This window comes from Tasmannia lanceolata, unplaced genomic scaffold (assembly GCF_043159265.1).
Source record: "Tasmannia lanceolata isolate RefF3 unplaced genomic scaffold, GAP_Taslan_0.1 ptg000013l, whole genome shotgun sequence".
Taxonomy (NCBI): Eukaryota; Viridiplantae; Streptophyta; class Magnoliopsida; order Canellales; family Winteraceae; genus Tasmannia; species Tasmannia lanceolata.
Genome location: NW_027518690.1, coordinates 22,336,693 through 22,480,871, shown reverse-complemented (window position 1 = coordinate 22,480,871; position 144,179 = coordinate 22,336,693). Strand labels below are relative to the sequence as shown.

At 40.5% G+C, this 144,179-nt stretch overlaps 3 protein-coding genes across 6 annotated transcripts; 1 reads left to right on the top strand and 2 right to left on the bottom strand.

Annotated features, from left to right (window-relative positions):
• Positions 1–30,684: 30,684 nt before the first annotated feature.
• Positions 30,685–93,529, bottom strand: LOC143889952 (serine/threonine protein phosphatase 2A 59 kDa regulatory subunit B' eta isoform-like). Of its 4 annotated transcripts, none has more exons than XM_077394366.1 (4): positions 93,304–93,529; positions 91,416–93,187; positions 90,704–90,782; positions 71,783–72,092 (listed from the first exon to the last, which is right to left on the bottom strand). In XM_077394366.1, the coding sequence occupies exons 2-4, from the start codon at positions 92,625–92,627 to the stop codon at positions 71,893–71,895; spliced, it is 1,491 nt and encodes a 496-aa protein (XP_077250481.1). In that variant the 5' UTR covers positions 92,628–93,187; positions 93,304–93,529; the 3' UTR covers positions 71,783–71,892. The 4 variants fall into 4 exon arrangements, with proteins under 4 accessions (XP_077250483.1, XP_077250481.1, XP_077250482.1 ...); XM_077394367.1 differs by having other exon boundaries at positions 91,416–93,167; XM_077394368.1 differs by lacking the exon at positions 71,783–72,092 and adding an exon at positions 30,685–30,719 and having other exon boundaries at positions 91,416–93,526.
• A 16,078-nt stretch (positions 93,530–109,607) lies between these two features.
• Positions 109,608–126,260, bottom strand: LOC143889951 (uncharacterized). Its single transcript, XM_077394364.1, has 4 exons — positions 125,661–126,260; positions 118,595–118,604; positions 111,257–113,379; positions 109,608–110,147 (listed from the first exon to the last, which is right to left on the bottom strand). Exons 1-4 carry the CDS (start codon positions 126,187–126,189, stop codon positions 109,780–109,782), a joined length of 3,030 nt encoding a protein of 1,009 aa, XP_077250479.1. The 5' UTR covers positions 126,190–126,260; the 3' UTR covers positions 109,608–109,779.
• Positions 126,261–132,682: 6,422 nt separating this feature from the next.
• On the top strand, positions 132,683–134,002 carry LOC143891079 (uncharacterized). The gene is made up of 2 exons (XM_077395729.1): positions 132,683–133,032; positions 133,144–134,002. The coding sequence occupies exons 1-2, from the start codon at positions 132,683–132,685 to the stop codon at positions 134,000–134,002; spliced, it is 1,209 nt and encodes a 402-aa protein (XP_077251844.1).
• Positions 134,003–144,179: the final 10,177 nt, after the last annotated feature.

Here is a 144,179-nt window from a genome sequence, read left to right as displayed (position 1 = left end):
GACTGAGGATGGCCGGAGCTAGAGTTTTGCCGGAAAATGGCAATCGGAGATGAGGAAGGTGCGCGGCTGGCGGGAGAAAATGGAGAAGAAGGATTTGGGATTTGGGGATTTTCTCTCTGCTAGGGTTAGAAAAAATTTTCTTTTTTTTTTTAGATCTGGAAAATGAGCTCTCCCCTTTGCCATTGACCGACGAATTCCTTTTATAAGAGCGCGATAAATTCGACCTCTTTTCTTATTTGGACAACCACCTTTCGAATAATCCACTCCCCTTTAATGTTTACACTGTGCACACTCTCCCGGCTCCTTCGCTAGGCAAACGCACTCAAATTTCAACACAATTTTATGGGGACCTAGCTGGGACCCTAACCTACCTTTGGACGAAATTTGGGGTCCTAAAGCATTGGTTTGATAGGGTTTTGCTGAAACAAGGGAGTGATTAGGGCACGGTCAAAATGGGGTGTCTACACTCCTTTACCAAGACAGTTGCATCATTTGGACACAAGGACGACGATTGACTTTTTCTAAAGAAAAAACTTAGATAAAAGGTACTACTCAAAGGATTGAGCAGCTCTGAAGGAGTAAACATAGAATGACAAAGATTGACTAACTACACTGACAGACACAGTGATGCTTCCGACTTAGTTAACGTTTTATTTGGTAAGTCTATCTTTTCAAAGAATGGTTTTTCAATTGGTAAACACTGGACTTTTTCCTTAAAACAGTAATGCCTCAAAGATTTAATTACGACTCCTAAGATTGCTTAGCTTCAATGCCCGCAGTTTTGAGGATGTCACTTGAATTTGCTTGAACTTCAGTTGATCTTCAGTCTTGATACCGGCTGTAGCCTTCTTATAATGGTTCTCTTACCGTGACCAAGTCACCTCTTCAGGGTTTTTAACTTGGCGGACCGTGCTAGCCATAACTTTTGCCTGAACTACCTTTCTAGGTTTTTGATCCAGCAGGCTATCCCCTTGGCTTTTGCCTAAGCCGCCCTTTCGGATTTTCAACTTAGCAGGAGAATGATCTTAAATTTTGCCTAGACCGCCCTTTCAGGTTTTCAGTCTAGCAGATCTTCAAACTCCGTTCTTTTTTTTTCCGGGATTAATTCTGAACACCGGAAGGACTTTATAGGTAGGATAAAGCTTTTCAAAGAATGGCTTAAGGTTCAACAAAGATTTCGACCGAACCTGTGAACAGGTTGCCTACGTATCTCAGGGTAGGAATCAGGTCGTGCGTAGTTCAGAGCGAATGCCCCTAGTTTGAAGATAACTTGTTTAAAGGTTAATTGATTTTTTATTTTGGAATAATTGACTTATCTTCTTTTGGAATTTGTCCCTCTTTTTTTCTTGAAAGGATTGAATTTCTTTTTCTTTTTTTTTTGAATCGACCGAACTCGGTTCAACCGAGTTGCCTACGTACCCCAGTATAGGGATCAGGTCTCGCGTAGTTCGGGCGAATGCCCCTAGTTTGATGGGTTTTCAAGAAAATTTCATTCAGGCTCAAAGGGTTTGGGCTTTGGGCTTTTGTCCGAAGTTTTCAAACACATTTTGGGGTGTGTGGATGGTTCCTAAAGATGTGAAATTTGTTTAAGAAAACAATTTTAAAACCCTTTTGAAAGTGCAACTACATTTTAACAAGAAGACTCAAATACAATCTATAAAAGGTATAACCTTGAGTCTTCTTGAATTGTCTTGGCTCCTTAGCACTTTCTTGGACATCTTCAACTTGTGAGTGAACTCTTCAACTTGCTTTGGGTCTTGTGACTTCCTCTATTCTTTAAACATCTTCAATGGTACATCAGAAGGTCACCAATGCTAGTTCATCTCCAACCTCCTTTTGACACTTTGCTAGGCATGCTTGTGGGATCTTTAACTTGAGCTCTTGACTTGAACATCTTCAAAGGATGATGTCTCCAATGTATGTACAAGCTCGTTTGGTTTATTGTGCATGTTGATCCGCAAGCCATGTGTTGAATTGTATTATGCTAGATGTGCTATCTTTGGTTTGACATTTGACATTCCTGTCTAAGGCACAATACTACAAACCAACACATTAGTCCATAAAGACTAATCAATTTGGGTTTGCTAGCATCAAAACAACAAGGTAAAGGTGATTAATTGAACCCATGAGAATCCTTGGGCTAACAAAACTCTATAAATAGAGCCCTCATTCTAGCATCTAAGGACATGGAAAAGAGACTACTCTAGAGCCTCAAGAGCAATAGAAAGTGTTTGAGAGAGAGCTTGCCTTATCGGATTGTTGAGCGGTGCATTACAACAATCTTTTCTCCTGCTGTCCCTAGAGGTGGTTCGGTCGTGTGATCCTTGCACTGGAGTAGGCCGAATAAGACTTTAAGGTGGGCGTTCAAGAACGTACGACAGTATTTCAATCAATATCGTTTGTTATCCATCCTCCATTTAAGTCAGTATAATTTTATAATTTTGCACCATTTTCTTAGTTAAAATCCATTGTTTTCTACCGCTTGCTCAAACAATCTTAAAGTGTTATTCGTTGGAAAACAATGGATACTGCTACTATGGGATTTAACAACTTGAAATTGAAAAACGTTCGATGGTTCTAATCTCAATGCTTGGCGCCGAAAAGTTATTTTTGGCATGCAATTGCTTAAAATTTATTATACAGTGACCGATGCCAAACCTACATTTGGTGAGGATGATGCTGTCGAAGATGCCCAATGGGAGCGGGACAATGACTTCTACAAGTGCTATTTGCTAAATAACCTTTCTAATCACTTAGCAGATGTCTACACCCAAAAGGAGTCTGCTAAGGAGATTTGGGATGGTTTGGTTCAGAAATACCGAGATGAGGAGAAGCTCTCCAAGACCCATCTCATCGACAAATTTCTTAATATGAAATTTGAAGATGAAAAGGAGGTTTTATCTCAAGTTAAGGAGTTGGAGAAACTCGTTCAGAAATTGTAGGACGAGAAGGTGGAGCTCGACAATGTCTTTGTGTAGACACCCCATTTTGACCGGACCCAAGTTCGCTATGCTTGGGAGAAACCCCATCCGATCATTTCCGCCATGTTTCGCATTTTTCCGTGAGAGGTTGAGAGAGATTATTCATAAGAATCCAAGCGAGGGAGAATTTGGACCCGTTTGGTGGGCCCGCATTGAACATTTGTTTAAAATTCGAATCAACCGAGGGCCCACATTGTGGGGCCCACATTGTGGGGCCCACGTTGTGGGGCCCGCATTGTGGGGCCCACATTGTGGGGCCTCAGTAGGGCCTCTTGTGAGGCCTCTTATGAAGAACAATAATGATGGATTCTCCACTAAAGAAACATGATGGGCCCTCCACTAAGAACAATAATGATGGATTCTCCACTAAGAAACATGATGGGCCCTCCACTAAGAAGAATGATGATGGATTCTCCACTAAGAAACATGATGGGCCCTCCACTAAGAAGAATGATGATGGATTCTCCACTAAGAGGGACAACATGATGAGCTCTCCACCAACACATCTCTCTCTCTCTCTTTCTCTCCCTATATATATCTTCCTTCCCATCCATAAAAAAGAGGAGAAAAGGAGAGATTTATCTTCCATTATCTTTTTCTCTTCCATTATCTCTTCCAATCACTCCCTCCAATCCCTTTCCCTATATTCTTCTTCCATTATCTCTCCCAATCACCTCCCAATCCTTCCCTCTAAGAGAAAGTGAAGACGGCGGAACGGATCGGCGGCAACATTTTTTTTGGGGGTTTTCTTTGCTAATTGAAAGGGTAAGACAAAGCGTATATCCGAGGATTACTTACCCTAGAGACAAGGAGAGCTAGCAAGGTTGGTATTCCAAAACCCTCTTTCATATATCTTAAACTAGAAGCATGCTAGGATTGAATTTGTGATTTATTTTTATTTTTTCTTATTGTTATTCAAAATATGTTTTTTTCAATCTCTGAGTGTTTTGAACATTAAGAAGTGTAGAAATCTGGAATTTCGAAGAATTTTGACTTCGTTTTGACCGTAATTTGACCTTTTGAACTTTACCCTCAAAGGGGTAAAATTCTAAAGATTGAATTTAAGAAGATGTCAACATAGATCCAAAATCAATGAAAATTTAAACATAACATAATTGTAAGATTTTGAATTAGTACGAATTTCTTTATGAATTCTTGATTTGATTTAAAGGGTTTAAAAATTCATTTAACTCTAGGGGTATTTTTGGAAAAAACCAATTTTCAAAAACTCTATAATGTTTTCAAAAGTGAAATTTGGATGAGATGCAAATTAAATCTAATCTAATCTCCCGTGAATTTTTCAAGATTTTTGGTTGCTGTTGGATATTTGTTTATGATTTTTTACGTAAAATCATGCATGCTGTATTAAATCTGATAAAAATAGTAAATTGCAATGAAAACTTCTGCAAATATTTGTTTGATAATTACTACTGGAATTACATGTTTTCATAAAGTTTAAACTGATTTGGATTTGATTTACTATGTGTTTCTTTGTTAATTCATAATCTGGATGGATATTTGTAAAATCGTAAATTAATAGTAAATCATTTTTAAAATTTATGAAACTTTTACAGTAATCCTTTCTTATTGTAGTACACATACTATAGAAATTTCATATTGTTTTGAATTGATTTGCTATACGTTACTGTGTTAATTCACAATCTGGACAGAAACTTTCAACATTGAAAAACTAATAGCAAACCACATTTAAAATATATGAAATTTTTATTATAATCTTATATAATTAAGGAGAAGTTACTGTAAAAATTTCATCTTGTTCTGAAAAGATTTGTTATATGTTGATGTGTAAATCTACAATCTGAATTGAAACCTTTTAAAATCCTTGAGTAAATTGAATTAAAATCAAATTGTTTTAAAAATTTCCAGATCATAATATTCCATCACATATTCAATAATTAAATTATCAAAATAGAAACCTTAGGAATCACTGATTTCCTTTGTAAAATCCTGATGCTGTGATTAGTTTGTATGTTTTATTTTCTCATCACATTTACTCAAACTTAATCTAACAAAACCTGAAGGCATCATAGATTGCGCGAACTTATTGCACACACTTACATCACTTGCATCTAAACCCCTGCATCTCACATGCACACACGTCCTATTTTAGGAACCCGGAGTGTTATCTAGCATGGTTGACTGGGATTTCATCACCTGGTGCCTCTGTGCTAGAGAAGCATTCCACCCTTAGCCTAGTACCTTTATGGTACGTAAACGGATCTCTTGTTCACGTACTGATACGCCGGACACTGGTACAGTATATCGAACATGGATTCGCGCTAAGGGAACTCTTGGCCTTACCCCTAGATTAACCCACACATGCATGTAGTATACGAACACATGTGCATCACGTGTGTGAGCCTAGTTTAGGATATCCTACCCATTTGTGTCTAGATTAGGCCGTAGTCCATCTTCCAATGGCTACGATCGGTCCTAGGTACACAAACAAAGTCATGAGTCGAGATCCTTTCTCCACTCCGCTAGATTAGGGTTAGGGTTGATGCCTTCAGGTAACACTGATAAAATGTGTGAAGATTAAAAAACTTTTCCTTTGGGGTTAGGATGTAAATCCCATTCATTTCCAAAGATCTCATAGGATTAGTCATTCATGATCCATCCGTTGAAAGCAATCTTATGCTATCTCATCTCATCTTGATCACAGATTTTCAATCTTCTATTATATGATTCGATCGCGTTTCCATATCTTTTAGAGAGTCTTTTGACTCATCTGTCTTTAGCTGTTGTCAGTGGAGTCTTTGACTCGTGTTTTCTTTTCCTTTAGAGAGTCTTTGACTCATATATCCTTTAGTTGGTGTTAGTGGAGTCTTTGACTCGTATTTTCATCTCTTTTAGAGAGTCTTTGACTCATTTATCCTTTAGTTGGTGTTAGTGGAGTCTTTGACTCGTATTTCTTTTCCTTTAGAGAGTCTTTGACTCATATATCCTTTAGTTGGTGTTAGTGGAGTCTTTGACTCGTATTTTCATCTCTTTTAGAGAGTCTTTGACTCATTTATCCTTTAGTTGGTGTTAGTGGAGTCTTTGACTCGTATTTCTTTTCCTTTAGAGAGTCTTTGACTCATATATCCTTTAGTTGGTGTTAGTGGAGTCTTTGACTCGTGTTTTTCATCTCTTTTAGAGAATCTTTGACTCATTAATCCTTTAGTTGGTGTGAGTGGAGTCTTTGACTCGTGTTTCTTTTCCTTTAGAGAGTCTTTGACTCATTTATCTTTTAGTTGGTGTCATTGGAGTCTTTGACTCGTGTTTCCGTTTTTAGAGAGTCTTTGACTCATCTGTTTCATTTGCAGTATTATTAGAGAGTCTTTGACTTCGTTATCTTATTTCAGTGTTATCAGTTGCTCTTATTAGAGAGTCTTTGACTCGTTTATCCTTTAGTCGCTTTTATTAGAGAGTCTTTGACTCATTTATTCTTCAGTTACTGTCATTAGAGAGTCTTTGACTCATTTGCTCTTATAATAGTATTATTAGAGCATAGTTTCTCCTGTACACCCTAGGGTTTGTCCCTAGGATGTTGTTTTGTATATTCCCTCCGGTCTTTGGCCAAGAGGGTGAAAACATAAAAAATAATTGATTTGCTGTAAGTGTTTGATAGTTAGAGAGTTCGTTTCGAACTACGTTGGCTTGATCCTCTTCCACGAGGTACGTAGTGCAGCTTGGGATCCACATCCCAAGTCCAGCCAAACCTTTAAAAATAAAAATTTTAAATCTTTCAAAGTTACAAAAATATTCAAACCATTTTCAAAAAGATCTTCCTCTAGAGTTAGGAGTATGTCCTAGCTGTTTAGGTTGTGTTCTAGAGTTAGGAGTTTGTCTTGATTTGTATTGATATGGTATGTCCTGTCGTGTGAGTGTCCCTAGAGTTAGGAGGCCTCGAGTCGATCGGTTAGACATTTAGTCGAACTGATGGCTAGACTAGGCATATAGTCATCCCGTGGTTTTCATTAGGTTGCACGGCCTAGTTACACATAGGATTGTAGGAACCACCTGCATTAGCTTAAGGCTAATCAATCTGCATTTAGTTAGGGCATATAGGGTGTCCTAAAATCCACAATTCACTGGAATTTTAATAATCATACAAGAAGCTTTAATAACTGGTTCGGTCTTTTAGATCGAGTCTAGGATAGAGGGCTAGATGTCTTAGGCATCATAATTTAGAATAGGGCATCGAACTACGTGGGCTCCGATTCTTCCCGAGGCCGGGATACGTAGCGCAGCTAGGATGGATGGCCATTCTGGTCCGAGTCCAGTCCTGCATTAGAGTTAGGACTTGTCTTGTCCCGTCATACATAGCATAGATTTGTGTCTCATGTTTTGATATGTTTTCTTACTTTCTTGTACTGATACTATACCTTTGGTTGTAGCTTGCATGTGCGTGTCCACCAGAAACTTAGACACCCATTAGGCATGTCACTCATAACCTAACTTTGCTTAGGTGACACATTTTTCATTTCATTTTACGTGTTTATTTCTCCATTCTCAGGAAATGCATGCTTAGGTAGACGATTCCTGAGGATTGTTCCCATTTCACATGATTTTTACTCAAACTTCTTTGGAATTAATGAAAATGGCATAAGAGACCAAGTGCTTGCACTCGGGCGAATTGGGGGTGCTCTCAGACCTTCCCCATTCGTAACCAGGCACGAACCCATATATATTTCTGGTTATCCATTGCACAGAGGATTTGATTTTAGGGTTCCATGGCCTATCCATGGATGGCGACTCTAAGTTATTATAGGTATGTCTCGGTTTCGAACCCCGGTTCCGGATCAAGACATATCCCTTTTTTTTATATCGCCACTCGTGCTATGCTATGAGGGTGGCATCCGTTTTGAGAGTTCCTTGGCAGAGCTCTCCTTCACACGTGGATGATCCAGAGGACGGTGCAGGGGCCTGTCTCCTCACCTCATCGTTCTCCGGATCGGGTCCCACAGTCTGGCGACTCTGCTGGGGACCCGATCAGGATGTATCTCATTCGTTTTGTATCGCCACTCGTGCTATGCTGTGAGGGTGGCATCCGTTTCGAGAGTTCCTTGGCAGAGCTCTCCTTCACATTGTGGAGATCTTAGAGGATTGCTGTGGGGACCTCGCGTCCCTCGCCGCACTCGTCCTCTCCGGATCGGGGTCCACAGTCTGGCGACTCTGCTGGGGAGTTCTTGAAGCATTGCCTAACTCTTTAAAAATGCCATTTTTATTAACTTTGGAGAAATTTGAGCTAAAATCATTTTAAATGGGAACTCTATCGTTAGAATCCAGGGGCACCAGGTAGGTGCGTAATTAAAACAAAGGATTCACACACTGCACATCATGCATTGTCATATTTTTTATTTTTTTTATTATTTTTCATTGTTTTTCATTATTGGCTCCATGGGATAGATTCAATGCGTGCCTGACTGGGATGTTATTACATCCTGATGGTACTGTTGAATCTATTTCCAAGCTATGCGCCAGCGCTGCAGCATATTAAGTATGTTTCATACGCATAGTACCCATTAGATTGAGTCCGGAGCCTTACTTTGTTTTATATATATTATATATATACTTACTGACCTAGTGAAGCCCAACTAGGGAGTACCCGTGTGTATATTGCATTCATATAGGGTCGAACATCTGTTGCTTACACATGTGGAGCCTAGAGGAGCTTTGCCCCATTTGTAGACTAGGGTAGCTCATTTTTACATTGCTACAACACTGTCCTAGTACACTCACCAGTCTGTCTTGAGTCGAGACTTCCTTGACTCTGTTAGATTAGAATTAGGGCTGGTGCCCCTGGTTAGGATTTGTGTGTATGTGTATTTACTTATATATACTGATTATGTATATTATGGTTCTCCTCTTAGTCAGAGATTCCTTATTCCTTTCAGTCGGTTATATCCATTCCGAATTTAGATCTAGATCTAGTCAGTGGATTTTGACCGTCATTACCTTGGCCGGGTTTAGCCCTTGATCTGTTGATTATAGGGTTTGACCCATTGTTGTATATTCTCACCTTTGGTTAGTCCATCTGTTGATCGCCCTTCTCTAGTAACCGTTATTCATACCTTTCGATTGAGCTAGGGTGATCCCTTGTATAGTCGTTATACTGCCGGATTTTATCCAGAACATTTTGAGCATGACGGCTACTCTTTAGAGTCTGTTTACTTAGTCTGGACCTTGACCTCCTCGTATAGCCGTTATGCTGCTGGATTTTATCCAAAAGCATGTTAAGCATGATTGCTATCCTTTGGAGTCAGTCTGCCTTGTCTTGATTTTCATGTATACATCATTCAGTAGGATTAAATCCTTACCCGTTTTGTCTTGAGATCTGGCCGATAGCTCGTTTGCTGTCCTTATGACCATGATCTACCATTTCTGATCATATTGATCGTACAGTTGTTGATATCCATCATTCAGATTTTAGATCTGGTCTTTGGCCCTACTTTTGTCATTCTTATGGCCATGGTCTATTATCTGAACCATTGATTTTTCATTGATCCATGTTTACCTATCATATATCTTTTACCCTTGGATCATATCGAAATCATTAATGGGAAAGTTTGATCTTACCTGTATTCTTTGAGTGCATGATCATTGCTGAGATCGAAATTTATTTTGATTAGGGATGTTTATCGTTCCTGACTCTTTCATTCCCAAAAAGAAGAGCAGTTATACTCAAATGAGACTTCAAGGTGTGGATTGAGAATTCATTGAAACCCTGTTGATGTAGGTCATAATATCACTGTCTATTTTGCTTTAACCTTCATAGACAGTATCTCTTTGATTTTCAGAATAAAATACCCTGTGGTGTGTTTCAAGATTACTCATATCTCTATTTGTTCAGAATCTTTATCCCATGACTATTGATCTAGTGTGTGCTTCCAAGTCAAGAGTCTATGTTTAGCGAAAGACCATTTTTTCTAAAGACTGACTATTTCTAATCATACTTGATCCAGGCAGTCTATTGTTTTACCCACATTGTCAACATAAGCCTTTTGTTGCCCCATTTAACCTAGACCTTGTGGAGTTGCCTTTTCTGGGATTTCTACTCCCGGATTGAACTTTATAGTTATCATTATCATGAGGAAAGGTGTATCACCTATAAGCTTTCAGTACCAGTTCACTACCTTGGAAGAAGTGTCCTGTGTTTTTAGATTTGTCTTTCATTGAGCGTACATCAACTTTCTTCTTTCTAAGTTGAAAAAGTTCAGTTATGTAGATGTTAAAAAAGAAGAAAAAAAGAAGTCATGTCTGTCAATCTTTCTTATATGGAGTCAGTATTCTGTTTTCTATCAGAACTGATGAAGAGCCCATTGAGGTGTGTCAAAAATCATCAATGTACTTACAGTCTTCAATTCAATAAAATTGTTGATTTCGTATCTTTGATATTCTATGATTCACTCTTAGATCTAATGTTTAAACAACTAAAGACCCCCTTCTCGGATGAGAATGCAGACGAAATTCACTTCAAGATCTGAAAGATGGTCAAACGAGAGGAAGAGCGTCGAGCATAGCCACTTAAAGAAGAAATCAAAGCCATTGATAGTGGTATCGAAATCCGAAACTCGGGATGGATGGATTGGAAAAACTTTATCTCCTAAGGAGCGCAAAGAATTGATAAACCTGTTTAGAGGGGTTTGAGGTAGTTTTGCTTGATCCTATAAGGATAAACCAGGGGAATGCCCTGTCGTTGATCAAAGCAAGACTTCATCTGCTTTAGACATCCAGTTGAGGAATAAAATTTTAAAGAGATAAGCGTCAGGCATCCTGTGGAGCTGATGAGATATTGAGAGAAGATTTTCAGACAGAGTTGTGGAATCTTGAGCATAAATTCAAGATCTTTGAGACGGGAGTGGAGCACAGTGGTTGAAGTTTTGCCAGAAAACCACCAGACTCCTCAAAAAAAAAAAAAAAAAAAATTTTTCAAAGGCTTTGAACCTTAAACAAAAGGGCTTGTACATCAAATACATCAGGAGGCCATCCTTGATCGTTTGAGCTTTTATAGCCAAAATCCTAATGTTTTAAAATCCATTTGTAAACCCTTTGGGCCAAAAGCAAAATTAAAACAACTTCTTTTCAAACACATTATAAACCCGGGGCATTTATGCACCCGAACTACGTCGGACCTGATCCCCACCTCTTCAGGGGTACGTAGGCAACTTGATTAATTCAAGTTCGGTCAAACCTTGGGATAAAATCCCCTTTGAAAATTTTGAAGCTAAATGCTAAACCATTCTTTGAAAAATCCCAAAGCGAACTACGCGGATCTGATCCTCCATCTTTGGGGTATGTAGGTAGTCTGGCTAGACCAGATTCGGTTCAAATCTTTAGAACCTTAGGTATTCAACCCTTTCGAACCCAAGCCCACCTAGAAAGTCCTTCTGGTGAAACAAGCAAAGGTTCGAGGCGAATGAAAAGAAAAACAGAAAGAAAAGAATGAGAGTCTGAAGACCCACTAGGTTGAAAACCCGAAAGGGCGGCCTAGAGATATACATTTGCTAAGTTAACAGCCAAAAGAGTTAGCTTATGCAAAAAGTCAGGGTAGTGGTCTGCTGGATTGAAAACTTGAAGAGGTAATCCAGTCAAGGGCAAAGACTTCCCATGAACAGTTGAGTTGAATAGAAGCAGAAGGAGTTCCTCAGTTACGTAGAATTCCCAAGTTTGAGTACAAGCAAAAGTTGAGATAAGTGGTCTTTCAGACTGAAAGCTTGGAAAGCAAAAGTTATGACTTCTTTTGAAGAGAGAAATCAGGGAGACGGAGAAGCCACCTCTGCACAGGGCAGAATCCTGGAATCCGAGTAGTGTCAGCGAGACTTATTTTGACACCTTTTTAAACTAGGGGCATTAAGACCGAGCAATCCGAAAGGGGTAATAACCATGACGGAGATCCCGATGGAGGAAATTAGGCCATCTTGACATAGTTTTTTAGACTACTCTGAGAGTGGCTGACCTTACCATTAAAAAATGATACATTTGATTTAAGAGTGAATCAAAATTTAGTCAAATCATTTGAATATTGTAAGTCTTCTTTGAAAGAGTCTTCAGGAGTCTGTTCCTTGTTTATCATTGTTTTCTTTTAGAATCAAAAGTGTTTGGCACTGGAGAGAATGGGTGTATACCTTCCAAAGTGAAAAGAAAATTCAAAGTAGATCCTGGTTTAAGAATCAAAGAAGGGCAAGAGATTTTTTATTCTGACCTGCCTGAAACATCAAAGCCTCAAACACTGAGCAAAATGAAGAATTCTTACGTTCAGCCTTTGTAGAGTTGGTTTTACCACTATACCAAAGAAAGAACCCATGCAAACTCAAATTTTTTCTACTTACCTTGGTTCTGCCTTCTTAAGACTTTGTCATGGAAGCACATCATACTAGGGGCATCTTTTATGACTTGCGTCATAAAAGATATTACACAATGATAACTGGGATATCTATTCTTAGCAAATAGAAACCAGAGAAGCTTGAACATACTCTTTGAGTTGAATTCCTTGATCCAATTGTTTCTTTTGGAGTCAGTTTCAGAAACTTTAATTCCCAGCGGAGTATAAAATCTACTCCTGCATCCTTCAAACCTCATCAGAATGCTTCTCACCTGTTAAAGAGAGTCAGCACCTGAAAATCTCATCAATCTATTTGAGTTTTGCTTTCAGCAAAGATCATGCGCTCCTAGTTATTCTTGGTAAGAGATGACTGGCCCATTAGTGAAATTGATCAAAGATGGTAAATTCTTCATTCCTTTTGAAAGATTTTAACAGAGTTTGAAATTACCGAACTTGCGTTACGCGGTTTGGTCTTTTTGAAAGATTTTAACAGAGTTTGAAATTACCGAACCTGTGTTACACAGTTTGGTCGTTTTGAAAGTTTTTAACAGAGATAGAAATTACCGAACCTGTGTTACACGGTTTGGTCCTTTTGAAAGATTTTAATAGAGATGGAAATTATCGAACCTGTGTTACACGGTTTGGTCTTTTTGAAATGTTTTAATAAGGAAAATATTTCCGATCCTGTGTTACACGGATTGGTCTTTTCTTCCTTCTCCCGGGTATTTAGTACCCCGATGATTAATAGTGTAATGTCAAGTAGTGACTTACCTAATCATCGTTCCGCAATGTGCAGCTTCTTAACGAGTTAGGAGTCATGTGTATCTGCGAAGAAGTTTGTAGGGGACTGTTTAGCAGGACCTACGAATTTGGGTTTATGTGGAACTGTTTAGCAGAACCGCGTGATCCAGAGTGATTCGCTACCTTGAAAGAGAGGAGTCAGAGTTACTCGGATAGTTAAACAGATTTATTTTCAGTAATGATCTGTATAACTATCGCTAGGCTTGAGACTTAGTCTCGCCTCTGGTACTTAGTACCCAGATGATTAGTAGTGTAATGTCAAGTGGTGACTTACCTAATCATCGTCCCGCAATGTGCAGCTTCCTAACGTGTTAGGAGTCATGTGTATCTGCGAAGAGGTTTGTAGGGGACTGTTTAGCAGGACCTACGAATTTGGATTTACGTGGAACTGTTTAGCAGAACCGCATGATCCGGAGTGATTCGCTACCTTGAAAGAGAGGAGTCAGAGTTACTCGGATAGTTACACAGATTTATTTTCAGCAATGATCTGTATAACTATCGCTGGGCTTGAGACTTAGTCTCGCCTCGGGTATTAGAAGTTTGAGTTTAGCTTGAATATTCGATTACCCTAATAATTGGTCGAGTCTTTGACTGATCGGCATGATTTAAAAAAAAAAAAAAAAAAAAAAAAAACTCTTTGAGTGTTTGGTTTTGAACTTGTTTTGGACGAGTTTCAATACATTGGTCTTTGGCCTATTTTTGTAGGTTTCTAAAAAGAAAAAAAAACTCTTTGAGTGTTTGGTTTTGAACTTGTTTTGGACGAGTTTCAATACATTGGTCTTTGGCCTATTTTTGCAGGTTTCTAAAAAGGAAAAACTCTTTGAGTGTTTGGTTTTGAACTTGTTTTGGACGAGTTTCAATACATTGGTCTTTGGCCTATTTTTGCAGGTTTCTAAAAAGGAAAAACTCTTTGAGTGTTTGGTTTTGAACTTGTTTTGGACGAGTTTCAATACATTGGTCTTTGGCCTATTTTTGCAGGTTTCTAAAAAGGAAAAACTCTTTAAGTGTTTGAGTTTGTGCTTGTCTTAGACAAATTGCAACGTGGTTTCTAAGAAAAAAAAAAATGAAAGCTCTTTGAGTAATTGAAGTGATTGGTTTGTTTGTTTGGTTTGTGCTCTTTGAGCAATTGTTATGTGTACTTTGACTTAGCCTGATATAAAAAAAAAAAAAACTCTTTGAGTGTTTGGTTTTGAACTTGTTTTGGACAAGTTTCAATACATTGGTCTTTGGCCTATTTTGCAGGTTTCTAAAAAATTTAAAAAAAAAAAAAATGAAAAATGAAAACTCTTTGAGCGACTGAAGTAATTGGTTTGTCTGTTTGGTTTCTGCTCTTTGAGCAGAGGTTATGTCTACTTTGGTTTAGCCTAATAAAAACAATGTATGTGTGTTTGTGTTTTTATAATTGTTCGTTCGTTTTTGTTATCTAGTTTAGATAGTTGAGTCATGAGTATTAGGGAGAGACTATCTCTTTGAGATGTCTTAGTTGCCGAGTTAAGAGTCGGTGAGAGGCTATCTCCCTATTGTTGGTAGAGTTTTATCTTTGTGAATATCGTTTTAAAACTGAAAACCCAAAAATTTGCTTTGCTTTCGGGTCAGTCAAAATGTGTCGTCTGTTCAGCTTTTCCATTCGCGTGTTACACACGCTCTGCCAAAGAGGGGCATCTGTAGACACCCCATTTTGACCGGACCCAAGTTCGCTATGCTTGGGAGAAACCCCATCCGATCATTTCCGCCATGTTTCGCATTTTTCCGTGAGAGGTTGAGAGAGATTATTCATAAGAATCCAAGCGAGGGAGAATTTGGACCCGTTTGGTGGGCCCGCATTGAACATTTGTTTAAAATTCGAATCAACCGAGGGCCCACATTGTGGGGCCCACGTTGTGGGGCCCGCGTTGTGGGGCCCACATTGTGGGGCCTCAGTAGGGCCTCTTGTGAGGCCTCTTATGAAGAACAATAATGATGGATTCTCCACTAAAGAAACATGATGGGCCCTCCACTAAGAACAATAATGATGGATTCTCCACTAAGAAACATGATGGGCCCTCCACTAAGAAGAATGATGATGGATTCTCCACTAAGAAACATGATGGGCCCTCCACTAAGAAGAATGATGATGGATTCTCCACTAAGAAACATGATGGGCCCTCCACTAAGAAGAATGATGATGGATTCTCCACTAAGAGGGACAACATGATGAGCTCTCCACCAACACATCTCTCTCTCTCTCTTTCTCTCCCTATATATATCTTCCTTCCCATCCATAAAAAAGAGGAGAAAAGGAGAGATTTATCTTCCATTATCTTTTTCTCTTCCATTATCTCTTCCAATCACTCCCTCCAATCCCTTTCCCTATATTCTTCTTCCATTATCTCTCCCAATCACCTCCCAATCCTTCCCTCTAAGAGAAAGTGAAGACGGCGGAACGGATCGGCGGCAACATTTTTTTTGGGGGTTTTCTTTGCTAATTGAAAGGGTAAGACAAAGCGTATATCCGAGGATTACTTACCCTAGAGACAAGGAGAGCTAGCAAGGTTGGTATTCCAAAACCCTCTTTCATATATCTTAAACTAGAAGCATGCTAGGATTGAATTTGTGATTTATTTTTATTTTTTCTTATTGTTATTCAAAATATGTTTTTTTCAATCTCTGAGTGTTTTGAACATTAAGAAGTGTAGAAATCTGGAATTTCGAAGAATTTTGACTTCGTTTTGACCGTAATTTGACCTTTTGAACTTTACCCTCAAAGGGGTAAAATTCTAAAGATTGAATTTAAGAAGATGTCAACATAGATCCAAAATCAATGAAAATTTAAACATAACATAATTGTAAGATTTTGAATTAGTACGAATTTCTTTATGAATTCTTGATTTGATTTAAAGGGTTTAAAAATTCATTTAACTCTAGGGGTATTTTTGGAAAAAACCAATTTTCAAAAACTCTATAATGTTTTCAAAAGTGAAATTTGGATGAGATGCAAATTAAATCTAATCTAATCTCCCGTGAATTTTTCAAGATTTTTGGTTGCTGTTGGATATTTGTTTATGATTTTTTACGTAAAATCATGCATGCTGTATTAAATCTGATAAAAATAGTAAATTGCAATGAAAACTTCTGCAAATATTTGTTTGATAATTACTACTGGAATTACATGTTTTCATAAAGTTTAAACTGATTTGGATTTGATTTACTATGTGTTTCTTTGTTAATTCATAATCTGGATGGATATTTGTAAAATCGTAAATTAATAGTAAATCATTTTTAAAATTTATGAAACTTTTACAGTAATCCTTTCTTATTGTAGTACACATACTATAGAAATTTCATATTGTTTTGAATTGATTTGCTATACGTTACTGTGTTAATTCACAATCTGGACAGAAACTTTCAACATTGAAAAACTAATAGCAAACCACATTTAAAATATATGAAATTTTTATTATAATCTTATATAATTAAGGAGAAGTTACTGTAAAAATTTCATCTTGTTCTGAAAAGATTTGTTATATGTTGATGTGTAAATCTACAATCTGAATTGAAACCTTTTAAAATCCTTGAGTAAATTGAATTAAAATCAAATTGTTTTAAAAATTTCCAGATCATAATATTCCATCACATATTCAATAATTAAATTATCAAAATAGAAACCTTAGGAATCACTGATTTCCTTTGTAAAATCCTGATGCTGTGATTAGTTTGTATGTTTTATTTTCTCATCACATTTACTCAAACTTAATCTAACAAAACCTGAAGGCATCATAGATTGCGCGAACTTATTGCACACACTTACATCACTTGCATCTAAACCCCTGCATCTCACATGCACACACGTCCTATTTTAGGAACCCGGAGTGTTATCTAGCATGGTTGACTGGGATTTCATCACCTGGTGCCTCTGTGCTAGAGAAGCATTCCACCCTTAGCCTAGTACCTTTATGGTACGTAAACGGATCTCTTGTTCACGTACTGATACGCCGGACACTGGTACAGTATATCGAACATGGATTCGCGCTAAGGGAACTCTTGGCCTTACCCCTAGATTAACCCACACATGCATGTAGTATACGAACACATGTGCATCACGTGTGTGAGCCTAGTTTAGGATATCCTACCCATTTGTGTCTAGATTAGGCCGTAGTCCATCTTCCAATGGCTACGATCGGTCCTAGGTACACAAACAAAGTCATGAGTCGAGATCCTTTCTCCACTCCGCTAGATTAGGGTTAGGGTTGATGCCTTCAGGTAACACTGATAAAATGTGTGAAGATTAAAAAACTTTTCCTTTGGGGTTAGGATGTAAATCCCATTCATTTCCAAAGATCTCATAGGATTAGTCATTCATGATCCATCCGTTGAAAGCAATCTTATGCTATCTCATCTCATCTTGATCACAGATTTTCAATCTTCTATTATATGATTCGATCGCGTTTCCATATCTTTTAGAGAGTCTTTTGACTCATCTGTCTTTAGCTGTTGTCAGTGGAGTCTTTGACTCGTGTTTTCTTTTCCTTTAGAGAGTCTTTGACTCATATATCCTTTAGTTGGTGTTAGTGGAGTCTTTGACTCGTATTTTCATCTCTTTTAGAGAGTCTTTGACTCATTTATCCTTTAGTTGGTGTTAGTGGAGTCTTTGACTCGTATTTCTTTTCCTTTAGAGAGTCTTTGACTCATATATCCTTTAGTTGGTGTTAGTGGAGTCTTTGACTCGTATTTTCATCTCTTTTAGAGAGTCTTTGACTCATTTATCCTTTAGTTGGTGTTAGTGGAGTCTTTGACTCGTATTTCTTTTCCTTTAGAGAGTCTTTGACTCATATATCCTTTAGTTGGTGTTAGTGGAGTCTTTGACTCGTGTTTTTCATCTCTTTTAGAGAATCTTTGACTCATTAATCCTTTAGTTGGTGTGAGTGGAGTCTTTGACTCGTGTTTCTTTTCCTTTAGAGAGTCTTTGACTCATTTATCTTTTAGTTGGTGTCATTGGAGTCTTTGACTCGTGTTTCCGTTTTTAGAGAGTCTTTGACTCATCTGTTTCATTTGCAGTATTATTAGAGAGTCTTTGACTTCGTTATCTTATTTCAGTGTTATCAGTTGCTCTTATTAGAGAGTCTTTGACTCGTTTATCCTTTAGTCGCTTTTATTAGAGAGTCTTTGACTCATTTATTCTTCAGTTACTGTCATTAGAGAGTCTTTGACTCATTTGCTCTTATAATAGTATTATTAGAGCATAGTTTCTCCTGTACACCCTAGGGTTTGTCCCTAGGATGTTGTTTTGTATATTCCCTCCGGTCTTTGGCCAAGAGGGTGAAAACATAAAAAATAATTGATTTGCTGTAAGTGTTTGATAGTTAGAGAGTTCGTTTCGAACTACGTTGGCTTGATCCTCTTCCACGAGGTACGTAGTGCAGCTTGGGATCCACATCCCAAGTCCAGCCAAACCTTTAAAAATAAAAATTTTAAATCTTTCAAAGTTACAAAAATATTCAAACCATTTTCAAAAAGATCTTCCTCTAGAGTTAGGAGTATGTCCTAGCTGTTTAGGTTGTGTTCTAGAGTTAGGAGTTTGTCTTGATTTGTATTGATATGGTATGTCCTGTCGTGTGAGTGTCCCTAGAGTTAGGAGGCCTCGAGTCGATCGGTTAGACATTTAGTCGAACTGATGGCTAGACTAGGCATATAGTCATCCCGTGGTTTTCATTAGGTTGCACGGCCTAGTTACACATAGGATTGTAGGAACCACCTGCATTAGCTTAAGGCTAATCAATCTGCATTTAGTTAGGGCATATAGGGTGTCCTAAAATCCACAATTCACTGGAATTTTAATAATCATACAAGAAGCTTTAATAACTGGTTCGGTCTTTTAGATCGAGTCTAGGATAGAGGGCTAGATGTCTTAGGCATCATAATTTAGAATAGGGCATCGAACTACGTGGGCTCCGATTCTTCCCGAGGCCGGGATACGTAGCGCAGCTAGGATGGATGGCCATTCTGGTCCGAGTCCAGTCCTGCATTAGAGTTAGGACTTGTCTTGTCCCGTCATACATAGCATAGATTTGTGTCTCATGTTTTGATATGTTTTCTTACTTTCTTGTACTGATACTATACCTTTGGTTGTAGCTTGCATGTGCGTGTCCACCAGAAACTTAGACACCCATTAGGCATGTCACTCATAACCTAACTTTGCTTAGGTGACACATTTTTCATTTCATTTTATGTGTTTATTTCTCCATTCTCAGGAAATGCATGCTTAGGTAGACGATTCCTGAGGATTGTTCCCATTTCACATGATTTTTACTCAAACTTCTTTGGAATTAATGAAAATGGCATAAGAGACCAAGTGCTTGCACTCGGGCGAATTGGGGGTGCTCTCAGACCTTCCCCATTCGTAACCAGGCACGAACCCATATATATTTCTGGTTATCCATTGCACAGAGGATTTGATTTTAGGGTTCCATGGCCTATCCATGGATGGCGACTCTAAGTTATTATAGGTATGTCTCGGTTTCGAACCCCGGTTCCGGATCAAGACATATCCCTTTTTTTTATATCGCCACTCGTGCTATGCTATGAGGGTGGCATCCGTTTTGAGAGTTCCTTGGCAGAGCTCTCCTTCACACGTGGATGATCCAGAGGACGGTGCAGGGGCCTGTCTCCTCACCTCATCGTTCTCCGGATCGGGTCCCACACTTTGTCATTGGAGCAATTGTAAATAAGTTGCCTCCATCTTGGATGTCTTTCTCTACCGAAATACACAGCAGAAAGAAGCAAGTGCCACTTTCTGATTTGAAGCGTTTCATCAGGATTGAGGATGAAGTAAGAATTTGTTCCAAAAATGAATTGCTTGCTAATCAAAAAGCAACTGCAAACTTCGTAGTTCAGAATACTGGTGAAAGCCAGAAGAAGGAGCAAACCAAGTTCTAGAAGAAAAAGGCGATAGACCAGAAGTTTAACCTAAATGTTCAGAAGAAGACTTTCAAGAATAAAGGAAACTGCTACAACTGTGGAAAACATGCCCACTATGCTAGTGAATGCAAGGCACCGAAGAAAGAGTATGTGGCTGTCGTGGAGAACGTTGTGGCAATGGTCTCTAAGACTATTGATCCCTCTAATGTTACGGACTAGTGGTTAGACACGGGTGCTACATGTCATGTCTGTGCCAACAAGTCCCTATTCTCTACCTACAATGCACGATCAAAATCAATGGCTATGGCAGATCGGTCTTCTGCTGTTGTTCTCGGGGTCAGAACCATGGCAGTGGAGCTCACATCTGGCAAAACTCTTACACTGAAAGATGTGAAGCATGTTCCTTCAATTGCCAAAAAATCTGGTATCTGGGAGTCTGCTTTGTGATGCTGGAATGCGCCTAGATTTTCAAGATGGTAATGAGGTGTTATCCTTTAAGAATTTGTACTTTAGCAATGCGTACAGGACTAATGGTATGTTTAAGATGAGCGTTGTAACTCATGCCCCTGAATTACTAAATGAAGTTTCTGCTTACACCTCTGAGTTGTGGCACAAAAGGCTTGGTCATGTTAATTATAGAAAGTTAGAAGACATGTGGGAGCTAGGTCTTCTTCCTAACTGTGGGGTGAGAAACCAGACAAATGTGAGGTCTGTACGTAGGCCAAGATCACGAGGAAGCCATCCCCCCAGTGTTACAAGGAGTACAGAGGTGTTGGACATAATCCACTATCACACATGTGACTTCAAGAGTTTTGTTACAAGAGGTGGCATGAAGTACTTTATCACTTTCATTGACGATCAAACAAGGTTTTGTCATGTCTATCTACTGAAGTCCAAAGATGAGGATTTCGATAAGTTCGTCGAGTTTCGAACTCGAGTCGAGAAGCAATTGGGAAGTTCAGTCAAGAGACTTCGAAGAAACAGAGGAGGTGAATACCGCTCTAAAGATGGTGAGGCGTACTTCAAAGAACATGAGATTGTCGCTGAAACGACTGCCCCTTATTCTCCTCAGTCAAATGGGATAGTAGAAAGGAAGAACCGAACATTGATCGAGATGGTGAATTCTATGCTTCTGACATCAGGACTTCCAACCTGTTATTAGGGTGAGACACTTCTTACGGCGAACTTCATCTTGAACAGTGTTCCTTATGCCAAGACGAATATCTCTCCTCATGAACTCTGGTTTGGGTATCCACCATCTTTGAGAATGCTCAAAGTGTGGGGGTGTCTGGCTTATTGTAAGCCCAAGGGTTCCCCATGGGTTCATTTAATCACCTTGTCTTGATGATTAACAAACGCAAATTGATTAGTCATTTATGGACTGATCATTTGCCTTGAGTGTTGTGCTTTAGACAGGTCCTACACAAGACAAATCATACTAGCACACACCTTGTTGGCCTATGATTGAAGATGAACCAACCAATGGACAAAGGAGCTAGAGTATACTTGGACAAACCACACCTTGGAGGATCTACCAAGGAGAAGCTCAACAATTATCTCAAAGCATTGACCATACAGAGAAGATCATGAAGGTCAAAGCTGGAAGATCAAGAACCAATGTAAAGAACCAAGGAGCTTGTACCACAACTTGAAGATGTCAAGCATGGAAGCTCAACCATAGAAGATCCCAGCTCAAGATAAGAGTTCAAGAGAGTAATAGAAATGGTAGAATGTATTCCTATCTCTCTTGCATTTTCTCTTGTCAAGGCACATTGTTTTAAACCCCTAAAACTAGTGAAAAATAATGTTTTCCAAAGAGACTACAACACACCCTAAGAGCCTAAGTGGATTAGTGAATGACCATGTGGTGTTCCATCATTGTGGGACCCTCATGACATTCCAATATACATTTCACAATTAGAAAGTTGCCAAAGATCTTATGATCTTTCCCTTGTTGAAATTAAAAAAAAAATTACCAAAGATTTTTAGAAAATAAAATCTTTTAAGAGCCAAGGCTCTGATACCAAGTGAAATTCCAAGGGGGATCCCTAGTACGGCAACATATGAGGAGGGAAAAATTTAGGTTGCCAATAAGTTTTAAGCTTTTGAAAACTTTAACCAAAATTTGGAATATTAAGAGATCAAGAATGACAATCAAGCACACAAGTTAAATCCTAAGTGCAAATAAATTAAGAGCATGAGTAAGAGAGAATGCACCCGAGATTTAAAGTGGTTCGGTCCTCCAATGCGAGGCCTACTCCACTCCACCAACCAAACCCGTTTATGGCTTCACTATTCGATCTTCTTAACTTCGGCGAAGATCAATGCCGATTACAATTCCGAATGCCTTTAACCTTGGTGGCAATCTTCACCACGGAGAGTGGGCTCCGCTTCTCCGAACACTCGCCCAAATACAATCTTGATAAAGAAAGAAAGAACTAAAAACAATCCCTCACAAGAGTTTACAAATTGTAGAAGATGTACAAATTTGAGCCTAATGATCCAAATCCTAATCTTAGAGGATGAGAGGCAAAAACAAGCTTTGATCACTCTTAGGATGTTCAAATAGAGTTTTAGAGTGTTAGGATTGATTGTTGGGAAGTTTGGAATGCCCATATATATAGAAAAACCAAATATGACCGTTTGAGGGGCATAGTGGTAAATCTGGCGAAGTTACCAACGGCTCTATTTCTTCCCGTTATAGTGGTCTCGGAGTTCCGAGAAAAAATCTCGGAGTTCGGGGAATACAAACAGAAATTGGAAAAAAGCTACTAGACCATTTCTCGGAGCTCCGAGGAATCTCTCGGAGCTCCGAAAAGCCTATGTCAAGCAGATTTTCAATTCATGTTTTTGGGCTTCCAACTTTACACCAAGTTAGGATTGTTATGAGGGTTCCAAAGTGTTGGAGCACTACAAGGACAATCACTTAAGCATTTAGGGAGAGTGTTTATTTACTTTATTTATGCCTCTTAAAATCTAATACTAAGATTGGATCTTATACATTCTAATATGACTTCGATCTTCAATAGATTCTTCAAGTCTTCATGCGTTTTGGATCTCCGATATCTTTGGCATTCATAAGTGGTCTAATGAGAGCTTCTTGGCCTCAATCCAAGCAATCTTGTCTTTAAGCAATTATGATCTACAACTTAGACAATTAAACACATTAGTGATCTTAAATCACTTTTGTATTGGAATCATCAAAATAAGATGGGAATTGCCAAGGTGGGAACCATTGGGCTTACATAACGAGTCTAAATTTCTGCTAAATTATGGGTCCTAGATCCCTCATCTAGGTGACAACTCTGTCACTCTCTTTTGCATGGAATTCGGATTGCCTTAGTGAAATTCCACTTAGCAACCCAAGAGGGGGTGAATTGGGTTTCTTTTCAAATTTTAAGGATTTTGAAAACATAGATTGCACTAGTTTTAGATTGAATAGGAAATCAAAAATAGTATTTAAAGCAATAATAAAAAGCTTACCACAAGAGAAGAGGTGAAGAGACAAGAAAGCTTTGACACAAGGATTTTTATAGTGGTTCGGTCTTAGCTCAAGACCTACTCCACTCTTCTCAAGTTACTCTCCTTGAGGATTCCACTATCTTCGCCAAGGAACTTAAATACGGCGTTCCTTCCGCCTTGTACTAATCGAGCTTCACGCTCCAAGGGTCTTCTACGGCGCTCTTTGTGCCAAATACAAAGAAGATGAAATGAAAAAGCTTGCTTGCCTCTAGATAGGCTAATTTAAAGTAAAGCTCACTCACTCTCACAAGAACAAGATGAACAAATGAAGGTCCTAAAGTCTCTCAAGAATAATCTAAGGTAAATGGCACAAGAGAGAGATGGAGAGTGAAGATCTTCAAGAGAAGGAGACTGAATGCCTTTTAGTGCTCTTGAAATCTTTGTAAACTCCTTAGATGAAGTTCCAAGAGTCCCTAGGTTCATATATATAGAGGGGAGAAAAATACACAATTTTTTCGCTCCCCAACGGTCTTCTCGGACTCCGGGCTCGGAGCTCCGAATCTATTTTTTTGAACCTGGAACAGTTCTCGGAGCTCCGAGAATTTTCTCCGAGTTCCGAGAAGCCTATGACATCAGATATTTTCTTATATTTTTGCTGTTTTTCTTTGGGCTTTTGGAACTTTAATTTATCAAGTGAAATGGAATGTCATGAGGGTCCAAAAATGTTGGGACACCACTATGATCATTCACAAACCCATTAAGTGCTAATTAGTTTGATTTTAAATCTCTTTTGTGCCATAGACTTAGACTATACATTAAGGACCATTTACATTCTAAATTTACTTGGTTTTCAATCTTGTTGGCACCTTGTAGAGGCTTTGACATGTCTTCACTCAACTCCATTAATGCTTGAGCCAAGCTTGAACTTTTGAGTTGAATGCCATTCTTGTGCTTGAGTTCAACCTTGTCTTTGAATACCTTTGAGATGGTGATGCCTTCTTCATGCCTTTGATATCCCTTTGAGCTTGAATGAATTGCCATTTGTCATGCACTCTTGAGGATGCTATGCTGTGAACATTATAACTTTGCCAAAGGAAATCATTAGTGTATAAAACCTTTATTTTATAACAAATTGAGTTTGTTAATCATCAAAACATTTCAATAAGAGTACTTGTTGAATCCTTGGGCTAACAATCTCCCCCTTTTTCATGATGACAAACATAATTTGTTTTAGGGTAGGATCTCCCCTTTTAGGGATGAATAAAAGAATTTGGGCTCCCCCTAAGAGTTTGATTTAATTGAACATTTAAGGCATTACTTTTAATGAATGAAGTTTGATTGCAAAATTATAAGCATAGAGCTTTGCTCCCCCTTAATATATGCATTGGGAGCTCAAATATTCTCCCCCTTTTGTCATCACCAAAAAGGTGGAACAAAAGGAAAGGGTGTAGGTGAGAGCCAATGAGACAAGTGAAGTGCAATTCAATAGAGAAGGCAGGCATAAGACAAGGTATGCAAGCAAAGAAATAAAATAGAGAAGCACACCGCACAGTCAACCAAAGAGATATATAGATATATAGATGATGTGAAATGGCATACATAAATGAGCATACAACCAGTCAAAGGACATACCATCCACGACACATCACAACAATGACAGAATTTAGATAAACTGAATACAGCACCATAAAGATCCAACTGACTGGAGAAGGATCTAGCTAATAAGATCCATACAACCAACAGATAATAGAAATAGATAGATAAGCCTAAATCAGAGCAAAATGGGATCCACCATCAGAGAACGAGAGCCATCTACTGCTGCGGAGGAGGCGGTGGCTGATGAGAAGAACTGCCCGGCGCCTGGCCCCACTGGTCACCGGAGAGGTAGCGATAATAGGCGGCCCACTGGTCATCAACATGGGTAGTCAAGGTCTGGAAGCGAGTCGAAATCTCAGAGTTGACATAGGTAGACATCCGCTCAAACTGTGAGGCCATGGATCGCTCAATAGCCTCCTGCATGTGAGCCAAATCCTGGCGAGTGCAGAACTGAGAGGTATCCTGTGATGGCTGGGGTGCTGGTGCAGCTTGGGCCTCGGCTTCGTAGCTGCCTCCATCGTCAGAATCAATGTCAATCGCTGCTTGATTGAGAGCCATGCGGTTAAAGGTCTGAACATCAAACGGGGCAGTTGGAGTCATGGTCATCCCTCCATCCAAGATGATGCCAAAGTGGCGGAAGACACCAGTGAGAATCATGCCATATGGCAAGGAAGAGCGGTAACGGCCAGGGGTCTGAAACATGTAGCGAAACATTATATAAGGCATACAGAGCTGGCGGCCCTCTAGGATGCTGTAGATAATATAGGCATCTAAGGGTCGTAGGGCTTCACGCATCCCAGCACGAGGGATGAAGATGTGGTACATGAAGTTGTGAAGCATGCGCGCAACCGGAATGAGGTCGGCGGATTGTACGGGCATATTAGAGCGGTAGCGCCGCGTAATCCGACCATAGACAGTGTCATGATCAATATCATCAAGTGAATGGGTCCCATCTTCCAGCCAGAAATAGTGGGAGAGGCCCTTAGAGCTAATCCCAAGAAGTGTGGCAAAAGTGTGATAGTTGAGTTTGATGACTGTTTTCTTGATTTTGGATTCGATTTTGAAGAAGGAAGGGGAAATGGTGAGATTGGCATAGAAGAGACGCACCAATCGAGGGTAAACTGGTTCGTTGAGGTGAAGGATGGGTGTCCAATGAAGGGCATCAAATTTGGCCTGTAAATCAAAATTTTGAAGGACAGGGGGGTCAATGCACCTGCCAGTGAGGATGCCCCGAGTACCGACGTCGGCCCAGAGTTTCTTGGCCTTATCCCCAGTGAAAAAGGAGTTGGACACAACCTCGCCACCACAGCCTTCGCCTTTGCCTTCTTCCTTGAGAAATTCTTCCGGAACGTATTCGGGGTTTGAAGCTTGGGAGGAGCCTCCAATGTTGAGATTTTTGGTTTTAGGAGGCATGGTGAGAGAAAGATGTGGGTGGAGAGAAAAATAAAGAAGAGAAAGAGCCCTAAAATGAAGGAAAATAGGAGAAATAGAGAGAAATAGAGAGAATTAGAGAGAATTGGAGAGAAATAGAGAGAAAATAAAATAAAAACGAAAAATCGGGGAAATCCTAGGGTTTGAATGGAAAAAAAAGGTTTTTGGAAGAAGAGAGGGATTTTGAAGAAAAAAACTAGGGTTTTTAGGAAGAAGAGAGGGATTTGGAAAGGAGAAGAGGTTTTTGGAGGAAGATCAAGGGAGAAAATGAAGAAAAATAACGAAAATGGAGGTAGGGTTTGAAGGGAAATGGAAGGAAGAGGGAAAGAAGAGAAGAAAAAAATGAGAAAAACGGAACCGGGTCCAGGGTTTTAACGCGCCTAGCCCGATTCTCGGAGCTCCGAGAAATATTCTCGGAGTTCCGAGAACACGCATTTTTTTTATTTTCTACTGTCCCGATTCTCGGAGTTCCGAGAAATTTTCTCGGAGCTCCGAGGACAACCTGGACGAGATCTCGGAGTTCCGAGAAATTGTCTCGGAGTTCCGAGAACCATTCCAGGTTCCCTCTGTCCATTTTCTCGGAGTTCCGAGAATTTTATTTATTTTTGAATGGAAGGAGAATATAGTTACATATGATATTTCAAATTGCAAGTGAAACCATGATCCAATGCATGAATCACACATACGACTTACCGAAGGTTTAGATGATGGCACATGGCCAAAGTTTTAGATATCTTAATTAAGGGTGATGGTACCGACTCCCCCTTGAAATGAAGTGGGCTATGGGTACCAATTGAGTGAGTTGAGTTAGGGTTGGATCATCTAAAACCATATAGTCACTATCAAAACAAGAGATATATATATAGATATATATAAGGAGAATTCTGTCTTCTATTCATGCATCATGTGCAAATTCTTTCACTTGATCCAAACTCCAAATGTTGAGTCCACTCCTAAGGTCACAAAATCGATCCTCATTAAGGGGTTTTGTGAAGATATCCGCCAATTGTTCATTGGTGTGGATGTACTTAATTTCAATATCCCCTTTTTGAGAATGATCTCTTAAGAAATGATGCCTTACCTCTATGTGCTTAGTTCTAGAATGTTGAATTGGATTTTTTGTCAAGTTGATGGCACTTGTATTATCACAACGGATTGGAACATTACTAAATGCAAGATTGTAGTCCATGAGAGTGTTCTTCATCCATAGGATTTGTGCACAACAAGCGCCGGCCGCAATGTATTCTGCTTCAGTAGTAGACAAGGCTACCGAGTTTTGGTTTTTGCTAAACCAAGACACTAGAGACCTTCCAAGAAATTGACAAGTGCCACTTGTCATTTTTCTATCAATTCTACAACCGGCAAAGTCGGCGTCTGAAAATCCTACTAGGTTGAATTCATTCGATCGTTCATACCATAAACCTAAAGAAGGAGTTCCTTTGAGATATTTAAATATCCTCTTAACGGCACTCAAATGAGACTTTTTAGGAGCCGATTGAAACCTAGCACAAATACATACGCTAAACATTATATCCGGCCGACTATCGGTCAAATATAATAGACTACCTATCATTCCTCTAAACTTTTTCTCATCAACCGGTTTGCCAATTTCATCATTTTCTAATTTGGTGGAAGTACTCATAGGAGTTGGCTTGATTTGTGAGCTATCCATGCCAAATTTCTTAAGGAGTTCCTTAGTATACTTCTCTTGGTTGATGAAAATTTTATTTTTTACATTGTTTGATTTGAAGTCCTAGGAAATAGGTAAGCTCTCCCATCATAGGTAAGCTCTCCCATCATACTCATCTTAAACTCTTTTTGCATGAATTGTGCAAATTCTTCACACATCTTTTCATTGGTAGCACCAAATATTGTATCATCTATATAGACTTGAACAATAAGCATATCTTTTTCTTTTCTTTTAATGAACAAGGTTTTGTCAACCGTGCCCATTTGAAAGCCACTCTCTAATTGGAAGGAGCTAAGCCTCTCATACCAAGCTCTGGGAGCTTGCTTTAGACCATATAAGGCTTTGTTCAACCTATATACGTGATTAGGGTATTTGAAATCCTCAAAACCGGGAGGTTGTTCAACATATATGACCAATCTTGTTGCACTTATAGCATCTCATCTCCTCTTTGCTTGAAGGCCTATTTCTTCCTTGGCTAGAGTTGCCTCCTTTCTTGAACTTGAGAAATTTCTTGAATCTCTTGGTGAAGAGAGCAAGATCATCTTATGTGTCATCTTCACTCTCTTCCTCTTCACTCTCAACTCTTGCTTTGAAAGCTATTCCTTTCCTTTTTGTATCTTCCTTTTGTTTGTTTAAGGTTTCTCTTCCTTTTAAAACCATTTCAAAAGTTATTAATGAACATATTAAGTCTTCTAAGCCCATTTTTGAAACGTCTTTTGCTTCTTCAATGGCGGTGACCTTGGGATCCCAGTCTTTAGGTAATGACCTAAGTATTTTGGTAACTAAGTCCTTGCTAGACAATTGTTTACCTAATGATCTCAACACATTTGTTATGTTTGTGAACCTAGTATGCATTTCGGCAATGGTTTCATTCGGGTCCATCATGAATAGTTCATACTCTCTAAAGAGAAGATTCATCTTGGACTCTTTCACTTGATTTGTCCCTTCATGAGCTATCTCTAACATATCCCAAATCTCCTTAGCGGTTTCAAGAGTAGAAACTCGATTGAACTCCTCGGGAGATAAGGCACAAATCAAGGCATTCATTGCTGTTACATTGATAGTGGATTCTTTTCTTTCATTTTCATCCCATAGTTCCATATCAATACTAGGTTCATTATATCCATTTTGGATACTTGTCCAAACATCAAAATCTAAGGATTTTAAAAACACTCTCATTCTAGCTTTCCAATATGGATAGTTTAAGCCATTGAAGAAGGGAGGTCTAGTAGTGGATTGCCCCTCATTGCTATGAGAAAAGGTTGCCATTTGGATCTTTCCCTCGTAGGTTTTCAAAGAGAAATCCTATGTAAGAGCCTATGCTCTGATACCAAGTAAAATTCCACTTAGCAACCCAAGAAGGGGTGAATTGGGTTTCTTTTCAAATTTTAAGGATTTTGAAAACTTAGATTGCACTAGTTTTAGATTGAATAGGAAATCAAAAATAGTATTTAAAGCAATAGTAAAAAGCTTACCACAAGAGAAGAGGTGAAGAGACAAGGAAGCTTTGACACAAGAATTTTTATAGTGGTTCGATCTTAGCTCAAAACCTACTCCACTCTTCTCAAGTGACTCTCCTTGACGATTCCTCTATCTTCTTCAAGGAACTTAAATACGGCGTTCCTTCCGCCTTCTACAAATCGAGCTTCACGCTCCAAGGGTCTTTTACGGCGCCCTTTGTGCCAAATACAAAGAAGATGAAATGAAAAAGCTTGCTTGCCTCTAGATAGGCTAATTTAAAGTAAAGCTCACTCACTCTCACAAGAACAAGATGAACAAATGAAGGTCCTAAAGTCTCTCAAGAATAATCTAAGGTAAATGGCACAAGAGAGAGATGGAGAGTGAAGATCTTCAAGAGAAGGAGACTGAATGCCTTTTAGTGCTCTTGAAATCTTTGTAAACTCCTTAGATGAAGTTCCAAGAGTCCCTAGGTTCATATATATAGAGGGGAGAAAAATACACAATTTTTTCGCTCCCCAACGGTCTTCTCGGACTCCGGGCTCGGAGCTCCGAGTCTATTTTTTTAACCTGGAACAGTTCTCGGAGCTCCGAGAATTTTCTCGGAGTTCCGAGAAGCCTACGACAGCAGATATTTTCTTATATTTTTGTTGTTTTTCTTTGGGCTTTTGAAACTTTAATTTATCAAGTGAAATGGAATGTCATGAGGGTCCAACAATGTTTGGACACCACTATGATCATTCACAAACCCATTAAGTTCTAATTAGTTTGATTTTAAATCCCCTTTGTGCCATAGACTTAGACTATACATTAAGGACCATTTACATTCTAAATTTACTTGGTCTTCAATCTTGTTGGCACCTTGTAGAGGCTTTGACATGTCTTCACTCAACTCCATTAATGCTTGAGCCAAGCTTGAACTTTTGAGTTGAATGCCATTCTTGTGCTTGAGTTCAACCTTGTCTTTGAATACCTTTGAGATGGTGATGCCTTCTTCATGCCTTTGATATCCCTTTGAGCTTGAATGAATTGCCATTTGTCATGCACTCTTGAGGATGCTATGCTGTGAACATTATAACTTTGCCAAAGGAAATCATTAGTGTATAAAACCTTTATTTTATTACAAATTGAGTTTCTTAATCATCAAAACATTTCAATAAGAGTACATGTTGAACCCTTGGGCTAACACCTTAGTGATTCCAAGTTCACAGAAAAGATGAATTAAATCACACCTTGCTAGGCTCGGCGGCTTACCCCTGCCCTTATGGGTACTGGGTTGCACGTTTGATTGCACCCTATGGCTTGGTTGCTGCCTGCTTGGTTGGGTAATTAAAATCAATAATAAAAAGCACACGCCATTCGCGTGGGTACGAAAGACCAAGAGAGAGCGTGGTGGCTCGCGCCTCACCTCACTCGCGGGATCGGGTCCCACAGTTTGGCGACTCTGCTGGGGACCACCTAACTTCATTAAAACTTCAAAGGATAACTCATTTGAATTTAATTTAACTGGCTCATAAAACACTCTATCTTATATCTTATACTTGGTAGATTAGTTTGTTTGCTTTACTTTCTCATTACATAATACTCAAACTTAATCTAACAAAACCTGAAGGCATCATAGATTGCGCAAACATATTGCACACACTTACATCACTTGCATCTAAACTCTTGCATCTCACATGCACACGTCCTATTTTAGGAACCCGGAATGTTATCTAGCATGGTTGACTAGGATTTCATCACCTAGTGCCTCTGTGCTAGAGAAGCATTCCACTCTTAGCCTAGTACCTTTATGATGCGTAAACGGATCTCTTGTTCACGTACTGATACGCCGGACACTGGTACAGTATATCGAACACGGATTCGCGCTAAGAAAACTCTTGGCCTTACCCTTAGATTAACCCACACAAGCATATAGTATACGAACACACGTGCATCACATGTGTAAGCCTAACTTAGGATATCCTACCCATTTGTGTCTAGATTAGGCCGTAGTCCATCTTCCAATGGCTACGATCGGTCCTTAAGTACACAAACAAAGTCATGAGTCGAGATCCTCTCTCCACTCCGCTAGATTAGGATTATGATTGATGCCTTCAGGTAACCCTTGTTAAAATGTAAAAAGATTAAAAAAAAAATTTCTTTGGGATTATGATATAAATCCTATATTTCCCAAGATCTCATAGGATTGGTCTATTCTTGATCTATCCGTTGAAAGCAATCCTATGCAATCTCATCTAATCTTTTGATCATATGCCTTTCATTCTTCTATCATGTGATTCAATCATGTCTTCATACTTTCTTTAAACTGGCAGGAACTTGTCCCAATCTCATGTTTATGTAATCTTGATCCTTCTTGTATCCCTCCTCTTGGCTTACAGACACCATATCTACTCGTAAAATTCTTGATTGGATCCGTGGTACATTAAAGGAATCACACATCTATGCCATAAGTGAGCAAGAGAAAAATCTCTTCAGCTACGTGGCAACCATTAAGCTTGATTGGGGATTACTCTATGCCGCATCAGAGTGTTGGGATCCCGATCATCATGTCTTCCGTTTTGGCGACCAAGAAATGTGTCCCACTTTTGAAGAATGGTGTGCCTTGTTGGAATATCCTGTGGGTGGCCCTCTGGTGAAGCCATCCTGTGTGCCGGATTATTATCCTTTGTTCCTTCGCTTAATGAATAATCCAGATGAATCCATGGACTCTTTCATAAAAGGCCAAGAAGTGTCCATGCAGCAACTGATCGACATTTACCCTCCTGTTGGACACTGTGGCCAGGTCGATGTTCAAAAAGCCCGATGTCGCGCTCTGAGATTTTGCTCCTTCGCTAGGTTCCTCACTGTCCAACCTTCTCACTTGGCGTCAGCCGTTCTTTTGGATCTTGTTGATCAAATGGATCGTGGCGCCAATCCAATTCCTACTATACTTGCAGAAACCTTCAATGGGTTAGATGATATGGCTCGCCTTCGTGCTAGCTTAGATCCAGGTCGTTATGTTCGCTCTTTCAATGGGTCCTTCTCAGGATGTCCTACATTACTCCAAGTGTGGTTGTGTCACAAGCTAAAAATTGCAGCTCCTGTCCATTTTGATCATACATTGTATACCTTTAGCGAGTGCCGTCATGATGTTTTTTTTTATCATAAAAGCGATTGGGCTGATTGGTTAAGTTCTCGCCAACAAGATCAGATTTGTTGGAAAATTCCTGGAATCCAAGAAGCTGTCTTCAACACTGGAGAAGCTAACTACCTTCGCCTTCTTGGTCTAAAAAAGACTTCCTTTTATGTTCCTGTCAGGATTCTGAGTCAGTATGGAAGGGAGCAATCTATTGTGCCTCCCCTTCGTCATTTTTATTCGCCTGAGGACCTCAAGCCCAAGAACGTTAGAGCCGTTTCATCTGCTTGGGATGTCAAAATCATCAAACCTTTAAAGGAGTCAGTTGAGGAAGATTATCGTCCGAAGAAAAAGTCTAGAAAGAATGTTTAGTCTTTTTAGTCCTGTCAGTTTATCTGTGATTTAATAAGAGTGAACCATGTACTCAAGCTTTAATGATTGATCAATAAAATTCATCTTTCTCTCTCATTATCCTGGTCTATGTATGTATCATTGTCTGCTTCCTTCTGTGATTTTAAAATATGTCTTTCAAATATTTCAGGGCAGTAACACCATAGCTAAGCCTACTACTCCTTGGGTTAGGATTTCTTCACGGTTGGAGAGGAAATTTGTCTCTCCACCACCTTCTCTGAGGACCCCGTCATCTGCTTCTTTCTCACCCTCATCCTCGCCAATGGCAGAAAACCAAGATAATCCTCCACCCGTTGCTGTTACCGATACTCTCACCTTAATTCTCCAACAACTTCAAAAACTCAAAGAGAAAAACCGAGTTATCAAGGCTCAGCTTTTTGAGAGGTTGGGGCCATCGTCTTCCAAAGATAAAGGGCCTATGCACCATACAGCTACTTCAGCAGCACCTGCCCAGCCAGTGTTCATCCCTATCCCTGATAAAACCGAAGAAGAGTTATAAAAAGAACAGTACAGCGAGGATCACAGTAAGCCTTCTCAGTCCACGGTTGATAAGATAGTTATGGAGAAATTAGAAAGTCTTACCAGAAAAGTTCAAGACATCCAGCTTCAGGACCATGGTCGTTTCAACCCAAGTGATCTTACATTGTTTCCAGAAATCCGTCTCCCTGCCAATTTTCAAATGCCGAATTTTGATAAATATGATGGTGTGGGTTGTCCAATCACCCATTTACAGATGTTTACCATCATGTGTCAGCCTCAAGGCTTATCTCCTGAGCAGATGGCTCAACTGTTCTCTGTTTCACTTACTAAAGTTGCTAGGAGATGGTTCATGATCCTAGACAAAACCCGTTATAAAACATGGAAGGACATTGGTGAACAATTCATTAAACAGTTCAAATATGATGATGGGACAAAAATCACTAGAAAAGATTTGGAGAGAACCAAGCAAGATTCAAAGGAATCTTTTCTAACCTTCATAAAAAGATGGAGGAAACTGGCAGCGCAAATGATGGAGCGCCCTTCTGAGGAAGAGCAGGTCCAAATAATTATGAAGAATATTTCCCCCCAACTCCAGTATCACATGTCTCTACAATATTATCCGGATTTCAAACATTTCATCGTGGCAGGCACCCAAATAGAGGAGCCTATAGCTCAAGGTGTATTCAACCGTAGTAACCCAAACACCAGGGATTTCAAAAAGTCTCCCCCAGCCCAAGTTAGTAATATTTCTCGTTCCAATGCTCAGTCATCTAGGTCCCACGAACCTCTAGTGATGGACTATGCCCAACCCGCGGATGCACCTCGACAACGAACCCAGGTAGAATTTACCCATCTTCCTATTCCATCTTCAGAGGTACTTAAGCAGTGTCTTGCCTTAGGTCGCATAACCCTACCTGCCATCCGGCCTCCCCCCAATCCTCTACCTGCAAATTGGCGAGCTGACCAACACTGTGAGTATCACAGGGGTCCTGGTCATCTTACTGACAACTGCATTGCCTTGAAATTTAGAATTCAGAAACTCATTGATGAGAAAGGCATTACATTGCAGCCAAGACCCAATGTTACCCAAAACCTGCTATCTGGTCATGCCAATCCTCCTGCTGCCATTAATGCCATAACCATAGGAGATTCTGAGTTTGACCCTCTCACCCTCCTCTGTGCCTTAGAACCCGTTTCTAAACGTCAAATCATCTTCTGTGATGAGTCATACCTAAGAGAGTCTGTATCTCCCTTGGTGATCACCTATGAGCCACAAGTACCTCAAGTTATTACTTATGATGAGCCGGAGCTAGATGAGGTCAGACATGTTATTAGGGGCGGAAGAATTTTCAAGCCTGCTGAATTGAGAGTTGAAAATCCAGGGGCATTAGCTCGAGGAGAAGAAGCGCAGTATGTGAAAGACCCAGATGATGAGGTTGTGCAGCAGTTGAAGAAAACTCAGGCTGTTATATCTGTTTGACGATTGTTGATAGCGTCAAAGAAACACAGAGAAGCCGTGTTAAAAGAATTGAATACTACACAAGTATCCTCAGAAATATCTCCGGAGCAACTGGCTAAAGTTGTTGCTCTAACCCAGGCCGCCAGAGTCATTAGTTTCTCGGATCAGGAGCTGCCTCCTCAAGGTCGGAATCATGCTAGAGCTCTTCATGTCACTATTGTCTGTGAAGGCAAGAAAGTACCATTTGTGTTAGTAGATAACGGATCTGCGTTGAATGTGTGTCCGTTGAGAACTGCCATTACCTTGGGTTTCGGCCCGACTGATTTTGCCGAATCAACCATTGGAATCCTCGCATATGACAACACCCGCAGAAATGTAGTAAGGGTCCTTACCACCAAGAGTGTTGTAGGTGGTCAAGAATTTAAAGTTGAGTTTCAAGTTATTGACATCAAGGCCTCGTTTAATATGCTTCTGGGACGTCCCTGGTTGTATAAGAAAGGCGATGTTACTTCAACCCTTCATCAAAAATTGAAGTTCATTAAAGATGGAAAGTTGATCACTGTCAGAGGTGACGAGGAGCCAGAAATAGGACAAATAACAGGAGAAACTCTGATCCTCCCAGTTGCAAAAACAGAAGACTACAACTTGAATGGTTTCGCGTTCGACGTTGCTGCTATTTCCTATGAAGAGGCCTCTCAAGAGGAGTTGTGTTTACCTTTTGCCATCAGTCATGTGGTTGCCAAGATAATGAGAAAAATGAATTACTTTCCTGGCATGAATTTGGGTCGTGATCCAAGCAAGGTGTCTCACTGGCGCCCAATCAAAGCAAACCATGGAACTTTCGGTCTCGGATATATACCCACTGAGGAAGAGGAAGAAGCCATGGAAGAATTGTTGAAATTGAACGAAGAAATCCGCCGCACCGGAGGGGTACTCCCAATGGCTCCATACTCCTTATCGATGAACGGTCACTTTGTCAAAGAAGGCGAGACTTCACCATACTATGGGTTTTCCGGACCATGGTATGACTCGGTGACAGGAATCATGATACCTGGTTTTGAAATATTTAGTGGCCTTGCTCTCCCAGAAACTGTTGAGGACTGGTTAGTCTACCTTGAGCCAGATATGTTGGGGTCCTTATTTGAAGAAGATGAGCCTGATGTTGCTTGGCAGGAGTTGCCAGTTTTAGACCATTATGAAGAATAAGAAGAGACAGACCGTGGAGATGTACTAGTAGCGGTTATACAAAGTGATGCTACCTTTACTGAACCTCAGAGTCAGATTGCACCTGCAACAGAAAATCTTTCAAACTGGAGTTCTAATGTTTTTCCTATTTATCTTATTGCTAAGTCGAGTCCAGTCAAGTCGATTAAGTCCGTGTCAGTGCCTAGTCCAGGCGAGTCATTTTCTGATTTTATTTATAATGTGAATCCTGAGCCTGTTCAGGATGAGTCCAATGATGATGATGTAATTTCTTTCAAGTCAATGAAGTCCGATTCTCAGATGTCTCTGTGTTTGCTTCTGACTTTAATAATGATAACACTCCCTCCTCAGACGAGAAAGAAGGGATCGACGAAACTCCCCTTGAGTTGCAGCATATGCTCAAACAAGAGGAGGAGTGCCAAGCCCAGCCTCTTAAAGATGAAATCAAAATTATAAACATCGGAACATAAGATTTAATACAGGAAATACAAATTGAAAATACTCTATCTCCTGAAGAGCGCGATGAATTAATAAACCTACTTAGGGAATATAAAGAAGTTTTTGCCTGGTCCTACAAAGATATGCCCGGGTTGAGCGAAGACATTGTTCAGCACAAGCTACCTTTGTTACCAGGAATTAAACCTAAAAAGCAGAAGCTAAGAAGAATGAAGCCCGAGTGGGTCTTGAAAATAGAGGAAGATGTTACTAAGCAGTTGAATGCTGGGTTTCTGCAAGTAGTGGAATATCCAAAATGGCTCGCAAATATAGTACCTGTACCAAAGAAAGATGGAAAGGTGAGAATGTGTGTAGATTTCAGGGATTTGAACAAGGCAAGTCCAAAAGATGATTTTCCTCTACCACATATCGATATCCTGGTGGACAATACGGCCGGACATGACTAAGACCTCGGTCATTACACAATGGGAGACCTATTGCTATCGGGTAATGCCATTTGGTCTTAAGAATGCCAGTGCGACATACCAAAGAGCAGCTACAGCCTTACTCCATGACATGATACACAGGGAAGTTGAAGTCTATGTCGATGATATGATTGTGAAAGCCAAAGAAAGGAACGATCATATCCCGAACCTTAAGAAGCTCTTTGAAAGAATACTCAAATATCAGTTGCGTCTGAATCGAGTAAGTGTGTATTCGGGGTTACTTCTGGTAAGTTGCTAGGATTCATGGTGAGCCAAAGGGGCATAGAGGTAGATCCTCAGAAGATTAAGGCTATCCAGGAGATGCCGTCGCCTAAAATCGAGAAGAAAATTTGAGGATTCCTAGGAAGGATACAGTTCCTAAGACGATTCGTTGCTCATCTTACATCAACTTGCAAACCTATCTTTAAGCTCTTAAAGAAAAATACTTCCAAAGAATGGACAGAGGAATGTCAACAGGCCTTTGAGAAGATAAAGCAAAGTTTGTCTGAACCACCGATAGTAGCACCAGTAATACCGGGACATCCATTGCTGCTTTACTTGTCAGTAACAGAAACCACCATGGGTTGTATGTTAGCACAGCAAGATCCAGAAACCAAGCATGAAAGGGTTGTATATTATCTTAGTAAGAAGATGTTGGAGTATGAACAGAAGTACACTGTCCTAGAAAAAACCTGCTTAGCCTTGGTTTGGGCTACTCAACGACTCAGACATTATCTTTTATCACATAAGGTTTTGCTTTTGTCAATGATGGATCCTCTGAAGTATCTCTTTGAAAAACCAGCCCTGACAGGCAGGACCGCCAGATGGTTATTGTTGTTATCTGAGTTTGACATCAGCCATGTAACCCAAAAATCAGTAAAGGGTCGAGCCATTGCTGAACAATTAGCAAAAGCACCCCGAGAAGAAAGTCAGTCTTTCAAGCCAATGTTCCCAGATGAAGAGATCGTGATGGTAGAAGATGAATATCCGAAAACTGGTTGGACCCTCTATTTTGATGGTGCAGCAAACCAAACAGGGCAAGGAGTAGGGGCATTGCTTGTGTCATCCTAAAATGAGCATGTTCCCCTTGCCGTTAAGTTACAATTTAATTGCACCAACAATATGGCAGAGTATGAAGCATGCATTGTTGGGCTTGAGGCCGCATTGGCCTTAGGCATAGAGAATCTTGACGTATATGAAGATTCGAAGTTAATCATTTGCCAAACTCAGGGAGAGTGGAGAACCAGAGAAGAAAAGCTACAGCCATAACATGAATACTCGGCCGTTCTTGTTCAACAATTCCGGTGCATCACTTTCAGTTATTTACCAAGATTGAAGAATAGATTCGCCAATGCCTTACCGACGTTAGCTTCTATGATTGACATACCTCACAATATGAAGATGAGACCCATCACGATTCAGGAGCAATGGGCTCCTGCATATGTTGATGCTATAGAAATAGTTGCATGATGTCCTAATGGTAAGCCATGGTACACAGACATAAAGAATTACATCTCGGGCCATGAGCATCCCGACGAGGCCTCGAATAAAGAAAGGATGACTTTGCAGAGATTGGCAGCAAATTTTGTCATTTGTGGAGGAGAGTTATATCGACGGTCTTTCGACGGAATTCAACTCTTATGTGTCACTGAAGATCCAGCAGAAGAAATTCTCACAGATATTCATGAAGGGGTGTGTGGACCTCATATGAATGGAAAGATGTTGGCAAGGAAGATCCTACATCTAGGGTACTATTAGCCAATGTTGGAAGCAGATTGTCACACGTTTGTGAAGAAATGCTATAAATGTCAAATACATGCAAATCTTATCCATGTACCACCCACCGAATTGCATTCTCTTACTTCTCCTTGGTCATTTTCGGTGTGGGGAATTGACATTATTGGCAAGATTTCTCCCAAATCGTCTAATGGTCACGAGTACATACTCGTTGCGATTGACTACTTCACCAAGTGGGTTGAGGCTACTTCTTACGCAAAGCTTACATCCGCATCAGTTGCTAAATTCATACGCACCAATATCATATGCAGATATGGAATTCCCCATGAACTTATCTCAGATAATGGATCTCATTTCAAGAAGGAAGTAATCACTCTTTGCCAAGAGTTCAAGATTAAACATCATAAATCTTCACCTTATCGACCACACACAAATGGAGCGGTAGAAGCTGCAAACAAAAATGTCAAGACTATCATTAGCAAAATGTCAGAAACTTATAAGGATTGGTCGAATAAGCTACCGTACGCCTTGTGGGCTTACAGAACATCGATTAGAACTTCAACTGGGGCAACCCCTTATTCTCTTGTTTATGGGATGGAAGCAGTGCTACCTGTTGAGATCTGTGTACCCTCGCTCCGAGTATTGACTGAGGCTAAGTTGCTAGAAAATGAATGGGCAGATACCAGATATAAAGAGTTGAACATGCTAGACAAGAAGAGGTTAAAGGCACTTTACCATGTACAGGGTTACCAGCGCAGAATAGCCCGGGATTTTAATAAAAAGGTTAAGGTCAGAGATTTAGAAAAAGGCAATCTTGTTCTGAAAGAGAACCAAGCACCAGTATTTGACCCAAGGGGCAAGTTCAAACCTAATTGGTCAGGACCATACATGGTAGACCAAATCTTACCCGGAAAAGCCGTCAAGCTCCGTAATTTAAATGGAGAAATATTACCAGAACCAACAAACCTTGATCAACTCAAGAGGTTCTATGCTTGAACACCAGAAGGCCGTCTTTTGGCCGAATAAATCCCAAATTCATAACCCAAGATAAAAAATATATATGACCTTTTGCGAACCCTTTTGAGCCTAAGTAATATTTTTCTTCAAAAACCCAATATACTAGGGGCATCTACCCTAAACTACGCAAGACCTGATCCCTACACTGGGGAACGTAGGCAGCTCGGTCAAAACGAGTTTGGTCATGATAAAAGACAAAAAAAATAAAAAAGAGAGAAAGAACAAAAAGAAGAATAATTTACCTTCAAACTAGGGGCACTCGCCCTGAACTACACACGGCCTGATTCCTACCCTGGGATACGTAGGCAACCTGTTCACAGGTTATGTCAAAATTCTTGCAAAACCTTAAGCCATTCTTTGAAAAGCCCTACCTCACCTATAAAGTCCTTTTGGTGTTCAAGTAAAAAAAAATGATGATGAAAAACGAAAAAAGAGAAAAGAAGAAGAAATGGAGCTTGAAGATCCGCTAGATTGAAAACCTGAAAAGGCTATCTAGGCAAAATTTAGGATCATTCCCCTGCTAAGTTGAAAACCTGAAAGAGCGGCTTTGGCAAAAGTTAAGGGGGTGGCCTGCTGAGTAGAAAACCTGAAAAGGCTATTCAGGCAAAAGTTAAGGCCAAGCGGTCCGCCAAGTCGAAAATTCAAAAAGGGAACTTGGTCGTGGTAAGATTGGGTTCACGCCAGAAGAATTACATTGATCTCTAAAATCACAATAGGTCAGGCAAAAATAGCAATGATTCTTGAAACTAGGGGCATTGATTTCTAGTAATCAGAAGGTTGACAGAAAAATACATACTGTTTTAAATAATAAGTGAAGATGTTTATCAATGGATAAACATTCTTTAAAAGAGGCTAAGCCTAACCCAAAAGAAAATACTGATAAGTCAGAAGCATCTACATACTGTTTTAAATAATAAGTGAAGATGTTTATCAATAGATAAACATTCTTTAAAAGATGTTAAGCCTAACCCAAAAGAAAATACTGATAAGTCAGAAGCATCACGGGATTACTTGAGTAATCTTTCTTATTTTGTCATTTCATTACAAATGTCTGTGGTTTTATTTTATTTTATTTTTTAAGAAATAAATAAATAAATTTACAAATTCTATTTTAAGAATTGTTGTAGGGTGCAATCACTCTAAAAATGGGTTCATCAACAGGTTCTGAGAAACTTGAAAAAAGCAGTACTGTCATGAATGGCGAAAGATCTTTGAAGATTGACCTCTGATGAAAGAATAGAAGGAAGTCAGAATGCCTCAAGCTGGGGCTGGTTGCTAATGAAGTGGCAACTCAAATTCAGGCCTTGAAAGTCCTTTATCATATGATCCTTTACTTCTAAAGTTGTTAAATGGAGATTTCAATTTCCTTTTTCTGATAACCTCAGTCAAAACTCAAATTATGGTGTCTCTTTAAACATCATACAAATATGATGTCTCATCTCCTTGGAATTCGTAAAAATACGGTATTTCATTTTATCTGATATCTGTTCAAAAATGGTCACTTGTTTCTCTTTGAACATCATACAATTAGGATGTCTCATTTCCTTAGAATCCATAAAAATACGGTATTTCATTCTCTCTGAGTCCATTCAAAGATGGTCTCTTATTTTCTTTGAACATCATATTAATATGATGTCTCATTTCCTTGGAATCCGTATAAATACGGTATTTCATTCTCTCTGAGTTCATACAATTATGGTCTTTTATCCCTTTTGAACCTGTATACATACGGTATCTCATTCTTTCCAAGCCCATTTAAAAATTATTTCTCATTCTCTTCGAGTCCATACAACTATGGTCTCTTATTCTCTTTGAGCATCATACAAATGTGATGTCTCATTTTCTTGGAATCCATATAAATACGGTATTTCATTCTCTCTGAGTCCATTAAACTATGGTCTCTTATTCTCTTTGAGCATCATACAAATGTAATGTCTCATTTCCTTGGAATCCGTATAAATACGGTATTTCATTCTCTCTGAGTCCAATAAAAAATGGTCCCTTATTCTCCTTAAGCGTCATACAAATATGACGTCTCATTTCCTTGGAATTCGTATAAATACAATATTTCGTTCTCTCTGAGTCCATTAAAAAATGGTCTCTTAATTATCTTTGAACATCATACATTATGATGTCTCGTTTTCTTGGAATCTGTAAAAATACGGTATTTCATTTTATCTGAGTCCATTAAAAAATGATCTCTTAATTCTCTTTGAACATCATACAAATATGATATCTCATTTTCTTGGAATCCGTAAAAATACAGTATTTCATTCTATCTGAGTCCATTTAAAAATGGTCTCTTGTTTCTCTTTGAGATCCATATGGTGTGTCATTTCCTTAGAATCTGTATAAATATGGCATTTCATTTTATCTGAGTCCATTAAAAAATGATCTATCTCTTATTTCCCTTCGGCCTGTACAATTACAGTACCTCATTTCTGTTGAGCCTGTTTGAAAGCAGTATCCATTTGAAAATGATCTATCTCTTTCATTCTGAGTTGCGAAATTTTTGCAAATCAGATTAGATTCATTTCTCCATTATTCTGAACCACCAAGTCACGGTGTTTAGAATAAATGATCTTGAATATGTTCTAGGACTTCATCTAGGGTCTTGCATTAGGTTAGGTTGCATTGTTTAGTGAATCCATTGTTGATTAAAGCTACGCAAAACGGTTCTGTCACTTTTTGCTTTGATATTCGATGACTACGTCGCCTCTACTAAAGAGGGGCATCTGTAGACACCCCCATTTTGCTACGCTTTAAAAAGCAAACGATTCGGTAGTATCATCAAGTTTTGAATCCGTATTTAGCATTAGATTAGGCATCCATGCATTTTAGGGTAGATTTCATTTCATTATGTGAGTTTTGAAGTTGATTCGTGATCCTGAAGGTCTCTAGGGGGTTCCTTTGGCCTCTGGAAGATGAAAGTTCAAGTTTCCAAGCAAATAAAAAAAACCTGCTATTTTTAGAATTTTCAGGGTTTCCCTCATTTTTGCCTATTTTGCACTACAAGGGTATTTTGGTCATTCCCGATGTGTCGTTTGACTCCCGAGTTATATTTGAGAAATCTTGAGTGATTTTACAAATTTTGAAAAAAGCTACTAGTTTTAGAAACTCATGGGGCTTCCACATATTCATCATCTTATGGATATTTCATTCATTTCTCATATGTCCAAAATCATCTCGATGGTACGGCTGATGGATTAGGAGTAATTTCATAAGATTTGGAAAACCTGCTAAATTTATCTCTCAAGATTTTCTCTTAGTCTTGCACTTTGGGGGGTATTTAGACATTTCCAAACATATCATATTTGGTCCCTAAGTTGTGTCTAAGAAATCTTAAGTCCATTCATAAATTTTCAAAAATCTGCTATTTTTAGAATTTCTCAGGATTTTCCCTAGTCTTGCCAAATTCTAACACATCGGGGTAATTTGGTCTTTTCCTGTGTAATTCTTTTGATCCCCGAATTATGTCTGAGAGATTATGAATGATTTCCTGAATTTTGGAAAACCTGCTAAATTTAGAATTTCTCAAGAGTTTCGCTTAATTTGAAAATTCTAAGTGTTGAGGGCATTTTGGGTATTTTCAGGGGATACCAAATGATCCTGTTTAATATTGCTCACCGAAAGGACCCAATTTTAAAAGTTTCCATTTTTGAAATTTGACCACAAAGACATTCCATTTTTAATTTTTTCCTTTAGGGGTGAATCAATCTGAGGGTATTTTGGTCGCATTTGGATGTCTAACAGTCAAATAAGGGCATTTTGGTCTGAAAAGTTATTTTCCAAAAAAGATGGTCCGATCATGTGTGAGGGATGCACCATAAATGTCAAATGGGTTGGGTCCATATATAGAATGTTGACCCGCAAAGATAGAGCTCATGTGGGTTCATCCATATGGGTCAACCACCATGGTGGGCGGCCCACATGGTTGACCCACATGAGTTGAGCACCCAACCTTGATGATGTCACAATGGTGACATCATATTTGTTAAAAGAAAATAAAAAGAATAAAAAATGAAAAGAAGGAAAGAAGGAAAAGATGAATGATTGCTTAAAAAAGTTTTCTTCCAAAGAAGCAATGTGGAATGAGAATAGCATGTCTTGATTGAAAAGAAATTAAGACTGGAATCAAATCCAATTTGAAAACAAGAAAGAAAAAAAGCAAGAGGGGAAAATTGGAAACAAGCCAAAAAGGGAGCTCTCACATTGGAAATTACTATTTCTCTCTTAACCCTAGCTTTTTTTGTATAAAAATCAAAGCAAACAATCCTAGAAAAGATTGAAAAAATTCAAATTCGTCATTTTTCTCTCTCCTCCCAAGAAAAAAGAAAACAAAAAACCTCTTCTCTCTTGAAGTGTGTTAATATCTCTGAAGGGTTATTCACAAAAGGTATTCTTAAAATTCCTTTTCTTCTTCAACAAATCACACATCAAGGATCTTTGGGGTCTTCTTTGGGTCTTCTTAATCATATAAAAGGGTGCGACAAATCGTATACCTCGGATCTACGCACCCTAGAGACAAGGAGCGCGATCAATGGTATGATCTTTGTCTTTGTAATATCAAAAGTAGAAAAACATGCTAAGGTTTTACTTTTGATAGATCAAATCAATGAATTTTTCCTTAAAATTTCAGTATGTTATAATATAGATTATAAGTTTTCAAAATTCAAAATTTCACCAAAAAATTACATTTCCTCCATTTAATAATGATTTTCTTTCGTTTTTTATTCAATATGGATTTAAATCGGATTATCAAAGCAAGTGTTAGAAACGGTGGGTTTCTTTAAAAACTGATATTTTTTGGGATTTATATAAAATAAAATACTACTGGAAACTTAATTTCCAATTGCGGTTTGGCCGTTTTAATTTTCATTCTATTTTTCAAACAATAACCCCTAAAGGGGTTATTTCTTGATGAACTAATCCAAAAGTATATCAAACCATATCAAAAATTTGTGAAATCTTGTTTCCAAACCAATATTTTGATTTCCAGAACACCCAAAAACTTCGGATGTTTTTTAATTTTTTTAATCCGGTTTTAAATTATTTTAAATTTCGGTCATTTTTAATAAATATCAAAATGTTTTACAAATTGATGAAACTCTCCAGAATTAATGTTCAATAATAAATTGAATTTCTCATGAAATTTTTTTTTCAAAAAAAGGTTTTTTTATTTGTTTTCTAATTGCTTCTTCGTTTTAAGTGCCGTAATTCGTTTTCGTATTAAATTAGTAAATTTTTGAAAATTTTATTTACAAACCAGTAACTTTGGTTACTGGAATGTTAGATAAAAATTTTCAATTGGTTTTGCAAAGCGTTAATATGGTTTTGTAATTTATTTTAATAAATGGGTTTCAATTCCTAGGAAACAAATTCCCCCTTTCTATTTAAAAATCGATTTTATGGAGGAGATTTAATTTTTAAGTTTTGAAATTTGGATAGAAAATTTTATAATATATTATATATCTACTGGAAATTTGTATTTGATTTTAGGATACTATTAGGTTTGCTTTTTAAGTAATTCTTTGGTTTCATCCGATTTTTTTGTGAATTTCAATTGACATCAAATCATAATAAAAGTTTATGAAATTCATACCGTAGTCTAATCTCATAATTATCTTTATTCTGTGAAAGTTTGGATTAATTTGAAATTGATATGCTATAAGTTACTGTGTTAATCTATGAACTGATTTGAATTTTGAGAAATTGAAAATTTATATCAAATCTTAATGAAAATTCATATAAGTTTTCCAATAAGCTATAATAATCTAGATCTCTATTCTGCGAAAGTTTGGATTAATTTGAAAATGATATACTATAAGTTGCTGTGTTAATCTATAATCTGATTTAAATTTTGGAAAATCAGAAATTGATATCAAATCTTAATGCTAATTCATGAAATTTTTTCAGTAAGCCACAATCATCCATATCATGTTACTGGAAAAGTTTCAACTGATTTGGGTTTTGATTGCTTAGGGTTTCTGTGTAATCCTGCAATCTAGTCTTAATGTTAATAAATCATAATTTAATAGCAAATCAACACAAAAGTCAGTAAAAACCGCTAAAAAATCTTAACTTTACATCATGAATTTAATCCCTAACTTGTTTGAAACAGAAACCTTAGGGTTCGTAGATCTCAATTGTAAATTCGCTATACCGCGATAGTCTAACTGCCGAGATCGCAACCGTAATCGTATACTAATTCCAATTAGTCCTGCATAATTGGAGTGCGTAAATTATAGTATGATATTGGCTCCGAGGTCCACTGTCAACGGAAATCCTGAGAAATATGCCAGGCAATAAGATACTATAATTTACGTGCTAAATTATACAAGTGTTGAGAGCACGATTCCCTTCCTTGGTTGCGATTCGAGGCCAAAACTTGCGAACCATAGAGCCTTTGGTATTCCTTAGATGTTTATGAATCAAAAATTCTCAAAAATTAAAAATCATTAAGTTCAACAAATCGAATTAACTCGATCCGCATCTTAAGAGCCGTTGGATTACGGTCTCCTATCGTAGGAACCTTTAGGGCCCCTTAGGAACACTTACGTCACGTTGTGTCCTAAGTTTTAGGGAGTCCTAGAGTTAAGAGTCCAGCCTCATCACGGGTGTTTGCTAAGGATAGCAACCGTGCCATAGATCTAGTTACACTAGTCACCCAATTTTCCCCTTGGACAAACCTAATTACCTAGGATATAGGTTAACCTGCATTAGTCTAAGGGACGTCTTGCACTTAGATAGGACCATATAACATCTTAGATGAAGTCCTAAGATAGTAAAATCTTCAACTTCAATTTAATAAATACTCTTAAATTGTTAAAACAGTCAATCCAGTCTAGGTCGGTGTCCTAGATGAGTTAGGCATAAGTAGCTTAGTTCAGGTGCACCGAACTACGATCGACTCTGATTCCAGTAAGGCTGGGATACGTAGGCAACTTGGATACTTGAGTGGCATACCAAGCCCGAGTCGGCTCTACACATAAGTGGTGTGGTTTTGTACATTAATCCTTAATTTAAAAGTAATTAAATCACTTAAGACTTTCCATGAAATTAGAATTTTAGGAGAACTTTCACTTAGATTGAATTCAAACAAATTAAGAAAATCAAGATACACATTTAGAAATTACACTAAAATTAGATTTTAGGATGCATGTCATGTAGTTCGCACATTAATATAGAGTTAAATGAGCAATTTAAAAGAAATTCAAAAGAGTTAACTTTTGAAATTGAAGACCGATTATCGGGCAGGAATGGTGCATGTGGTGGTAACTCTCCGTACCTTCCATTCTCGTAACCAGGTAACGAGTCTAAATTTCTGGTAAATTATGGGTCCTAGATCCCTCATCTAGGTGGCGACTCCGTCACTCTCTTTTGCGTGGAATTCGGATTGCCTTAGTGATCCCAAGTTCACGAAAAAGATGAATTAAATCACACCTTGCTAAGCTCGGCGGCTTACCCCTGCCCTTATGGGTACTGGGTTGCCCGTTTGATTGCACCCTATGGCTTGGTTGTTGCCTGCTTGGTTGGGTAATTAAAATCAATAATAAAAAGCACACGTCATTCGCGTGGGTACGAGAGACCAAGAAAGAGCGTGGTGGCTCGCGCCTCACCTCTCTAGCGGGATCGGGTCCCACAGGTCGATACGATGACCCTGTCGACAGGTATGTGAATAAGGAACTAGTTCCGACACCGTGGGCGGTCAGTGCAAGCAATAACACGCTTTTTGGACTAAGCCGATGACCTCGAGGTGATATCGTACCTAGCTTGAATGTTTCCATAGATCCTTAAATATTTGTAACTTTCTCTTGATTGTGATCCTCTTTGCTGTGACACTTATGACCTATGTATTCGTGGACTTTGCTTCTCATTTATTGAACTTATACTAGCCACATCATTTGTCTCTTGTGCCTTCTTTCTTCATCTATTGACCTTTCTTTTGTAGCATGCATGACCTCACTTTAGTAGTGTGTTATTGTGTATTGGGCTTTAGCTGGTTGTGGTTTAACATTTTCAGGTTTTGAACCTTGTGAAGGGAACGAGGGAGCTGGGGCGTGATTCTTGGACTCTATCGTATTTCATCATTTACTTTGTTTGTTGATCGTGAGTATCAAACTGACTTTGTTTGGTACTATTATGTTTTGTTATGGGAAGACTTGGGTAATGTAGTGTTGGGTGACTTATTAATTGGGTTATGTAGAATGTTTAGCTATTATATTTAGATCTGTTTTGGATGGTGGTGATATTACTTTGCTAGCCTTGTACACTTGTAAGGTTTTTCTTGCAGGTATATGGTGTTGTTGTGTCCCCAAGTATGTGTGTGTGTGTGACCTGGGGGCGTGACACCAACGATTCAACATGCGGGTCCACGATGATTGGATCGTTCGTGGTCGTTCGAGGAGTAGATCAAGCAGAGGCTGTTATTACGGACGGCTACAAAGGTATTTTATTTATTCTATATTTTAATTTAAACCACCATCAGATCATCTAGACCCTAGGATCCTGGGTTAAAAGGCAAAATCGATGAGAAATTTTTTGTTCTATATGATTTCTAGTTCCACTGCAAATAATGATTTCGCCTGCGGTGAAAACCCTTCTAACAATCCACTACAAGGCTAGTATTTTTCTTGGGGCCCATTTGGATGCTTGTTGTTTCGAAATAGATGGAAAGGAAAATGACATCATTTTTTAAGTTCCTGTTGATAGCCACTGAAATCATCATTTTCTTGGTGTTGACGTGGCCAATAAGGGAAAGAACTGTTAAAAGAATCTAAAAGTCAGAAAAAAGTGTTCAATTGCCATTTTATTAGTAAACAGAAAGTAAAGCTGTCCGATGTTATTATCAAAGTACATAGTTTCAAATGTGGTCATTATTGCCATTAGTAGGAGTTATTTTAATTTTAATATTTTAATCTCTATGATTTATTATTACGCAATCCAAACTGTTGTTTGGTCTCATGCCAAACAGACTTCTTGTTAGGATTTATGGCATTTTGTGTGGCCTTGCAAGACCATTTTGTTACCTCTAATCTAATTTCCTCCTATTCTACTCTAATGTACCTCATGTTACTGATGGAATCTTGGAAAATCCCCTTAGCCGGTATGGACCTATATTTCCACGATGAGCGAGGTGTCAAGAATGTGTACTAACCAAATTAGTGTCAAGACAAGGCCACAAAACATATCGGGGAGTGGCGATCAGACTAGAGGATCTAACAATGGAATTAAGCCCTGAACGTGGTACTTGGAATGTTTCCCTAGGGTCTTTTTGAAGGGATCAACTCCTGAAGACTGGTGGCCATACATTTTTTAGGGAACATGTGGTTTGTGTGTTGGTGTGTCTCACACTAGAAAGTACTCACACAGCATGTGGAAATATACACATGTGCAAGGGATCAAAAATAATTTAATGGAATTAGGCTGATGTACGTTTTTCTGGAATACGTTCGAATTACGTGCATTGTATTACGATAGTGTGTGTGCAGCATACTTAACTAGAGAAGCCTTTTGTGGTAAACTCTTTTGTATGGGACATAGGGCACTACACGGGACAGAGTGACAAACGCCCATGCTAGGACTCATTGCAATGTGCCGATCGAAGTTGAGGAATTAGCTGTGGAATTCCCGACTAAGTTATATTTAATTATATTCAATTTGGGTGTTCAGAGGTCTCAATAGATACACGATAATTGAATATAATTACCCCGATTGTACTGGATGATCGATTGAGCCAAATTTGAATTTTTATTAGAATATTTTTGAAGAAAAATTAATGATGTAATTTTTGCAAAATAATAATTGAATATAGTTACCCCGATTGTACTAGATGATCGATTCAGCCAAATTTGAATTTTTATCGGAATATTTTAAAAGAAAATTTTGTTAGAAAGGTTGAAAAACCCCGAGCAAAATTGCTACACATAGCGGAAGAATAAACCGTGTAGAACAAAAATTTTGCTCTAACCCAGGATTCCTAGGGACTAATTGATTTTATTATGATTTAATAAACTCAAATATAAATACGCTTAGTTGCTGTAGAAAAGAACTCATCCGCTTGATCTATTCCTCGAAAATTCATCGACGATCAAATCGACGCGAAACTGCAAGTTGAATTGATGGATTCCTTTTGTTGCGTAAAGGATCTTGTGTACAACTCTTTGTTCACTTTATAATCTGATCTAAATCAGATTGTAATATGAGAATGTGTATTTAGATCAATGGATCTTGGTTGTATGTTTGTCTTTAATCTAGAAAAGACAAAACTAGTTGATAGAATTGGAGGAGAAGACTTTGCGGTGTCTCTACCAATTTTCAACACATGGAATTATGGAAGAGCTGTAGAAAACTCCAACAATATGTCTTGTATTTATAAAGTTTTTAATTTCCATATGCACAATCCAAAGTTTCTAGAGGAATCCGAAAAACTATGGAAAGTAGCCACAATTGGAAGCTCCAATTGGGAAGCAAGCAACCCCACAAATTGGAAACCCATATGGGACGTCCAAGGGTGGCTTGCTTGCTGCCCAAGCAACCCTTGGTTGCCCCATGTGGTTCCCAAGTTTCCAATTTTGTTTGTTCATTCATTCTTTCTTTCTCTCTATCCAATTTCATCACATGTGTTGCTTTAATTTGAAAATCAAATCTAGCAATAATATTTCAAATATTATTTGAATTACAAATTGATAATGGCACACCACATGGGGCGTGTGGACATGGGTCCCACCCAATTTCGTCCCATGTGGGTCCACTTATCCAATTCAGATTCCCATTGCATTTTATATTTAATTCTCAATTAAATTAATGCAATCCAATCCTATCCAATAGGATTAAAGCTCCAATATAATTTATGATATTTCCAAAATACCCTTATAGTTAATACTTAACCATTTTAGTATTTCCAATGTATCCCATAATGCATATACACTATATACATTTTGTATATCCTTTCAATGCATCAAATGCCACGAAACTAGTTCGTGTAAGCAACCAAAAAATGCGGGACCTTTATCTAATAGATTATAATAGATCAATCGAGTAGTGAGTGGGATCATAGCATGGATTAACGGTAGATCCTACAGAACTCACAAGTAGGCCCCACTGCGATTATTGCTCCGTAGCTAATGCTACAATCACCTGAGTCAGTAGCCTCCATCGAGACATAACCCTGAAGATAATCGTCAAATCATCATACCCCTAATCACATCAAATGTGTAAGTCCTTTCTCCAAGTCCACATCTACCGAGTTGAGTCCTACGGGGGGTAGACATCAACTACCCCTTGAGCTTACTCATGGTATACCTTTCAATCAAGCAGTGTCGGCCCGCAAATGCATTTGTTAAAACCATTTCAAAACTTATTTAGTGAAATTCTTTTGATAAACACTTTCTCAAATCCACACTTTCTCAAACACTTTCTCATATTAATTAGGTGGAGAATTCCATGTCGGGTATCACTATTGTCCTCAAAGGTTTGTCCAACACTCCAGTACTTCCCTCTTGTGACTCCAAGAGAATTACGGTTAGATAGACAAAAAATGAGAGACTCGTCAACAGACCAATATGACCCCTCAGGTCAAAGGACATGTAAAGGGTCCTTTCTAGAAGAATAACTCAACTGTCTCATGTCCACAAGCTATTCCAATATGATAATGTTCACTACGCAATCTCATTGTCGTACCCATTCTATCATGCTTAGGGTCCACTACCCAAGTGATTGAGATAAGCCACTCCACATCTCGTGCATGTAGGCAAGATAGATGCTAGTTTTGTACATGGTTTAAATTTCGACCGAAATCCAAAATTTCAGTGGGGACCAAAACTGAAATTTCCCGAAATCCCATTTTTCACTAAATACCAAATTTCGACCGAAATTCACATTTAAAAAAAATTGTTACAAAATTTCAGAATTTTGGTCCGAAATTTCAAAATTAATTAAATACTCTTTTTAATTTCTTACCAAATTTCGACCGAAATTTTGGTTTTCCCAGGGATCGAAACTGGTATTTTAAACCATGCTTTGTATAGGAGGAGGTGTCCAACCTCAACCCCAACTAGGAACTACTAAGGTCTGCAAAGAACCGGAATCCCATATCTCCTTGCTCCCTAGGATCTATGAATCCTTGAGCATGGGTTTCCTACTTTGCTACTTAAGGAAAAATATGTGTCAATAACGTATCACATATATTTAACTTTTAGTACCCATTAATTGTCATGAAAAGAAACTTTTATTATCTAACATGCAAAATATACTGGGCTTTAGGGCACAAACTCTAACAGTATCCCTCTTGCCCTCAAAGCCAGTTATGAATATATCTCAGACCCATCCCTTGAACATGCATGTCAAACACCTTTTGACTAAGAGGCTTGGTAAAAATGGTCCGCCACATTATCCGTTGAGGCAACCTTTGCAATAGCCACATCCCCTCTATCAATGATCTCCCATATCACATGATACTTACGAAGTACATGTTTAGACTTCTGATGAGACCTCGGTTCCTTTGCTTGAGCAATTGCTTCGTTGTTATCACAATACAGCGTAATCGGTTCCATTGGCATCCGGAAGATGAATAATCAAGTTTCCAATTAAGTAGGAAAAACTGCTATTTTTGGGTTTCTAAGGGTTTTCCTCAATTTTGCCTATTTTTGCACCTCGGGGGTAATTTGGTCATTTTCAATGTGTTTCATTTGATCTCTAGATTGTGTCTAAGGAGTCACGAGACATTTCGTGAATTTTGGAAAACCTGCTAAATTTGGAATTTCTCAGGGGTTTCGCTTAATTTGAAAATTTTGTGTCGAGGGCATTTTGGGCATTTTCAGGGGATTCCAAGTGATCCTTTTTTATATCACCCACCGAAAGAAGCAAACTTAAAAACTTTCTATTTTTTAGGTTTGACCATGAAAACTTTCTATTTTTAACTTTCCCAACCAATTTCAGGTCATTTTAGTCGCATTTGGGTGCATAATGATCAAACAAGGGCATTTTGGTCCGAACATTTGTTTCTTCTAAAGGGGATGGTTCGACCATATGTCGAGGGTGCACCATAAATGTCATATGGGTTGGGTTCATCAATAAAAGCTTTGAATTTAAAGAATTTTATTTAATTTTCATTGAAAAAAAACCCAAAATACATGTCATAAGGCCTATTGGGCTAAAGCCCACAAGGTGGGGGTCCATGTGGATCCACCATGTGGGCCGTCCATATAAGTGGGCGAACCACATGTGGAGGCCAAATGGAAAAATGTCCAACATGGGATGAGGTGGTTGGTGACATCATATTTGTTTTGAAAAAATAATAAAGAAATGAAGAGTTATAATTAGAAAGGGCTAGTATGGTCAGGTTAGTAAAATGACCATCACTTTTTATCTTCTCGTCTAAAAAATTTACGATAATACTTGTTTCGAACTTCGTGAAAAGATCTACAACTTTCTAGTTTACAACTTTTCCTGAATCAGCCTCTAAAAAGGTAAAAAATGAGCTCAAACGTTGGACAGCTCTCTTTAGACGAAAATCATTCATAAAAGCTAGTTTCTAATGTGAGAAGGCTTCTAGATTGATCTTGAAGGATCTCCATTGTGTAATTTAGCACTGCTTAGCTTGCAAGAAACAATGTTTAGAAATAAGTTCAATATGGAAATCAAAAAATGAGAAAGTCAAAGCACAAATTGGAAACAAGGCAAAAGGAGAGCTCACATTAGAAACTTCCAAATTCACTCAAACCTAGCCTTGTGCCTATAAAAGCAAACCTACCCAAGGCTTTTCTTCTCTGGGAAAAACATCCCACCTTGTCTTCTCCCTCTAGAAAATTCCTTCCCAATTGTGGTGTTCTTGATCATCTTCTATTACTGGTTTTTCTTTAAAGCACACTTTGATTTCTTCGTCTCTTCTTCAACAAAGGTCAAAACCGGATTATATTGGGCGCTCTTTGGGGTTTTATTTTACATATACAAGGTGTGAGAAAGTGTATATTTTGGATTTACACACCTTAGAGACAAGAAAAGCGATCAACGGTTAGTATCTTATTTTATGTAATCTAGAACGAGTAACAAGTTAGAGGTGTCTTTTCTTTATTTTTGTAGAGAATTACATGAGTGGTTGTCTTGCATAATCTAATATGATTTATGATGGGTCAATTTACTTTATTACTGATTTTGGTGGAAGAAGAACCATGTTACATGTGAAAAATTGGATGTTTAACCAATTAGGGTTTTAAGTAGTCTTTGAATCAATTTACGAAGCAATTGTTTCAAATCTAAGGATTTTTCGCAAAGTTATATTTTCTGAGTTTCAATTGGATTTAACAAACACTATAAATCTGAAAGTTCTAATAGAATTCATTTATATTTATGGCTTTAAAATTCGATCAACCAATTAGGGTTTCAAGTAGTTTTTAAGTCGATTTACAAAGCAAGTGTTTCAAAACCAAGGATTTTTCGTAAAGTTATATTTTCTGAGTTTCAATTGAGATAAAAGAACACTATAAATCTAAAAGTTCCACTAGAATTCATTTATTTTGATGACTCTAAAATTCGTCCAAAAAATACCTAGAAAAAGGAAATTTCACAAATAAAAATTCATTCCTGTATCAAAACAATTCAAAATTGTACGAAATTTTATTCTTAGCAGTATTTTACTATGTAAATATCATACAAAAGTTTTCAAAATATGTTGAGTTTATTTATTATAATTACTGGAATTGTTTAATGAAAATTACTTATTTTCACATGTATGAAGGAGATACCATCAAATGAACTCGTCGGGAGCTGAAATATTGTAGTAAGATGAATTGGCCCAACAAAATCGTATTATGATGTTTTCGGATTTGTTGTGCATGTCTTGGTATTATTTATAATTTATCTTTGAATCGAACCGAACATAAATAAATATATTTAAAATAGTAAATTTTAGAGATAATGTGTGAAATTTTTATTGTGGTTTGATATTACTGTGATTATAATATAGTGATAATTTGGAATGATTTGGACCATGGTTGTTATATGTTGCTTTGTAACAGTATCAATTTGGTTTCATTTTATTAAAATCATTAAAACTTCACTTTAATTCTAAAAATCGTGAAAAATTCCAGAATATCATAACTTTCTAGAATGCATGTAATCCTTAAGTCATTTGAATAGAAACCTTAAAAATCATTAAGTTCCTTCATAACTGGCTAATCTAGGTCATTTTAGATGAGAGGGTTGTATTCATAATCGTTTCTTCATTGTGATCAACCCTTGACTTTTTAGCATCTAAATCTAAATACATTGTTGGCTCTGAGGTCTTTCTCCACGGAAATTCTGAGAAAATGCCAGGAAACAGTATATCATGATTTATTTGCCAAACTGTGTAAGGGTAGAAAGCACGATTCCCTACTATGAATTCAACCCATGTAGGGAAATAACTAACCCTTAGAGCCTTAGATTTTTTCTAAATTTTAGGTGTTAGGAACCCTTAAAAGAATTGAAAATCATTAACCTAATAATTTGGGTTGGGTAAACCCATGTTCAAGTCAATCTTGGAACCGTTGGATCACGGTCCCACCTCGTAGGAACCTTTAGAGCCGCTTTAGAAACATTTACGTCACGTTGTGTTTTAGGTTTTTGGGTATCCTAGAGTTAAGAGTCCAGCCTCATCACGGCCGTTTGCTATTATTAGCAATTGACCTTTAGATTAGTTTCACTAGTTAACCCTCTTTTCCCTGCAGGACAAGCCTAGTTAACCTAGGATGTAGGACCCACCTGCATTAGTTTAGGGAGGGTCTTGTACTTAGATAGGGCCATATAACATCTTAGATGGAGTCCTAGGATAAAAAAATCTACTCTACTTGAACTAAATAATCTCTCTTAAACTGTCAAAGCAGTTAGTCCATTCTAGATCGGTGTCCTAGATGTCTTAGGCTTGTAGCTTACTTTAGGCCACCGAACTACGTCGACTCTGATCCCAGTGAGGCTTGGGTACGTAGGCAGTTTGGATGCTTGATGACATACAAATCACGAGTCGGCCCCACACAATCAGTGGGGCTTTTTAGGGTAGTTTTTATTTTCTTTCATCATTTAAAATCTTAAATTAAAATTGATTAAATCACTTAGAACTTGATTAAATCACTTAGAACTTTTCTCCAAATTAGAATTTTATGAGAACTTTCACATAGATTAAATCCAAACGAATTAAGAGAATCAAGATACACATTAGGAAATACATTAAAATTAGATCTTAGGATGCATGTCATATAGTTCGTACATTAATATAGAGTTAAATGAGCCATTTAAAAGAAATTCAAGAGAGTTAACTTTTGAAATTGAAGACCGGATTATCGGGCAAGAATGGTGCATGTGGTGGTAACTCCATATACCTTCCATTCTCGTAATTAGGTTACGAATCTAGATTTCTGGTCAATTATGGGTCCTAGATCTCTTATCTAGGTGGCGACTTTGTCATTCTCTTTTGCGTGAAATTCGGATTGCTTTAGTGATCCCAAGTTCTTAGAAAAGATGAATTAAATCAATAATAATAATAAAAAATGGCACACACCATTCGCGTGGGTACGAGAGACCAAGAGAAGGGGAGGCGGGTCACGCACCGCGCCCCTCTCGGGAGATCAGGACCCACAGACTGGCGACTCTGCTGGGGACTACCTAACTTTATTAAAATTTCAAAGGATAACTCATTTGAATTTAGTTTAATTGGCTTATAAAAGCTCTATCTTATATCTTTCTGTTGCTCTTTGCTAGATTAGTTTATATGTTCTGCTATATTTCCTTATCACATTATACTGCAAACTTAATCTAACAAAACCTGAAGGCATCATAGATTGCGCATACTTATTTCACACACTTACATCACTTGCATCCAAAACCATGCATCTCACATACACACACGTCCTATTTAGGAACCCGGAGTGTTATCTAGCATGGTTGACTGGGATTTCATCACCTGGTGCCTCTGTGTTAGATAAGCATTTCATTCTTAGCCTAGTACCTTTATGGTGAGTAAACGAATCCGTTAGTTCACGTACTGCTACACTGGACATTGGTACAGTATATTGAGCAAGGATTCGTGCTAAGAGAGCCCTTGGCCTTATCCATGCAGGAACATCATTTTTCATCCATTCGATTTGACTTGGTGCTTTCTCCATCACGATTATTGTGAGAAGACATCCAAAATAATTGTCCTCATGTAGTACGAACACCCATGCATCACGTGTGTGAGCCTAGATTAGGATATCCTATCTATTTGTGTCTAGATTAGGCCATAGTCCTTATTCCAACGGCTACAATCGGTTTTAGGTACACAAACAAGTCATGAGTCAAGATCCTCTCTCCACTCCGCTAGACCAGGATTAGGACCTGATGCCTTCAGATAACACTAGAGAAAATGTAAGAAGATTTAAAAACTTTCCCTTTGAGATTAGGATATAAATCTCATCTTTTCCTAAGATTTCATAGGTTATCTTCTTAGATTATCCCTCATGTATGATCTCATCTCGACCGTATCCTCCTTCGTCTATGATCCATCGTTCAAGAACGGTGATTTTATTTTCATATTCCTAGTCCCATTAAATCTGATCCCGTAGCTTTCGTTGGTTTCATCTTCTAATTTTTTCTTGCTTAACCTTCATCATCTTGAGGTTTGGAAAGTCCATTTCATAGGTCCATTAACCTCCAGATTATCATTATCTAGCCTCATCCTCGTTAGCTTTTGTTCGGATCATTGTCACGGTTGTCATTACCTCTCAATTGTCTGTCCATTCGTCTCTCATACCTAAGGCTGCATTCAAAAAACTCATTAGACCCATTGTAGTCAAATCCATTCTTTGATACCCGAGTTTGAGCTCATTGCATTCCTAGTCTAGGACCATGTTCCTTTGCACTAGGGGCATTATTCAAATCTTCTCTCTTAATACCCAAGTATTCATTTTCGAAGTCCTTAGACTGGGGGCATTCTCCTTTACTCATTATGTCGCCATTGTCATACCTTGCTCATTTCAGGATTCATTTTGTCATCACATTGCTTGAAAACGACACAGTCATCTCTAATCATTGGAAATAAATACATGCTGAATCTCAATCTTATACCTTGTGCTTATTGTTTCCATGTTAGGAGCATTCACCATTGATCCCGCTCAAGCAACTTGGGTTCGAGTAGACTCTCGTCTGGTCAGAAAGCCACCTCCCCCATCTCCTTCGGAAGCTTCTCCATCAACTCCATCTACACCCATGGCAGAACACATTGAGAACCCTCAGACCATTAACCTTGAAGTTATGATGGCCGTACTCCTTGAACAAATGAAATGAATCAAAGAAGATAATCAGTTTTTTAAAGCCCAATTCGCCGAGAAGTTTGGTCCATCATTTCCTTCACCTTCAAAGGGCAAAGAACCCATGAACCCTGTCATGTCAGAGCTTCATCATTCCCATTCCTCAAGGCCCATTTGATGTTACTGATGAAGAACAATATGGTGAAGAGAACTACAACCCGGTCTCATTGCCAATTGATAAGTCGGTTATGGAGAAGTTAGAATAGCTAACTAAGAAGGTTGATAATATGCAGATTTAAGAGCAAGGGCCCTTTAACTTAAATGATCTCACACTCTTCCCAGAAATCCGGCTTCTGAAGAATTTTTAGATGCTAGACTTTGACAAGTATGATGGCACGGGGTGCCCTACTTCCCATCTCCAGATGTTCACTATCATGTGCCAACCTCAAAACGTATCTCCTGAACAAATGGCCTAGCTTTTCTTGATTTCTTTAACTAAGATAACCAGAAGGTGGTTTTTGGGATTGGACAAGACCCGCTATAGGACATGGAAAGACATTGCTGAACAGTTTGTGAAGCAATTGAAGTATAATGATGGGGCAGAGATCACTAAGAAAGACTTGGAAATGACCAAACAAGATTCAAGGGAGTCTTTCTTGACATTTGTGAAAAGATGGAGGGGGTTGGCAGCACAGATGATTGACCATCCCACTGAGAAAGAGCAAGTTCAAATGATACTCAGAAACCTATCCCCTCAGCTCTATTATCACATGTCTCTCCAGTACTATCCTGACTTCGATCACCTCATTAATGCTGGCACACAAATTGAAGAAGCAATGTCACAAGGGGTGTATAACCGAAGCAATCTTAATACCCGAGATTTTAAGAAGCCTGCACCCACACAAGTCAAAGAGGTTGGCAATGTCTCTCGTGCCAATCCTCAACCGTCAAGACTTCAGAACCCTATAATCATGGATTATGATCAACCCATGGTCGCACCCCAACAGGAACCAAGGAAGGATTTTGATCATCTACCTTTTCTACCTTCTAAAATCCTACAAGAATGTTTAGCCTCAAGTCGTATCATCTTACCTCCCATTAGACCACCTCCCAATCCTTTACCCCGAAGTTGGAGAGCACATGAGCACTGCGATTACCACCAAGGCCCAGGCCACATCACTGATCGATGCATAGCCTTGAAGTATGTGATCCAGAAGCGGATTGATGAGAAAAAATTAGCATTTCAACACAGGCCGAACATCGTCAATAATCCTATGCCGACTCATGCAGTACCGCCACCGGCCAATGCTTGAGACAACCCAGGGTTCAAAGAAGCACAGGTCCAGTTGCAGTAAAGAAGGGGATTGAAAGTACCAGTCAGTACTAGTCATGAGCCGCCTTTGCCAAGCTTCCAAAGCCAGACCTTTGCAGCGTTTAAAGTTAAAGTTTCAATCATTTCCAATTTTTTGTTGAGTCGGTCAATATGTTAGTTTAGAAATTGAGTCTAGTCTTACAAGGTTATAGAGTCAACGCCTAGTCCAAGTGAGTCTTTTTCTGCATTTATTTTCAAGTCCAAAAATTATGAATCTTGAGCATGTTCGGGATAGGTCATCATTTGTAATGTCTTTTTATTAAATGAAATTTGCTTCCCAATAATATTTCAGTGATTGCTTCTGATCTTAATAAATAAAAATGAGACTCCCTCCTCAAATGAGGAAAAAGATACCGATGAAACTCCCCTTGATTGGCAGCATATGTTCAAACAAGAGGAGGAGCGTCGGGCTTAACCTTTCAAAGAGAAAATTGAAATGATAAACATTGGCACAAAAATTTTAATCCAATAAATGCCAATTGGAAATGCATTACCCTCTAAAAGAGCGCGAAATAAACTCATTTCGAGGATAAGAGGATTATCTAGAAGCGTTATAACCGATACCAGGGGCAAGACATAGATAGAAAGCTAAAGAGAATGAAGGACGTGAGAGACATATACTGTACAAGGGGCATGGATTGAAAATAACTTTCATATCTCCAGTCAATGACCTTGGTTCCCAAATTCATAATATGAAACCAACATATTCAAGATAAGAGTTCAAGAGCAAGTATTGAAAAGCGATCGTCAAATATCAAAAGTTATCGATTCATAAATAGGGGATGTTAAAGAACAAGTTTCGCTCCTTCAAAGTCAAAAGTGCATATCAAAATCATGAAAGAAGAAGAACCATTATCTCTTACCTGAAAATGCCGTCAAACGCTGCGAAAAAAATAATAAAGAAAATTTATCAATCGAGATCAATTCCAAACCTGAACATTAGAAGCCCTCCTTTAGCCGAACAAATCCCAAGTTCATGACCCAGTGTGAAAAAGAATACCCTTTTTGCAAACCCCTTTGGGCCTGCAACTACGTGAGACCTGATCTCTACACTAGGGTACGTAGGCAGCTCTGTCAAACCGAATTCGGTCGTTTCAAAAGAAAAAATTCAATAGTTCCAAAAAGAAGAAAAGAGTGTCAATCAATCAAAAGAAAGAAGTCATTAAAAAAAGAGAAAAGTAAAGAAAATAGAGCCAATCAAGAAAAAAAATTAGTTTACCTTCAAACTAGGGGCATCTGCCAGATGCCCTGAACTACGCGCGACCTGATTCCTACACTGGGATACGTAGGCAACCTGTTTTTCGGTTCGGTCGAAATTTTTGCAAAGCCATAAGCCTTTTCTTTGAAAAAGCCCATCTTACCTACAAAGTCCTTCCGGTGTTCAGAATCAAGGATTTAGGTCCCAATGCAAAAAGGAAAGAAAGAAAAAAGAAAAGAACAGAGTTTGAAGATCTGCTAGACTGAAAACCTGAAAGGGCGGTTTAGGCAAAATTTAAGATCATTCCCCTGCTAAGTTGAAAATCCGAAAGGGCGGCTTAGGCAAAAGCTAAGGTGATAGCCTGCTGAGTTAAAAACCCAAACGGGCGATTCAGGCAAAAGTTAAGGTCAAACGGTCCTCCAAGTTGAAAACCAGAAAAGGGCGACTTGGTCATGGTAGGAAAAAAAATCCAAAAAAGCTATATCCAGCATCAAAATCGAGGATTCAAGAAGTTCAAGGAGGCACACTTTGCATCATCGAAACTCGCATGAGACCAAGCAATCCAAGGAGTAGTAATCAAATCCTTGGAGTATTACTGTTTTAAAATGAGAAGTCCAGTGTTTATCAATTGCAAAATTACTCTTTGAAAGGCTAGACCTACTAAACCAAATGTTAACTAAGTCAGAAGCATCATTTTGAGTTGGTCTAGTCAGTCCATCCATTTCTATTCTTTCAGAAATCCTCGATTATTCGAATAGTGTCTTTTACCAGATTTCCCCTTTGAATAGAGTCGTTCATTGTCTTTGAGTCCAAAGGTCGCAACTGTCTTGGTGAAAGAGGTAAGGCGTCAGCTTATCTACAACTGCACTTGAGCCATACAAATCTTGATGGAAGAACTTCATGAGTCGTCATATGAAAGATTCGGTTTAAGCAAGCCACTTCAGAAAGAATTTAGAAGCAGAACGTTAGAAGGCACAGTTTCCATAAAAAGACCATGTCCCCACAAAGGCACCATAAGCTTAGGAGAGTCTCATACGTGACGATGGTTGGACCAATTCCTCCGCAAGATGAAACATTAAAATTTAGAATTTCTTTCCAGCGTATTGCATACCATTACCGTCGAGAAACGTTTGTCAAAATACCTGCCAGAAAAAAAATCCCACCTTCCAATTTCAGTATCCAAGAGAGCCATTGTTCTAGATTACCAGTTCAGGTATTTAGATCAGGGTTTCAATTATGAATACCAAGAATCACCAGCAATGAATACCAATGGTCTTTAGGCAGTAACCTCTTCTTAAAAGTTCCTGAAAGGATTCTTAGCAATTCTCATAAGTCATGTTTCATCATTTCTTCTCTAGGGATAAATGTCAATAGCCTTTGCATTTAGTTCCTAATATGCGTTGTCTCGTCATTCGTTTGAATTTTGGTCTTCCACAATATCTATTTGTCCTCAAATCTAATTTCACACATCTAAAGTTCATCAATTTTCAAATTTATCAAACTCAAGTTCATGCTCAAATCTTCAAGTTCAAGTTCATTTTAAATCATCAACTCAAGTCCATTTCAAATTTCCAAATTCACGTTCATTTCAAGTCGTCAAATCAAGTTCAGATTAAATTCATTTTCCTTTCTTTTCAGAGAAAAAGTAAAAGTGCCTCTAGATTGAAAATTTCTTTCTTTTTAGAGAAAAAGCGAAAGTGCCTCTTGATTGAAAATTCTTTTTTCTTTCTTTTCAGAGAAAAAGCGAAAGTGCCTCTGGATCGCCTCTGGATCGAAAATTCATTTTCCATTCTTTTCAGAGAAAAAGCGAAAGTGCCTCTCGATCGAAAATTCATTTTCCTTTCTTTTAAGAGAAAAAGCGAAAGTGCCTCTAGATTGAAAATTCTTTTTCTTTTCTTTTCAGAGAAAAACCAAAAGTGCCTCTAGATTGAAATTTTCTTTCTTTTCAGAGAAAAAACAAAAGTATCTCTGGATTGAAAAAAAAATTTCCTTTCTTTTCAAAGAAAAAGCGAAAGTGCCACTAGATTGAAAATTTCTTTCTTTTCAGAGAAAAAGCGAAAGTGCCTCTAAATTGAAAAAAAAAATTTCTTTCTTTTTAGAGAAAAAGCAAAAGTGCCTCTGGATTGAAAATTCTTTTTCCTCTCTTTTCAGAGAAAACGCGAAAGTGCCTCTCGATTGAAAATTTCTTTCTTTTCAAATAAAAGCGAAAGTGCTTCTAGATCGAAATTCATCTTCCATTTTCTTTCAGAGAAAAAGCGAAAGTGCCTCTCGATAGAAATTCATCTTCCTTTTCTTTTCAGAGAAAAAGCGAAGGTGCCTCTGAATCGAAATATTCTTCTCCCTTTTTGTTTAGAGAAAAAGCGCAAGAGCCTCTAAACTAAAAAGATTCTTTCTTCTGCCCTATAGAAAAAGCTTGGTGCCTTTATGACGGAGAATTTCATCAAGATAATCCAATTTCTTAATATTCTAGGACTTCGTCTAGGGTCTTGCATTAGGAAACATTTAGCATATGTTTGTATTGCATTAAAGAATCTTTTGTTGATTAAAGCTATGCAAAATGGCTCTGTCACTTTTGCGTTGGTATTCGATGACTACGTCATCTCTACCAAAGAGGAGCATCTGTAGACACCCCCATTTTGCTATACTTTAAAAAGCAAAAATTTCGGTAGTTTCATTGAGTCTTGAGTCGGTTTTCCATATTATATTAGGTATTCTTATATTTTAAGGTGAATTTCACCACATTTTAAGAGTTTTGAAGTTGATTCGCAATCCTGAAAGTCTCTAGGGGGTTACATTGTCCTTCGGAAGATGAATAATCAAGTTTTCATTCAAGTAGGAAAAACTGCTATCTTCGGGTTTCTCAAGGTTTCCCTCTTTTTTGCCTATTTTTGCACTTCGGGATTAATTTGGCCATTTCCAATGTGTTTCATTTGATCTCTAGAGTGTGTCTAAGGAGTCACGAGTCATTCCGTGAATTTTGAAAAATCTGCTAAATTTAGAATTTCTCAAGGGTTTCGCTTAATTTAAAATTTTGTTGGTCGAGGGCATTTTGGGCATTTTCAAGGGATTAAAAGTGATCCTGTTGATATCACCTACCAAAAGAAGCAAACTTAAAAACTTCTTATTTTTTAGATTTGACCATGAAGGCTTTCTATTTTTAACTTTCCCCTTTGGGGGCAATCTAATTTAAGGTCATTTTAGTCGCCTTTGGGTGCGTAATGATCGAACAGGGGTATTTTGGTCTAAAAAATTGTTTCTTCTAAAGGGGATGGTTCGACCATATGTCGAGGGTGCACCAAAAATGTTATATGGGTTGGATTCATAAACAAAAATTTTGAATTTAAAGTATTTTATTGAATTTTCATTGAAAAAAACCCAAAATACATGTCATAAGGCCCATTGGGCTAAAGCCCACAAGGTGGGAGTCCATGTGGACCCACCCATGCGGGTCGGCCACATAAGTGGGTGCCACACATGGGGTGGCCACTTGCAAAAATGTCCAACATAGGATGAGGTGGTTGGTGACATCATATTTGTTTTGAAAAAATAATAAAGAAAGGAAGAGCTATAATTAGAAACGGCTAGTATGGTCAGGTTAGTAAAATAGCCATAACTTTTTATCTTCTCGTCCAAAAAATTTGCAATAATTCTTGTTTCGAATGTCTCAAAACAATATACAACTTTCTAGTTTACAACGTTTCCTAAATCAACCTCTAAATAAGTCAAAAATGAGCTTAAACGTTGGGCAGCCCTCTTTAGACGAAAATCATTCATAAAAGCTAGTTTCCTGTGTGAGAAGGCTTCAAAATTGATCTTGAAGGATCTCCATTGTGTAATTTAGCATTGCTTAGCTTGCAAGAAACAATGTTTAGAAATAAGTTCAATATGGAAATCAAAAAATGAGAAAGTCAAAGCACAAATTGGAAACAAGCCAAAAGGAGAGCTCACATTAGAAACTTCCAAATTCACTCAAACCTAGCCTTGTGCCTATAAAAGCAAACCTACCCAAGGCTTTTCTTCTCTAGGAAAAACATCACGCCTTATCTTCTCCCTCTAGAAAATGCCTTCCCCCATTGTGGTGTTCTTGATCATCTTCTATTACTGGTTTTTCTTTACAGCACACTTTGATTTCTTCGTCTCTTCTTCAACAAACGTCAAAACCGGATTATATTGGGCGTTCTTTGGGGTTTTCTTTTACATATACAAGATGTGACAAAGTGTATATGTTGGATTTACACACCTTAGAGACAAGAAAAGCGATCAACGGTTAGTATCTTATTTTATGTAATCTAGAACGAGTAACAAGTTAGAGGTGTCTTTTCTTTGTTTTTGTAGAGAATTACATGAGTGGCTGTCTTGCATGATCTAATATGATTTATGATGGGTCAATTTACTTTATTACTGATTTTGGTGGAAGAAGAACCATGTTACATGTGGAAAATTGGATGTTTAACCAATTAGGATTTTAAGTAGTCTTTGAATCGATTTACGAAGCAAGTGTTTCAAATCTAAGGATTTTTCGCAAAGTCATATTTTCTGAGTTTCAATTGGATTTAACAAACACTATAAATCTGAAAGTTCCAATAGAATTCATTTATATTTATGGCTTTAAAATTTGATCAACCAATTAGGGTTTCAAGTAGTTTTTAAGTCGATTTACAAAGCAAGTGTTTCAAAACCAAGGATTTTTCGTAAAGTTATATTTTCTGAGTTTCAATTGGTATAAAAGAACACTATAAATTCAAAAGTTCCACTAGAATTCATTTATTTTGATAACTCTAAAATTCGTCCAAAAAATACGTAGAAAAAGAAAACTTGACAAATAAAATTCGTTCATGTATCAAAACAATTCAAAAGGTTTCAAAAGATTTTGAGTTTATTTATTATATTACTGGAATTATTTAATAAAAATTACTTATTTTCACATGTATGAAGGAGATAACATCAAATGAACTCCTTGGAAGCTGAAATTTTGTAGTAAGATGGATTGGCCCAGAAAAATCATATTATGATTTTTGCAGATTTGTTGTGCATTTTATGATATTTCGTATTATTCATCTTCGAATCGGACAGAACATAAATAAATATTTTTAAAATAGAAAATTTTAGAGGTAATGTGTGAAATTTCTATTGTGGTTTGATATTACTGTGGGCATATTATAGTGATCATTTGAAATGATTTGGAGCCTGTTTGCTATATGTTGCTTTGTAATAGTATCAATCTGGTCTGATTTTGTTAAAATCATTAAAAATTCGCTTTAATTCTAAAAATCGTGAAAACTTCCAAAATATCATAACTTTCCAGAATGCATGTAATCCTTAAGTCATTTGAATAGAAACCTTAAAATCATTAAGTTCCTTCATAATTGGCTAATCTAGGTCATTTTAGATGAGAGGGTTGTATTCATAATCGTTTCTTCATTGCGATCAACCCTTGACTTTTTAGCATCTAAATCTAAATATATTGTTGGCTCCGAGGTCATTGTCCGCGGAAATTCTGAGAAAATGCTAGGCAACAGTATATCATGGTTTATTTCCCGAACAGTGTAAGGGTAGAAAGCACGATTCTTTTCCACGAATTCAACCCATGTAGGGAAATAACTAACCCTTAGAGCCTTAGATTTTTACTAAATCTTAAATGTTAGGAACCCTTAAAAGAATTGAAAATCATTAACCTAATAATTTGAGTTGGGTAAACTCATGTTCAAGTCAATCTTGGAATCATTGGATCACGGTCCCACCTCGTAGGAACCTTTAAAGCCGCTTTAGGAACATTTATGTCACGTTGTGTTCTAGGTTTTATGGTGTCCTAGAGTTAGGAGTCTAGCCTCATCACGGCCGGTTGCTATTATTAGCAATTTACCTTTAGATTAGTTTCACTAGTTAACCCTATTTTCCCTTTAGGACAAGCTTAGTTAACATAAGATGTAGGACCCACCTGCATTCGTTTAGGGAGCATCTTGTACTTAGATAGGGCCATATAGCATCTTAGATGCAGTCCTAGGTTAAAAAAATCTACTCAACTTGAACTAAATAATCTCTTTTAAACTGACAAAACAGTCAGTCCAGTCTAGATCGGTGTCCTAGATGTCTTAGGCATGTAGCTTAGTTTAGGCCACCGAACTACGTCGACTCTGATCCCAGTGAGGCTTGGGTACGTAGGCAGTTTGGATGCTTGATGGCGTACCAATCACGAGTCAGCCCCACACACAATCAGTGGGGTTTTTAGGGTAGTTTTTATTTTTCTTTCATCATTTAAAACCTTAAATAAAAATTGATTATATCACTTAGGACATTTTTCCAAATTAGAATTTTAGGAGAACTGTAAGCCCAATGGTTCCCACCTTGGCATTCCCATCTTCTTTTGATAATTCCAATACACAAGTGATTTAATATCACTAATGTGTTTGTATGTCTAAGTTGTAGATCATGATTGTATTAAGACAAGATTTCTTGGATTAAGGCCAAAAAGCTCTCATTGGACCGCATTAAGAAGGCCAAAGACATCAGAGATCTAAGACGCATGAATACTTGAAGCATCACAATTGAAGATCAAAGTCGTTTTAGAATGTAAAGATCCAATCCTAATTTAGGTGTTTAGAGGCATAAATATAGTAATCTCACACACCTTAAAATGTTTAAGAGGTTGTCCTTGTGGTGTTCCAACGCTTTGGAACCCTCATAACAATCCCAACTTGGTGTAGAGTTGGAAGCCCAAAGGAATAAGAAACAGAATTGAAAAACCAGCTGCATTTAGGCTTCTCGGAGCTCCGAGCTCGGAACTCCGAGAGATTCTTCGGAACTCCGAGAAATGGTCCAGTAGCATTTTTCCATCTTCTGTTTGCATTCCCGGAACTCCGAGAGAAATTCTCGGAACTCCGAGAATTTCTCGGAACTCCGAGAAAACCTCTCGGAACTCCGAGACCGCTATTTCGGGAAAAAATTATAGTCGTTGGGGATTTTGCCAGATTTACCACTATGCCCCTCAAACGGTCATATTTGGATTTTCTATATATATGGGTATTCTAAACTTCCCAATCATCAATCCTAACACTCTAAAAACCTATTGGAATATCCTAAGAGTGTATTAAGCTTGTTTATGCCTCTCATCCTCTATAATTAGGATTTGGATCATTATGCTCAAATTTGTACATCTTCTACAAACCTTGTAAACCCTTGTGAGGAATTTTTTGTTCTTTCTTTCTTATTCAAACGATTGTATTCGGGCGAGTGGTCGAAGAAGCGGAGCCCACTCTCCGTGGTGAGGATTGCCACCAAGGTTAAAGGCAATTGGAATTGTAATCGGCACCAATCTTCGCCGAAGATAAGAAGATCAAATAGTGAAGCCATCAACGGGTTTGGTTGGTGGAGTGGAGTAGGTCTCGCGTTGGAAGACCGAACCACTTTAAATCTCTGGTGCATTCTCTCTTATCTCTTGCTTTATATTTGCATTGCACTTAGGATTTAACTTGTGTGTTTAATTTTCATTTTTGATCTCTTAATCTTCAAATTTGGGTTAGAGTTTTCAAAAGCTTAAAACTTGTTAGGAACCTAAATTTTCCCTCCTCATAAGTTGCCATTAAAATAGTACTCGGGCCTACCCTTGGAATTTCAAGAACTTTCACATAGATTGAATCCAAACGAATTAAGAGAATCAAGATACACATTAGGAAATACATTGAAATTAGATCTTATGATGCATGTCATATAATTCGCACATTAATATAGAGTTAAATGAGCCATTTAAAAGAAATTCAAGAGAGTTAACTTTTGGATTGAAGACCGGATTATCGGGCAAGAATGGTGCATGTGGTGGTAACTCCCCATACCTTATATTCTCGTAATCAGGTAACGAATCTAGATTTCTGGTCAATTATTAGTCCTAGATCTCTTATCTAGGTGGCGACTCTGTCATTCTCTTTTGCGTGAAATTCAGATTGCTTTAGTGATCCCAAGTTCACGGAAAAGATGAATTAAATAAATAATAAAAACAGCAGACGCCATTCTCGTGTGTACGAGACCAAGAGAGAGGGAGGCCGGTCACGCACCGCGCCCTCTAGCGGGATCAAATCCCACAAAAATAAACTAGTTTTCTTTTTTTATAATAAAAACCAAACAATGTGGGGAATGCTTTTAGAAATTCTTAGACATTTAGAAAACTCTAAATTGGGCTTTTTTCCAATTAGAAAACGTGGGTTGCTTTATTGGATAAAAACAATCACTAAAATATCTCCCACAATGTTTCCTTTTTCTACTTTCCCGCTATAATGCTGTATGTTAAATTTCAACTTCTTTTTTGGACAAGTAAATTGTCGAATTAGAAAAAATAATAAATTACGAAGTTGTACACCTTTTAAAGTTCTTCGAAACGAGTACCTACACAATAATTTTGGCCAAGAGGTAAGTTATGACTGTTTTAATAAAATGAGTCTTTAAGCTAAACTTACAATTGTTTATTTAATCTTTTAATTAAATAAACATATTTCCTCCCATCCAATGGGAAAAAAAAGCTCCATCCATATTTTTTATAATTCTCAAACTACCCTTATGGTTAATACTTAACCATTTTCGTATTCCCAATGTATCCCATAGTGTATATACACTATATACATTGGGTATATCCTTTTAATGTATCCAATGCCACGAAACTAGTTCGTGTAAGCACCTTCTGCTAGGAAGGTACTTTTCTTATTACTCTTTTGCAGATCCTCAGCTGTCTGAACTTGATTTATCAGCTCTGTCAGGGACATTGTCATTTTGTTCATATGGTAGGTCATAACAAACTCTTTGAATGACCCACATAAGGAAGATAAGACTGTCAATCTATGTCTCAGCATCCATGATGGCCCCTAAGATGTTGAGCTCGTTAAGATAGCCCATTATCTTTAGCATGTGGTCCCTAACCGGTATTCCCTCTACCATCTTAGTGGATGTTAGGCCTCTAATCGTCAACAGCCTAGCTGTGTGATGTTGCTCTCCAAACATTTCTTTAATATTTAGCATTATATCCGAGGCTGCTGCTATTCTATTATGTTGCTGCTGCAGCACATTAGATATAGAGCCAAGGATATAACATTTTGCCATCTCATTGTCCTCAAGCCACTTAGACTTTCTATCGTGGTCCGCTTGAGGCGCATCGGAACCAGGTAGTTCAGGCACCTCAGTGGTAAGAACCTAATAAACTTTAGCGGCTATGAGCACTAGCATTAGGTTCATTTTCCAATCGACGTAATTTGGACCAGTTAACTTATTTTTATCTATGATCTTAGCTAATGGGTTGAATGAAGCCATGGTATCTATGCGCAAACAAAATAGACATAATTAGGCATAATAAACATATCCATCGAATCTGGAATTTTGATCTACGATGGAACCGCCCATTGCAAGTCTCATTCACGGGCCCCTCAACCTTGTGAATCAAGAAAAATGTATAATTTCTCCAATGGACATCGGAAACTGAAATACAGGTGTGACAACCCAAGAGGGGGGTGAATTGGTCAATTAGAAATTTTAGGCTTAATTAAGGAAAGGTTAAAAATTAATCCATTTAATTAAGCACAAATTAGTCTAACCCTTCTTCAAATAGGTATATCAATAAAAGCTAAGATTTAGACTTTCTAATCATGCACATTACTAACCCTTATTCAAAGAAATATTATAAATGCAATTAGGGTTTAAACATTTCAATCAAGTGCATTTACTAACCCTTGTTCCATTAAAACAATAAACAAGTTAGGGTTAGAGATTACCAATCACCACACGTGCAAGAGAAGGAAAGGAAGAGAGAGAGAGGCAATGAACACAAGCTTTATAGTGGTTCGGTCTATCACAAGACCTACTCCACTCTTCACGTGCGCGCGTGAGTTCCACTATCTCGATCCTCCTTCAAGGCCGGATCGATGAGCCATTACATGACCAAGCTTTTCCACTCTCAAGGGCCAAAGCGAAATCCATCTGCACGAAACCTTCAGCTAAGGGACACACCCTCATATGCCGTCTTCACCTTTCTTAACGGGCCGAAAAGGAGATCCTCGTCTTCACCTTTCTTCACGGGCCGAAGAGAAGACCCTCTTCTTCACAATTCTTACCAGGCCGAAGAGAAGACCCTCAACAAAGAGCAAAGGAAATAAAAGTTCACAATCACTCCAAGAAAATATAAATGTAAAGCCCTATGGAGTGCCTCTTGATAAGATGTAGAAATGGAAGATCAAAGAGGTTTTTAGCTTTTGAAAAAACTTGAAGCTCAAAGATAAAATGGGATTGATCTTTCTCAAATGTTCAAAAGCTTATAGAGATGGGTTTTAATCATTTATATATAATGTGTTTGAAAATATGACCGTTTGGAGAAAAACTGTAAATAACTGGCTTGGAAAAGTCAAGCAGAAAATGCCCCAACGGCTAGTTTGCTCAACCGTCGCGGTTGACCGAGCCACCGCGGTCGCCCGCCCTTATCTGACGCCCTTTTTTATTTTCAAATTTCTTACCGTCGCGGTCTACCGGCCCCATGGCGGTCGTCCGGCGAGGCTAACCTGTTAGCTCAAAAATTCGGCTCAAAAACCTATCCGCGGTCGACCGACCCATGGCGGTCGTCCGCCAAGCCCAACCTGGATGCTTTCTTGATTTCCAGAAAATCAATCCGCCGTCGCCAAATCCCCCTGGTTGACCGGCCCGACAAATTTCGAGATGCCCTGGATTTCCAAGTTCCATCTCGTGGTAACCCAGTCGACCGGCCCTGAGTAAAATTCCATTTTTAACTTAAAAATCCAGGGGCTTTTGGGCCATGGTCTTGGGCTTAAGTCTAGGTTTTCAAAACACATTTTAGGGTATGTTGATGGTTTTCAAATATGTAAAAAGTTAAGTATAAAAACCATTTGAAAACCTTTTGAAAGTGCATTTTTACATAAAATAAAGATGACTCCAAATACATTCTAAAAATAAGAACCTTGAGTCTTCTTAGAATGTCTTGGATCATTTGCACTTCCATGGACTTCTTCGGCTTGAGTAAACATCTTGAACTTGATTCTTCTCTTGTGACTTCTCCTCCAATCTTCAATGCATGTTGAGGTACATGAGGTGTCACCATGGCATGTTCAACTCCAAGCTCCTTCTTGACACTTGCTTAGGGAACTTGTGGATCTTCATGTTGAGCTTCTTGACTTGAACATCTTCAAATGAGGATGGTCCAATGTAGGTGCAAGCTCTTGGTTCTTTTGATCCTTGATCCACAAGCCATGTGTTGAGAAGAGTTGTGTAATGGCGATTATGACATGAAAATCCTGTATATAACACAACACCTTAAAGCAACACATCAATCCATAAATGCTAATCAATTTGGTTTGCTAGCATTAAAACAGGAAGGTAAGGTGAATGATTAACCCATGGAAACCCTTGGGCTTACATTCTCCCCCTTTTTGATGATGGCAAGCAAATTGATTAGAGAGGTAGGAGATTTTAAACAAATATATGAATAAGCATTAAAGATTATAAACAATGAAGCAATGATCCCCCTCATTATATGAACAAGTTTAAAAGGATAATGTAAAGCATGTGGTGCATACAAAATATGGACTACCTAATCAATTCCCAAAAATTCTCCCCCTTTTGGCAATAGCAAAAAGGAAGGATATGTAAGTGAAAGTGGAAGTTGGGTGTCAAGATAAATGGTAGCTTATATAAGCTATATACCGATGATATGATATTGCATTTAAGCTCTTATGATGCTTATAAACGAGAAAACATAAGTGAAATGCATTATAAGCAAAAAAAATTATTTTTTTTTCTAAAAGATTTGAAATTTAAGCACAATTATGGGGGCAATAAACCATGTGAGTACATCACAATGATCTATATAAACATGAATAAAATACTATTTAGCTCTCCCCATATGAATTTGTCAGAGGCCCTAGGTGAGACCTATGTTATAGGGAATGACAAACAAAATGGTTAAGCAGGTGAATGATTTGAATACTCGGGCTTCATTTACAACTCTTGAAGCAGATAAGTGTCTACCTGAGAAACGATATGCTTAAATTTATGACCTAACCTTTGAAGTTCATAAGTTGCATTATGTAGGGGATCTCTTGACATTAAGCAGACAAGTCTCTTCCAGAGCTTGGATATGCTCTGAACAATAATATAACCTTTTTTAGATGACTTGTTTCGTGCTCATAGAGATTTACGCATATCAAAATGAAAGCTCCCCCTGACTGTGTGCATCTAATATAAATGTTAGAGTTCTAGCACATATGCCTTTGATTCAAGTTTAATCACATTTAACCATTTTGAGTTGCTCCATTCAATTGATAGTCACATATGAATTGGAATGGATGATTATTAGACATGAGATATGGCAATGAAGAGAATATAGTCTAATAAACACATGGATACAAGAATGAAATCAATGAGGTACATATCCACGGCAACTAAAAGATCATGTATACATAAATAAGAAATATAAAGCTCAACATACATGATCAAAATGGAAGATTAATACCACATTTCTTTTATCACTTTAATAAATGATAAAAGTGGTATTTGGAAATCTCTCGAAAGAAGTAAAACTGAACTTCTTTTCTTCTATCCAGAACTCTTCTACTAATGAATAGTTAGAAGAGCTTAGATCAATGCTTGACCCTTTTTCCATGTAAGGGAGCATCTTTTGACAAATCTTTCTGGATTGAGAGATTGGGTACTTGTTTTAACTTTTCTCCTTCATCAAAGGGTCATCCTTGAGAGGATGATCATGAAGTGCACATGCCAGCCTTTAGACATGAGTCTTCAAATCCTTAGTTTCTGTTCATCCTTCACAGAGGAAGAATGTAGAGATAGACAGAGAAAAATTGAGTACATCTACCATCTTATTACATCTGGCATTATGGAAGGAGACAAGTACCACAAACAAGCTATGAAGGACATATAATTTGAGTTGAGTCCTCAGAAGCTAGAATCTTGGAAGAGATGATAGGACATGACAAACTCAAAAATATTTTTAAATCATCCATCTTCCAGGTAATTGTCATTGGCCTTTAATAATTCTTATAATGCAAGGCCTGACAATATACAATGGCTTATATATGAATGAAAAAGAATAGCCATTGGAACTTATCATGATAACATATTTTCATTCAAAAATACATGATAAGAGACTACTTCATAGACAATGAGATGATCATCTGAAGCATTGTCCAATGAAGAAGGGTTCTAGAGATTTTTCAAACTCTAGAACAAGATACTTATCATTGGCAGCGATAGAAACATATAAGACTATCCAAGATAAGTATAAGGCCAGAGAAGATATGGCACTGAGACACAGGCAAATGAATCTTATCAAAAGATGAGAGATGATCTCAAATTTAAGGAATAGGACAAGATCCCACTACAACACATATGGAGCAGTGTGGCTCCACATGAGTGTACTTATCATATGTGATGCAAATCAAACATCATATGATAAGGTGGATAGACAGACATTGAGCATGTATAGCTCTCCCTTTGTAAGTGACTCATACAGTGTATGAATTTAAAGGGCTGTCCAACCTCATGGACACCAAGGGATTTAAAGGTGAATGATTTCCAAACCACCCTTGGGCCACTAATGCATGATTGCTATAGGTAGTCATATGATGTCAAAAGAGATGAAACCTAGCAAGCCATGCTCTCCCTAAATATGTGCATATAATATAAGTATAACATACAAGGCACAAAATGCTTATCATGGTTAAAATGTCGGCTAAAAGCCAAAAAAATTAGTGTTTTAATTAAAAGTAAGTGTACACTCTCCAACTTACTAGGTAAGAGGACTAAGAGTACTAATTTAGTGATTTTTAAATTTAAGCTCACCATCTTTACCATGTACCTAGTAGCATGCAAGGAAAAATAACTATATATTATATAGATTATCAATTAAGCTTAAATCTATAGAACTTGGACATTATGAGAGGGATAAATAGAGACCCATGTCTAAGAGAGACATCAATGGCTCATCCAATGAGAGCATTCATGGATAGTCTACCATATTTGGACACAAGAATCATGGTCCAAACATCTATGCTTACATCCACAAACCACCATATAAAAATAGGGCATTTAAGTACAAAGTGCAAAAGCCCATGAAAAACCAAAATGTGTGGGATACATATGTTCCCATCACAATGTGTTACATGATAACCACAACAATGAGTTGCTACCCAATAATGATACTTGATTCCCATGACATTTTCAGTTTTACTCAATTGAGTTTCACACATTAAATCTAGACTCATTTTCAATTCTCTACAAAAAGATATTCATGCAGGACTATAGAGAATAATTCAAGGACTTCTGGAGAATGACAAGTGATGAAAACCTTGGACACATGCATTCCAAAATAAACTACTATGACTAGATAGTTTTATCTTAGTCATGAGAGGATATTCATTGTAAGCTTTTCTGTAATACATCAATTTAACCCATAAAGATTTCTTATGCATTTAATGATAATCATTAAGCACATAAGAATGGGTTTGAAGGACAACTAGATGCATAGCAATAAACATATTTACTCACCTAGGGCAAAAGAGATGTCTAAGAAAGGATTTGAGAGAATTTCCTTAGACATGGCTTTTAACACTTAATTTTGCTAGAAATGGTATTCCACCTATGTTGAATATTCCAAGATCTAGCAACTGCCAAAATTGTCCTAAATAGAGTTCAAAAAAAAAATGAATGAACTTGAAAGATCAATTTGAACTCAAGGGTAAAAAGAGAGGTCAATTTTCATGAAAGCACACATATGGTTTTCACATTGAATTTTCTATTGTGGATTTACTTTGGGGACGCTACGTGCACAAGTGATGTGATTTGTACTTAGATAGGCTTTTCAAGAAAAAATATTCAATAAAGCACACAAAGAAAAATGTGATCATTTCAGCACAAAGAGCAAAGATACAAACTATTAAGAACATGAATAATGATGAGTATCTAATGCTCAAAATTAAAAAGATATATCATTAAGCTCATAAAAACTAGATACAAAGAGTATTCAGTGAATTAAAGTATCTAGCAAGAATGTGAATGATAAAATAATTTAGCATAGCCGCTAAACTAACACATTCACAAATTAGTTTAGAGGGATCTTTTTGGAACCCAAATCCTTTTGGTTCCATCCAAATTTGTTTGTAGCAGTGTAGCTTTTCTTATCCAAACAAACTTGTTAGATTTCACAATTCTAAGCTTACACTCAGAATTGTGATGTTCAGATCTACCACAATAGATACAATAGTAGTGATTGATAGGTAAGGAACAAATAGAATCACAAGACTTAGAAGTATGTTTATCTTTTTCTTCTTGAAGTCTTTAATTCTTATTAGAGAGTTTTTCATTTATTTGTTCTTCATTTTCACAAACATGTTTATATTTTTCAACAAGTTCAATGTTTGTGATTTCAAGGCTTTTAATTTATTTCCCAAAGGCATTGCATCTTTGAAATAAGTCAACATTTTTATTTATTAAAAATATGCTCAATTGACTTAATTTTTTATTTCTTTCCAAACATACATTTATTTCCAATTTCAGATTTTCAATTTGAATTTTTAAATTAAAAATAGAATGTTTGAAAGAACTTTCTTTTGCAAAAGATTTTTCTTAAGTCTCTTTTGGACTAAAAATTTTATCATTTGAAAAGAGACAAACATTTTTCTCAAAAGTGTTTTCTAATGAAGGAAAATAATTGGAGTTAAACCACAACACAACAAAATCATTGCCTTTGAGTTCAAGGAAAATAATTTCATATCACCTTCAGTGCATTTCCTTGAAAAAGAAATTCCCTCTTCAATGACATCTAAAATGTCATGATCTATGGATTTGAGATAAGCTTGCATTTGTGCTTTCCAAGCTCCATAATTCGTTCCATCAAATGAAATACAGGTGTGACAATCCAAGAGGGGGGTGAATTGATCAATTAGAAATTTTAGGCTTAATTAAGGGAAGATTAAAAATTAATCCATTTAATTAAGCACTAACTAGTCTAACCCTTGTTCAAATAGGTATATCAATAAAAGCTAGAATTTAGACTTTCTAATCATGCACATTTAACTAACTATTGTTCGAATAAATATTATAAATGCAATTAGGGTTTAAACATTTTAATCAAGTGCATTTACTAACCCTTATTCCATTAAAACAATAAACAAGTTAGGGTTAGAGACTACCAATCACCACACGTGCAAGAGAAGGAACGGAAGAGAGAGAGACAATGAACACAAGATTTATAGTGGTTCGGTCTATCACAAGACCTACTCCACTCTTCATGTCCGCGCGTGCGTTCCACTATCTCGATCCTCCTTCAAGGCCGGATCAATGAGCCATTACATGACCAAGCTTTTCCATTCTCAAGGGCCAAAGTGAAGCCCATCCGCACGAAGCCTTCGGTGATGGGACACACCCTCATATGCCATCTTCACCTTTCTTAACGGGCCGAAGAGGAGACCCTCATCTTCACCTTTATTCATGGGCCGAAGAGAAGACCCTCCTTCTTCACAATTTTTACCGGGCCGAAGAGAAGACCCTCAAAAAAGAACAAAGAAAATAAAAATTCGCATGCCTCTTAATAGGCGGATTACAACTTTGAAAGCTCATAATCACTCCAAGAAAATATAAATGTAAAGCCCTATGGAGTGCCTCTTTAGATAAGATGTAGAAATGGAAGATCAAAGAGGTTTTTAGCTTTTGAAAAAACTTGAAGCTCAAAGAGAAAATGGGATTTGATCCTTCTCAAATGTTCAAAAGATTGTAGAGATAGATTTTAATCATGTATATATAGTGTATTTGAAAATATGACCGTTTGGGAAAAAACTGTAAATAACTGGCTTGAAAAAGTCAAGCAGAAAATGTCCCAACGGCTAGTTTGACCGACCGAGCCGCGGTCGCCCGCCCCTAATAAGCGCCCTTTTATATTTTCAAATTTCTTACCGTCGTGGTCGACCGGCTCCATTGCGGTCGTCCAGCATGGCTAACCTATTAGCTCAAAAATTTGGCTCAAAAACCTATCCGTGGTCGACTAACCCATGGCGGTCGTCCGCCAAGCCCAACCTGGATGTTTTCTGAATTTCCAGAAAATCAATTCGCGATAGCCCGGATCCCCCCGGTCGACCGGCCTGATAAATTTTAAGATGCCCTAGATTTCCAGGTTCCATCCCGCGATCGACCGGCCCTGAGTAAAATTCAATTTTTAACTTAAAAATCGAGGGGCTTTTAGGCCATGGTCTTGGGCTTAAGTCCGAGGTGTTCAAAACACATTTTAGGATATGTTGATGGTTTTCAAAGATGTAAAAAGTTAAGTATAAAAACCATTTGAAAACCTTTTGAAAGTGCATTTTTACATAAAATCAAGAGGACTCCAAATACATTCTAAAAATAAGAACCTTGAGTCTTCTTGGAATGTCTTGGCTCATTTGCACTTCCATGGACTTCTTCGGCTTGAGTGAACATCTTGAACTTGATTCGGCTCTTGTGACTTCTCCTCCAATCTTCAATGCATGTTGAGGTACATGAGGTGTCACCAGGGCATGTTCAACTCTAAGCTCCTTCTTGACACTTGCTTAGGGAACTTGTGGGATCTTCATGTTGAGCTTCTTGACTTGAACATCTTCAAATGAGGATGTCTCGAATGTAGGTGCAAGCTCTTGGTTCCTTTGATCCTTGATCCACAAGCCATATGTTGAGAAAAGTTGTGTAATGGCGATTATGACATGAAAATCCTGTATATAACACAACACCTCAAAGCAACACATCAGTCCATAGATGCTAATCAATTTGGTTTGCTAGCATCAAAACAAGAAGGTAAGTTGAATGATTAACCCATGGAAACCCTTGGGCTTACAGAAATTTATTCAACAACTTTGAATAAGTTGATACATCTAATCCTATGAGATCCGATTTATGTTCGGCCTCAAAGCATTGCAGTATGTATATCCTTTGGGCGTCAATACCCTTTGCTTGGTTAAGTTATACCCACCGCCTGGGAAAACCATACAAATCTACAATGGCTTCTACTTTGGCATGTGACCAATGTGTATTGCACATTCTCCTAATGCTAGTAGGAATCTAACGGTTACTCTAGCCAATAAATAGGATCGTCTACTGCTTTCGCATGTGACCGTCCTATTTCCTAGACTAGCCAATGATTAGATGGCTATGGAAGGCCACGAGGTCTTGTCCTTTCGACTTAACCCCGTTTATCAACTTAACATTAGTAAGAGGGTTATTTAATGTGGGAGTAATTATTATCATTGTGTATGTTTGATTAGGCAACCATTGCATAAAAGTAAAATATACATAGCAAACCAAACCAGGCCATCCATCACAAGAAAAGCAAACAGACAAACCATGAAAATAAAAACACACCATCCATGAAACCCAATTTGGCATCTTGGATCATAGGGATTCTCCCACTAACGTTATTTGAATAACAGAATCCCTACAACAGCAACTTGCCAAATTGAGGGTGAATTATGGGCAACTTTGTGCGACGGCACAAGGGGAACTTCGCTGGCCTCAAAGCGAATTCCCAAAGGAGTGTGTAAGCCCAAGGGTTCCCACGGGTTCAACTATTGAAATGCGAGCGTGCCAACCCAAGAGAAGGGGTGAATTGGCTAATTAAAAATTTTAAGCTTAATTAGGTGGATTATTAAAGTTGAATTACTAATTAAGCAATTATTAGTCTAAACGTTGTTCAAATAATCATAATAATGAAATCTAGGGTTTAAACATTACTTTATCATGCATTTACTAACCGTTGTTCAATTAAAACATAAATACACAAAAGGGTTAGAATTTACCAATCACCACAAGTGCAAGAGAAGGAGAAGAGGAAACACATCACAAGGAAGACACCAAGATTTATAGTGGTTCGGTCTATCAACAAGACCTACTCCACTCTTCTAAGTTTGACTCCTTGGGGACTCCACTATGTGATCCTCCTTTCTTATCGGGCCGGATCAAGCAACCCTCTTACAATGTCAAGCTTCTCCTTTCTTATAGGACCGAAGCGTAAGACCCCCTCTTACAATGACAAACTTTTCCTTTCTTACCGGGCCAAAGCATAAGACCCTCTTGCAACACTCAAGCTTCTCATTTCTAATGGGCCGAAGCGTAGAACCCCTCACAATCTTGATTCGCCTTTCTTAACCGGCCGAATCAAAGACCCTCTCAAACACAAATGAAGAACAAAATAAAAAAACTCTCAAAGCCTCTTAATATGCGGATTACAAATATAATAGCTCACATAAACTAACCAAAAGATAGCAAAGATAAAGCCTATGGAGATCCTCTTAATAAATGTAAATGTACAAATCAAAGCATAGAAGAGAAAAACTAAGGAACCTTAGATTTTCAAGTTTAGGCTCAAAGGATTTGAAAATGAAATGCCAAAAGGTTTCTTAGTTGGTCTAGGATAGGGTTTAAATAGCCCATGAAGAAATATGACCGTTTGGGGGCAAAACCGTAAAAAACGGAGTTGAAAAAGTCAAACTGCGCAAGCCCCAACGGCTACATTTCGATACCGGCGCTGTTGACCGAGGTGTCGCGGTCGCCCGCCCTATCGGGCGCTCTCTCTTTTATTTTCAAATTTCAAACCGGCGCGGTCGACCGAGTCATGGCGGTCGCCCGGCGAGAGCTACCTGGACTTTTATATTTATGTTCAGTTCCCTATTTGCGGTCGCCCGGCCCTATGGCTGTCGACCGACCTGACCATGATGGAGTGTTTCTGGATTTTGAGGAACACCTCCGCGGTAGGCTGAGAAGCCCCGGTCGACCGGTCCACTAAATTACGATAGGTGCTGGACTTCCAGCCACCTTACCGCGGTTGACCGGCCCTGCTTTAAAATTCATTTTAACATATGAAAATTTAGAGACTTTGGGCCATGATCTTTGGGCTTTTGTCCAAGGTTTTCAAATACATTTTGGGGAGTGTTGATGGTTTCTAAATATATCAAATTTGTTTTAGGAAACCATTTTGAAAACCTTTTTGAAAGTGCAAATACAAATATCAAGAGGACTCCAATACAATCTAAAAATGATGTAACCATTAGTCTTCTTAGATTGCTTGGCTTCTCCGCACTTTCTTGGACAACTCCTACTTGCGAGTGAACTCTTCAACTTGCTTCGGCTCTTGTGGCATCCTCCAATCTTCAATGCAGGTTGAAAGGTACATGAGGTGTCACCATGTTGAGTTCAACTCCAAGCCCCTTCTTGACACTTGCTAAGAACTTGTGGGATCTTCATGTTGAGCTTCTTGACTTGAACATCTTCAAATGATGATATCTTCACTATGAGTGCAAGCTCTTGGTTCCCTTACTTCTTGATCCACAAGTCATGTGTTGACAAGAGTTGTGTAATGGCGATTATGACAGGAAAATTCTATATATAACACAACACCTCAAAGCAACACATTAGTTCATAAATGCTAATCAATTTGGTTTGCTAGCATCAAAATAAGAAGGTAAGGTGCATGATTAACCCATGGAAACCCTTGGGCTTACAACTATTCACCTTAACCTTCTTGTTTTGATGCTGGCAAACTCAAATTAATTAGTCTTTATGGACTAATGTGTTGCTGTGGAGTATTGTGCCTTAAACAGGAACTTCATATGTCATATCGTCATTACACAACTCAACACAACACATAGCTTGCGGATCAACATGCACAAAGGAACTAAGTGAGCTTGCACACATTGGAGGAACCATCTTTGGATGATGTCCAAGAAGCACAAAGGAACTAAGTGAGCTTGCACACATTGGAGGAACCATCTTTGGATGATGTCCAAGAATAGAGCCCAAGTTGAGGATCCCTCAAGCATGCCTTGCAAGTGCTAGTAGAAGCTTGGAGATGAACCAACCTTGGTGACCACCTCATGTACCTCTCAACATAATTTGAAGAATGGAGGAAGTGACAAAGCTCAAAGAAAGTTGAAGAGTTCTCTCTCAAGTCAAAGATGTCCAAGAAAGTCCCAAGGAGAGAAGACATTCCAAGAAGACTCAAGGTTACACACTTTGAGATTGTATTGGAGTCCTCTTGCATAAATGTATTTGCACTTTCAAAGCTTTTCAAAAATGGTTTTCTTAGAACAAATTTGATATCTTTAGAAACCATCCACAATCCCCAAAATGTGTTTGAAAACCTTGGACAAAAACCCAAAGACCATGGCCCAAAGCCCTAGGATTTTAATATTTAAAATAAGATTTCAAAGAAGGGCCGGTCGACAGGGGTTCCCCGGACGACCGCGGTAAGGTGACTGAAAATCCAGCACCTACCGAAACTTAGCGGGCCGGTCGACCGGGGCATCCCGGTCGACCGTGGATATGTTTTTGAAAAGTCAAAAACAATCCAGCATGGTTGGGCCGGTCGACCGCCATAGGGCCGGGCGACCGTGGATAGGGATCTCGACAAAAATAAAAAGAGTCCAGGTTGCTCTCGATAGGCGACCGCGATAGACCCGGTCGACCGTGGCGATAAAATTTTTAAAATAAAAAAGAGAACGCCCGATAAGACGGGCAACTCCGACACCTTGGTCGACTGCGCCAGTATCGAAATGTAGCCGTTGGGGCTCAAACGGGTAGTTTTTCTTTAGCAAGTTATTTACTGTTTTGCCCCCAAACGGTCATATTTTCAAATGGGCTATTTATACCCTATCCTAGACCAACTAAACCATCTTTTGAAAAATTATTTTACATCTATTTGAGCCTAAAACTTTCATATCTAAGGTTTCTCCTCTTCATGCTTTGAATTTGCATATTCTACATTTATCAAGAGGATCACCATAGGGCTTTTATTGTGTAATCTTTTTGGAGAGATTGTGAGCTATTGATTGTATGTATTAACCTATCAAGAGGCATTGAGTGAGCTTTATCTTCTTCCATATTCAATGTAATCGGGGTCTACGATTCGGCCCAACAACAAAGGTGAATCCGGCGCTAAGAGGAGCTTTTCCCTTTGAGGCGGTTTGCGAAGAGGGATCACTACCTTGGAGGTGGTTTGCGAAGATGAGTGATTTCCTTTGAGGCGGTTTTGCGAAGATGGATTGTTCCTTGGAAGCGGTTTGTGAAGAGAAGTGATTCCCTTGGAGGCGGTGTGTGAAGATGGTTGATCTTCGTGGATGCGTTTTTGCAAAGAGGGTTTGTTCCCTTGGAGGCAGTGTTCATTGTAAAGTTTGGGGATTCGGCATTTGAAGAATCCCATCATAGTGAAGAAAAATCTCAAGGAAATACCAAGTACTTGGGTAGTGGAGTAGGTGCTTTTGTGACCGAACTACTATAAATCTTTGTATGGTCTCTTTCCTCTCCTTCTTGCCTCATTTGGGTGTTTGGTAACTTCTAACCTTCATTTATGTTTATGCTTAATTGAACAAGGGTTAGATTTAAACTTGTTTTGATTTCAAAATCCTAATCAAACTCATAATTGCTAATTATTAAAATTTATTTTAACATTACACTTAATTAGAGCAAAAATTTTAATTACCCAATTCACCCCCTCCTCTTGGGTTGCCACTTGGAATTTCAATTGGTATCAAAGCTAAAGGCTCTTATATAGGTTTTTATTTGAAAATCTTCTAGCGAAAAGATCCAAGGCAACCTATGGACTCTAGACTTCCCTCATTTGATGGATCCAATTACAGCTCTTGGTCAATCCATATGAAGATCTACCTTAAAAGTCTAGAGTTTGGGTTTGGCAAACTATTGAAAAACATTTTTCCATTACCAACCTTAAAAAATTGAAAGAAAAAGATAGTGCATTATCTCTCTTAAATACTAAAGCCACCATTGAATTATGTAGTGCCTTGTCCCCTTGCATGTTTGATAAAGTTTCATCCTGAAAAAATGCTAAGGAAATTTGGACTACACTCGAAAAGAACTTCGATGAAAATATGTCTAATGGCTTTAGATAAACTTCATGAAGAGGATGATGCAAATGAGATAATGTCATATGAAGAATTATATGATACTTGTGAAAAAATTCATGATAAATTAATGGAAGAAGTATCTAAAAATATTACTATAAGAAAGGATATCGACAAATTGAAAAATGAATTTGATACATTATTAGCAAAGGAAGAAAAATTAAGTAAAACAAACAAGAATTTGGAAGAAGAAGAAAATAATTGAAAATCTTAACACCATGAGAAAGGAAGAAGAACTAAAATCTAACTCATCTCTTGAAGTTGACAAATTGAAAAATAAAATTAAAGAGATGAAAGTTAAAAATAAAAATCTTTTATTGAAAGCTCACAAACTACAAGAAAGTACTAAACATGTTTGTACTCACATGGATTCTTGTAGTGCCACTTGTTCCTCATCTACTAGCTATTACTTGTGTGATTATTGTGGTAGATTTAGACATTACAAATCTATGTGTAGACTTAGATTTGTAAAATCATATAGGTTTGTTTGGATTAAAAATGACTCATTGTATAGAAAAACCTTGTTGGAACCAAGTTGGTTTGGGTTCCAAAACCCCTTACTTGAATCTTAAACATGATTGTATTTCAGATTCAGGGGTTTGTGCTTAATTGTTAAATCTCTTAGAAATTGATTGCTAGATACAACTTACAAATCTTAATTGATCATCTTGTATCTAGTTTGTGCTTAAAAGTTATATCTTGTGTAATCTTGCATGCTAGATGTTATACTCCTAAGATAGATTGAATCCCTTGCATCTAGTTGATTGTGCTTCAATGTTTGAATCATTTAAAAAAAATGAGTTAGAGATACATGTGCCTATTCTTGATTGTCTTATTGTATCTAATGAGTTGTGCTTAAGTTGGTAAAATCATATGAACTCTTGTAGGTAGATATACATGCTTATCTTGCTTGATTTTTATGTATCTATAATGTAGTGTACATACCATTCGTGACATGATACACCGTCTTTGATTAATCTTAGAAACTCATGTCATTGTACCTAGAAGATTACATTCACTTATAATGGTATGACTATGTACTTAACTCTAAGTATTTGTTATCTCACTTAAAATTCAATCAATCAAAACACATCTAACAAGGTAATAAGGAATATGAAAATGAATCTTCCCTAAAAGTTGAAACCTAGTGTGCCTTTATAGGAAATCTTCTAAAACTAGTTGTCCTCTCAATAGGATAGAGTTGCTTGTCTTATGATAGATTTCTAAATACTTGTCATCATCAGCTATCCTTGGTATGTGTATAAGTGTCTATTTGTATAGCACTCTATGTATATTGTATTCCCCTTGTATGGTATTAGCTGCATGGTAAAGATGTGAAACCTTAAAGTTAAAAGCTAATCAATAGGTGCTCATGCCTTCTTTTGAAGCAACGGTACTATCACATTAATTAAAACATCTAATTACTTTGGCTTCTAGCCAACATCTTAACCATGATAAGTCATATGTGCCTTGAATTGTTATTTATTTATATATATATATATATATATATATATATATATATATATATATATAAATATTGTAAAACCTCCTTCCCTGCTTTCTTGTTTTTGCATAGGAGTGTAAATGATATAAGAGAGGAGAGAAAACGGGAACCGTGGAAGGCATGCAACCACTTAAAAACGCTAAACAAAAAATCCAACCGCGAGCCTTCTGATATTGGCACTACAAGTTTTAACCTCCTTTTTAAACAGTTGTAAAATGTTATTGCCTTTCCCAAAAATTGATATTGGCACTACCTGTTTTAATCTCTTTTTTAAATAGCTGTCAAATGTGATAACCTTTCCCAAAAACTGTCACCAGCCACCTGTTGATATGCTTGATCGTCACATTTAAGATAAGGCCTAACAATGCTTGAGCATCTCTTGGTATAACATTAAACTAGAGAGAAACAGCACCAGAGCGACCCAGATTAGCACTCCAAACCGACCTGCAACCCCCATATAGCGAACCAACTTAGCCTACTCTCATCATACACGTACATGGCTACCATCGTACCCCGTACCTGTTCATTTGACCACTGACGAAGACCTGCCACATCTTGGGCCTTGGCAGAGCTGAAACAATAGGGCTACATTATGAGCCTAGGAATAGGTCTCATGTACACCATCCCAGATCTGGTTTTCTCACTCCAAAAACATGCAATTATGACTTATGTGGGGCTGCATCGAGCTAGAATCCATGACATAATCATCAAATTCTCCTGCTCCCAATTCGAATATATGGGATCATCGATCTTTGGTGCCTTTTTTTTTATTAGTAATTCAGCTCAACTTCTCAGATTCACCAATATACAACTTAGAAAATTGTGCCCAAGCTACGTAGCTTGTAGAGACAAATTTTACATTTGTAGATTTGGACTATCACCATGAGTAGCCATTATAGACCCGGATTTGAAGCTTAAGAAGTAGAAGTGTTGATCATAGACATCTCATTCACCAAACAAATCTCATTTATTCTCCTTCGAAAAAAAGAAAAAAAACTGAACCCAAAGGACTAGCCACACAACCCAAGAGAATCCAATATAAGGAGGGCATCAAACTAATGTTAGATATTTCACCGAGAAATCCAATTCTTCTCAGAATCAATTCTTCTGAAAATTGTAATAGATCAAACTTTCATGGGAAAACAACATACACAAGCCCCACAAAAGGTACCAATGTAAACAAGATATGACTTTTAAGGATTCTTGGAGAAGATGCATCTCTAGGCCCTAGAAACCCTAGGCAACGAATATTGCAAAAAGCATAAAAAAATCACCAAGAAAAAACGCATACAAACAAAATCCTATTGATCAAATTCCTCGCTGGCCCATATGGTTGTTGACCCTAGCCCTACGTCCTAGTAGTTGCAAGGGAACTTGAAAGACAATCAGCAAAAGAGCAACACCTTGCTTTGATACCGAGTTGTCAATAATAATTAACTAGGTAAAGAGCAAAGAGAGAGAAAGAAGAGGAGAGAGAAAGTGGGAGAAAGAAAGGGAAGGAAGTCGGGGGGATTGAAGTTACACCCCTTGGCTTCTAATCCATCTTACATATAGAGCGGTAAAAGAATATATCAAGTATGCCACTGATGGTAGTAAGCCCCATCATTAATACCCACACACATACAACATCAAAGATTGGGCCCACATAGAACCAATATAGATTACATTTCTGCCTTATGAAATCTTTTATCTCAGGCTAATTTTTCTAGGTTTGGCTTTATGGCTCCATCTTTCCTTTCTTGATCGGTCAAAAACAAAATGGATTCGAGCAAATAAATGGTTGACCTCGTGAGCTTTTAAACTTGAGCTCAAAGTATAGAAAGCTATCAAGGAGGAGAGAACTCATCCCAAACTTTAGCTCAAAGTATAGAGAGCTACCAAGAAAAAGTGAAGGGCATACTTGAGGAGCAATCAGCTAGCATACTAAAGGACCGAAGCTCACCAATCGCCAAGCCATCTGGAATAGCTTCTAGATCCAGGAACTCATTCATAGGTGTAGACCAATACTGGGAGTAATCTCACTAATCTGCCGTTACCTCACCCAGCTTCCTCCAAGGCAAGAACTCACCCTAAAAACACTTACTTGGATGAAATCTCCAAAGCTTCTGCGCCTTCCACCCTGTAACCTCCAAGCAAAACTTCTAATTCATCTTCAATGGAGTCTAGGCTAACACTGCCTTGCATAGGACAAAAGTTCACCCCTGGAGACAATTCCAAAGTTGGAAGAGAAAAGCATTTCATATCCTCCATCGAGCTCCTACTTATTTCAAAGTCACCTTCAACGAGACTTGTTTTACCAAGCCTCAACGGAACCTAACCACATCCCTCACCTCTACCAAATGTCATCAGTGAGAGTAGAATCACTTCCCATCTCTGACCAAACTACCCAACGGACTCTGGACAAATCTCTTCCATCCAAGGCACGTTCGAAAACTGACCATAAGATAGTGGAGAACACATAAAGATTTAACTCAAAAATCTCAAAAAGACAGATTAAAAGTTTATTCAGTCTTACTGGCCCTGAAACTCCAAGACCCAAAAGGTTTGAGGTCCTCCAACCCGAAGGCCTAGTCCTTTAAGCCCAACCCAGAAAAGGTCTACCAAGGTCTGAGATTCTTACCAACTCTGAAGCGGGCCCATCCAAAGATGCTGAGCCCATCTCCAGAAAGCCCAAGTAATCTTCGCCAAATGTCTGTGATACGCCCATACCCAATTCAAACACGATAGGCTTCAGTTCCCGTGTCATACTAGAAGGCTGCGTGTTTCCAAGATCGGCTGAAAACTCAAGCATATCTCAACAGCTGGATTGACGTAGGGGTTTGAAATTCAAACTCGTCTTCATCCTCTGTAGATTCATCTGACTGTTCATCGCCTTCCTCTTCTGCACTGCTTTCGATCTGATCGTTCATCCACAATGACAGAGGCAGAACACAATAGCAGATTTGCCGTCCCCAACCTGGCTCCAAGATTCCACCCACGGATATCACCATCGCCTTCGACGACAACCGCCAATGTATCTATCCTTCGAAACAATGTCCCTTTCGACCACCTGCTCTAGTACAGCCTTCACCTAGAAGGTCGTCTTGGCTATGACCAACTGGAGTGAGCTAAAATCTGGCTATTTATATGCATACTCTAGTACAAAGCCTGCCCAACTCTAATCCTCCACCCAAAGAGCAAGAATTGTTTAACAAGAGTAGATTTTCGATCTTTCAACAGATTGCAGAGAAAATCTCCTCTCCATGTGGGTAGTGGCACCTCTCTTTATCTCCCACCAAAGAACATCCAGAGCAAATCCACAGAACTTATCCCATATATAGCTCTGTAAATGGATTTCTAGGTTTGTTCAACCATAACCCAACACATCATCTCTATTCACCTCCAATGGGATCTCCACCAAAACATCCTTCAGTCCCCTACCATGCACTTTTATCCTTCCCCTAATCTCCTAACACTCCACAAGGATTTGATTTGAAGATATGTGAGGTTCTTCCTCAAACCCCCTCTCGTCTATCTAAACCATTTAGGGTCTTGATTCTCTTTGCATCTAGAACAGCCTCTAAAGGTAGAGTGTTCAAACCTAGCACAATAGTAATGAATCTTTCTTCCAAAGAAAATGGTCCAGTTGTGCAAACCAAGGGTTTGCGAATCATTGACTAGGAACTTCTGGAGCATTAACAGCTTCTAATTTTCATAAAGCAGTACCATGCATTCTCAAAACAGCATAAACATCAAGCAGTAGTCAAAAGCCGGTTAGGTTTCCACAAAGATTCCCAGCCTTTAAAATACTTCATTACTAAAACAAATTCAGCCAAGTTTCCAACAATATAATAAAAAAAAAGAAAATAGATCTATAATCAATGAGAAACATGGGTCTAACAAATCTGTCCACACATTGATCTATCATAAAGAGTCTATGGCCCAAAGAAAATAGGAGTGATAAAATAAGATAGTGGGGTTCAAACTTCAAAGGGTGTGAAGATAGGGAAAAAAAAAAAGAGAGACCGGTCAATCTGAAAAGGGCAGTTATGGTGGACTTGGCAACAAAACAATCATTCAGATATGGAAGCCTTCAAAAACCCAATACAAACGTTGATAGCATGTCTGAGGCATGCTTCATATCACAAATGAATTCTTAAAAGAGAAATATAACAATAGAAAACATATGAAGCACATAGGAAACTATATACAAAATATCTCCATGAATCTCACATGAAAAACTTAAAGCCAGAATTCTAGTTGATTGCCTGGAAGACGTGGCCTTCGAATTTCAAAATAGGCCAAACAAGAAATTGTTTAGGAAATAAGTGTATTTTTATATGCAATGAAGAGTAAAGAAATAGGTCGACCCACAAGAAAAAGCTAAGGAAATTATAGTGATTTCTTTAAGTCATGCAAGGACCCCCAAAAAAATGCAATCAACACGTCACAATGAATAATGGAAGCGCTGAAAGACCTTCCAGGTTATACTAAACATTGGATAATATGATCATCTAGCGGTTTGAAAAGCTACAGCCAAAGAAAGTGTCAATCCGAGGAAAGAAAATTTGATAGCAATTTTCTACAGCCAAACAACACAATAAAAGATCCCTTATAAGTCAAAACCAAGGTTTCAAGTTTTGGTTTTGGTATGCGTTTCGGTCGTGATGGAAATTTACAGATCAGTTTCAAATGGAAATTTCCATCTAAACCCTGTAAAATTATGAAAAACCTATGGAAACACATCAAAATGACGGAGATTTAAGATGAAACTTCAGAAAGTGCTAGAAAAAAGCACAAATATGCACTGAAAACCATCGCATGAAAAAAAGAAAAAAAAATCCACCCATGATGATTTAACAACATCGAACATGTAGTGACATGCGTTGTTGTGCATACCAAATAATTTAGAGGATACCATATTTACATTTAATTTAGGGAAAAGATTTCAACACTCCATTGTTTCGATAAGATGCTCCCAGCATCTTGTCCGTTAGTATTTAAAGGGCTTATAAGAGCTTTTTGAGAACCGTGAAATCCTCCTAACAGCCCTTTAAATGCTAGACGATAAGATGCTTAACGCATCTTATCAAAACAACGGAGTGTTGAAATCATTTCCCGTAATTTATATAGATATTTATACATAATACATACTCATGCAATTCATATAAATAATTATGTAATACATATTGGTATTTGGTATAGTATACCGCTAATACAGTCAATATGTTTAGATGGGGATGAAATAAGAAATATTTCGGTCACATCATGTTGGTTTCATGGAAATTTAAAACTATGGTAATTATAAATAACTATTTTCATGGAACTGAACATTAACAGCTTCCATTGATGCGTTACAAAAAATTGCTCAAGCGCACCCACTCCAGACGGTAAAGCCATCAACCCAGAATATTTACCAACAACCAAAATAAAAAGCTGCCAGTTATGTAAAATGAAATGCTAAAAGACGTACCAGTGATAAGGATAGAGGAAACAATAATATCGACAGAAACTTTAACCTTGGGCGATAAATAAAATGTGGAGCTCCAAGTCTGAAAAATATAGCAAAAATGATGCTGAAAGTTGTATCAATCTGTGTCACAAATATCGTTCTCGGGAATTTCTCAACAAAGGAAAATATCGGGAGAGATCAAATTTTTTTTTTTCAGGAATATATCAGAGAGAAAACGATAAAAATAAAATTATTTAAAAAATATAAAAATTTTAAGAAAAAATATAAAATAAAAATATTGTAAAAATATCAGAATACTATTGTGTTATTACTGCAATATTTTATGATAAAAATAAAAATATCGCTATATTTTTAAAATCTCGGGATTATATCAGGATTTTGTTGTTTAATCAAAATGTCATGATAAAAATGCGATATTTTGAAAATATTGGAGATATTTGTGACATTGGTTATCAATGACAAGGAGGGACGGAAAGTATAGCATAAAGGAGACAGGAAACTACAATGTAAAGAGACTAATCTCTAGAGAGGATCAAAATGCTTAAAGCAGGTTATCAGATCCAATATTTATATCAGCACAGCGTAACCAAATTGAACAATCAAGAAAAAGGCAGCAAATGGCAGGAGTGTGGAATACTCAAAAAAAAAAAAAAAAAAAAAAGAAACTGGAAAGTGAACATTTTGTGGCATGATACTTCGAAAAATGTATTACCTGAAAGTGTGAACTGTTCAAGCAACAATCAATCTGGTGGAACAAGGGCACCATACAACGCTGGAATTCCGCAAGCTGAGTTGACTCCAAAACTTCTTCGAGCTCTCCTAGGAACATGACTTCCTTTGAACTATTTGTAATAGGCCAGTATTTTAATAATCCCCTTATAACAGTATCAGCAAGTTTACAGTCTTTCTCTACAAACTGTGTTATGCAGTAAGATAACTGCTGATGGTACATGGGTATACACTTGGGTTTGTGAAGTGGAATCAGAACCCGAACAAGAAACAACTTGTGCTCTTCTTTCAAAGGCAAAGCAAACCCATTAATTATACTACCAAGTATCTCTAACAGTTCAGTAATCCCATTGTGCTTTTCTGTTTCAAAAATAAATCGATAGAATATATGGTTGATAGCTGTCCTTATGAAAGGGTGGTGTACCATAAATTTACCGTACACATGGTGAAGAATTGTTTTCAAGTACTCTCTTTCTCTAGAGTCTTCAGAGTCAAAGAGATCGAGCAACCTTAGAACAAAAGAATGATCTATACACCTCTTCGCCAATTTTGTGTCGGTCTCAGGAGACGCAACAAACCTCAAAAGGAATTCATAGACAATTTGCATGTGCGGCCAAGCGGGGTCCATTGAACGCTCCTCCTCTTCCATATCAAATGATTCTGAGACTTTATTCTCACGGGTAGGAGACATGAGTGCCCTAAACAAATTCACAGACACCATTTTTGTGATTTCTTGCATGAAATTTTCTGTGAATTTCTCATTAGCTGAGGTAACATAATCCACAAGCTCCAAAAGTGTTTGTCGCTTGATATCCTTTTCTTTCAGGTTCTTTGTTGGGTCAGTGAAATCAAACACAACACAACACAAGTTCAGCTTCCTAATAAACAAGCCCTGCTTCTCTGAGCTAGGTACATCCCGAAAACTAGGTAATGCTTCATAAGATAATGAGACAGAATTCTCATTCAGCTTCAAATTGGCGAATTGGGGCAGTTTATTCCCATGATTCAAACTCGGAGCAAGATTAGAGCCCAGCAAAACTGGATTGTTCAAGTGCCCAAATTGATTACTCGCTAAATCACTTCGTCTAGAATTTGTAGAAGAATTTGATGATGGGTTCGCAATCCCCCCAAATTCACGATTTTCGGCCGATTTAGACAGTTTTCGAGGGAGCTTTCCTAGTATCTGTTTGATCATAATTGAGAGAAGGGAAAGAACCTCTAAAATCGTAATAGATATTGCAAAGTTAAAGTCTAAAGCTCCTTCATAACAGAATATAACAAGGAATTATCAAAGACCTGAGGTTCTACATCCACCCCAGAAGCTTCTTCTCTTCTCTTCCATTAGGAAAATTAGGGTTTTAACTATTCTGCTTTCTGAATCAAAGAAACCTTGATGCAGAGACCCATTTCAGACCAATGATCAAACAAAAGCTCGAGGTTTCAATCTCCCCGAAAACCTTCATTTTCATCCACATGAAAAATTAGGGTTTCCTCTTTCTCTCACTTCTCTTCCCAAAAATAAAGGCAGTGAAATGCACCTTTTACCTAGATTTCGAAAACCCAGATTCAGAAATCAATTCCACATCAAAGATCAGGAACTATTTCGGATTCAAATCCACCCCACGAGCTCTTCTCAAATTTTCATATAGGATTTTTGAATCCCATCAGGAACTTTTTCGTAAGGGTTTTCTCTCTCACACTTTTCACGCTTTTCCCAAATTAATGAGATGTTCAGCTGAATCATAAAGATAAGATCTGGGTATGATCAAAGAAACCTAGACTTGTTCAACGAAAGCCAAAAAAAAAGATCTAATACCAATCTTTCAAAAACAGAGAGAGAGAGAGAGAGAGAGAGAGAGAGAGTTTTTTACCTCTTGGGGGCGTGCAAAGTAAAGAGGAGGAAAACTAGACACCCAAAGTCAGTGGTCGGACAGCACCGAAAACCAGACAAGAATGTCAATCTCCTCATTTATTTCATTCTTCTTAACTATCTTTTTTTGCGTGGGTAGCTTTGACTAATGGTGTTTTGGTAAGGGATGAAATAAATATAGAATAATGATAGTATTCCTTCCGGACTTTCTTTTTAAATTACAAATATACAGGAGTACAGAGATAGAGAGTCAAAATCTAGACCAGACCCAAGAGAATGAGAAGTTATATCAGCACAACCATGTTTTAATATTTGCACAAACCCAACTTGTCTTTTCCTTTTTTAATCGGCTCGTGAGAGCTTTTTGTATGGGTGCAACTTGGGTCGGGTTGAGGCCTATCCGAACTGAAGAAAAATTTACTAACCCGAACTCGATCCGACCCGATGAGGTACAACCCGAGCCAACCTGAGTTCTTAAGCTTCCTATAAAAAACAGGGCAGTGATAAATCAACCCCAAGTATCTTAAAAGTTAAATCGACCCCTATGTCTTTCTCTCCTCTGTGGTGAGAGAGAGAGAGGAGAGAGATAGACACATGGGGTCGTTTTATCACTCCCCTTAAAAAATGATAAAATGAAGAGTAATTTGGTCATTTGGGTCTATTTTGGTTGACTGTAGAGCATTTTGTTTGCTTTTGCCGGCAGGCTTCTTTTCTAATTACTTACACCGTATAATAACTCTTAGATTAGAAGTGGTTCGTCCAAATCAGGAATCTTAATATGATCACACTGTGATGCAATAGTATCAAAATAAAATATAGTGGGGCCCACATGATTTGATGATCTAAACCATTCATTTATTTGGGCCCACCGAGGATAGGCCCTGCCACAAACAATTTCTCTGAAGGATGATCCTAACCCTCCAATTTGTCGAGGTTATACAATGAATGATTTAAATCGTCCAATTATGTGGGCCCCAATGTAGTAATATTTTTTTTGCTACACGTGAAAACTTATAAAAATTGAGTCTTTATGCGGTATCATACCATGACCTAAAAATCATTTCTATAGGATGATCCTAACCCTTTGATTTTAGAGGCTTTTGTAATGTGTCATCCCTCTACAAATCAGAGGGTTTAAATGATCCTATAAGATGATTTTCAGGGCACCAACTAGTTGTATTGGGCCCAAAAAATGAATGGTTTGGATCTTCCTATAGAGTGGGCCTCAATCTATTTTTAAACATATGCACATGTATGTGATTTAATTTTTATCAGAAAATGGTAGTTAGTCCTCGCTTATTTAAAGGGACATATTATTAGTGTTAGGTATATGATATAAACCCATGTATGTTCTAATATAAGCCCAACAAGATAATGGACCGGTGTAGTGGGCCTACATGGGCTAGAGTCCATTAACTAGTTATTAACCCTAGTGTATCGATATATATAGGGGCTAGAGGCAACAAAGTTGGTATTCCAAACTAGATACCTTGGGTGTAATGTCAAGCAATCTTGCTTGACCTAATTACCTCTAACAATCTTGAAGCATTATTAAAAAACCCTAGTTTTGGATCGTTTTCTTTGCCTCCTTGGATCTCACGTTGGAAAACGTGCCCCTCTCTTGGTTGATTTTCCGATTGAAACGTGATTCTTTCACTCGGTTAATTTTTCCGATTGAAACCTTGCATCTTAACTGCTTGGAGGGCGGAAAGGGAAAATTTAAATTTGGGGTTTCTTCTCACATTGGTGCTGTTATTTTGGGTTCTTTTGGTTTAATTGAATCAAAGCTTCTAAACGTGGATTTGAGAGATCTAGGTGGCAAATCATTACCTGACCCATCTGCCATAAAGAAGTTCTCCCATATTTACTTGAAGATGAAATTTGTTTTTTTGGGTTTCTTTTCCCACAGACATCAGTTTGGCTGTGGTTTGAATCCCTCCAACTCGTTTTTTGGGCGTAGGTATCTTGTGCTTGTGGTTTTATATTGGGCGTGGGTTCCATTCAATTGGTCGGTGCAACTTGTACACATAATTGAATTCAATTAAGCCGACTGCCACTTTCTCTGCAATACTCATCTTGCATATCTTCTCACCCTCTCATGCTATTAGAGCAGATTCTTTGGTTGTGGGCTCAAGTACAAAATTGATTTGACCGTGGATTAATTTTCCCACAACATTCGTTTGGTAGTGGGACTCTCCCTTCAAATTGTTTTTCTTGGCCGTGATACGGATTGGGGGTTACTCTCTCTCTCCTTGCCAAATCTACTGTTTGGAAACGTATTGTTGTTTTTGGACCTCGGTTTTGGATTTAGTTCTTGGATTCGGCTTCAACTTGGTTATTGGATTTGTTTCTTGGTTCTTGGATTCGGTTCAGCGTTTCGCCAATCAGGTGCCCTCTTTCTAATTTTATTTTACTCAAACTATACCGTTTGAGATGCTCAAACTTCAATCCTTTAGTGGATCTGAGTTTACTTCATGGAAGTTACTCAATTCAGTCTAAAATATATGAATTGTTTTTACACCTTTTTGAGTACTTTTACTGAGACGGATGAAGAAGTTGATGAATCTCAATGGCTTAGAGATGAGGATTTCTGCAAAGTCCACCTGTTGAATTGTCTTTCAGACCGTCTTGTAGAAACCCATAGCAAATATAATACTACTAAAGAAATTTGGGACACCTTAGATGCTCAATTCAAGAAAGAGGAGGAATTGTCCAAGACCCATCTAGTGGACAAATTCATGGATTTCAAATTTCAAGAAGACAAGGAAATCACTCCTTTAGTGACTGATCTTGAAAACTTGAGATCTAAATTAAATAATGAGAAACTTGTTGTTTATTATTCGTTTCTTGTGGGTGCATTCATATATAAGTTACCATCTGCATGGCACTCTTTTAAAATTGAAATGTAATGAAAAACGTGCAAGTGGGACTAGATGATCTCAAACGATTCATTCGAATCTAAGATGAGAATCGAGCCAGGAATAACTTGGAAATGGTTAGACAGCAACAACCTGCTGCTGACGCGGTAACAAATCCCAAGAAATTTCCTCTGAAATCTAAATCACCTAAAAGTGAACATCCCAAGTTGGAGGCCAAAAAGACTATCTTTCAGAAAAAGAAGGGCAAGTGCCACAACTGTGGGAAATGGGGTCACTTTGCAGCAGATTGTAGGCTACCTAAGAAACCGAAATCTGACACACCACAGAAGGAAGCTCATATGCTGGTGGGCACTGCTGAGCCTAATAGTTTTGTTCCTATGTTGCCAGTAATTCTCTAGACTGGTAGTTAGATACATGAGTCACTTGTCATGTTTGCAACTCCACGAAACTATTAGTTGATGTTGTTGCCGCAAAAGAGACCGTTACAGTGGCTAGTGGAGCAGAGGCAAAGGTAACTCACATTGGTACTGCGAACTTGGTCCTTTCTTTAAGAAAAATACCAACTTTAAAAAATGTTAAAGTAGTTCCTACTATTCAAAAGAATTTAATTTCTATTAGTCTTTTAAACAATCCTGGCATGTGTTCATCTTTTTTGAGTGGTAGAGTAACTTCAACTGTTAACTCTTATTATTTTGGATGTGCTTTCTTAATCGATGGTATGTATCGATTGAGTTTAGCAAATAAAATAGTTAGTCAGGTTAGTTCAACTCTTATTGATCATAAGTTGTTACACAATAGATTGGGACGTGAATTATAGGAAAATGGTTCAACTTGCTAAAACTTATAATATAGCTTTAGATATATCGATTAGATTCAACAGATATGAAGTGTGCACAAACCAAGATCACTAGAAAATCTTTTCGTTCGGTTTCTAGAAGCACACAACTTCTTGAGTTAATACATTCTGACCTCTGTGACTTTAAAAGTTTCACTACTAGAGGTGGTCGAAAGTATTTAATCACTTTTATAGACGATTTTTCTAGATATTGTCATATTTATCTCCAAAAATCGAAAGATGAAGCTTTCGATAAATTTAAAATTTTCAAGACTCGTGTTGAAAATCAATTGAAGTTGAAAATTAAGAGATTTATGAGTGATAGAGGAGGAGAATACACTATGACAGAGTTTAAGGAATCTTGTGCCTCTCAGGGCATAATACTTGAAACTACTGCTCCTTACTCGCCTCAACTAATGGCATAGCTGAATGTAAGAACATGGCGTTAACTGAAATGTTAAACTCCATGTTATTGATAGTTGGCATGCTTACAAGCTATTAGGGAGAAGTAGCTTTAACTGCAAATCACATCCTGAATAGAGTATCACATTCTAAATTGACCTCTACTCCTTATGAGTTATGGCATAAACATCCTTGTAGATATGACACTCTTAAGACTTGGGGCTGTATTGCTTAAGTGAGGATATGAGACCGTAGGAGACCGTAGGAGACCGTAGGAGACTATAAGTAGAACATTAGAACCAACACTTGTGTTTATCTAGGTGGTGCAGAAGATAGTGCTGCTGATCAGTTTTTGGATCTATCTACCAATATGGTTATATAATCTAGAGATGCGGTATTCTTTGAGAATAAATTTCTCATAGATCATGGTTTGACCATACGTGGCGATAATGAGATGTTACAGAATCGCATGTAGAGTCTGAACAGAATATTTCTGACACCTGTCCTACACTGATTTCTGAATCAGAACCTTTAAAAGTTTCTACAAGAGATAGAGTACCTAAGAATTTTGGTGAGGACTTTGTGACCTACCATTTAGATAATGATCCATCATCCTATAAGAAAGCGATGAGATCTTGGGACTCTTTGTTATGGGCAGAAGCCATTAATGATGAAATGAGCTCTCTGTTACAAAATCAAACTTGGCAGCTAGTCGATTTGCCAAAAGGGGCTAAGACTGTGGGCTATAAGTGGATTTTGAAGAAGAAACTTAATCCTGACAGATCAATAGCTCAGTATAAAGCACGTTTAGTAGCTAGGGACTATACTCAAGTCAGTGGGATAGACTACTTTGATGTCTACTCACCGGTCTGTCATTTGTCCACGATAAGAAATCTTCTTTCTTTAGCATCTATTGAGCAATATGTTGTGCATCAAATGGATGTAAAGATGACTTTCCTTAATGGAGACCTCACAGAGGAAATCTATATGAACCAACCTGAAGGGTTTGTCATGGAAGGTTTTGAGCACAAAGTTTGTAAGTTAAACAAATCTTTGTATGATCTTAAACAAGCGCCTAAAATATGGCATCAAAAATTTGACAAGGTAGTAAAGAGCTTTGGTTTTCAGACCAGTTATTCAGATAAATGCCTTTACTTTCGTTCTGTATCGAATAAGGTTGTAATTATTTGCTTGTATGTAGACGACATGTTGATTCTTGGTTCCAATCTCTCTGTAGTGAGTGACGTGAAATCAATGTTGGCTAAAGAATTCGACATGAAAGATCTTGGTGTGTGTGGACCCCGATCCTGAGGAGGCGGCGAGGAACGGGTCCCCCGTCGGTCCTTTTGGATCATCCACGTGAAAGAGAGCTCTACTAAGGAACTCTCGAAATAGGTGCCACCCTCATAGCATAGCACAAGTGGCGAAATATACAAGAGATACCTCTTGATCTGGAGCCAAGGCTCGAAACCAAGACGTACCAAATCCTCTGTGCAATAGATAACCAGAAATACATATGGGTCCGTGCCTGATTACGGATGAGGAAGGTCCGAAGAGCATCTCAATCCGCCTAAGTGCAAACACTTGGTTTCTTATGCCATTTATTATCAACTTTGAAGAGTTTTGGGCGAAAATGATGTGAAATTGGAACAAATATCCCCGAGAAAATGTCTACCTAAATATGCATGATCCGGGGATAATAAACACATACAAAATAAATAAATAAAATGTTACCTAAGCATAGCTAAGTTATGAGTGTCATGCCTAATGGGTGTCTAAGTTCTGGTGGACAAACACATGCATGTTACAGCTAAAGGTGTAAGGTCTGTACATAAAAGTAAGAAAACACAACAAAACATACAATATGACTCGATACCACACACGAAACAACACAACAAACCCTAGACTCTAAATGTTATCGCCTGATTCTTCGGATGGTCTGATGTTCATCCGAAGCCGCCTACGTATCCCCGCCTCCACGAGAATCAAGGCAACATAGTTCTTAGTGCCTATTTTAAATTATGATGCTTAAGACATCTAGACTACTAAACTAGACTCAACCTAAAAGACCAAACTGATTTTTAAAGCTTCTTTAACCCTTATTTAAATTCAAGTGAATTGTGAATTTTAGAACACCCTATATGCCTTAACTAAATCTTAGTTAGACTTAAGTTAATGCAAGTGGTTCCTATATCCTATGTGTAACTAGGTTGTATGTCCTAAGGAAAATAATGGCCAGACTAACGCATCATATTCTAGTCATCAGTCGGCGGTGTGGATTACCAACTGACCGGATGGAGGCATTCGTAGCTAGGACAAACTCCTAACTCTAACACAAACACACAATAACCATAATACTTTATCTAAGACAAACTCCTAATTCTAAAGGAAGAGCTTTTTGGAAATAATGTTTATCAAGAAAGATTTAAAATATTTTTGTGTTTTTGAAAGGTTTAAATGGTTTATTTACAAAGTTTGAAATATTTTTTACAAAAGTTTGACTAGACTTGAAATAAAAATCCCAAGCTGCCTACGTACCTCGTGGAAGAGGATCAAGCTAACGTAGTTCGGAAAAAAACTCTCATACTACTCTCCTAAAATATTTTTGTACATTTTAGATATTCCAATGTTTTTTTATGTTTTTAAAGTTTTCAAATATTTTTTTAGTTTCAAATTTCTAATGTTTTTAGATTTTAAAGTTTTCAAGTGTTTTTCTTTGGATTTTTAAATGTTTCAATATCTTTTCGATTTTTAAAATATTTTCACCATTTTGGTCCAAGGGAACACACAAAGCAACACCCTTGGATAAAACCCTAGGGTAAAGGGGAAACCCCAAACAAAACAAACTCGCTAAAAATGTAATGACCCTGTTAACTAACGAACTTCTCTAAAAGCTTAAGCTGTTGGAGAAAGGCGTTATTTATCTTTTATACTTTAACACTCCCCCGCACGTGTGGCCCACTTGGCTAATACGTGGCACATGTGGTCCCACTTTGGGCCGACCATCGCATGTGGATTTTTGCTATCCGAAGGTTTGAACTTGAGACCTTTGGCTCTGATACCATGTTAACTAACCAACTTCTCCAAAAGCTTAAAGTATAAAAGATAAATAACGCCTTTCTCCAACAACTTAAGCTTTTGGAGAAGTTGGTAAGTTAACATGGTATCAAAGCCAAAGGTCTCGTGTTCAAACCTCCCGAATAGCAAAAAATCCACATGCAATGGTCGGCTCAAAGTGGGACCACATGTGCCACATGTTAGCCAAGTGGGCCACACGTGCAGGGGAGTGTTAAAGTATAAAAGATAAATAACGCCTTTCTCTAACAGCTTAAGCTTTTAGAGAAGTTGGTAAGTTAACATGAGAATGACCTAATGAGACAAAGTGTGTCTCCTAATAAGGGCTCTAGATGACTCTTTCATTGCCCTTGCAATGAATAAAGATTCTAGAATCTAAAAATATCTAAAAGACTGAGTTAGTCTACTAAATGAGAGAAAAAATGCTACTAGGACTTGGTAAGTCCCCTAAATGATGGGCTTAGGCTAACGCCTTCATCGCCCATGTAATGAAAAAAAAATACACGAGCGTACAACCATAAGCAGACTAAGGAGTAAGTGCAACATCCTAATCTAGTGAATTATCACATGCATCTAAGCCAATACACGAAAGAAAAGCATGGATGATGTTATCTTGATATTTGCACTAAGCATAGCTTGTCTTTTACCCTTTGAAGAATATTCAAATATTCTCTGCATCCTCGAGGATTTTCACAGATCAATAAGGAGAAATGAGGAAACAAAGTGAGCTAATGCAATTATTGAGATAATGAGTGTCAATATTCAAGAATAAAAAAATAACAAGAGGAAGTGATATCAGTACAACCATATTTTGATAATTTCCTAATCAGTATTGTCGTTTTGTATTTAATGAACCCCTCAAAATGTAATTGCACTTCCCATAAAAGCACTTTACAAGCCGATTATAAGAAAAGACAAGTTAGGACCATGAAAATAACAAAATATGGTTGTACTGAATAATTCTCTCCCTTGATAGGGTTACAGTTCTCCAAAGAAAGATAATGGGAAATTATCAATACTAGAGGATAAAGGTGAACCAGTATGTAAAGCCTCTGTAATAGCTACCAAATCCTATGCATGTCAAGCAATATTTTACACCTATTCACCTTATCTTTTAGTGTTTAAAGGGCTGCCTAAATCTTCAAATAATCCTCGTGATTGGGCCAAGCCAAATGAAAAGGAAGAGACAAGGTAAAATAGTGCTATTAACAAACATGGCTGTGTTTGTATTCTAAAAAAAACTTAGAAACAAGGATCAAGTAGCTTATAGACCATAGATTGACATGAATTGAAAATGGATAAGAATGTTACCTGAATTGTTAGGTGGAGGTAAATGAAGAACCAGAGGCGTAATGAATGCTAAACTAATAGAGATGAGTGCTTAAAACATGACTAAAAAGGAAAGATGTTGTAAGCTAATATCTAAGGAATATGGCATATAAGAGAATATATATATATATATATATATATATATATATATATATATATATATATATATAGGGCTGCAACAGGGTTGGGTTGGGTCGGGTTTTTCAAAACCCTAGCCCAACCCTGGATCCCATTATCTCGGCCCTGACCCGCCCTGACCCTGAGTCAGGGCCGGAAAACCTCAACCCATTATCTGCCCTACAGGGTATTGTGCTTGCCCTAGCCCGCCCTGATTGGGCAGGGCCGGGCCGGGCTAATTGACCCTAGTGCAAATACCTGTTAAGAGTGCCAAAAATAAAGCAACCACTTATCATATGGAACAAAATGATCAATAAACAGAGAAAGAGAACAAAATAAGACAACATGAATTCAACAACATGCAGGCAACAGAGACAATTAATAATAATAATCTAAAGAAACATCAATCCAAGATAATAGAAAACATTAGCAAAAGAAACATGCACAGATGGTTCAATTCTATAATAGAAAACTCAGGGTCGGGCCGGGTCAGGGTACCCGAGGCATTAACCCAAAACCCGCCCGACCTGAGTCAGGGTAAAAAAAAAATGAACCTTGACCCGCCCTTAGGGTTAGAAAATCCATCCCTGACCCTGTTCGGGCTCAGGGCGGGTCAGGGCTGACAGGGCCAAACTTGCACCCCTATATGTGTGTGTGTGTGTGTGTGTGTGTGTGTGTGTGTGTGTGTGTGTGTGTTGAAGGGGAGAGAAAATAAAGATATCAGGAAGTGATGGTAACCCAAGTTGACGAATATCCAAACTATGAAAAATGAAGGCAAAATCAACTAAGTTAAGTCAAAACATATAGCAAAAGCCTCCATGTTGCCCTCCCAGATTCAAACATCCAATACCCAACATAGGATCAAATTCACAGATTGGTAATACTAAAATTAACACAGAATCGAGTTGATGACCGATCCTCATAATTCCTTCCAACTACAAATTTGCAGATCCAAGCATTAGGAGCCCAAAGCAAAATTGAATTAATAGGCCTGATAAGTTGAGAGAATCATGATGAAATCAAGCTTGGAAACTAATCCTTAACATCTCAACTCATGCATCAGGCCCTTAGAATTCATTGCATTTTTCACAAAAATTAACCATAAAATCAATTAAAATGGATAAAACCGAGGGAGCTCAAGTTGCTATGAAGTAGGGAAAGTGAAATTTTATGCCAAAATAATGAAAACTGAATAGAGGTAAAAAGGAAAAATAACAGGTGATGAATTGCCTGAGATTTCTGAGGTGGAATCTTTGCCACGAGGTCGGCTTTGGGACTCTTCTTCTCTAAGCTTGAAGGATCGGCCGACGAACTTGCCAGATGGCCGGAGAAGATGAATTTTGCCGGAGAAGAAGCTAGAAACCCTCTTTTGTTCTCTTAACCCCCTTTTCTTCTTTTTTTAACCTCTACAAAAACCCCAAAATTGTGAGATCCTCTATACCCCCGCTATTTTCTTACAAATCTGAGAGAGATGGGAGGTGAAGAGGCAGGAATCCATGGCAGATTGCCGGATTTCGTCAAAGCTTGCCGGAGATAGAAAAGAGTAACGACTGGAATGGCTTTAGATCTAGGTTTTTTCTCAAATTGATTAGGTTTTTTTTTAGGCTAATAAAGGAGATTTGAGATCTCAAATGAGGATAAAGGAAAGCAAACAGAGTGACTAGGAAGTAACTAGTAAGAGGATCCAGTCGGAATCAATGGTGCTGGCCGAAGAAAATGGGTTTTGGCTGTGGATCTCTCTAAAATGATGATAGGAAATAAGAAAAGGAAAGAAGATGAGGATGATGACCAGCAATGGAAGATGTGAGGACGAATTTCTAGACAATAGCCGGATTCCGGCGAGAAGCCCGCCGGAAAAGATGATCGGCCGGATCTCTCTCTCTCTCTCTCTTGATTTTGCAAAGAAAATGAAAAGCCCCTTCTCTGTTTTTTTCATTGGTTTTTATATCCAAAAAATGGTTAGTGATATTGGCACTCCAATTTTTGATGAGCGCACCACCAAAATGATGGGCGCGCGAAATTGGTTCGGGATTGGACGGGATAATTCACCCCTCTTTTTGCCTTTGGTTAATAGCTTATATGATAATTTTGACCCCCCATCTCAACTGGACAACCCCCCTTTATGTGTATTTTATGGCTACAAGTTGGCTATCTTCTTTATGCCCACAATTGGTACTGACACACCCTTGTTGGATAACTCACTCCCCTATTGACGCTATACTACGTTACGATGCTCGCTCGCTAGGCAAATCTCAACGAATTTTGACGAAAGCCTGCGAACCTACTTGGGATCCTAGCTTATCTCGAGACCCAATTTGGGACTCTAAAACACTAATCTAATAGGGTTTCTAATCAAACCAAGTTATTTGGGGTTCGGTCAAAATGGGGTGTCTACATCATACCATTTGTGACATGACTCATATTGTGTGATTAATCTTATAAATTCATGTCATTGTGCCTAGAAGAACACATTCACTTATAATGGTATGACTATGTACTTAACTAAGTGTTTAGTTTCTCACTTGAAACTAATTCACGCACTTAGTATATTTATAGACCCATAGGGTTAGCTTAATTGAATCAAGATAGGATTCTCAATGTAGATATTTTTTGAAACTTGAATCTAAGTAGGTCAAATTTAATGTTTGCTAGATCCTAAGGTGTTCACATAGTCTATCACATTCTATTTAGCAAAATTGAAACAAAAATGGGTCTAAACATAAAACTTAAGGAAATCTCCCTACATTTGGTTAAAACCTTAAGGAGTTCATAAGTCAAAATGATTGTATTTGCCCAAGGTTTACTGTTAAGTGATCATTCTTGAAAATCCTTGGACCTTAAGAACATTCCCTTGATCTTAAAGTCCTATTCTTAATCAGGGAAGCTGCAAATGTAACTTAGTTCAATAATATGTCTTGATTAAACTAACTCATATGTAACATGTCCATAAGCTTCACCATTCATCTTTGACATGCAAACCATATGAGAGAATCACTTGTTATAGAGAACTCTAAGTTGAACCTCAAAAAAAATAAAAAATAAAAACTCATTCGTGAAAGAGAAATATTAAGAATCTTTGAATCATCTTACACCATTCTCAATTAGTATAAGTGCACTAGAAAAAGAAAAAGATGATAAGTCTACATAAGTGTGCACATTTGAATGCATGGTCTCCATGGAGTGTACATGATGCTTGAGCATATATATATATATATATATATATATATATATATATATATATATATAAATCATCCATATGACCTTGATTTGTTCACAAGAATTATTGAACTTGAAAGATACAAATGCTTGTGAACTTCAAAGTAAAGAGAGATCATTAAATAAGATAATCATTAAAACCCCCTTAGTTATAGTCATATGATCTAAAGTGAGATATACACACATTATGCCTATATATGTGATCTATGTTATTAATATTTAAATATTCTTGGAATAGATCACTATAGAGTTTGAGTGATTTGATAATATGTGAAATCTAAAGTCACTCAAATTTATATCTCATGAGACCAATACAAGTTGAGAACATCATCAAATTTATGAGATTATGCCTAAAAAGCCATAATTGTGCTCAAGATTGGAATATCTGTATAAGTTGGCTTTGAAAAGAAAACCTGTGATGAAATGTGCCTTGATAATCTTATTCAAAAATCACAGTGATAAACTAATCATTAATCTTACTCTTCTCTTATGGATGACATAATTAATAAGGACTAGATGATCCTCATGAGGGATATTGGAGTTAAACTAAAATTTGTTAAATCTTATCAGAATTTAAAATTTTCTTCATCTAGAAGGAAACTAGTTTGTTTTTATACAAAAAACTTGAAAGAACTAGTTGTCCTCACACCCTGAGAAGAGTTGTTTGTGCTAGCCTCCTAGGATAGATTATTAAATACTTGTCATCATTAGCTATCCTTGGTGTATTTGTAATTGTCTATTTATATAGCACTATATATATATATATATATATATATATATATATATATATATATATATATATATATATATATGATATCACGCCTTAACTGATATTAGCTGCTCAGCAGAGATGTTAAACATTAAAGTTAAAATCCATTCAATCGGTACTTATGCGTTCCTCTAAAGGAACGGTACCTTCACATTAATTAAAACATCTAATCATTTGACTATATGCCAGCATCTAAGCCTTGACCAGTTCTATATGCTTTAATGTGGTGTATATGCATGTATATGTATATGTGTATATATATATATATATATATATATATATATATATATATATATATGCAATTATTCAAGGGGAGTATGTGTTGCTAGAATGTCTCACGACCTCATTTTATATCATTTGAGTATCCTTAGTAAACATGTAATTGTAGCCCAAGGGTTATTTTTCAACTAATCACTTCATAAACCCTTGGTGACTCTGTATTGGATAGCCCTTTAGACCCATACACTGTATGAGCTACTAACAAAGGGGGAGCTGCATGTCATATTTGTCCAATATGGGCTTATCATATGAGTTATTCTATGTATATATCACATCGATGTTAAGTACGTTCTTTTATGTGCCTTATCCTGTAAATCTTCTAGAATTCCCTTCATAGGATCGTGTGTTATAAAAATTATTTCATCTCCTATAAATTACATACTTTATCATGGGCTTTTGAAGCTGCTAAGTACATCATTCTCCATGATAAGATCCATTGGCTATGCATTCATTGTCATATCTGTAGCCATTTTGCATTGTCATGCCTTACCTTATACGTTTTACCCAAGGCCAATGACAAATATTTAGGGGGAGAGCAAAATTTTCTTATCCTCATATTTATATGGACCATAATGATATGCTTACCTTGTCCATTCCAACATTGCCTCACTAGTTGTGCTAAAAGTTGCAAATCTTAAGAACAACAAAAACTGCTTATCATTAACTATACTTGTTTTTGCTTGATTAATTTCTTATGATAAGCATTAGAAGAGCTTGAAATGTTATCTCATCACTAGTTTTATGGGCCACAAAGTTATTTCAGTGACACTCTTTACCTATGCCCATCCACATAGTTCTACATATGACCAAACATAAGGAAAGCTTCACACGGATAATCCTATATCTCTATGTTTTCATTGATCTTTATAATGCTTGTCTCTAGGTTGTTCTCATTATAATCATAATAAGATTCTTCCTTCGAACTTTCAATGTCATATCTTTTCATTCCCTTTCCTTGTTATGCCTTTTTTTATTGATCTCTATGTATACATAACAAGAACTTGGGGGGAATGCTTAAATGTCAAATTTTTTATGGTCATATGCTTCATAGGGTTATGCTTAGAATGTTTATATTGATAAACACCCTTTAGTTGTGCTCAAACTGACTACATTTGCCTAGCTTAAAAAAAGGGGTGGATATCTAAATTACCTATGATGCTTCATTCTTACCATGCATTTTCACTTTGATCACATCATATCCATGAAAAGTAGGTAGGGGGAGTGATTATTGCATTGCTTGGCATTATAGTTTTAGTTTTTACTGTTAAAACCTCCATTTTTGCTATTACCAAAAGGGGGATAATTTTGAATTGATTAGGCAGTCCATAGTCTATATGCATTGTTGGCTTTATAATGTCATATTATACTTGTGCATATAGTGAGGGGCAATAGTACTTCATTCTTTATATCATTTGATGTTTACTTGTCTATTCCTTGGATATCTCCTACCTCCAAATCAATTTGGTTTGCCATCATAAAAAATGGGGAGATTGTTAGCCCAAGGATTCCCATGGGTTCCCATGGGTTCAACTAATCACCTTTACCTTGTTGTTTTGATGCTAGAAAACTCAAATCGATTAGTCTTTATGGATTAATGTGTTATCTTGGAGTGTTGTGCCTTAGACAGGAACTTCACATGTTATATCGTCACTTGCACATTAGCACAACACAACACAAGGCTTGATGATCAACATGTGCAAACGAAGTAAGAGAGCTTGCACGCATTGGAGGCATCATCCTTGGAAGATTTTCAAGGATAGAGCTCAAGTTGAGGATCTCACAAGCAAGCCTAGCATATGCCAAGAAGAGCTTGAAGTTGAACAAAGTGTTGGTGACCTTCTCATGTCTCAAAGTGAAGAATCCATTCAAGAGGGAGAGTCACATGGACTAAGCATTCAAAAGAGTTCACTTACAAGTTCAAGAGCATATAAGGAAGATATTTGGAGCCAAGACAATCAAGGGAGTTCAAGCACCTTACATTTTCTAGATTGAATTGGAGATCTCATTCATGTGATTTTGCATTTCAAAGCATTTTTCAAACCATCTTCAAACCCACCTAAATTGTTTTTCATGAAAAATCTTTTTAAAAGATCTCAAATATCTTCAAAGTAAAAGCATATAGTCCAAGGACCCATAGCCCTAATGTTAGGTTAAGTTTAAAATTGAAAAGACATTAACTTAGCACTTGAATAGTGAATTCAGAACTCTTAATCTTAGCTTATCTGGTCCAACATATTTTCAAATATTTTTGAAAATATTTTTAACAAATTGATCTCATTGTTTCCATTCAAATCAAGTATAAGAGCGTCAAAATCCGACCAGAAATGAGTGAGATACGAATTTTACAAAACAGGGAGAAAAACTAGTTTTTTTTGCAGCCGCGGTCGACCGGCCCACTAAAAATTCCAGCAGCCCTTCGGCAGGCGACCGCCCTCTAGGCCAGTCGACCGGCACTGCATGAGAAAGTAGCCGTTGGGGCAAACTACCCCCAAACGGTTATGAATCATTGTGGGGTATAAATATATTATTTTATCATGGATTAAAATACTTTTCGACTTATTGAAAACCTCATTTGAGCTTTAACCTTCAAATCCATTAGTTTTCTTCAAATGCTTTGAACTTGCATATCCTTTTGAAGAAGATCTCCATAGGGCTTTATCATTATAATCTTTTGGAGAGTTTGTGAGCTACCATCTTTGTATCAAGCCTAATCAAGACGCTAAGTGAGTTCTTCATTCTTTGTTCTTTATTGTACTTTGGGTCTACGATTCGGCTCAACAACAAAGGTGAATCCGGTGCAAAGAGGTTCAATCCCTTGGAGGCTTGCAAAAAAGGTTGTTCCTCGGAGGCGGTTTGTGAAAGAGGGTTTGCTCCCTTGAAAGAGTGAAGGTATGGTAAAGCTTGGAGATTCGGCGTCCAGAATCTCACTTTAGTGGAAGAAATCCCAAGGAAAGACGAAGTACTTAGGCAGTGGAGTAGGTCTTTGAGTTTAAGGGACCGAACCACTCTAAACGATTGCGTCGTCTCCTATCTCTTTTCTCTCCTTCATACTTGGGTGATTGGTAACATCTAACCTTTCTTTATGTTTATCATTATTTGAACAAGGCTTAGATTTAAACTTGTGTTGATTTCAAAATAACATTTAATTAGGTTGAAAATTTTTAATTACCCAATTCACCCACCTCTTTGGTTGCCTATCGGGATTTCAGTATGTGTATATCTATGACTTTAAAGGGACTTATTTAGTTCACATGGGAATGACTCAATGGGCCTGATTGCCACGCTCACTAGAGTTGGCTGTCCCATGTAAGGAAAAGGGGCGGATATATCACTTCCCAATTGGAAATGCTACTGTAAACACTCAAACTGTCGGTGTCACTTTCCTAATTTCAACAAAAGCATCCAAATCTTTATTCCATATTTAACCCCTCCAAACTACTCAAAACTTTAGATTGTAACGAGAAATAAAAACAAACGCAAACTCATACATAGACTAATATTTCAACTTTTAATGCTAACATATCCCTCATTCCTTGGAGTTGGGCTCTCCAGGGGTATTACTTGAGCTTACCGAAACTAAATAGGTTTTACGAGTGTGTCTTTGATGCCCTTCAATTTGTGGAGAACGTCTCTCATACTGATGCGTGCTTCAGGCGAATCGACCGCACAACATAAACCGACATCGAGGATTGAAACCAAGCATTCTTCATGTTTTTTTGTGCCCACGGTTTGGCCATTATACATGAAATCATTAATTGGAAAAAGTTCCAGGTCCAACACATCTAGAATGTTATTAGGGAAAGCTGAATGTACCCATCTGTATAAGCTTAGATCTCCTACGAAAAAAGTGTCCGTTGGGCTTTTCCCAGTGAAAAGCTCAAACAGCATGACCCCATAACTGTAAACATCTCCTCTTGTTGACGCTTTACCTCCCAAGCCATACTCTGTTGGAACTCCAAATGTTAGAAACATAGAGAAAGTGTAAGATCAAGTTAAGAATAAGTAGAAAAGTTGCATCTCGTGTGTTGTTTGTGGAATCAAACAAACTCTTTTCCACCCTCTTTCTCCACCCATATACAGCAGAATTTTTTTTTCCATCAAGTCTCTGTTTGGCAGCCATGAAATATATTTTGATGAAATATTAGTTTATCAAGTGGTGACAGAGGGAAGGAGGGTAGGAGAAGGGAAAGGGAAAGAATTGAACAGGCATGGGTGAGGAATGGGTGAGAAGTTGTCGGAAACAGGGAAAAGAAAAACTCTATTAAAAAATTGAGTTTTATTTTCCTTATTTTTCAGCAACTTCGCACATCTCCTCACCTCTGCCCTCTCAATTCACCCACAGTCCCTTCCCCTCTCTCAACACTTAGTCCATGATTGGCTTCCATGAAATTTTTTTAAATGGTATTATAGTTTTTCTAGTGGTGAGAGAAAGCATGAGTGAGGAGTTGGAGAGATGGGGAGACTTGAGAGCGTATGAGTGAGGAGTGGGTGAGAAAAGGTTGAAAAAAAGTGAAAAGTGAAGCTCTAATCTTTTTTTCTCTGCTTTTTAGCCATTTCCCACTATCTGCTAAGACCTGTTCATATAATATTGTACCAGCCGATTATGAGCTCCTCCTGGCCAAAAATTTCTTTTAATTTTGAGCCAATAATCGCATGAGGTCTCACAATTGGTTGTCACAATCTGAAACGAACATGGCCTTAAGTTTATGAGAACCCATTGTGAGTTCCAAACCGATTATCGGGGTAAAATTTAAAGGAAATTGAGTCCAATAATCGGTTTGGAACTCACAATTGGTTGTCTTAATCTTAAACGAACAGAACCTAAGTCATGCGATCTCAAATCTCTTCATGTCCCACCCTCCCTAGCCCCCTCACCACTCGATAAACTAATTTTTCATGGAAAAAGTTCATGGTTACCAAACATGGCCTTGTTAAACTAATATTTCAAGAAAAAAAATTCATGATTGCCAAACATGGCCTAAAATTTTTACCTGCATGCATAAATCCACTAAGAAGAAAGTTACTACTAGTATGTTGCAATTGTTCCACTTACCTGGAGGTATATAACCTATGGACCCCTTGAGCCCATGTGTAGTTGATTTGTATTGCTGATCAACGCCTTCTTCAACCAGCAATTTCGCCAACCCGAAGTCCCCTACCTTTGCAGTCATCTCCTCGTCCAAGAGCACATTGCTTGGCTTAAGATCACGATGTACAACAGGTGCTTCACAGTCATGATGGAGATAATCCATAGCACTTGCAATATCAATGGCAATATTCAATCTCTCCATAGTACTCAGCCCATATCCACCTTCATGCCTTCTTCTCTTACGAACCCAATCCTCTAAGCTCCCATTGCTCATAAACTCATATACCAGAGCCTGGAAATCTATGTTTTTGAAGTCAACAGTCGAGCATGATGTGATCACTTTAACAAGATTACGATGTCGGATGTTCTTCAGAGCTTCGCATTCCGCAAGAAAGCTCTTGGAAGCTCCATTTCTTATTAGGTAGAAGACCTTAACTGCGACAGTCATTCCATCAGTTAGAATTCCTTTGTAGACGGATCCAAAGCCCCCTTGTCCGATTAGATTTGTGGGATTAAAATAACCTGTTGCTCTAAGAAGCCCTTCATAAGAAACCATCTGATGTATCCCCTTGAAGGATTTTCGCGTCTCTACAATTTCTGTTGCATGTTTTCTTTTGGAAAAGAAAACTAATTTCAAGCCCGCAAGAAAACACACTATGATGAATCCTGCGGTTGGGATGGCAATTAGAAGTATGACTGATCTTCTTCCATGAGATGATGGAACTCTACTATTCTCGCATATGGAAGATGTGCAAAGCTTTGAATTGCCTTCAAGATGCACTTGTGATAGATTTCTAAAGATGCCAGTATTCGGAACTTGTCCTTCTAGGTTGTTGAAGGAGAGGTTCAAGGATTGAAGAGCTTGAAGTTTCTGAAAACCATCCGGAATTGCACCCGAGAGCTGATTCATGGACATGTCTATATTCTGCAATCCTTTCACACCTCCAAGAGTATTGGGAATAGGGCCTGAGAATAAGTTATTAGCCATAAATAGATCCTGCAAGCTCTTACAGTCTCCAACGGAGTTGGGGATGGTTCCTGATAGGCGATTGCCGGAGATGTCGATAGCTGCAACTTGTTCCAATTTACCAACCTCTTCAGACAGAGGTCCTGTAAGAGAATTCTTGGATAAGTTGAGAAAAGAGGCCATACTTGTGAGGCTGAGCACTTCCTTCGGTATGGTCCCATTGAGTCTATTATTGGATAGATCTAATGAAAGTAGACTTTGGTAGTTCCCAAAGCTGGTGGGTATTCCCCCCTCCAAATCATTTCCAAACAGTTGAAGTTCATTCAATTTGGAAAGGTTTCCGAGGGATGTGGGAATTACGCCCGAGATCCTGTTTCTGGCCAAATCTAAATTCTGAAGTAACTTAAGTTGGCTTATTTCTTTAGGGATCTCTCCTGAGATGAAATTATAGCTCAAATTCAACAAAGCCAGGTTGCTCAGACGGCCGATCGAGGCAGGTATATCGCCGTAGATCAGATTCTCTCCCATGTAAAATCTTGTGAGCCCCTTTGAGAGATTCCCAACAGAGTCTGGTATCATTCCCTCGAAAAGATTTTCATCCAAGGCAAGGAATTCAAGTTTGGTGCTGTTTGTCAACGAAGTAATGAAACTTAGGCCATGGTCTCCTGAGCTGAAAAGCCGATTAAACCCGATGTTATATAGGACGAGCTCGGGGAGATTTCCTAGTCCTTCAGGTACCGACCCAACATGAAAATTGTGTGACATTCTAATACTTTGGATCTTGGTGATATTGTTCAGAGATTGTGGAATTGCACCCGTGAATTTGTTGAAGCAAGAATGAAATAACAACAAATTTGGAAGCTCGAGGGCGAAATCATTTGGAAATTCACCCCACAGTTGGTTTGAGGCAAACGCAAATGTAACAAGGGAAGAGATGTTGTACAGTGCCATAGGAAGAGTACCAGTGAGATTGTTTAGTGAGATCTGCAGGTGTTGTAAATTTTGGAGACGGCCTAAGTCACTCGGTATTGTTCCATGGAGAGAATTTGTGGCCAACTCTAGAGTGGTAAGTGATGTGAGGTTTCCAATTGACGGTGGGATTACACCGACTAGCTGATTGCTACTTGATAGGGTCCGGACTCAGCACTGAGGGAATCCGGACTCAGCAATCCGGACTCAGCACTGAGGGGTCCGAACTCAGCATCCAATTAGCTTCTGGCACGTGGCCCTCACAAGGACCGTTGGAAGGCCAACACCTGTCTCCACTAGGTGTGACACCTGGACCAATCAGGGACCTCCACCTGCCCTCCTTAGGTATGAAACCTGGTCCATACAGAGGCCACCACCTGGCTCACAACTACCACCTGTCCTAGACAGGTGGCTCAGAATCACTATAAATAGCCTTCACTTGTGCTAAGGTGAGGGTCCTGAAAATCTGAGAACCAAAACTCTAAGCTTTTTGCTCTGACATTGCTCTACACTCCTGCTCATACTGACTTGAGTGTCGAAGCGCCCGTCCGGAGTATCACTCCGGGTTGGTCCTCTGACCCTTTTCTTTCTTGTCTGTACTCTGTGCAGCGCAGGACTCAACCAGCCATTCAGCCGTGGCTCGTTAGCCCGGACCACCCAGCCCTACCATAACCTGTTACCGATTTTAGGCCTAACAGATTTGGCGCCATCCGTGGGACCACGCAACAAAAAGCTGTTCGAAATCTCACCCAGATAAAAATGGTAGGACAGACCGGCAAGCGAGCACCTCCGACTTCTCGGGCTACCCGGGCTACGGCCCCCCGTGAAGGACGAAGTGAGCGTCTGGCCTCACAGGTGGAGGTCGGGGCGGCCGTGGAGCGGACTTCGCCCCACTCGGACCGTTCAGATCCCACCCCGACCCCGAGGGAAATGAGGGCTCTTTTTCAGGAAATGACCGCGGTAGTTGCGCAGTTCAGGAATGCGGCTCCCGCACTCCAGCAACACCCCGTCGAGGTTTCTCGACCTGTTCAGAGGGGAGAAAGCTCCCGCAGAGAACGCGCGTCTCCACCCCGCGACCAAACTCGTCACTCCACTCGAAGAGACCACCAGTCGCGGGACAGGAGCGTGCGTCCTGAGCCTCGTCGACAGCATCACCGGTCACGATCTCCCTCTGTGCAGAAGCGGGGCAGCAAGAGAGACCCTATGCACGGAGAGGGATCGCGGCACCGGCGAAGGAGTCCCCTCAGCCAGTCCGGATCCGCAAGGAGCCCATCAGCCGTAAGGAGTAGACCTGCCCGTCTGGCCGAACAGAGGGATGATCCGATGTTACTAAGAATCCAGAAGATCGATAACAGAATCGAGGAGCTGGCTAGAGATCATGGCCGCCCTGCTTCAAGGATCTTTAGTAGCAATCCCCCTTTCACAGATCGGGTACTCGGTGCGGCAGTCCCCTTGGGCTTCAAGATGCCGCAGATCCCGCAGTATGATGGGACCACCGATCCCGTGGATCATCTGCAGACCTTCAGGACCACGATGCTTCTCCACGGGGCGTCGGACGGGTTCCTTTGCAGGGCACTCCCCACCACATTAACCGGAGCCGCAAGAGATTGGTACTCACGGCTCAAGCCCAAGTCCGTTGACAATTTCGACGACTTCGGGGACGACTTGGCCCGGCATTTCATGAGCAGCAGAAGGCCTCGAAAGACGACGGCTTCACTGATGGCCCTGAGGCAGGAAGACGGTGAGGCCTTAAAAGCGTTCGTTGGCCGGTTCAACAGGGAGGCCCTTCAGGTACCCAACCTGGATCCCTCCGCGGCAACGAATGCTCTTCTGGCCGGAGCCCGGTCCACCGACTTCCGAAGAGCAGTCGCCCGGCGAAATCCGCAGTCCTTGGCAGATCTGATGACCGGGGCGGAAGAGTATATCTCCGTCGAGGAGACTCTCGCTGCCCTGGATTCCGTCAGCAAGAGAAGACCAGAGGAGAAGAACCCCGCCAAGCAGCGTAGGGATGACAGACCCCAGAGGAAGGAGAGCAGTCCGTCCCAGAAGGAAAGGAGCTCCCCCCGGCCTCGAAAGGAGAGGAGCCCCCCGACGAGGGAGCGCTACACGCCCCTCACCGCGTCTAGGGCTCAAATTTTGGCAGCCATCCGGAAAGAAGACTTCATCCGGTGGCCGAAGAAGCAGACGTCGGAGGCAGGCACCCAAGACATGTCCAGGTATTGCCGGTTCCATAAGAGCCACGGCCACGACACCAACGCCTGCATTCATCTCAAGGAGGAAATCGAGCAGCTGATAAGCAGAGGGTACCTCGGGAGGTACTTAAAAAATAACGACAACAGAAGGGAGCGCCAGGACAACCCGAGACCCAGAGACAGAAGTCCTCGAGACGCCCAACCCCTGGGCGACCGCATCCAGGCTCCAGCCCCGGCCGTTCTCCCTCCTCAGGTACCTCAACCTCAACTCCAACCTCATGGTGTTATTGGTACCATTTCAGGAGGGCCGACCGCGGGAGGGACCTCTTCATCGGCCCGCAGAACCTATGCCCGGCAGGTCAACGCCGTCCATGCCTGCAGCAAGAGGGCCGAGCCAGAAAATGAGATATCCTTCTCGGAGGCAGATCTTGACGGTCTGATCCTCCCGCACGATGATGCCCTGGTCGTCACAATGCTAGTGGCGAACTGGGAAATGAAGAAGATCCTGGTCGACAACGGGAGCTCCGCCGACATCCTCTACTACCACGCCTTCGAACAGATGATGATCGGAGCTGACCGTCTGAAGCCGGCCAACTCAGATCTGTTCGGGTTCTCGGGAGAAGTTGTCAAGGTCGAAGGGCAGATTGAGCTTCCAGTCCTGATCGGGGAGCCGCCCCGCCAGTCCTTCGCAATGGTGACCTTCCTGGTGGTTAAGGCCAAGTCGGCCTATAACGCCATTCTAGGACGCCCCGGCCAGAACCTCCTCCGAGCGATTCCCTCCGCTTATCACCAGAAGATGAAGTTCATTACGCCAGGAGGCGTAGGTGAAGTCAGAGGGGATCAGCCCCAATCAAGACAATGCTATGCGGCAGCACTGAGAGGGAAGAATGCGTCTGAGTCTCTTCCAATCGAGCTGTACGATCTGAGAGACGAAGCGCAGGTCACAGTCAACCAGCCCGCAGAGGACCTCATCTCTATTCAATTGAACATCGATGATGAACAGAGGGTTGTCCAGATCGGCTCTGCCCTGCCAGAGGCCGCGCAGCAGGATCTCGCTCAGTTCCTCAGGGCCAATGCAGATGTCTTTGCCTGGACTCCTTCAGACATGCCCGGCATTGACCCGTCGATTAGCACCCACGAGCTCGGTGTCGATCAGACCTGCAAGCCCGTGAAGCAGAAGCGTAGACACTTTGCACCGGAGAGACGGAGAGCCATCAGAGAAGAGGTGGAGAGGCTTTTGAAGGCCGATTTCATTCGTGAGATCCAGTATCCGGACTGGCTCGCGAATGTGGTAATGGTAAAAAAGTCCAACGGGAAGTGGAGGACCTGTATAGACTTCACAGACCTGAACAAGGCCTGCCCAAAAGACAGCTACCCACTTCCAAAAATAGACCAGCTCATTGACGCTACAGCAGGTCACGAGCTGCTCAGTTTCATGGATGCTTTCTCGGGATACAATCAAATCAGAATGTACGAGTCTGACATCCCGAAGACATCATTCGTTACCGACCAGGGGACGTATTGCTATCGGGTGATGCCTTTCGGACTGAAGAATGCGGGAGCCACTTACCAGCGTCTCGTCAACAAGCTGTTCAGAAATCAGATTGGCCGGAACATGGAGGTCTACGTTGATGATATGCTAGTGAAGAGTAGAAGTGCTTCCAGCCACGTCTCCGACCTCGAAGAGGCCTTCCAAGTCTTGAGGGAACACAACATGAAGCTTAATCCGACCAAATGTACGTTTGGCGTCGGAGCAGGCAAGTTCCTGGGCTTCATGGTAAGCCAGAGAGGAATAGAGGCGAACCCGGAGAAGATCAAGGCGGTAATGGAGCTGACTCCTCCCAGCACTATCAGAGAAGTACAGCGGCTGACCGGGCTGGTGGCAGCTCTGGGGCGGTTTATTTCAAAATCCGCCGAGAGATGCCTCCCTTTCTTCAATGCGATCAAAGGTATAAAAACCGCGCCCTGGACTCCGGAATGTCAAGCAGCGTTCGAGGAGCTGAAGAAGTATTTGTCCTCCCCTCCCTTGTTGTCCACGCCGGAGCCAGGAGAAGAGCTGATTCTGTACCTCTCAGCGGGACCCTTGGCGGTTGCAGCGGTACTGATCAAAGAAGAATCTAATCAGCAAAAGCCGATCTACTATGTTAGCAAGGTCCTCCATGATGCAGAGACCAGATATCAGAGAGTAGAGAAGCTCGTGTGCGCCCTCATTACGGCGGCCCGGAAGCTAAGGCCGTACTTCCAGGCGCACACAATCAAGGTCCTGACAGGACAGCCTCTCAGACAGATCCTCCACCGGCCAGACACTTCGGGCCGGCTTGTCAAGTGGGCCGTGGAGCTCAGTGAGTTTGATATCAAGTTCCTACCCAGGCCGGCGATCAAAGCTCAGATCCTCGCTGACTTCATAGCCGAGTGCACAGTTCCGGACCCAGACCCCGGGCTAGTAGCAGTTCCATCTCCAGAAGCAGAGCTGGCCGTGCCAGAGCCTCGGGTCGTTTCCAGAGCATCACCGCCCCCCGGGCCTGAGACCGTCATCGCGCACCCAGTTTTTGATGAAGAGCCGCTCTGGGAAGTTTATGTGGACGGGTCATCGAACAAGACAGGGTGTGGTGCAGGGCTAGTTCTCACTGGACCAGAGGACTTCGTCCTGAACTATGCCCTGAGGTTCGGTTTCCGTGCGTCCAATAATGAAGCAGAATATGAAGCGCTCATCGCCGGGATGAATCTTGCTGTGCAGACCCGTGCTCAGAGGCTAAAGGCGTACTGCGATTCACAGCTCGTCGTCTGTCAGATCCAGGGAGTATATGAAGCCCGTGAAGAGCGAATGATCAAGTACCTGGGGAGGGTTCGCAGTCTGGCCGTTTATTTCAAGAGCTTTGAGGTCGTCAGAATCCCCCGAGCAGAGAATGTAAAGGCAGATGTGCTATCAAAGCTCGCAGCCTCAGGTTACACCGCCCTCAGGGAAATTCGCATGGAGTTTCTGAAGAGGTCCAGTATCGACGCCCACTCCGTCGTGGTGATGCAGATTGACGATGAGCCGTGCTGGATGGATGAGATAATCAGGTATCTGCGCAGCGGAGAGCTCCCGGGAGAGAGAAAGGAGGCCCGTAAGGTCATGCAGAGGGCAGCGAGGTTTTCACTGGATGGCGAGACTCTATACAAGAGGTCGTATACCCTCCCATATCTGAAGTGTCTTCGCCCCAGTGATGCCTTGTTAGCCCTGCAGGAAACCCATGAAGGAATCTGCGGAGAGCACCTCGGGGGCAAGGCCCTGGCCATTAAAATCCTCCTGAGAGGTCTGTACTGGCCTACGCTGAGGAAGGACGCGCTGAGCCTTGTGAAAAAGTGTGAGAAGTGCCAGAAGTTCTCTCCAGCCGTCCACCAGCCACCCGTTCCGATGGCCCCGATCATCAGTCCTCTTCCCTTCGCAGTATGGGGAATGGATATTCTGGGCCCCTTTCCGCCGGCCTCAGGAGGCCGTGAGTTCGTCGTTGTCGCCATTGATTATTTCACCAAATGGGTAGAAGCAGAGCCTCTGGCCAAGATCACTGAACAGAATGTACAGAACTTCTTCTGGAAATTAGTGGTGTGCAGGTTCGGAATCCCCCGGGTCCTCATAACGGACAATGGCAAGCAGTTCGACTCGAGGAACTTCCGAAAGTTTTGTTCTGACCTGCACATAGAGCAGAGATTCACATCTGTGGCACATCCTCAGACGAATGGGCAGACAGAGGTGACGAACAGGACCCTCTTGCAGGGGATAAAGAAGAGACTGGATGGCAAGGCAGGGCGTTGGGCAGACGAACTGTATCATGTGCTCTGGGCGTATCGGACCACTCCGCGTACGGCCACAGGCGAGTCACCCTTCAATCTCTCCTTCGGAACAGAAGCAGTGATCCCGGTTGACATCGGCGTCCCCTCCCCAAGGATCGTCCATTTCAGTGAGCAGCTCAATGGGGACGGACTCCGTGCCAACCTTGACTTGCTTGAGGAAGTCCGAGAGGAATCTCAAATCAGGGCGGCGGCCTATAAACAGAAAATATCCAGATATCATGACGTCAAGATCCGACCAAGAGAATTCCGTGCAGGCCACCTAGTCCTGAGGAAAGCCTCCGTTTCCCATCCAAGAAGCGTGGGCAAGCTCTCTCCGACCTGGGAAGGACCGTACCGAGTCAAGGAAGTCATCCGCCCAGGAAGCTATCGGTTAGAGTCCCTCGACGAACAGATGCTGCCACATGCTTGGAATTCTAGAAATCTTCGGATCTACTATCAGTAATTTTGTTTGCCTTCATAGGCTTGTAAAGAACTGTTGTAATCATCCAAATTCTGTAATGAATAAAATAACTTTCCCAAATGATTGTCCTTCTTTGAGTAACTCATTTAGACATCAGTATATAGCAGCAGTGGTGCACTCCGGCTCATCCTAATGGCTTGGAGATCAGTTCCAGCCAGGACGCCCGCAGTGGAAACCACCTTCAAATATTTCCTAAGTGTTTGAGTACCAAGCTTCCAGCTCGGTTCTCGCAGACTTAGGACGAGCAGCAGTGGTGCACTCCGGCTCATCCTAGTGGCTTGGAGATCAGTTCCAGCCAGGACGCCCGCAGTGGAAACCACCTTCAAATATTTCCTAAGTGTTTAAGTACCAAGCTTCCAGCTCGGTTCTCGCAGACTTAGGACGAGCAGCAGTGGTGCACTCCGGCTCATCCTAGTGGCTTGGAGATCAGTTCCAGCCAGGACGCCCGCAGTGGAAACCACCTTCAAATATTTCCTAAGTGTTTGAGTACCAAGCTTCCAGCTCGGTTCTCGCAGACTTAGGACGAGCAGCAGTGGTGCACTCCGGCTCATCCTAGTGGCTTGGAGATCAGTTCCAGCCAGGACGCCCGCAGTGGAAACCACCTTCAAATATTTCCTAAGTGTTTAAGTACCAAGCTTCCAGCTCGGTTCTCGCAGACTTAGGACGAGCAGCAGTGGTGCACTCCGGCTCATCCTAGTGGCTTGGAGATCAGTTCCAGCCAGGACGCCCGCAGTGGAAACCACCTTCAAATATTTCCTAAGTGTTTGAGTACCAAGCTTCCAGCTCGGTTCTCGCAGACTTAGGACGAGCAGCAGTGGTGCACTCCGGCTCATCCTAGTGGCTTGGAGATCAGTTCCAGCCAGGACGCCCGCAGTGGAAACCACCTTCAAATATTTCCTAAGTGTTTGAGTACCAAGCTTCCAGCTCGGTTCTCGCAGACTTAGGACGAGCAGCAGTGGTGCACTCCGGCTCATCCTAGTGGCTTGGAGATCAGTTCCAGCCAGGACGCCCGCAGTGGAAACCACCTTCAAATATTTCCTAAGTGTTTGAGTACCAAGCTTCCAGCTCGGTTCTCGCAGACTTAGGACGAGCAGCAGTGGTGCACTCCGGCTCATCCTAGTGGCTTGGAGATCAGTTCCAGCCAGGACGCCCGCAGTGGAAACCACCTTCAAATATTTCCTAAGTGTTTGAGTACCAAGCTTCCAGCTCGGTTCTCGCAGACTTAGGACGAGCAGCAGTGGTGCACTCCGGCTCATCCTAGTGGCTTGGAGATCAGTTCCAGCCAGGACGCCCGCGGTGGAAACCACCTTCAAATATTTCCTAAGTGTTTGAGTACCAAGCTTCCAGCTCGGTTCTCGCAGACTTAGGACGAGCAGCAGTGGTGCACTCCGGCTCATCCTAGTGGCTTGGAGATCAGTTCCAGCCAGGACGCCCGCAGTGGAAACCACCTCCGAATATTTCCTAAGTGTTTGAGTACCAAGCTTCCAGCTCGGTTCTCTCAGACTTAAGACGAGCAGCAGTGGTGCACTCCGGCTCATCCTAGTGGCTTGGAGACCAGTTCCAGCCAGGATGCCCGCAGTGGAAACCAACTTCAAATATTCCCAGCTCGGTTCTCGATGCAGCACAGAAATAATACGTACAAAAAAATAAGAATGCTGTACAGACAGTTGAACAAAAAATGTATTTGTATTCAGTATTCATATTCGTATTACAAAATTGCTCTCTTCGCCGAGCTGGCTTACAAAGAATAGGCGTTACCGACTGTGCAAACAAAAAAGAAAGAAGGCTGCTGCTCAGGCCTCCTCGTCGGCCACCACCTCGGTGACGACCCCTGCGGGAGTGAGGGCTGCGAGCTCGCCACCCTCCGCCGAGGAGACGGCGGCCACAGTCACCTCCGCATCCACCTCAATAGGCCGGGAGGAGTCCGGTTCGTCTTCCTCCTCATTTTCCTCATCCTCTGGAGGTGCATACGGGACGGTTAGCCCGTCCAAGGAGATGTCGGGGTGAATCTTCTTCACCTGCTCGGAGCAGAGAAGGAAACCCGCCCTGTAGGCCTGGAGGCCTAAGTCGAAGTGCTGGGCCTCCTTCCTCTCCTCAGTTTCCTTCACGGCCTTCTCCACGGCCGCCTTTTCCTTCCTTCCGGCCCTCTCAGCCGCACTCAGGAGATCCTGCACGGCCTGGTTTTTGACCCTCTGCAGTTCGTCCTGTAAGCTGTTGAGCTCGGCCTCTTTGATCTGGACGGCTTCATTGAGCTCGCCGTTCTCCTTCTGGAGCTGGGCCTTTTCGGACTCGATCCTTGTGATCGTCTCCGAGAAGAGATATCGCTTCTTGGCCATATCCCTTGAGTAGACCTGGAGTTGATAGAGGGCGGAGCTGATTGCCGCTTCACAGGTCTCCGGCACCTCTTTTTCGACTGCTAACCGGTCGCGGGCGAGGACACCCTTGTACATCAACTCTGCGGCCACCCGGGTATCCCCCAGGCCGGTGTCCGTTTTCTGCACGGCCCAGTTCGGGCGGAAGACGTTGTCGCCTCCAACCGATGCAGTAGCCGGCATACCCAGTACGGCCCCGCCGTGCTTTGACCCTGTCGCCGCTCCGGACTTGGAGCTCTGACCCGTGGTGTCTGCCCGGCTCGATAGGGCAAGCTTATGCGTCGCCCGGCTGCTTTTAAGAGGCTTAGCCAGCGCGACCATCGGCGGGGTCGACTCCGGCACCTTCCTCTTCTTGCCCTTTGTTTGGGGCTGCTCCTGCGCTGGGGACGCGCCCGAAGACTGCTTGATTCTGTCCAAAAGGGACATCTGCTTCACCATTTCTGCAAAAGAGAACGGAGCGCAGTCAGCAATATGAAAGTTGAAAAATACTTCAGAAAAATAAATGCTATCCTATAGTATCTACGTACGTGCCGGCGTCGCACGACTGACCCCGAGTGCGACCAGCTCGGCCTCTTCTTCGAACTCTGAGCAGTGAACTGGACCTCGCTTGAGCTCTTCTTTGATCAGAGCGAAGGTCATATGGTCATAGTCTTCGAGAGCTGGTTTTTTACTAAGGCGGCGAGTGTCCGGCGTTCTCCATTGTAATGAGAACGGCCACTGCGAGCCCGGCGCGGTGTCCTTTACATAGAAGAACCTGTTCTTCCATGTGTGAATGGAAGAAGGTATCCCAGTGATCATTTTCATTTCAGGCCTCTGGCTAATGTAGATCCAGCCGCCGTCCTTATGCCTCTTCAGGTGCGCACACATCCTGAAGACGGGCACGGTGGGGTTCCTACGGAGCCGGACTTCAAGAAGGTACAAGAAGCCGATCAGTGTCCTCCAAGAGTTCGGGACGACCTGTGTAACTGCCAGCCCATAGTAATTCAGTGCATCCGCAAAGAAGGGGTGGAAGGGGAGCCTAAGCCCGGCCCGGAAGGCCTCCTCATACACGCAGAGGTCTGCACTATCGTTGCTGGCCCGATCCCCTTCGACAGCCGCCCTCAGAATGTACCGGCTAGGAATACAGTATTTGTCCCTGACGATCTGAAGCCTGTTCGACCACAGATGGTTCACCTCGTATAGGGCCCCGATGTTATACTGCGGGTTGGCTTCCATCTGTGCCTCCGCTATCACCTCGACTGGCATGCGCGACGATTGAGGGACTGCCGCTTCGACGTCCTCATCATCGTCGCTGGTTTCTACCCGATCCGGTCCGTCCCCACAGGCCGGGATTGTGTCTAAGTCCACACTCATTTCCTCACCGTTCTCCTCGTCTATTATGATCACTAGCTCTTCGCCCTCAACACCGGCCTCCACTATAGGTGAGGCTGGAACCGCCCTCTCCGATGCCTCGGACCCCGATGCGGTACTGGTCGAACCGGACTCCTTTGAACTGGAGTCCGTCTCCGAACTAGTGCTAGACATAAAAAGGAAAAAAAAGAAAAGAAAGGCTAAAAGCTGAAAAAGATTACCGAACTGGAGTGTTGGACGAGGACCTCCGGGCTCACTGATCCGAAGCGGGCAGAAAACTTGAGCAGCCGAACAGAAGAGGAGGAGAGTAAAAGATGAAAAGTAAGAAATGAAGAGTAAACTCCTGTATTTATAGAGAAGCTGGGAAGAGCGGGAAAAATCCCGCCCATTTCCGCCAGCCGGAGTGCGCCACGTCGCCTTCCGCATTAAATGCGCAGCTCGCATTAAATGCGCCGCCTGCATTAAATACAAGGCACAGGTCCCAAAGCGCCAGAAGACAAAAGACCTGTCCGGCTTTCCGGACAGGATATGGTGCATTCGAAAGACAAAGACCTGTCCGGCTGTCCGGACAGGATATGACGCGTTCGCTAGACGACAAAAGCGCTAGGCGACAAAAGACCTGTCCGGCTGTCCGGACAGGATATGGCGCGTTCGCTAGGCGACAAAAGACCTGTCCGGTTGTCCGGACAGGATAATTCAAAAGACAAAGACCTGTCCGGCTGTCCGGACAGGATATGGCGCGTTCGCTAGGCGACAAAAGCGCTAGGCGACAAAAGACCTGTCCGGTTGTCCGGACAGGATAATTCAAAAGACAAAGACCTGTCCGGCTGTCCGGACAGGATATTGCGCGTTCGCTAGGCGACAAAAGACCTGTCCGGCTGTCCGGACAGGATAATTCAAAAGACAAAGACCTGTCCGGCTGTCCGGACAGGATAATTCAAAAGACAAAGACCTGTCCGGCCGTCCGGACAGGATAATTCGGGCGACAAAAGACCTGTCCGGCTGTCCGGACAGGATATGGCGCGTTCGCTAGACGACAAAAGCGTTAGGCGACAAAAGACCTGTCCGGCTGTCCGGACAGGATATGGCGCGTTCGCTAGACGACAAAAGCGCTAGGCGACAAAAGACCTGTCCGGCTGTCCGGACAGGATATGGCGCGTTCGCTAGACGACAAAAGACCTGTCCGGCTGTCCGGACAGGATAATTCAAAAGACAAAGACCTGTCCGGCCGTCCGGACAGGATAATTCGGGAGACAAAAGACCTGTCCGGCTGTCCGGACAGGATATGGCGCGCTCGCTAGGCGACAAAAGCGCTAGGCGACAAAAGGTTTCACCAGCAAAGACCTGCCCGGCTGGCCGTTCACAGCCTTAGCCGAGCAGGACCACATGACTTCCTGAACCAAGGACGTCTAGGACCCCTGGCCGCCCAGGCCTCTGGTCAAAAATTCAGCCGTGCTGGATAGTCGAATGCCTTCTGCCCGGCCGTACTCCTTCAGGCCAAACGCCAAGGCCAGGCCAGGGCGCCAGGAGTCTCCTGTCCAGCCACTATTTCTCCTAGCTGAGTCTGAGCCCGGCCTCAGCTGCCTGGAGGTCTTAAGGCTGGCCCGACGCTGTCTTTACCTTCTCTTTGCTTCTTCTAGCCACTTTCATGGCTTGAAGAACCAGGGGGCAACTGATAGGGTCCGGACTCAGCACTGAGGGAATCCGGACTCAGCAATCCGGACTCAGCACTGAGGGGTCCGAACTCAGCATCCAATTAGCTTCTGGCACGTGGCCCTCACAAGGACCGTTGGAAGGCCAACACCTGTCTCCACTAGGTGTGACACCTGGACCAATCAGGGACCTCCACCTGCCCTCCTTAGGTATGAAACCTGGTCCATACAGAGGCCACCACCTGGCTCACAACTACCACCTGTCCTAGACAGGTGGCTCAGAATCACTATAAATAGCCTTCACTTGTGCTAAGGTGAGGGTCCTGAAAATCTGAGAACCAAAACTCTAAGCTTTTTGCTCTGACATTGCTCTACACTCCTGCTCATACTGACTTGAGTGTCGAAGCGCCCGTCCGGAGTATCACTCCGGGTTGGTCCTCTGACCCTTTTCTTTCTTGTCTGTACTCTGTGCAGCGCAGGACTCAACCAGCCATTCAGCCGTGGCTCGTTAGCCCGGACCACCCAGCCCTACCATAACCTGTTACCGATTTTAGGCCTAACACTACTCAAACTCAGTACTTGCAGCTTTGGAAGAAGCACGAGGTCTGGAGGAATTTGTCCTGAGATCATATTCGCGGTCACATCGAGGACCGTGAGTTCGAGACACCTGCTTATGTTAAGAGGAAGAGAACCTTCGATGTTGTTGGAGCTCAAATTTAGGACCTGTAGTCGAATTAGATCAGTGATCCTGTCCGGGAGAAAGCCCGTGAGTTGGTTGTTTTGAAGGTGAAGGGAATGGAGGAAAGAGAGATTTCCAATGTAGGGACTAATGGAGCCCACTAATCCGAGGCCACGCAAATCAATGGCAGAGACTCTCTGCCTGATATTGTTGCACCAAACTCCGGTCCAATTGCAAGGACTAGAGTTTTCATTCCATGACGATAAGATGTTGGAAGGATCGGTTTTTAAAAAAGCCTTAAACGAAAGTAATGCCTCCTTGTCTGTAAGAGTGTTGAACTGGGCAGATTCTACAAGGAACAGGCTTTTCTGTGAGGCGGAAAGGAGAGCCAGCACAACTGAGAACATAAGATAGAAACCCATAATGTCTATCAGTTGTAGAACCAATGTGAGAATAAGTATGTGTGCAGCAAAGAAGTCGTATGAATGTAAAACTCATAAGAAGAGAAAGGACTTCGTTATATGCCATACAATATCTCACTTGTGTTTTTATAGGAGAGCTGTGCTACCCACCAAAGAAAAGGAAAGCACTTCCAAAATGGGATTTCGTTTGAAAAGTCACGGCAATTGGTCAATTCCACTCCTTTTTTTGACATTTTGAGGGATATGAGCTCTCTTTTCAACGAATTGTTGGATCTGGAGATTGAATCGCCAACCTACAGAAATCAAAGTGCTTACCACTTTTGATCCACTCCCTATTCAACCGTGAGTCCGATGTCTTCCAAACTCCAATGTTTAGGAATTATACATTTTTTTAACAGTTGCCAAGGAGTGGGATCGTGTGGCTTTTATATGCTTCACTGAAACCCTAAACCTAGGGCTAGGTGTTAGAGAATATTGTTGGGGGTTTCACGTGAAAGCAAAATAATCCCACATCGGAAAAGTGTAACAATGTGGATGGGCTTATAAGGGAGTGGGTTCCCTCCCCTTAATGACTAGCTTTTGAGGGCGAGTTCTACCCGGGTCCCAACAAGTGGTATCAAAGCTAGGGCGCAGTAACTTTGGTGTGCCTTTTAGTCTTCCCACGAGCAATGTTCACCTCTTTAAAAATGCGCCTTTTTAAAATAAAAAAACCTTTTTCAAAACTATTTTATTTTGAAATTCTCTAACACAACATGTGAAACAAAACAGTCTTTTAGTTTGTTTAGTGTATTTAGATACAGGTTTCACTGCCCTTCAAAATGAGCTTATTAGTAGACCCAAAGTCCAACAACGCTGTATCCAGTCGTTCAAAACATTGCCCACGTAAAGTTCAAAGACGGGTGCCTACCGTTAAAAACGACTAGAATCAGCGATGGCAGTTGAAAACGGATTTTGCCTAACACTAAAAACCGGCGCTGATAAATTCGCCCCCTGCAAAAACGTATTCGCCCCTTTTTACCGGCTTGTAAGCCGACAACCAGCATAGTCAGTATTTCTCCGCATACAGGCTGTTGACGTTGACATCTCTCTCCCCCAAAAGATGATGACCACGTGTGTAGATTTTCTCAAATATGATAAATTATATGATGGGTGGTCATAGTCATACAAACCCATATTTTTTTAAAAGTAGGGCCCGCTACATAGGATGATCCGAACCGTCCATTTGTTGGATGACCTTAACCATCCAATCTATAGATAGACTTGACATTATGGAAACTTCAATAGATCCGAGGGTTTGGATCATTATATGTAAATGATTTTTGGGGCAAAACCTATTTACGTTGTGGCCCAACAAATGGATGGTTTAGATCATCCGATGGAGTGGATCGTACTATGCATTTTAAAAAATACGGGTTTGTACAGCCACCCATCATATAATTTCTCTTTAAAACATAACCTATGTGCCAACTCCACATAAAAGCGTAATTTATTTTATTTTTTAAAATCCTGCTTAGATGATCCTATGGAGTGGGCCACCCATCATTTAAGTTGTCCCATGATGCATATTTATTATAAAATTCTTTGGGACCCAGCTTCTTCGAATATCCAAACGTTCATTTCTTGGGCCCAGTGCAAATAGGCCTTTGCGATAAAATCATCTCCATAGGATGATCCTAGTAGAGGTTTATATATGGTGCCATCCTTCAATAGATTAATTGGAGGGTTAGGATAGATGCAAGTATTGTTTTTTAAAAACTACTATGGGGCCACCTTTTCAAAGATCTTAAAATTGAAGTGATATAGTCACCCCTATTTTACTTGGGACAGTCCCTCTAGTGTATTTTTGTCTTATGGTGCCGTGCATTATAGTGGCGCATTATAGTGCCGTGCATTCGTAAAATGTCAAGAAGTCGTGAGAGTTTTATCATTTCCAAGAAACATGACTTTGGAGACCTTCGAGTTAATGGCGACTTATCTTGCCGTGCATTTGCAAAAGATCAACAAGTAGAGAGAGAGAGAGAGTTGTGCCTAAAGACGTCTACCTTTCCCGGGTCAGAAATAGAAATAGTAATGGTGGTTGGAAGAGAGAGATTGATTGAAATTGTGCGCTGCAATCTTTTAAAGTCGTACCTGTTACTAGTTACAAAGACGGAAATGAAAGAGAAGGAAACCAACTGAGGTAGAAAAAAACGGAAAGAGAATGATTTGAATCGTGGCCTGATCTCCCAAGAGTTTTTATATGGTGCTCGATGGTCAAGTCTTGTGTGGGCAGTACTGCCCTTGATATTTGATTCAAGGTGGCAAATGGGCCGTGCCGGCCCGGGGCCGGCAAGGCATGGCAAAACACAGGCTGTGCCAGCACGGCGCCAATAGCTACAGTGATGCGGGCCGTGCCTAACCGATACGGGCCGCTGGCCTTGGGCCGTGCCGTGCCGTGCCTCACCTCACACTTATCCGTGCCGTGCCACCTTGATATTTTGATCCAACAGCAACCCACAGCCAACTTATTGAAATCCGAAACAACCGAAATCTGAAATTCCCAAAACGTACAAAATTTCGCCAATTTAACATAAAATATTAATTTTTTATTCATTTACAGAATTTCAGCCACATTACCGAAATTTCAGCCCAAAAAACGATATTTCGAGCGCCCGCTATAGATTTTCGGACGAAATTATGGGATTTCAGCTGAAATTTCGGTTTCGGTGAGGACCGAAATTGACCCCGAAACTGAAATTTAAACCCTTGCCCACAACAACCAACTTTCTAAGAAGCTGCTGTTGGATAAAATATAAGGGGCTACTTCACATGATACTTGACTTTCCATTTTAGGATCGTTTTCCACCACTTTCCATCTCTCATCCTTCCCATTTCCTTCCATTTTTGTTCCAGCTACATTTTCCATAGAAAATTGAAAGGTCCTGATGGGTTATGAAAAGCTACGACCAATTAGTTGTCGACACGTGGCCCTTAAAGGGCCCACCACGAATTTGGCACTTGCCCAGGGTAGTCTGGTAATCCGCCAAGAGCAGGTAAACCTAAACCCACAAATGGGCCAACACCTGTCCTGGGGTAGGTAATTCAACCACCCAGGGCTCTCTCTATAAAAGGCCTCCTAAGGCTCAAAGAAGAGGGTAATAACTTCTGAACTTCCACTTTTAAAGTTCTGGCTCTGCACTTCTACTCATACTGACTTGAGTGTCGAAGGGCCCGTCCGGAGCAAGGACTCCGGGTTGGTCTTTTGACCTTGTGTGCTCTTGTGCATGGCTTAGTTCCTTCAGCTCAGGCCATTGGGCTTGCCAGATCAGCTCTTTCGTCACTGCCGTATCTGTTACCAATTTTGGGCATAACAGATTGGCGCCATCCATGGGACTCTAAACTAAAAGCTGTTCAAATCCCCTTTATAAAATGGCAAGACGGAGGAGTGCCCGGGTACTTACTGCCCGGACAGCCCGAGCCGAGGCGCCTCGAAGGATTCAGAGCGAACGAATGGCCTCACAGATAGTGGCTCCTTCAGCAATAGCAGAACAGAGTCCGGCTCATTCGGAGCATCTGAACCCTGCTCCTACTCCTGAACAAATCCAAACTCTCTTTCAACAAATGACTACTCTTGTTAGTCAATATCAAAACCTGATTAAAGCGCCTCCCCAGCATCCTCCAGAGGCTCCTCGACCTGCGCAGGAAAAGTCGAGTGCCCACAGGGGGACCCGGCACCTCCCAGCAGGGACCGGACCCACCACTCCACAAGGCGAGTACATCATTCGAGAACCAGGCATGCCCATACAGAGCCTCACCACCGCTGGAGGTCACGATCTCGCTCCGTGCAGAGGCACCGAGCCAAGGAGGACCGTGCGCAGCGGGAAAGATCCCGGCATCATCGAAGGAGTTCGGAAAGTCACTCTAGCTCTGCGGCGAGCCCTTCAGTGGAGAAAAATAGGTATGTATACCAAGTGAATAAGGTGGCCGATCCGATGCTGAGAAAGATCGAAGAAATAGACCATCGAATAGAAGAACTGGCGAAAGATCAAGACAGGCCTACTTCGAAGACATTCTCGAGCAGACCACCGTTCACAGATAATGTTATGAACGCGCAGGCGCCCAAAGGGTTCAAAATGCCACCTGTTCCGCAATATGATGGAACCACTGACCCGGTCGACCATCTGGAGACGTTTCGAATAATGATGCTCCTCTACGGCACTTCTGATGGCTTTCTTTGCAGGGCCTTCCCCACCACCCTAACGGGTGCGGCACGAGACTGGTACTCGCGGATTAAGCCAAACTCCATCAGCAACTTCGACGACTTTGGGGACGATCTGGTCCGCCATTTCATGAGCAGTCAGAGGCCAAGGAAAACAACAGTATCCCTAATGGCTCTGCGGCAGGAGGATAACGAACCTCTAAAAACATTCGTGAGCCGTTTCAACAGGGAGGCCCTCTAGGTACCAAACTTGGATCCTTTATTCGCCACAAATGCGCTCCTCGCGGGCACCAAATCCAACGACTTCCGGCTAGCAGTTGCCCGCCGAAATCCGCACTCACTGGCAGATCTGATGGCGGGGGCCGAGGAGTACATATCCGTGGAGGAAACACTCGCTCCCTTAGATTCAAATTGGAGGAGAACCTCTGAAGAAAAGAACCCTACCAAGCAGCGTAGGGATGATACGGCCCCAAGGAGAGAGAGATCCCCCCAGAGGAGGGAAGAAAATTACACCCCCCTCAACACCTCTAGAAAACACATATTGGCCGCAATCAAGGGAGAAGAATTCGTGAGGTGGCCGGCCAGAATGATCTCAAAAGGAAAGAAGAGAGACAAGTCGAAGTATTGTCGGTTCCATAGGGACCACGGACACGACACCGATGAGTGCTGGCACCTCAAGGAAGAAATCGAGCTGCTGATCAATCGGGGGTACTTGAAAATGTATGTTAAAAATAACAGCGACGAAAGAGAGCGCAGGGGGAGAAGCCCTCATGGCCAAAGCCCTCGACGACCCCCGCCGTCTCCTGTACGGAACAAATCTCTTCCCCTGGCAAGCTCACGGCTCGAGGTGTGCCGATCCTATCCTAATGGGGTCATAAACACCATTATGGGGGGACCAGCCGCCGGAGGTACATCATCAAGCGCTCGAAAGGCCTATGCGCGCAGAGTCAATGCCGTGCACACAGGCAGCAAAAAGATGAAGATAGAGAATGAGATCTCATTCTCAGATGCAGATCTCGACAACTTGATATTGCCCCATGACGACGCCCTGGTCATAACTATGCTCGTCGCTAACCGGGAGTTAAAGAAAATCCTTGTCGATAACGGGAGTTTGGCTGACATACTCTACTACCATGCTTTTAGCCAGATGATGATAAGAGATGACCGCTTGAAGCCGGCGAACTCCAATTTGTTCAGTTTCTCAGGGGAAATTGTTAAAGTGGAAGGGCAGATTGAACTCCCAGTCCTCGTAGAGGAATCGCCCTGTCAAGCTTTCATAATGGTCAACTTCCTGGTAGTGAGGGCCACTTCGGTCTATAACGCTATCTTGGGACAACCCGGCCAGAACCTCATCCGGGCCGTTGCCTCAGCATATCACTAGAAAATGAATTTTATAACGCTAAATGGCTTGTGAGAAGTCAGAGGAGATCAACCACAGTCCAGGGAGTGCTATGCCATGGCACTCAAAGGCAAAAATGCATCAGAATCGTTGCCGATTGAGCTACTTGATCTGAGAGACGAAGCCCAGGTGAATGAACCAGCCGAATACCTCATCTTCATTCCTCTGTACGAAAGCGATAGCGAGAAGGTCATTCAAATCGGCTCCTCCTTAGATAGTAGACAAGGCAGAACCTCACCCAATTTCTTCAGGACAACACAGACGTCTTCGCATGGGCTCCCGCAGACATGCCTGGCATAGATCCAGAGATCAGCATGCACATACTCGATGTTGACCCCACCTGCAGACCTGTGAAGCAAAAGAGGAGACACTTCGCCTTGGAGAGGTGCCAGGTGATCAAGGAAGAAGTGGAGAGGCTCTTGAGGGCTGACTTTATTCGAGAAATTCAATATCCGGACTGGCTGGCGAATGTGGTCCTGGTAAAGAAAGCCAACGGGAAGTGGAGGACATGCGTCGACTTCACCGACCTAAACAAAGCCTGTCCCAAGGACATCTATCAACTCCCAAAGATCGATCGATTGATAGACGCCATCGCTGGTCACGAAGTTCTGAGCTTCATGGATGCCTTTTCCGGATACAATCAGATCAGAATGTATGAATAAGATATACCGAAAACATCCTTTGTGACGGACTAGGGAACCTACTGTTACTGTATTATGCCCTTCGGTCTGAAAAATGCCGGAGCAACATACCAGAAGCTTGTAAACAAGCTCTTCAGAGAACAGATTGGGCGCAACATGGAAGTATACGTGGATGATATGCTGGTCAAGATCCAGAGCGCGAAAGATCATGTTTCGGACCTGAAAGAGACATTCTAGGTCCTAAAGGAGCATAACATGAAACTTAACTCGAAAAAATGTACTTTCGGTGTTGGCGTTGGAAAATTCCTGGGGTTCATGGTGAGCCAACCAGGAATAGAAGCAAACCCGGAGAAGATCAAGGCGGTAGTGGAGCTCACTCCACCAAAGACTATTAGAGAGGTGCAGCGGTTAACCGGAATGATTGCCGCACTGGGACGCTTTGTCTCAAAATCTGCAGAAAGATGCTTGCCTTTCTTCAACGTAGTAAAGGGAATCAAAACAGCACCATGGACACCGGAGTGTCAAGTTGCATTTGAGGAGCTCAAGCAGTACTTATCCTCCCCACCGTTGCTGACTAAACTGGAACCGGGAGAAGAGCTACTCCTGTACCTATCAGTAAGTCCTTTGGCACTGGCGGCCGTGCTAATTCGAGAAGAGCACAACCAGTAGAAACCAATCTACTATGTTAGCAAGGTCCTACATGATCCTGAGATCAGGTACCAGCGAGTAAAAAAGTTGGCCTATGCTCTCATCATGGTGGCCAGAAAACTAAGGCCGTATTTTCAAGCCCTCACAATAAAAGTCTTAACCGATCAATCACTCAGACAGGTTCTCCACAGGCCGGACACCTCAGGGCGACTTGTGAAGTGGGCAGTGGAACTGAACGAATTCGATATCCAATATATGCCCAGGCCGGCGATAAAAGCCCAAGTCCTAGCAGACTCCGTAGCTGAGTGCACCATCCCCCGGCAAAGCATCGCGCCCGAAGCCGTCCAAACTCCGGTAGTTGAAGAGATGACCACATCCGGGGAGCGAGAAGGAGTTGAAACTGAACCTATAAGAACGGAAAGCATCCACAAACCAGCAGACCAGAATTCGCCGTCCGATGGGCCGTACTGGGAAGTATATGTGGATGGATCTTTGAGTAAGACTGGCTGTGGGGCCGGCCTGATCCTTACCGGGCCTGAAAACTTTGTTCTGGACTATGCCCTGAGGTTCGGATTCCGCGCGTCCAACAATGAGGCAGAATATGAGGCTCTCATCGCCGGAATGAACTTGGCAGCCCAAACCCGTGCTGAAAGGCTGAAGGCGTATTGCAACTCCCAATTGGTCGCAAACCAGATCCAAGGAGTCTACGAGGCCCGCGACAAGCGCATGATTAAGTATCTTTCCAAGGTCTGCCAGCTAGCCGGCAAGTTCAAAAGCTTCGAGGTCATCAGAATCCCTAGAACGGAAAACGCAAAAGCAGATGTGCTGTCCAAACTAGCAACGTCCGGTTACACCGCTCTCGGAAGTATATGTATGGAGTTTCTGAAGAAGTCCAGCATTGATAATGAGGCCGTGGAAATAATGTAGGTCGAGCGCGAGCCATGCTGGATGGACGAGATCAGTGATTACCTGCGTAGTGGGAAGCTTCCTGAAGGAAAGAAGGAAGCCTGAAAAGTGATACAGAGAGCAGCAAGGTTTTCCCTAGATGGTGAGAGCCTGTACAAAAGGCCGTACACCCTTCCGTACCTGAAATGCCTCCGGGCAAGCAATGCCGCATACACTCTACAGGAAACCCACGAAGGAATTTGTGGAGAACACTTGGGGGGCAAAGCCCTCGCCATCAAAGTACTGTTGAGAGGCCTGTACTGGCCAACTTTGAGGCGAGACGCTCTGGACCTTGTCAGAAAGTGCGAGAGATGCCAAAAATTCTCTCCCACCATTCATCAGCCGGCTGTACCAATGGCCCCAATCGTTAGTCCACTCCCTTTCGCAGTATGGGGGATGGACATCCTGGGCACTTTTTTGCCAGCATCGGGGAGACGTGAGTTCGTCGTAGTCGCAATAGACTACTTTACCAAGTGGGTGGAGGCTGAACCTCTAACCCAGATCACGGAACAAAATGTGCAGACCTTCTTCTGGAAGTCCGTTGTTTGCAGATTTGGGATACCCCACATCTTGATAACGGACAACGACAAGAAGTTTGATTGCCGGAACTTTCAAAAATTCTGCTCAGACTTGAAGATCGAACAGAGGTTCACCTCCGTGGCACACCCTCAGACGAATGGGCAGACCGAAGTTACGAACAGAATCCTGCTCCAAGGGATTAAGAAAAGGCTGGATGAGAAGGCAGGCCGATGGGCTGACGAGCTCTATCACGTCCTATGGGCTGATGAGCTCTATCACGTCCTATGGGCGTATCGTACCACCCCACGCACCACAATGGGGGAGTCTCCCTTCAACCTGTCCTTTGGAACTAAGGCACTAATCCCCGTTGATATTGGCGTCCTATCTCCTAGAGTCACCAACTTCAATGAACCGCTCAACGGGGACGGACTCCGCGCAAACCTCGACTTGCTGGAAGAAGTCCGGGAAGAATCCCGGATCAGGGTCGTGGCCTACAAGCAAAAAGTTTCCCACTATCACAACATGAGGATACACCCAAGAGAATTCCGAGCAGGCGATTTAGTTTTAAGGAAGGCCGCCATCTCCCAACCAAAGAAGGTACGCAAACTCTCCCAGACCTGGGAGGGGCCGTACCAAGTGAAAGGAGTCATTTGCCCGGGGAGTCACAAACTGGAGACACTTGGCAAGCACCTACTACCCCATGCCTGGAACTCGAAGAACCTTAGAAAATACTACCAATAGCCTACTGCTTGGTGCAAAAGCGGATGCCGTTGTAATTACGCCTGAATGCGGATAATAAAAAGGCTACTGTTTCTTTGCAAGCTCCGAGTCCTTCATCTCAGATCATACCCGAGTTCAATAAAACTTGGGTATCCGCCACTTGGTTCACCCCGGTTCGTCCCCAAAGAGACCGGAACCACACTTCTGATCAGGAACGAACTCGGGCAGAAAACCAAACCCTCGCCAAAAACCCAAGTTCAATAAAACTTGGGTATCTGATGCTTGGTTCACCCCGGTTCGTCTCCAAAGAGACCGGAAGCGCACTTCTGGTCAGGAACGAACCCGGGCAGAAAACCAAACCCTCGCAAGAATCCAAGTTCAATAAAACTTGGGTATCCGATGCTTGGTTCAACCCGGTTCGTCTCCAAAAAGACCGGAAGAGCACTTCTGGTCGGGAACAAACCCTGGCAGAAAACCAAACCCTCGCCAGAATCCAAGTTCATTAAAACTTGGGTATACGACGATTGGTTTACCCCGGTTCGTCTCCAAAGAGACCGGAAGCGCACTTCTGGTTAGGAACGAACCCGGGCAGAAAACCAAACCCTCGCCAAAAACCCAAGTTCAATAAAACTTGGGTATCCGATGCTTGGTTCACCCCGGTTCGTCTCCAAAAAGACCGGAAGCGTACTTCTGGTCAGGAACGAACCTGGGCAGAAAACAAAACCCTCGCCAAAAACCCAAGTTCAATAAAACTTGGTTATCTGATGCTTGGTTCGCCCCGGTTCGTCTCCAAAAAGACTGGAAGCGCACTTCTGGTCGGGAACGAACCCGGGCAAAAAACCAAACCCTCGTCAGAATCCAAGTTCAATAAAACTTGGGTATCCGATGCTTGGTTCACCCCGGTTCGTCTCCAAAAAGACCGGAAGCGCACTTCTGGTCGAGAACAAACCCGGGCCGAAAACCAAACTCTCGCAAGAATCCAAGTTCATTAAAACTTGGGTACCCGATGCCTGGTTCACCCCGGTTCGTCTCCAAAAAGACCGGAAGCACACTTCTGGTTGGGAACGAACCCGGGCAGAAAACCAAACCCTCGCCAGAATCCAAGTTCATTAAAACTTGGGTACCCGATGCCTAGTTCACCCCAGTTCGTCTCCAAAAAGACCGGAAGCACACTTCTGGTCGGGAACGAACCCGGACAAAAAACCAAACCCTCGACAGAATCCAAGTTCATTATAACTTGGGTACCCAATGCCTGGTTCACCCCGGTTCGTCTCCAAAAAGACCGGAAGCACACTTATGGTCGGAAATGATCCATGTTCCCAAGTGTTGTTGGCCCATAGTGTTAGATTAACCAGTGTTAGTCAAAAGGCGAACATGAGCAGAAGCAATAGGTGACAATGAAACTTGTATTCATAAAAAGTTGGGCCTTCAAGGGCCATTACAGAAGTTGGGCCTTCAGGGGCCATTACAAAAAGAATTCATTAATCCTGTCAAAATAGGAAGAGGATGGGGAGCTCAAGACCCCTCATGACCAACATCCCGCTGAGGATCCACCTCGGAGGCATTGGCTGCTGAGAGGGCGCCCTGTTCGTCGCTGTCCTCGGCCACCGGCTCAGGCAGGACAAGGCTTTCCAGGGCGACATTCGGGTTGGACCCCTTGACTTGATCAAGGCAATCCATGAACCCCAACTTATAAGATTTAGTGGACAAGCTGACAAGCTCGTCCTCTTTCTTCTGCACGGCCTCCTTCACGGCCTCCCTCAGCCTTTCCCGTGCCCTCTCCCTCTACTGATTGAGGGCATTGCTGGCCTTCTCTTTCTGAACGACCGCCTCATTTTTCAGCCGTGTGATCTCTTGGTCCTGCTCCTGAATGGACCTATTGAGCTCAATGGATTCCTGCTTCAACTTGCCGTTCTGCTCCTCTGACTTGGTGATTGCAGCGGAGAAGCCCGGCTCTTCTGACGGAGGTCATTATAATAGCATCCGATCTGCGGGTTAAAAAAATGGTATAAGTATAGCAAAAAAAAAAAAACCTGATAAATTGAGGAGAACATGGCCTCGTGGGCCGTGTCCAGAGACTCGTGCAGGACCTTGAGCTTGTCTTGCTTCAACAAGCCCTTGGTGACTATCTCCATGGCTACCCGGCTATCACCCTGGCCGGTGTCATTCCGGAAAACATTGTCCGTAGGCCTTGCGGGGGGGGGGGGGGGGGGGATTGGATGCTAAGGACCACGTCCAATTACCTCGAGGATCCAGCTCCCTGGCCGTAGACATCAACAATCTTTACTGAAGGCTTCCTCCTCGCGCAGGACTAGAAATCTTGGGGGCCTTCCTTTTTTGGCCCTGCTCCCTCCCAAAGGCACTCTGCCTTACCTTCTCCAGCGCAGACTGTTTCAGCAACTCTGAAATTCGACAGGGCAAACCGGTCAGTAATAGCAAAAGAGAAGGCTAAAGATCAAAACTAGCCTAAAACCACATAAGTGCCTGGGTCGCAGTACTAATGCCAAGCCCGACCATAATCTCTTCCTCAGAGAATTCTCCATAGTGAATCAGGCCCTCTCATTGCAGCTCCTCGCGGACCTGAGTGAACGTAAGCTTATCATCGCCTTCAAGGATCGGCTTGCGGCTCAGCGCCAGCGTGTCCGGGGTGTCCCATTTTAAAGGAACCGGCCAAGGCTCAGTAGCCCCGCTGTCCTCGATGTAGAGGAACCTGTTCTTCCATACGTGTATGGAGGATGGGATGCCGGTAATCATCTTCACCTCCGGACGTTGGCTTATATAAATCCAACATCCGTCCTTGTGCATCTTCAAATGCGCGCACATACGGAACAACGGAATGGACAAGTTTCGCTGGAGCCGGCCCCGGACCAGGTACATAAATCCTATCAGCTTTATCCATGAGTTCGGCGCGACCTGAGCTGGAGCCAGGCCGTAATACCGGAGGACCTCTGCGAAGAAGGGGTGCAGGGGAAACCGAAGGCCGGCCCTTAGGGATTCCTCGTAGATGCATATGCCAGTGCTATCGTTACAAGCTCTATCTCCCTCTATGGCCACCTTCAACTTGAACCGCTCGGGAATACAGTACCTATCCCGAACTTCCCCTAATTTGGACTCCTCAAGGTAATTCTCCTCGTATAGATCCTGAACGTTGTACTGATGATTGGCGTCCATCTGGGCCTCAGCTATACCTCCACAGCCCGGCCCGGAACGAATGTGGTGGACGCCTTGGCAGCGTCACTACCTCCACTCGCTTCTGCCCGGTAGAAGCTATCTGTCCAGGGTGGTGTTTAAGTCTAAAATCACCTCGTCCCCGCTAGCTACGAGCTCATATAGATCAACTACGTTTATCCTAGGGCTTGCCATATACGGACCGGGAACCCTGGTCGGATTAGTTTGGGTCCTCTCCGACGAACTAGACCCTGAGCTACTAGAAGATGTGTATTCCCCTGAAGACGACCTAGAACCGGACTCAGAACTAGAGGTACTACCGGACATGAAGAACACACAAGAGAAATCAAATAGAGACGCGCTGAAAAGAAGATTACCGGTGTGAAGAGAAAGGCTTCTAATTCGCAGACGACCACAACCACACGCTACTAAAGTCGAACAGGCAGAGCAAAAAGAGGAAGTAAAAAGTGAAAGTGAAAAGTGAAGGTTGAAAACCCCTTCTTATAGCCTTGAGGCTTGAGGCAGTTCGTGTTCACAAACCAAGTGTTGCCGCATGTCCCTCATTAATGAAGGGCACACACTGCGAGGCGATCGTATGTATACATATAAGAATACGTATAATACGTACGTATAGACTACATACGCTTCCCTTCTATGTATACGCGTACAGGGTGGATGCGAAATATCTTCTAAGTGTTTGGGCACGGAGAATCTTATAAATGGTTGGCCGTGGGACATTTCTGTGTTTGTGCTCGTCCCAGGCTGCCCAGGATATGGCGTGTGGCATAAAGCGACAAAAATCTGGTCGTCTCGAGCCCGCCAGGATATGGCGCGTTGCACAAAACGACAAAAATATGGTCGTCCCGAGTCGGCCAGGATATGGCGCGTGGTACAAAGCGACAAAAATCTGGTCGTCCCGAGTTGGCCAGGATATGGCGCGTGGCATAAAGCGACAAAAATCTGGTCGTCCCGAGCCGGCCAGGATATGGCGCGTCGCACAAAGCGACAAGAATCTGGTCGTCCCGAGCCGCACAAGATATGACGCGTTGCACAAACGACAAAAATCTGGTCTTCCCGAGCCGCACAGGATATGGCGCGTTGCACAAAACGACAAAAATCTGGTCGTCTCGACCCGACCAGGATATGCCGCGTTGCACAAAACGACAAAAATCTGGTCGTCCCGAGCCGGCCAGGATATGGCGCGTCACACAAAGCGACAAAAATCTGGTCGTCCTAGGCTGCCTAGATGGCTTGGCCGAACATATTTCACTCTAAGTTTCTGGCCGTCCCAGGCCGCCCAGATGGCTTGGCCGGACAGATTTCACTCTAAGTTTCTGGCCGTCCCAGGCCGCCTAGATGGCTCGGCCGGACAGATTTCACTCCAAGTTTCTTGCCGTCCCAAGCTGCCCAGATGGCTAGGCCGAACAGATTTTACTCTAAGTTCCTAGCCGTCCCAGGCCGCCCAGATGGCTCGGCCGGACAGATTTCACTTCAAGTTTCGGGTCGTCCCAGGCCGTGCAGATGGCTTGGCCGGACAGATCATTTCACTTCATTTTTCCAGCCGCCCAGGAACACAGCCTCATACTTCCCCAAATCACCACAATAACTTGAAGAACTGGGGGGCAACTGATGGGGTATGCAAAGCTACGACCAATTAGCTGTCGACACGTGGCCCTTAAAGGGCCCACCACGAATTCGGCACTTGCCTAGGGGTAGTCTGGTAATCTGCCAAGAGCAGGTAAACCTAAACTCACAAATGGGCCGACACCTGTCCTGGGGTAGGTAATTCAACCACCCAGGGTTCTCTCTATAAAAGGCCTCCTAAGGCTCAAAGAAGACGGTAATAACTTCTGAACTACCACTTTTAAAGTTCTGGCTCTGCACTTCTACTCATACTGACTTGAGTGTCGAAGGGCCCGTCCGGAGCAAGGACTCCAGGTTGGTCTTCTGACCTCGTGCGCTCTTGTGCATGGCTTAGTTCCTCCTTCAGCTCAGGCCATTGGGCTTGCCAGATCAGCTCTTTCGTCACTGCCGTATCTGTTACCAATTTTGGGCATAACAGGTCCAAATTCGGTTGGAGAGTGGACATATCATTTTCATACTCAAATTTCAAAATGGGAACAGAAGTGGGAGCACTGAATTTTGTAAATTGAATTTCAATTTGTTTCGGCCAAGCAAGTGGGTCCACCGAGTTTCAAAATTCATTCTTTATAGGATTCGGTCAAGGAGTCTACCAATTTGAAATGTTGAAATTTCTTGTGATTTTAGGCCAATTTTAGTGGGGACCTCTAATGTTTGGATAATTTAAAAAATGTTAAAAAATTTGGATTAAAGGGAGTTGGTAAAAAATTTGGATTTGAAGGGAGTTGGAATTTTCGTCCAACAATGAGGGGCCCATCTAAGAGACATTTTACATTTTAGAGTTAGACTAAAGGGAAGGAGTCGAGTGATTTTATTTTATGCAAATTCGTCTAATGTGGACAGTGAGCCCATCACAATGAAAGCGATTTTTGAAGGATATGTCCAAGAATCAAAGCTGGACTAGTGCTTGAGGGTCTGTTACAATGTTTGAGTTAGAATGAAATTCTTTAAAAAAATAATAATTAATTAAAATTCGTCGAGGAGGACTCTCATCTATGTTTTAATAAAAAAGAGGTTCGGTCACTTTTTAGCAGGGTCACGTTGTGGACTTGTGGGTATTCTTTTAAACGTTAGGCTTTAACGTATATGTCACGTTTCCCACCATTTGACCTCTCTCTCTCCACACACACAAAACAGGAACAGTTGGTGGATCCAACAGAAACCGTTGGTAGAATGGTGGGCCCATCTTTGAACAACGTAGGCCCCGACCATACCACACCATAGGATAATCCAAACCGTCCATTTGATGAGCCACAAACGTAAATAGGTTGCGTCCCAAAATATCATTTCCATAGGCTGATCCTAGCCCTCCGATCTAAATAGAAACTACATCTTATGCAACCTCTATAGATTGTAGGGTTGTGATCATCCTATGGAAATGATTTTTGGGGCACAACCTATTTACATTGTGGCCCATCAAATGAATGGTTTGGATCATCCTATGGAGTTGGTCGTACAGTAACATTAAAGCCCGTCCACAACATAGGATGATCCAAGCCGTCCATGGTTTGGATATATAGAGTTGGTTGTACAGTAACATTAAGGCCCAATCGTAGGCCCCACCAGTATTTTTCAAATTGAAGCGTACCGTCCACAACATAGGATGATCCAAGCCGTCCATGATTTGGATTATCCTATTGTGTGGTTCGTACAGTAACATTAAGGCCCAATTTAGGCCCCACCCATATTTTTGAAAATGAACTGTACCGTCCAGACCATAGGATGATCCGAACCGTCCATTTGATGGGCCATAACGTAAATGGCTTGTGCCCAAAAAATCATTTGCATAGGATGCTCACAACCCTCCAATCTATAGAGGTTTCCATAATAAGCAATTTCTCTTTATATCTGAGGGCTAGGATTATCATATGGAAATGGTTTTTTGGGACACAACCTATTTACGATGTGGCCTATCAAATGGACCGCTTGGATCATCCTATGGTCTGGACGGTACACTGTCATAGTGGGTTGGATTTGGGCACCAAGGAGGAGAATTTCGGGGGCCCATCAACTGTTCCTGTTGTGGAGAGAGAGAGAGAGAGAGAGAGAGAGAGAGAGAGAGAGAGAGAGAGAGAGAGAGGTGGGAAACGTGCACTAACATGATTCAAGCGGTGTGGGGACACACTACGTCATGAAAAAAAAAAGAAAAAAAAGGGAATATAGCCTCCATTTAGAGTTAGCCGTTAAAGCCTAACGGTTAGTGTTAGCGCGACGTCAAGGAGTGGAAAATAGCCTACAAGGGGCGGAGAAGAACATATCAGCGCCCTAAAAAAATAAACAACTTTCTCTTTTATTCTAAAAAAGATTACCCAAAGAACATCAATCAGCCATGTTGTGGATTTTTTTAAAAAAAAAAGCAACTTTCTCTTTTATTCTAATAAAAAAAACACAAAAAAGGAAATGACCTGATAGAACCATGTTTTAATCTTTGCTCAAGATCAGCTTGTCTTTTCTTTCCGGATTGGCTTGTGAGAGTTTTTGGGAAGGAATGAATAATGATATGGTAACCAAATACAGGACCCGCAATGGAACTGAACAAATGGCTTCATGTCCCTTAGATCACACATCTCAAATAATTTGTCAATCATTTTGGTTAAATGTAAATAAAGAAGACCCTTGGAATTAAAGACCGGTTTTACTGGGCGAGAAGAATGCCTAACACCTTCCCTTCTCATAATCAGGTAATCGACCTGACTCTCTGGGATCGTAGATTAGTTTACCGTGTCACTTAAGGGTCCTAGGTCCCTTACCTAGGTGGCGACTCTGGTCATCGTTCTTTTGCGTGAAATTTGAATTATTCCGTAGTCCCAGTTCACGGAAAAGAAGGCTTACTCTCAGAAATATCAAACCCGACACCACTCTTCGTGAACTCGTGGGGATACCCTCCCGACACAGTATCAAACACGCCCCCCACTCTCATTTGCACCCTTAACTCCGACCCTTAACCTTCCATCATCTATTGGGATGCAAAAGAAGTTGAAGAACCTAAGTTCCCCCTGGTCATTGCTTATGAGCCTGTGCCTCCATGTGTGTTAAGTTATCAATTGATATACATCTTCTCTTTCCATAATAAACTTAATAAAATCCTATGGGATGTAAAAGACATTGTTCGAATATTTGAGAATTTCTGAACCAATGGACAAAAAAGAGTAGGAATTGACTGACTAGATGGACACATTGTGATGCTTCTGACTTAGTTAACGTTTTGTTTGGTAGGTCTGACATTTCAAAGAGTAATTTCGCAATTGATAAACACTGGACTTCTTCTTTAAAACAATAATACTCCAAGGATTTGATTACCACTCCTTGGATTGCTTGGTTTCATGGCCCTAGTTTCGAGAATTCGAAGATTGCCTGCTTGCTTGGATCTTTGATCTTGATAGTGGTATAGCCTTCTTGGATATCTTTTCTTACCCTGACTTAGTCGCAGGTTTTCAACTTGGCGGACCGCTCGACGTTAACTTTTGCCTAAGTCGCCATTTCGGGGTTTTCGACACAGCATGTGGATGATCCTAAATTTTGCCTAGATCGCCCTTTTTGGGTTTTCAGCCTAGCGGATCTTCAAACTCCGTTTTCTTCTTTTATTTTTTATCATAGGATTTTAGAAGGTAGAAGAGGTAGAGGATCGAATTTCCTCCTTGGACTCTGCTGAGGTACAACAGCGGGATGGTTACAGTACTTGACTATAGGGTTCTGAGCTCCTGGTGGTTGAGGATTGGCACGAGAGACACTGCCAACCTCTTCGATCTATGCGGGTGCAGGCTTCTTAACATCTCGGGTATTAGGATTGCTTCGGGTATACACCCCCTGAGACATCACTTCCTCAATTTGTGTGCCAGCATTAATGAGGTGTTCGAAGTCCGGATAATACTGGATAGACATGTGATAATAGAACTGAGGGGACAGGTTTTTTAGTATCATCTGAACTTGCTCTTTCTCAGTAGGACGGTCAATCATCTGTGCTGCCAATACCCTCCATCTTTTCACAAATGTGAAGAAAGACTCATTTGAATCTTGTTTGGTCTTCTCTAAGTCTTTCTTAGTGATCTCTGCTCCGTCATCATATTTAAATTATTTTACGAACTGTTCAGCAATATCCTTCCATGTTCTA

Excerpts from the sequence above, each read along its gene's own strand:
- LOC143891079 (XM_077395729.1), top strand. The coding sequence starts at position 132,683 with ATGAAACTTAACTCGAAAAAATGTACTTTCGGTGTTGGCGTTGGAAAA. Across the intron at positions 133,033-133,143 it reads CCGGGAGAAGAGCTACTCCT|GTACCAGCGAGTAAAAAAGT; the intron begins GTACCTATCAGT and ends TCCTGAGATCAG.
- LOC143889951 (XM_077394364.1), bottom strand. The coding sequence starts at position 126,189 with ATGGGTTTCTATCTTATGTTCTCAGTTGTGCTGGCTCTCCTTTCCGCC. Across the intron at positions 110,148-111,256 it reads CATAGGTTATATACCTCCAG|AGTATGGCTTGGGAGGTAAA; the intron begins GTAAGTGGAACA and ends GAGTTCCAACAG.
- LOC143889952 (XM_077394365.1), bottom strand. The coding sequence starts at position 92,627 with ATGATCAAACAGATACTAGGAAAGCTCCCTCGAAAACTGTCTAAATCG. Across the intron at positions 90,783-91,415 it reads TGAACAGTTCACACTTTCAG|ACTTGGAGCTCCACATTTTA; the intron begins GTAATACATTTT and ends TATATTTTTCAG. Across the intron at positions 72,093-90,703 it reads TTCCTCTATCCTTATCACTG|GATTTTCATGTCATAATCGC; the intron begins GTACGTCTTTTA and ends TGTTATATACAG.